Source organism: Podarcis raffonei, chromosome 3 (assembly GCF_027172205.1).
Source record: "Podarcis raffonei isolate rPodRaf1 chromosome 3, rPodRaf1.pri, whole genome shotgun sequence".
Lineage (NCBI taxonomy): Eukaryota > Metazoa > Chordata > Lepidosauria > Squamata > Lacertidae > Podarcis > Podarcis raffonei.
In genome coordinates this window covers 116,383,350-116,495,586 of record NC_070604.1, presented here as the reverse complement: position 1 = coordinate 116,495,586, position 112,237 = coordinate 116,383,350, and the positions used below count along the sequence as shown (strand labels likewise).

Genomic DNA, 112,237 nt, shown 5'->3' with positions numbered 1-112,237 from the left:
ATCTCTCGTGGAGGACGTGCACAAAGAAGAGCCTCAGATGATGATCACAGAGTTCAGGGTGGTTCATAAAAAGGTGGTCCTTGAGGCATTGCAGTCCTGAGCCATTTAAGGCTTCAGAGGGCAAAACTAGCACACTGTGCTGGTCCCATGGGTTACCCGAGAGGCGAGGTCCAAGTCCGGTCTGTGGTCAATGGTGCAACGTGGAGGCAGTCCGTAGAAGCTGAAGCTGGGTGCAGGGCAGGGAGTCGGGTGAAGTCGGGAACAGGCTTGGAAGTAGGGAACCAGGGCGGGTCAGGAACTCAGACAGGAAAGCAGGACAGGGTTCAGGCAGGAACTAGCAACCAACAAGGCTGCACCCGCAACTTGGGACTGGGGCTGGCCGGCTTTTATCTGCCCTGAGGCATTGGGCAGCCCCGATCCTCTGGTGATTCGCCTCTCCTGGCCTGGAGGCGAGCACTCCTCCTGCGGGAACTTAGTTCCCTCCGCCTCTCTGCCCTGAGCCTCTGCAACTCAGGAGAGGCTGGAGGGTTACTGGACCCAGAGGCAACCTCAGCTTCCTCTGACGGGGCTGAGAGTGGAGCACCTGCAAGCAATGGGTCCTCCATCACCTCAGGAGCCAGAGCAGACTCAGCTGATGCCTGCACCTGAGGATCCAGCACAGGTGAGGACCCTTCAGGCTCATGCCCCAGCCCCGGCTCAGCTGGTTCTGGAGGCAGGGAATCCTGTGCAGGCTGGGATCCCTCAGGTTCGGCATCTGAGTCCAAATCCCAGGCCATCACACACTTTGAATTGGGCCTGGAAACTTAATTGGAAGCCAATGCATTTGGGCCAGGATTGGTGTAATATGCCCAAGCCATCTTGCCCTGGTCAGCAACATGGCTGCTGAATACACCACCAGCTGAAGTTTCTGAACTATCTTCAAAGGCAGTCGGACATTTTAACACATTGCAGTATTCTAACCAGAGCATAAATGACGGATCAAGAACCCTCCTAGGAGCATTCCAACTGCTATCAAGACAAGTCAATTCCCTGCAATCCTGCTCTGCTTCCAGAGTTAAATGGGAAGAGTGGTGGTTGCTGCTCCCCTAGACAAACAGAATCTGCATAAAAGGAGCCATTCAGTGCTTTTTTGGTGAAAATTAGGTGCTGGTTCTCCATACCAGCGACTACGGTCACAAAAAGACCTATGTTATAGCAAAAAGATGGTAATATTTGGAGCATTAGTCATGCTCTGAGTAAATCTGTAGACTGAAGTCTTGATCTCAGCGTGTCTTACTGAGTGTGAGTTACTTGGAAAAACAATATAACTCAAGTGGTTAGGAAGGCCCAACAGAGACTCCATTTTCTCAGGGTCTTGCAAAAGAACAATTAAACAACAACTGATGACTTCTTCTTTGTTTTGGAAAAAATATATGCTCTGAAACAGTAAGGTAAAGGTAAAGGGACCCCTGACCATTAGGTCCAGTCATGACTGACTCTGGGGTTGCGGAGCTCATCTTGCTTTACTGGCCGAGGGAGCCAGCGTACAGCTTCTGGGTCATGTGGTCAGCATGACTAAGCTGCTTCTGGTGAACCAGAGCAGTGCAACGGAAACGCCATTTACCTTCCCGCTGGAGCGGTACCTATTTATCTACTTGCACTTTGACGTGCTTTTGAACTGCTAGGTTGGCAGGAGCAGGGACCGAGCAACGGGAGCTCAGCCTGTCGTGGGGATTCGAACCACCAACCTTCTGATTGGCAAGTCCTAGGCTCTGTGGTTTAACCCACAGCGTCACCCGCATCCTGTTACATAGCCTAACATCTCTCAATTTCTCCAAACCTATTCACCCTGTTGGATGTGATGTCAATAAGTGCTTAACAACTTGGGCAGGCCATGCTGGCCATGATCCTCCAGTTAGATTCCTCTTCTTCCTGCGGGGCGGGGTGAACAAAGTTTAGGACTCTGAACCTGAAAAGGGAGAATATGAGGAACCAGCCCCCAAAAATCCTTCCACCAGGTGTGCTTGTAGGGCCTGGACCCCTGTTGCTCCCATCATTTGACTCAGAAGCTCCCCAGCTCTGTTGCAATAGGAGACTAAAAGAGCAGGTTGGGCCCCTTTAAAGAAAGAAGCACTTCCCAGTACAGGTAGGGCTAATAATAACTGGAAAGCAGCTGCTTCCACTATAGAAGACAGTCTCAGTTTGGTTCTTTGCTGAAGCAACATCAGAGTTTTATGTTTCTATAGGAGCCTGTTGTGTGTGAATGAGGTCCTAGGATAACCTGAACACTGTGATTAACGCATTGGTAATCTCATGACTGGATTACCCTCACAATATATATTGTTTTATTTGTACGCGTGTTCCCCCATTCCCTGTATCATTTTTATTTCTCGAGTTTATATTTCTTTCCAGAGCAGGGCTTTGACACCCAATAACAGTCGTCGTCGTCCTCTTCTTCCTCCCGCCCCGGCCTCTCCTCCTCTGAGAGAGAGCGCGGGAGCCCGTTTTCGCGCAGGCGCACCGACTCCCTCCGAGGGAACGGGAGGGGTGGACGACGGCGACGTCAGGACGCTTTTTCCGCCTTGCGCGAGGCGCGCCGCGCCGCCATTTTAACCTGCCCAACTCCCCCATCCCCCCCCCTTCCGTGCCTTAACCGCGCGCGCGCTGTTCGCCCCGCCCAGAGGGAGAGGGAGGGAACTGGAAACTCCGCCTCCTCCTTCGCCGGCGACGCCGCCGCCACCCCCTCACACATCGTCTCCCGCCGCCCTGGCCCGGAAACGCCCGAGCCGGGGCCGAACGTGCGTGCGTGTGCGCGCGTGCGCGTAGGTTTCCCTCCTCTTCTCCCCCCCCATTTCACTCCCTCCCTCCCTCAGCCCTCCTCCTCCTCCTTCCCCCTCAGCAAAATGGCGGCGCGTGGAGGCCTTGGGAGCCAGTGAGTGACTCGCCGTCCCTCCTCCACCTCCTCTTCTTCTTCCTCCACCTCCTCCTCCTCCTCCTTTCCCCCCACCCCTTCCCTCACGCTCCTCTCCGTCGCCGCCAGGCTCATTTGCATCGGGCAGTCGCCGCCCCCCCCCCGCCCTCCTTCCACCTCGTAGTTGTTGTGTTTCTCCCCCCCTCCCCATTCTCACCCACTTTACACACACACATATCCTCCTCCTCCTTCACGGTTGTTCCTCCTCCTCTCCCCACCCCCTTCTTCCCCCCCTTCCCTCTCTCTCTCTCTCTTTCTGTCACAGCCGCCCCTCCCCCTCTCTTCTCAATCCACACCTCCCCCACCCCAACACCGCCAGCCCATCAATCAATCAGCGGCGACCGGGAGCGGATCGATCAATGGTCGGGAGGAGGAGGCGGCGGCGGCTGCTGCTGGTTAATGAACAATGTGTGAGAGCTGCGCCGAGCTGCTGGAGGTGTTAAACGAGAGTAAGTCGGAGAGGCCTCCGAGCTTCGGAGGAGGAAGGGGCGAAAAAGACGGTTTTCTATCTATTTATTTATTTATCCCACCCCTTTTCATCATCCGACGATTCCCCCCCCTCCCATTTTCTTTTCTTTTGCACGGACCTCCCCGTATGGAGGGGGGGGGGAAATACCGGGCACCGCGTCGCCCTCCCATTTCACCACCACCACCTTTATATATATATATGAAAAATCCACTTGGCCTCGTTTTGGAGGAGAGGCAGGCTTGGCCATGTTGTGCAGAGTGGGAACAGGAAGGCCGGTTCCTGGGCCCGCCGCAGGGCTGCTAATCCCGGGGACTCGGCCCGAGAAAGCGGCCGGTGGGGGGGGGACGGAGGAAGATGGGGAACGGTTTTATCTTCTCTACCCTTCCCACCCCACAATGCCACCCCTCCAGACGAGGGCGAAGGGGCACGGATGCGGAGCTTTTATTGGTAGCGAGGGGATTTCCTCAACCCCCGCCCCCACCGCGCCCCAGTTGGAGGGTGCAAGGGGGGCGGCAGCAACTTAAAAGCCCCTCTTGGAGCTCTTCCCGTGGCATTTCTGCCGGCATCCTCTCGCCCTGCAGCCGAGAGGCCTAGTTCTCCTGCTTGCCTGTGGTCGGGATGAGGCTGCAGGCGAGCCCGGCTTGTGCTGCGAGTTGGCTGCGTGGATGTGCTCTGAGCGCAGGAGGAGGGAGGAGTAAAGCTCTAGTTGCAATATACTCCGCTCTCCTCCCGCCGCCTCGCCCGCTGTACTGAGGTCCTAAGCGGGGACGAGCGACAAAGGGGTCTTGAACCAGGAGTAACCCCTTGGGGTGTTTTGTTTTTGGTCTGTCAAGGGTTGGGGTGACTATGAAGGAGGAGGTGGTAGTAGTGGTGTGCCTTTTTATTTTGGATCCATATAGTGAGTTTTGCACTGTTGCCTCTGGTTCTGTCATATTCTGCTTCACTACTATTAACATTTAACGTAATGCCTTTTTGTATCTGTTGTAAATTTTTACTACACTCTTCCTCCAGTAAACTACTGCAATAGTTTATTGTGTTCAAAGTTCTTTCTTTCTTCCTTTCAAAAACCTAACTCCTCCCATCTTCTGCATATCTGCACTATTTTTTTTTATGTTGCAGCTCTCAAACTCACCTGGACTCCTGTTTCCAGAATTTCTTGTTCCCTTGCTGGGATGTTAGTTGCAGACAAACATCCCTGTTTTGTATACTTAGTAAAGGATTTGAACAGTCATCTTTGAAGTAGAATGTGTCTGATATGCATTCTTTTGTCTAAATCCCTTGCAACTGAGACTTGGTTCCTTGTGAATATGTGTAAGGTTTGGATTAAAATGGATTCCTAGTTCAAGTTTATGCAAGCTGTTTGGAACTTTTTATTGCTGTGGATGACCTGAGTAAAGAACTGCTAATAAAGAAAGCATGGGTACCATAGATAGATGGTGGATGTTGATAGGCAAATCTCCCTAAAATGTTAGAATGTGTAAATAATGAAATTGATGTAAAAGAGGGGAAATCCTTGTACAGTTCCTGATCCTATAAAAGGTGTCCAGAGAACATTATCTTGTGTGTGTGCAGGCTGAAGGAAAATGGAGAAAATGTTTATATACACTTATTTCTCAATCATGTACAGTATTTGGAAGGTGTTGGTGACTGCTAATAAATGCAATATAGGGTTTTTGTGAGGATAAGCTCCTGGGAGAGCAAAAGATCAAAGAAAACTCTTGACCAGAACTTAATAATTTTCTAATTAAAGGCTGCTTTACCAGCTGGTTTGGTTATCAACATGTAATTATTTATGTGTAATTATTGCATCTTGTTATTGAAGAGTTAAATGTTTTGCCAGTGGTGCATTCTGTAGCCCTTATTATTTGAGAATTTGGTATGTCCATTTCTGATCCAAAACTAGTACCCTGTGCTTGCATAGTCCCAGTGAAGCCTGTGACTTACTTCTGACTTGCTCTGATTGTGTTAAGATTTCAGGCAGCGGTTGCTTTTACCCGCTTGTGTTTATGTATTTGTTTCTATTATATAGTTTGTTGGTATGGACTGGTATGGCTTTAACTTTGAGGTGGAGAGAAAGAACCCTGATGTGTTGAGATCAATCTGGAATGACTGTACATTATGGAGTTATCAGTCAGTGAGTCCTCCTCAGATTTATTGCACAGTTGTTAATGATCAGGCATAGGCAAACTTGGCCCTCCAGATGTTTTGGGACTACAACTCCCATGATACCTAGCTAACAGGACTGGTGGTCAGGGATGATGGGAATTGTAGTCCCAAAACATCTGGAGGGCCAAGTTTGCCTATGCCTGATTTCGATTGTTTGAGTTTAGAAACTTATTTTCATAAGATTTGAGTATCCATATTGAGCACACTAAAATAACATTAAGACAAGTAGAAAGAATTCTGATTGCAATACTTAAGGCAAAGCTGTAGTTTAATGTTCTGTAGACAGTCGTCACTGGTTAAGGAAAAGAAGTGGAGGGAAGAAAAGTAATTGCAGTACTTGAAATTCAGAAAAGAATGATGGCACTGCATTTGTATTTTCATGAATTTCCCCCCAGTGTAAGTCCCACTAACTTCCATGAGATTAGGCTGCAAGCCTAACCATGTCTACTCAAAATCAGACATGAAACCAAAGTGGCTTACACCAAGGTAAGTGGGGTTAAGACTGCAGGCTAATTATGCAATGAATCTAAAATCATGGCTTTTCAAGTACAGTATCTGCAGTGCTTTGCATGAAGTGAGCTTATCATAAATATTTGACTGTGTGTACATCATACATTTAAAGCACATCCCACCAAAGAATCCTGGGAACTGGTTTACTTATCACAAGCTACAATTAGTAGCATCCTTAACCACTGCAGTTCACAGGATTCCTGGAGTAGGAGTGGGTCATGTTTTAAATGTATAGTGTATATGCAGCCTTCCCCCCTTGTGCATGCATGCGTACTCACTTTCTTGCCCACTTTAGTGCATCTGGTGCATGCCTAGTTGTAACTGACAATTCTGAGAACCGAATTTACTAACTTATGCTATGAAAGGGACCCAGATTACAGTCATGATGTCCATTTGTTTCATTTGCAGTATCTCAAGAATCCCCCAAAATCACACAAGTAATGGAATAGAGAGAGAATGGCAGATGCTGACTCCCTAATATGCAGCCTACAAACACATACAACCTACAAACACATGCAACCTACAAAAGGTGGTGGAGCAAATTAAAAATAGTTGCATCACTTGTGAGAAGATATTACCCATTGAGTGTTGTGCATTGCAGATTGTGTGGTGGAGGCTCCCCTTTTTATGTTTTTATTCAAGAAACTCTTCATTATTTACTTATTTTAGTATTACAGCTATTACAACTGGAAATTCCAAGCCTACATTCACTTCAAAAGGGAAGAAAGCAGCCAGTGAAAACTGGTAATGAATGAGGTCATGTTTAAAACTTGTGAGTCAGGGATTGCCAACAGTTCTCTGCCCTGCCTGCTGAGCATTTGGAATTGCTTTTCATTCTGCTAAAACTACTGGAGCTGAGCCTTGAGAGAGATTCGGGAACTGAATTAAACTTCCGCTATGTCACTGAACATTGTTAAAGAGTATTTGTGTATACTAAGCAGAAAACACAAACATATATTTTGATACATGCCATTTTGAAAGAGAGAGTGAGAGATTTAAAATGAACTGTTTTAGATACCAAGTTGCAATAATTGGGACAAGGAGGAAATAATACAACGTTCAAGAGAACGTTAAAATAATAACATCATTGGACAAAGGTGAAGGAATCGCATAAAAAGGATTTGCATAGCAAGGGGACTAGTTTTCCTCTTATCCACAACACTCTATTCTAAAATTTGCTCCTTCCTGCTGGCTGGGAAATAGTCTCTAGCCGAAGTAAGAGAATGAGAGGCACTTGCCATAGCAGAGAATATAGAAAGGCCAGAAACAGGATGGGGTAGTTATCTCCTTCTTGCGATGAAAGTTTCCCCCGAGAAACATGCATTTTCTGCCATAGCTTTGCTTTCCTTTTCTTGTGCTTTGTGTGCAACTAGTTATAGAGACCACATAATGCAATAGAAAACAATTATACTTTTTGATGCATCTAATTTGCCTCAAAAATACTATTCCACTGCAAGAATGAGGCAAAAGGTGTCAGCTGCTGTGATATAAGTTATCTGAGTATAGTGTACCATCTATACTGTTGACAATATTGGGTTAAAAGTTTCTGAACAGGAATATGTTGTTGTTGTTGTTTAGTCGTTTAGTCGTGTCCGACTCTTTGTGACCCCATGGACCAGAGCACGCCAGGCGGGAATATATAATACTAGAATATTGTGTTCGGGGAAGTTGTGTGGGGATATTCTGGAACTGCAGTTCTTCTTCCTACAGTTATACTCCGTGGTGGACTGAGGCACTCTACAAAGAGGAAGTGTGAGGCTCCCTTTGTCTAAACCAGGGATTGGGTACCTGTGGCGCTCCAGTTGTTCTTGGTCTGCAGCTTCCATAATCCTTCTCCATTTGGCCATGCTGTCTGTTGGCCCTAGTTCTACATCTGCACTGTAAGCAGTGCTGCTGCATGTTAATACAGTGCTGTCAATATGTGTGGTGGTCAATCTGGGCCCCTAGAACTGTGACTTCATTTCATGCCAGTGGCCAGGAGGGTGGAAAGGTGAGAAAAGTTATGGCAGAAAAGGAAAATTTTGGCTCTGGCGATTCCCACTGCTGCCATGTGGCACCTGATAGATTGCCCCTTGGAGAATGCTGCTCTTGACAGAAAAAAGGTTCCTCAACCTTGCTTTTACAGAGTGCCAAGCAAAAAGGACATTAAAATCTAAATCTAAAGACTATTGGGTTCCATCCTTGTTTTCCTTCTTCTGGATAAATCTTGCTGGAATTTAAAGTTTAGAGTGTGTTTATAAAACTGAAGTGGGGTGTGTGTGTCACCGTGACCATTAGCAGCTACTTTGAGTAATGCTTAGAAATGATTTGTGGAACATAAAATAATGTAGTCTTTAGAACTTAATGCAGCATTGGCTTATCTTCAGAGATCACATGGACTATAGTCCTGCTGCTCCTTTGATGAAAGTTAAGCATGTGATAAGTGTTCGTTTTTTTATATTATCCTAATCCCCTTTCCTCCAGTGGGTTCAGTATGAGTAATCTGCTAATACAGAACTCTGATCTAGAATTAAATTCTTGGTTAACTTGTGTTCCTAGGATAGCTGTTCCATGTTCCTTGTGAACCATGTGGGAATGCTCTTTTGAGATGCAACCATATCCAAATAGCTCTGAAAATTTGAGATCAGGACTATACTATGTGCATGTTTCACAGAGGAGGTATATGAACTGACTGCAACTCTTAATATTGGATGTTTACGCTTTGTCTCTGAAATAGATTTGTGTGTTGAATTTCTGATGTAATAACATAGAGTGGAGATTTTAGAGCCACAGTTTCAAATTAGTAATGCCTACTGCATTTCACTTGAGCAGGCCCTGTTGTTGCCTTCGCTTCCTCCCCTTCCTCTCTTCTTCCTTCCCCCGGGGCAGACACTATCTGATGCCCCTATAGAGATAGTCTGCCTGGAACAGGCACCATTGGAGTCTTAGAAACTTATTGGAGTCCAAAGAATCCAATTCTTAAGAGTCTTTCTGTAGTAATATATAGGGCCTGTATATGTAGTACTTTTGGATAGAAGAACAGATTTCTGAGTTTAGAATAGGCTTGCTTTTAATTTATGAAAGGTGCCTATGTGTCAATTATGTATTAAGAATTTTTTTTTTTTTTTTTGCAATGTATCCACATTGGGTTCTACCCAGGTAGTGGCTTTGCAGTAGCAGAAGCGTTGCCACCACTCCAAGGTGCATCTCTCTGTGCTGTACCACATCCTATTCCAGCGGGCTCCCTAATCCTGAGGGGCATGGGAATCTGCATTCTGTAGGAAGGATTACGAAGAATCAGATACCCTGTCTTGCATAAGCAGAATCATTTCTTTTCAAAGCCACCACTGGCATGCAACTATGACTGAATACTATTAATAAATGATAATTAGGATTTGATGCTGAATAGCGTTCAAAATTCGCCAGGTGCATTTCACACCTGGCTATTGGCCACTTGTGACCAAGTAAAGATGCCTGGGTGCCAGGATTGGCACCTGACGTCTCCACTATCTGGAGGTGCATGCCTGGGGATCATTGGATCTGCTCTGCTTTTACACAGTAATATCCCTACCTGTAGAATTCTATCCGTTATCTTTTATCTGCACATTCAGAATGAATTTCAAGAGTCATCAAGTCATATTGAAAAATACAATTTTTAAGCCATGTGACCCAAAAATGGCAAATAGTCATTCATTTTGGCGACTCTAACTCTGGTTTAAAGAGCCATTTGGCACCTAGCTTATATATTGATGAGTTTCTAATAATGATTCTGAAGTACAAATGCATGAATATGCATGAATGCATGAATATGACTTAACCTAGTAAGTAATTATAGTAGTACCCAGTAGGACAAATTTGTGAAGAACCTATCATATGGTTTTCTGTGGTAAGGAAAGCTGCAATCCTATGCATAATTACTTGAGAGTAATTCCTATTAAGATTCCAAGCATATACGTCACCTGTGGTTGATCAAGCATGGAAGCCTTATGTTTAGGCTGGCTTGCAAATTACTGTAACTATTTACATGCAGCTGCCTTTGAAGACTCATTGGAAATGAAATTTCACATGGTGCAGAATTAAATTCATTGACTGAGGCCAGTTTTTCAGAACTGGGGTTTGAAATTAGCAGGGTGCGATGCTTATTTTGCACCTAAAGATTCTCCATTTTTAAGCACCTCAAAAAGTCTGGGTGCCATTTTTTTGTGCCTGGCTGATACTCAAGGATTACTGAAATGTATGTGCTTTGAAGCCTTGCAGTGTATGTTAAGGATAGACAATATGATAAGCGTTTAACAATAAAGAGAACAGTGGAACCTCGAGTTACATTGCCTCCGGCTTATGTCTCCCTTGGCTTGTGACTGGCGCAAACCCGGAAGTACAGGAAGGGGTTACTTCCAGTTTCGCGCATGCGCAGAAGCGCTAAATCACACTGCGCGCGCACAAACACAACGCTTTTTTGCGCTGTTTTTGGGTTGCGGTGCGGCCTCTGGAACAGATCCCTGCCGTAACCCGAGGTTCCACTGTAGAGTGTCACTTATGTGAGTTGCATGTTAGTTCATGCTTATCAAAATAATAAATAAAAAGTGTGGCCAAACCCACCAAATGATGACTAGACATTCTGTTTTGGCACTCACAACTCAGGTCCCAAGAGCCATTTGGCTCCTAGCTTTTCTATCCCAGTTTCTAACACTGTTCAGAACATATAAAACCAATGCTGTTTCAACTGCACTGGCTTTTGGTAAGTTTTCAGTCCCTATTGAAGATGCTGGTTATTACCTTTAACACCTTATATGACTTAGGACCAGGCGCCTCTCATATGAATTTGCCTAACCACTCAGACCATTGGGAAAGGCACTGTCTGGACTCAGCTGGTGCAGATGTTGTGAGACTGGCTTTTTTGTTACAGCACCCAGATTATGGAGCTCCCTAGCATGGAAAATCTGCTTTGGCTCCTATACTGGCCATGTTTTGGCAACACCTGAATACCTATTTATTTCAGCAGATTTATGGCCCAACTGACATTTGATCCATCTTCTGACCCTTGGATTTTTCCTCCTCCACTTCTTGGATTATTTTATCTGCTGCATTGTTTATTATTCTGTTTTTAAATTATTGCTGATTATCACTTTTGTTGTAAAATGCTTTGAGCTCAGCTCAGAAGCTGGAAAAGTAGGATATAAATATTAATATAATATTTCATGGGCTATTAACTTGCTTTCAAAGGCACAGTTGAGATTTACAGACTTCTTTAGAGGCTTAGAAATTCATGGGATCTGTCCCAAAGAGTAGATTCACTAGATTCTTGTTTGGGACTGAGAATTACTATCTCTCATTCTGTAATCATAATCACTACTACAGATTAAAGTCGCTACCTTTCATTTCTCTCAGTACATGTAAGCAAATAGTTCACTTTTTTTTTTAATCTTGAAGTACAAAGTGGTGAGTTAGGATTGTGGGAGTTTTTTTGACCCTGGAAATAACTTGTAATGTAGCTTTTACCAGGCTAGTACTGTCCAGATGTTGTTGAACTAAATTGTTCCTGGCCATTGGCCATGCTGTTGGAGCTGTTGAGTGTTGTAGCCCAAAGTATCTGAAAGGTGCGAGGGACAGGTGGAAGGTGCTGTGCACTCCTGTGTACTCCAGAAGTAAGTTCCACTGAGTCTAGCAGGACTACCCTTAGGTAAGTTTTGCAGCCTTATCGTGGTATAAACCTTTGTGGAATACAATGGTACCCCGGGTTACAAACGCTTCGGGTTACAAACTCTACTAACCCGGAAGTAGTACCTCGGGTTGAGAACTTTGCCCCAGGATGAGAACGGAAATCGCGCGGCAGCAACAAGAGGCCCCATTAGTGAAACCGCGCCCCAGGTTAAGAATGGTTTTGGGTTAAGAACGGACCTCTGGAACAAATTAAGTTTGTAACCCAAGGTACCACTGTAGTGCCCACTTAGATTCATGAAGCATTAGGTGTAGTTGGCAGATGACTGTGTATGCATTTTTCTATCTTCACACACGCGCGCGCGCACACACACACACACACGGGTATGGGAAGGGATGGTAAATTGTAGACTCAGCAAAGGGCAGCAGAGGCCTGTGACACTTTTATGAACAACTCTCACGTATGCAAGATAACAACAGAATGATGCATTCATAACAGCAGTCACTGTGATGGTACTGTTTTTCTCGTTTTTCTATGCTAATTTTCCACCAGTAGTGCAAAAGAAATCCAGAGAGTCATGATTAAATCTGAATTCAACAGAACCAGATTTGCTGATGAATCTTAGTTCAGTGGTTTCATACTGGAGCTTCCTTTTATAGTATGATTACTTGAGTTCCAATAATTACCTCGTTTAAACATAATATGTGTTTTAGGATGTGGTGCTGAAGCTCATAGGGGGCAGTGACTTACAGCAGGCCTTCTCAGTGGTGGTGCCCTGGTTCTGGAATGCCTTCCCTAAGGAAGTTTGGCTTCCTTCCTTCTTGGTTAGTTTTTGTCTCAGTCTGAAGACTCACTTTTATGCAAGCATTTGGAAATAATTTATCGGGCCCAGAGCTGTCATTAGCTGCTGTTTGGAATGTCAGTATGTGTTCCTGATTTTAGGGCTTCCTTTATTTTAACGCTCTTTTATTTTGTGGTGATGGTATTGGGTGTATGCAAATGGTATTTGTTGTTTAGCTACTGTACGCACCTCTGGGATTGTAGCTGATGAAGGGCAGCCAAGAAATCTAATAAAAAGAAAGAAATCTTGTATTAGCAAGGAGGTTATCTGGGATGTGGCTAAATGTCACTTGTCTTTCATAATGCCATTTGTGGTGCTATAGGCATTGTGACTATTATGTATTGTTAATATCTTTTGTTGACTCAAAACTCAAGGTTTATGGTTTTCTTGATTACATTCTGAGACCTTTGGCATTTATAATGGCAGAGAGCAGGAAAGAAACAGAAGTCTCAGCAAAGGAAGAATGGATACAAAAAACTTAATGGAATATGCAGAAATGGCAAAACCTACTGGAAGAATGGAATGGAAGTAAGAGCTGGACCATAAAGAAGGCTGATCGCCGAAGAATTGATGCTTTTGAATTATGGTGCTGGAGGAGACTCTTGAGAGTCCCATGGACTGCAAGAAGATCAAATGCATCCATTCTTAAGGAAATCAGCCCTGAGTGCTCACTGGAAGGACAGATCATGAAGCTGAGGCTCCAGTCCTTCGGCCACCTCATGAGAAGAGAAGACTCCCTGGAAAAGACCCTGATGTTGGGAAAGATGGAGGGCACAAGGAGAAGGGGATGACAGAGGATGAGATGGTTGGATGGTGTTCTTGAAGCTACCAGCATGAGTTTGATCAAACTGCGGGAGGCAGTGGAGGACAGAAGTGCCTGGCGTTCTCTGGTCCATGGGGTCACGAAGAGTCGGACACGACTAAACGACTAAACAACAACAACAACTGGAAGAATAAGAAATCAAGATAACGTACTTTTTTAAATAAAAGAATGGAAATAGTTTATTGAATATTTACAGATAAATTGTAAACAGATAAGAACATTGGCAGGATTATTGTAATAAGCTGCAGTTTCATAAGAGTAGATATTTAAAGTAGATGAATACATGAGCAAATTAAGTTAATTTGAATATGCAGAAGATATTAAAAATAAATTTAAGGAACTGCAGGAGGAGGGGGAAGGAAGTCAAGTTTTGAAATGTTTAAATGGTTGTAAAATCAGTGAAATGTATAAACCTGAAAAGTTTAAATAATATTTTTTTAAAAAAAAAAAGATAATGGCTGAGAGCAGTACTTGTGCTCATTTGCTTTCCAGGAGGCAACAGTTACTCTTCTTCATTGACCACACAAGTGACTAATTGCACCCCTATTGCTGATGCTATAATAACGCTTCAATCTTGAAATGATGCTGGAGATTCAATGTGACTTTTCAGTATTTTTACCTTGCAGAGTCTATTACCAGGTGCACAGGTTTTTATTCCTGTGTTAAATGTTCTCTTCTTTAGGAACTCTGCTTAAATTTCAAATCTAGGCACAATAGTTGTTGAGCTTCTGGGGGAGGGAGAGTTTTTGAGCATTTTTAGGCAAAAACAAAATGGCCAACATGGACTGCTGTATGTCTGGATTTTCCCAGACATTTTGCTGATTTCCACCTGGACACTTCTTCTGACAATGTTCCGGGTATATCCAGAAAATCCAGACATGTGGGAACCCTAACTTAGCTGTTGTCCTTTATGTTTGATCACAAGTTATTCTGTTTCTCTTCAATTGTTTACTAAAATTCCAAGTATCTTTAATTATTATTATTTGCATTTTAAAAAACAGGAACAGAGAGGATATTTAACCCCCTCCCCATCCCTTCCCTCCTCCTGTCCCACTTACAACTTCATAACAAATACAGCATGTATACATATACAGTACCATATGACTTCCCTTTCACCCTTTTCCTGGTTCCTTTGCTTTTCTACTATTCCACGTAATCCACATTCTTTTAATCATCCAATTAAATATCCATTTCAACTCTGCTTCATTTACTGAAGACTTGCTATGCTATGTATTTGTTTATACTGGTTCTTAAAATGTTCAATAAACACTGTCCATTCCTCCTTGTATTCCTTATCGTTTTCTCGTACCCTGTTCATCAGACCAGCCAGTTCAGCATATTCGAACATTGCACATTGCCATTCTTCCTTAGTGGGTACTACAGTCATACCTCTAGTTGTGTTAGGTTCATGTTGCAGATTTTCAGGTTGCGAACACGGCAAACCCGGAAGTATATACTTCCGGGTTTCACTGCGCAGAACCTTTCTGCGTGCTTCACACATGTGCAGAAATGCTCTATCATGCTCCGCGCTTGCACAGAAGCGCCACTCTAGTTGCAGACTTTTCGGGGTGCAAACGGCACCCCGGAAAGGATCATGTCTGCAACTAGAGGTACCACTGTATACTTGTTCTCCACCTTTGTTCCAATAAGGTTCTAGCTGTGGCGGTGGTGTATAGTAGTAAACTCTTTTGGTTTTTTGGGGACCTCTGTTACCATCCCCAAGAAGAAGAACTCATTTTTGGGAATGTTTTTTAAAGTATCTTTTTAATTTATTATATATAGTCTCCCAACATACCTTAATTATTTTACAGGACCACCACATATGAAAAAAAATCCCTCAATTTCATTACACTTCCAACATATACCTTTTTCTTTTTTAGACATTTTCGCCAATGTAGTGGGTGTTAAATACCATCTTTGGGCCACTTTCATCATGCCATAAAATTCATATTTATTTTCCACAACATTCCCCATAGTTCATTATCAGTATTGTGACCCACATCTTGTGTCCACTTTCACAGTTTGTTTCATACAGAGCTATTTTTTTTTAGAGACTAAGTGCACTACTAATGAAATAGCTTTGCCCCAGCCCTTACAACCTGATGCCTTTACAGTGAAGGGAAAGGAATACAGTATAGAATTGATGGACGCTTAATACTCCTAAAAATAGGCTTCTATTTAGATGCCTTAGTTCCTTGTTTTGAGAGCATTAACATTAGACAGTCATATTCAGTCCATCTTGCCCAGTATTTATAGCTGTAGTAAGAACTGAGCAGTCAGGCATTGGTCCATCTGGCTTGGTAGTGTCAATGCTGAGTGTCATTGGCTCTCCAGGAATTTAGATACCTTTCTCAGCCCTACCTGGAAGCATCAGCTGCTGAAGTATCCTTCCTTAAGAAAAACAACTTGAAAGGTAAACACAACTAGATATTTTAAAGTACTTTGATTTTTTTCCATTAGAAGAAAAAAATCAACAGCAAAATAAAGTAATCATTTAAAAAAAATTGTTGGCTTCTGTTCTATCATCATTCATCATTTCATTTATTACGGCCATAGGCCCATACAGGTAAAAACAACACATAAGTGACAGCTTGTGCCGTAGGGGGGGAAAAAAAGCAGTCGCTAAAACACCACTATAACAATAAAATACTATAAGATGGAAAGGCATACTACGCCTTAATTAGCTTGTAGTGCTCCTTGGCGTCGCTTTTGGGAAAGGACAGCGACCAGGAACCTAGCCACCTTCAGGGTCGTGTGGGTATCCTTGTCCTGCAAGATATGGGCAAGGTGGAATTTTGGTGGGGTACCCTCTAGTTTCTGAATGATTGATCCCAACAAATTTGCCCGTGGCACATTGAACAAGGGGCAAATGAACATAATGTGCTGGAGCTACTCCGGCGTCACCTTATCACATTCGCACACGGCGGGGGCTTGGCCCTTTGAGAATCTATGTCTCAGGACATTGGAGGGAAAAACGTTAAACCTCGCTTTGGTGAAGGCCAGTCTATGGGCAACAGTCGAAAGGGAGGAGAGGTATGATGGAACGCAGTAAGTTAAAGTGATACCAATGTTCTGGGGCGAGCAAACACCTCCCCCCAGCGTATAATTTCGCTGTAAGTCGATGTCATCCAGTCTTTGGCGGATCAATCTTTGAGCAGTGATTTGGTCTAGTTTTAGGGAATCTGAGGGAGAGATTCCATAACTCAGGAGTTTGGCATGAATTCTACTAGTCCAAAGGCTAGAGAATTCATCTCGCCATAAGCATTCTGTTCTATCTATAATGGTACCTCAGGTTACATACGCTTCAGGTTACAGACTCCGCTAACTCAGAAATAATACCTCGGGTTAAGAACTTTGCTTCAGGATGAGAACAGAAATCAGGCGGTGGCGGCATGGTGGCAGCAGGAGGCCCCATTAGCTAAAGTGGTGCTTCAGGTTAAGAACAGTTTCAGGTTAAGAACGGACCTCCGCAACGAATTAAGTTCTTAATCTGAGGTACCACCGTAATCAACTATGGCAAATACAAATGAACATACAAATGAACAATCAACTTGAAGTATCAAATTAAAGAACATGTGGATTTGACACCTTGCCCAATAAATCAGTTTTATTCAGCCAAAGAAAAAACAGAAGCAAATGGGGGGGGGGAGACATTATTTAAACTCTCTCCTCTCAGCAGCAACTCTTGCTTCAACAGGTTAAAATAAGTTATCTCCAGCTCAGCAATTTAGGCATTATGCAATTTTTTTAATGAACATTCCAATGACTCTGAAGATTTTAAAAAACAATTGGTACACAAAGAAGGGGTGGAGAACCTGCCGCCCGCAGGCCAATGTTGGTGCACCAGGGAGCCCAAGCTGGCCCACGAGACAGTTTTCCCCAAACCGTGCACACTCACGCATCAGCTGATGTCACTCTGACATCATCTGATGGGCAGGGTTAAATCCTGCATTGGCCGTGCAGATCTGTTCCCAGCAAAAACAGTAGCTGTGGTCAAACAGAGCAGGATTTAACCTTTGCCCATCAGTTTATGAGCTGGAGTTCAATCCTGCTCTGTTTGGCAGGATTTCAAGGCCCTGCTGGAATCAAGTCATGTGTGTGTGTGTGTGTGTATGTGCCCATCATTTCCATGCTAAAATTGGGGGGGGGGCACTACTTTTCAGTGGGTGATTCCAAAGCACACCACTTCCTGATTCAAATCTAGCTCACAAGGCTGATCTTGATAAGCATCTGGCCTGTGGAGCCAAAAGGTTCTCCATCCCAGATATAAAGCCTTGGCAAAAATGGGGCTATTAGTAGGAAGTAAGCAGCAATACTGTTGTTCAACTCTTAATGAACAGGTGGATGCATAAAGGGGAATACAGTGGTACCTCGGGTTAAGTACTTAATTGACCTGAGGTACTATTTCTAGGTTAGCGGAGTCTGTAACCTGAAGCGTCTGTAACCCGAGGTACCACTGTACAAAGTTGTGGCCTATATGGAAAATTCCGATTTTAAAAATAAATAAATACAGGAAGCTTCCTAACTTTTGTTTTGCTTTGGAAGATTTCAGATAACCTAGCGGGTGATCTGATTTGGCTCCCCCCATTTTGTATCTATTAAACAAAGCTAAAAACTTCGACACCACCAAGCTTGCTTAATGTTATATTTGCGGTTGGTATGCATTCATTGTTATTAGTGAAGTCACAAAGCAGAAAATTTTCTGCTGCAAAATAAAGCTTTGAAAATAATTTCACCTAATATCACTGGGTGATTATCTAATTCCAGCTTTGACACTAGAAATCAATGGTGGCTTTTAGGAAGTGGGAGCTGCTATATATTTAACAATTTGTTCTTAATTCTTCCAAGGAATTGCTTTCCTGAGTTACCTGGTCCAACCATAAGGCAGAATATAAGGTGCCTAAAACCTTCCCAGTTGCAGATGCCACTGTTCTTGGACAGCTTGCTCTGTTGTCAAAGCTCTATTACCTTCTGGTTGCTTTGAAAGTTTTCAGTTGCCTGACAATACAGTTATCCACTTGCTTATCTTGGCTTTGTTACAGGAAGCTAGGAGAAATTGTCCCCTCTGGTGAAAGCAACGTAAACTTTTCCTTATATGAGGGAAGAATGCCAACTACTTTGAAAGTACCAATGTTTCAGTCCTGGTTGCAAAGGTCATGCTTTTCCCAGCATTAATGGAAATTATATGGAAAATTTTCAGCTGGTTTGTAATTGCCATTCTTGGGCAGGCCTTTAAGGCATATGGTCCTGATTCAACTGGAAGCATTCATGGCTGCAAAATCTTCTGCATTTATTTCTTCCTGTTTTAGAGGGGATGGCATGTTGGCTTTTCCTAGCTTATTGTATTTGATAGAATCAATCTCAAAATTATGTTGGGATGTCTTTGTGGTTCCCATCATGTTGGAATTGGAGGCACTGCTCTTAAGTATTGTGATCTTAGCTCTTTAGGTGTGCTCAGATGATAATCTTGGGTGACTTTTGCTTGACCCTATGAGAATCAGTTATCTTTTGCTTATATTCAATATTTATAGGCTATTGCCGTCAGTTCGTTTGGAATGAATAGTTATTGCTACGGCTCTGGAAGTTTCTTTTTTTAAAACTATTTTTAAAAACTTAATGCTGCTTGTAGTTTTAATCCCAGATCTATATTCAAGGGAGGTGGTTTTTAAAGCTGCTTTTTAAAAGGTAAAATAACAATCCAGTGAGAACTATGAAAGAAAGAAAGAGAAAAAGTATACCTTCCTGGAGCTCACAGCTATTACTTCATAAAATAAAATACATTGTCAAGAAGCTACACAGTGCATTAGATGTTATAACAAAAGCCAACCTGATACAGAAACAGTACAAGACAAATATTATGAATACCAAATAAAGCCATATTTCATTGTGACTTGCCATCTCTCTGATTTGCCTGTCATATAAGTAACAAATGGCCGCCAAATGGAGACAAAAATCCCTTGGTTTAACTGAACCCTGAGATACCCTTAATTTATAAGTCAAATTCTCAGAAATGAGAATAACCATTACTTTATTGAACCAAATATTTAAAAAAGGACCTGAGGACTCCTTCCAGCCAAGTGATATGGCCACACAAGCAGCTACTTAAAAGTCAGTGATTTACATAAGTAAGTCCATATTTGACAAATCAAAAATTGACAATAGACACAATTTGAGGTTTAAGTCACTGGTACACCTATTACAGAAATTTCCTTCATTACCTCTTCCCAAGAGGCAGGACTACTCCATGTGCCAATAGTTTTCTTTTTTGTTACACCCTTCCAACACAGGGGAACCAACTCTAGTTTTATGTGCAAGGCAGAACCATCAATGTGCAAGTCAAGAACCATCAGTGGATTATTTTTCAGGAATTCTCTTGGATAGTTGCAAAGAAGGTGGGTAAGCCATAGTTTTTCCTACTGCGCATTATCCAATAGACTTCCAGGATCATCTCTCAAACAGATATCAAAGAAGAGAGGGGAGAAAACGGATGGTCTAACAGCAAAGAGTGTATAAAAGAGACAAGTCCTCTTTATGCTCTGGATCTAACCAAAGCAGGTGTTTTCTAGCTGATTTCCAGTACTTTGGGGTTTTACATACCACCCACCACATGTAAAAGTTGAATGCTTAAGAAATGCCGATTTAAAAACTTAAGTGTAATTATTACTTTTCCACCTGTGGCTAATCCCTGAAGCATTTAGAAAATATGTTGTTTACCTTAATATGCTTTTAGTAGACAGCTTAAAGTTTCAAGCGTTCTTCATGGCATTGATGATTCAATTGTTTTTCTTTAGTATCTGACATTGAAGGTGGTGATGGATTGCAGCTCAGAAAGGAACATGCACTCAAGGTGTTTGCTTATATCAATTCTTGGACACAAAGGTAAATTCAGCTTTTTAAGTGCTCCCAATTTATGATGCATCTTTGTAAGTTCATGCCCATGTATTTATAAGTACATTGTACATAAATAGTAAGCATTAGAAAGGGACTATGGCATGAGGATTACTTCGCTCCTTCTCAGCTAACTGTTTTTGGCATTTAAGACAGTCTAGAAGAGTTTTATAGGTTCTAGTTAACTTGTGAAGCAGGGGTATCTTATTATTTTAAAACATGTTTATTTAAAAAAATTAAAATGTTGGAGAGTGGTAATGTAGGATTTCTACTTAGGATTTCTACATATAATTTTAAAAGTTAATTATTGGGTCATTGATTTCAAAATAGCTTTTGCTGGAACTGTCACAGAGGGGAAATTTAACGTATTAGTCACAGCTAGAAGGGTATCTGTTTGAAATAGTGATACATTATTTGCAATGACTCATGCTGTGCGCTATGTCTGAACAGAAAAGCAGCATTATAGTGGAAAGGACTAGTGTCTGAAAGTACAAATCACAACCTCTCAACCCAAAGTATTTTTGGAAAAGGATTGTGATTGGTGGGAAACGCCTACATACTGATTAAACAGTGGCATTTGGGTTTGTGGAACACACCACCTATAAAAGAAGCATACGCTTATTTTGATTAATATCTAATAAATCTCCTAGAATGTGATATTTTCTGTGCCTGCCGAGCAAGGCTTACTTTGCCAATAAACACCTTAATGACACACCTTGCAAGGTTGGGCAGGTGAGGTTTTTTCCAGCGGAGAAATGGAGCATGCCAGAAAGGATTAATTCCTTTCCTGGAATGCAGCATCAAAACAAGAAGAAAAGGGTTGCCTGTGACCAACCAGAAGTAGGAACCCCTTCCTACCAATCTTGACTGTGTTTTCTTCAAAAGAGTAGAGTTAATTTTTGGCTCCTGAATGCTTTTCCTCAAGGTGCAGGACTTTCTTCATCTTTTTTTTTAACCTTTTCAGATTGTTCCCTTTTCTTTTATCTTTAGTTGCCACCCCTCTCAGTGTTTAATCTAGAGCAGGCATGGCCAAACTTGGCCCTTCAGCTGTTTTGGGACTACAACTCACATCATCCCTAGCTAACAGGACCAGTGGTCAGGGATGATGGGAATTGTAGTCCCAGAACAGCTGGAGGGCCATGTTTGGCCATGCCTGACTAGGGGAAGTGGGTATTGTGGGAGTAGCTGGAGCAGTATTTTAAACCCCCTTATCCAAGTCCATGTGGTGGTGTAGGGATTCTTCCTCCGTCCCTGGGTGGTTGCAATACCTATGGGAGAGGATGCAGAAAAGGCCTCCTCAGTAAGGAGCAGTGATGCCCAAGTATCTTGTTTCATCCTGACTACATGCTTAGCTGCTAAAGCTGAAGAACCGAGAGGGCAAGCATGGTGGTCAGACAAAGTTGGCCAGGGTAAATGTCTTTTATTTAAACAACAGGAATGACGTTGCCTTTGCATCTTGGAAGAAGTGGAATATCCTCTGGAATCAATTATTAAACTTCAAGGCAATTATTTCACTGTAATTTTTTTAAAAAAACATTGTTACTGCTCACTTTGCTAGTCAATACATATTAAATGCAAAAGATTTCTGTATAAGGTGTTTTAGTTCTATATAATTATCTACAGGTGTGCACAATGCCTGTTGCTAGTGGCAACCATAAATGTAATCCAGTTGTTGCTGGTCTCCTGTATTTCCAGCACAAAATGGTGCTTTCCCCTCCTATATTGCCTGTACAACATACGAGTTTTTTACCAGGTGAAATTGATGGCATCCCACACCTTCCGAGTCCTTTGGCATATGCTCAGTGCTTGGGAGATGGGTGGAGTTGGACTCACACTTCATGGCACACATTGGAGAAAGTCAGAAGCTGCATTGATGTTTCTTGCTGTTTCTGACATTTCCCAACACCGCGTGATGCTGATTTTTATTAATCCATTTTATTTATAATGGTAAAGAACTCTCAGATCATGCTATAGTTTTACAGATACCAAGGACACAAGTACCACAGTATTTATGTAACTGCAGTCAATTTATATCAGTCTTCCTTCATATAAGACCATTAAATACAAGATGGAAGAAACATGACACGTTCAGCCCCAGGTTATCTACATGAATTACTGCTTAGTCATTTGTTTCTTAAGCTCTTCCAACATTTCCCTTCTTGATTTGCCATTTTAAATCCCTTTTAAAACAGGCAATGTCTGTGCTGCTTCAAGGAGTATAAGCATTTGGAGATCTTCAACCAAGTTGTGTGTGCGCTTATAAATTTAGTGATTGCCCAGGTTCAAGCTCTTCGGGACCAGCTGTGTAAACATTGCACTATCAACATAGACTCAGCATGGCAAGATGAGAATAATCCGTCTGATGAGCCGCTGAATGTAGAAAGAGAATCTCGTGGAGGAGAAGAAAATGGGGAAAGACACAAGTCCATAGAGAAAAAGTTAGACTCTGGAAGAACTTGTATCCTGACAGAGGAAGAACCCACAAAGGGCACTGATGCCTTCAGCATATGGAGCACCGAGGAAAAGGAGAAGCTTTTGCTTTGTGTAGCGAAAATCTTTCAGATCCAGTTTCCCCTGTATACTGCTTACAAGCATAATACACATCCTACAATAGAGGTACATGTTATCCTAATTAACACATATAAAAGGTGGGCGGTTCTGTGTTCCGATGCTGAAACCATTACTTGATTCATTGTTTGACTTTCCAGTTTGTAAGTTCTTACTATTTTATCAGAGCATAACTCTTTTTTTTTCATAATCTTTGGTTTCTTTATACAGGAAGGTAGTTAGGTTTCTATGCTGCTACCTTGTTCAATTATATTTGTAGCCTGATTTTGTAAAACTCCCAACGACTTGTCCTCCTGCAGCCTGAACACAAATATTGTGAAAGTAAAAGTTGAGTAGAAACCAGCTTGCAAGGGAAGGCACCCTAAACACTCCTCCTTTCATCATCATCACTACTACTACACTTGGTTAGTCCACAATGTGCTATGCCAAGAGTGGTCTTGGATCCAAGTTCCAAAGAATCAAGACATCAATTTATCACCCTCATGTTGATCTGTAGATGTATGCTGACTTCTGTGATCCATGGCTCACTGGATTGAAATAACATACTCTGTAATAGGCAAATTCAAATTACTGCATTACTTTTCTTGAAGCCCAAGAAAACATGGCTTTGTCTAGAAGGCAGAAACAAAACAGTTTATATACCAGGTTCTGTATGCAAGCTTGTGGCTTTTTAAAACGGCAAAATTCAGTCGCCTTGAATCAAACATGCATTGTTGCAGCCTTAGGAAAATATTATTGAATTTCGCAGCTGTGTTATCTAAATTATGGATGATGTTTATCTTTTTCTTTCATGTTGGTTAAATTCATAACATTTATTATTTTTTAAATAGGATATTTCTGCACAAGAAAGCAATATATTGGGAGCATTCTGTGATATGAATGTAAGTTAGCTTTATTTCTGTATATAAGATGTGTGTAGTTTTAATAAATTACAGCTCATTAACTTTCAGAAGCCTGCTCCATCTCAGTAGTTTAGAGTGATCCAGAATACACTATAACTGGAAGAACCCATTAAAATAAATATAATTTTCAAGCTGCCTTAAACAGATTCAGCCCAATGGTTCATCTAGCTTAATATTGCTCATTCTGACAGGCAATGGCTGTCTCTGGTTTCAGAAAGAGGTATTTCCTAGCCCCATCTGGAGATTACAGGGGTTGAACATGGGACTTTCTGCATGAATATTATGTGCTCATTGAGCTACAGCCCCTCTCACTAGTCCATCCAGCCCAGTATTGGCTGCTCTGATTGCTAGCAGCTCATATGGAGCCTATAAGGAGGCCTTTTTCATTACCTGATCCTTTTAACTAGAGATGAAGGACTGAACCTGGTGCCTTCTGCATGGAAAATAAAGTACAGTCAAACTTCGATTGTCAAACGTGATCTGTTCCGGAAGACCATTCGACTTCTGAAACGTTCGTAGCACATTTGGCTTCCGAAAATTGTTCGAAAACCGGAGCAGTTACTTCTGAGTTTTTGGCGTTCAGGAGCTGAAACGTTGCAAAACGTTTGGAAACGAGGTTTGACTGTACTGAGCTTTAATGTTAATGTAGGATCTAGCGAAAGTCAGTTGTTCCTGTCATCCGTCCTTGGGCTGCACTTGGGACTACCCTAGCAGCTTAGTTATGGCCACCCAGGTAGAAACCTTCTAGTGGTTTTGAAAGAGATTTGGGGGAGTCCCCTGAGGAAGGAAGTCCCATAGTCATAGGGTACATTTTGTACTTGTTGCTTGCTCTTTGGACTTTGTATGTAAATGATTTATTATTATTACGTTTTGAAAGAGCTTCTTTGCAACAGACCATTTGAAAATGGTAAGTAAGTAAGTAAATACACAGTAGAACCAATGGAATCTATTAGATCGTTTTGTAAAAGCCAGCAGAAACAATATCCAACAATGCTACCCTGAAAAAGCATGGTTGAATTAAAAAAAAAGTATTAAGAACTAATTGCTGCACCATCCTAATTCCAGGGTGAAAGTAAATTTTAATACTTGGTTTTTCTCCTAAGATACTGGCCATTCCGACATAATTTAGAGTCCTTTCGAGCAGCGTGTGCTTTGGCTCTCCATACTTCTGAGTTGAGCACTGTGACATTAAACCCTTTCCCATCCTTCTGAGCAAGCAGACACAATATGGTACAGATATATCTCGCATCAGAATCATGGTCTTGCACATTTTCTGACAACCAAACCAAAAGTCCCCCATCAGCCATGTCTGGGTGACCTGCTAGATGCTGGGTGATCTTGCTTTTGCAGTCCCAAGCAGGTAGTTGAGATGCTTCTTGTGAGCCTAAAATGAACCTGTATAGAGTGGTGGATTGAGTACAATCCCAATATTCCATTGTACTTAGGCTCTACTCCCTTTCTGAGTGGGCTTTTGTGCATGGTTTGTTCTTGGGGCTGTGCTCAACTTGAATAGTCATATATTGCACTGCCGTCTTGCATGTGGGTGAGTAGAAAGGCAGAACAAAGCTAGAACGAAATAGTAAAAATATATTTGTTCATATAGATTGACCAAGGTTTGCAGATACGCAATGAATGTGAAATGTGGTCCTTCAAATGTCTTCATGCATATGGCACCCTTAGGTAAATTGAGTCAAACTTTGAAGATCAGACATTAACTCCTTTGAATTGTGCCTGGAATACAAAAGAAAGTCAGTGCAGAACTTGGAAGACTGACTTAATTCCCACAAAAAGCCTTTCAGAATAGTCTATAGGAGGAATTATTAAGATGCTGTCATTTTGGTTGAGAAAAAGTTATATGTGGACATTTGTAATATATATTTTAATGTGTTCTTACGTCCATAGGATGTAGAAGTACCGCTGCACTTGCTTCGCTACGTTTGCTTATTTTGTGGAAAAAATGGTCTTTCCCTCATGAAGGACTGTTTTGAATATGGAGCCCCTGAAACATTGCCATTTCTCATAGCACATGCATTTATCACTGTGGTGTCTAATGTAAGTATGTGTCCAAGATTTTCTCATTTATTTAACATGGATGCAGTAAGTGTTGCCTGTAAAGTCTTCTTAAAGGCAAGAGGCTTTCTGTGGTAACATGTACTAGTCCCAAAAGCCATGGTCTCAAAACCTCTAAATTTTAATTATACTAATTTTACTTCTAAGTTACACAAATGCTGCACTTTAAAAATTTGGAATATATTTGCTTGCATACCCCTTTATTGCAACCATTGACTAAAAATCCAGATGCTGAGAAGAATAGTTTAGCTATTCACAATATCTTTGTGACAAATTCCATCAATTTTTTAAAAAATCTTGCTTTCAGAATATGTGTCTTCCATAGCTACAATTTGTTCATTTTTCACAGGATTCCATTTTATCTCAAAACAACCTGGAGATTTTAAAAATGTACCTGAATGGCAATTTCCTTCCGAAATAGGCTAATAAAATTGCAGGCTGGTAACAGTAGTCCTTTAAAAACCTAATGGAAAATATTTGTTGTAAGTTAAGATCAAGTAATTTTGTTGCCCTTAAAAAAGGGAGCCAAATTTTTCAAATCCCTGTGCTCCAAAGTAATTTGCAATAAACAGCACCACAATAACAGATTTATTTTCCATCCAGCTCAGTAATTTAAAGTATGTTCTGATGCCACACAGACAGAGGACTTATAAATATAAATGAGGTTTGGGTACTTCTAGTGGAAAACTACTGGGTAAAAGTGAAACGGCTACGGTGTAAATGTTAGGATTTATTTATATGTTTTTGGCTTAACTTTATTCAAAACAACCACCAGTTAAACATATTTAAGCCAGATGTGAAATATAAAGAAAGCCCAGTTATTTTTCATCACTGTGTCAGTCTCACAGGCTACCACTTTTCTGTATTGTTCCTCTGGTGATTACTGTGGAGTCCATTCATTTGAACAGTGCTCATTAAAACTTGCAACTGGCATAGATATTGTTTCCAGGTGGTTACACTGGCATATATTTAACACGGGCAAATACAAGGTTGTTCCTTCTACAACCAAGTTGTTCTATTGTGTTGATGTTTTGAGAATGTCTGTGTTTGTAGTTGTGATAGCCACAGAGCAAGTGTATGAAAGGTATTCCTGAAAAATACCTTATTATACAGTTGAATTGGAAGCCCAGTTGTAAATATTTTACTGAATTATTGAACTGAATTAAGAGAAAGTAAGTTCATCACATATATTTCCTGGATGAGTAGCTCTCCAGATATATTCACCATCTTTCACTGATAGTAGGGACAGTCAAATAAATGGGAGTACTTGTTCCCAAAGGGAAATAATACTTTTTCATCCTTTTTTTAAAGCATTGGAGCTGCATAGCAACAGGCTTTAGTATAGAGGTGGTGAACTGCTGGTCTACAGACCCAACTCAGACTTCCCAAGTCTTCCCCAGTGGTCTCCCAGCCCCCAGTCCAATTCGGTTCTGAAAAAAGAAGAGAATCTAAAAGAGCCTGCTGGATCAGGCCAGTGGCCTATCTAGTCCTGGTATGCCCCGCAGAGCACCTTAAGGTCCATAAACAACAACACTTTGGAAATCCGGAGCCCCAAGGAGGTTAGATTGGCCTCAGCCAGGGCCAGGGCCTTTTCAGCTCTGGCCATGGCCTGGTGGAACGCCCTACCGCAGGAGATCAGGGCCCTGCGGGATTTGACATCTTTCCGCAGGGCCTGCAAGACGGAGCTGTTCCGCCTGGCCTTTGGGCTGGACTCAGTCTAACCTCCCCCCCGCCCCAATTTTATTTTTTGATGGAACCCCTTATATGTGATTTGTATATACATTTTCCCTTGGCTCTTTTTGCTGGCCCATGTAGGACCAGCATGGATAGTTGGCCCTGGTGAATATTTGACATTTTCTCCCCTTATAGCTTTGATCTATAGGCTACCACTAAAATGAGGCTGCATTTTAAGCTGCATTTAAAAGTGTATTCTAACTTATATTTTAATCAACTGGTGGTTTGTTTGTTTTTTGGTTTTTAAAAATGTTTTTACTGTATTTATATTTAGTGTTAGCCGCCCTGAACCCCTTCTTGGCCAGGGAGGGCTGGGTATAAATAAAAATTTATTATTATTTATTATCCTGTTCTCATAGTGGCCAACTAGACGCCTGTGGGAAACCCACAAGCAGGATCTGTACACAAGGACATTCTTCCCTTCCTGTGGTTTCCAGCAACTGGGATTCAGAAGCATTGCTGCTTCCAGTTGTGGAGGCTGAGCATAGCCATCATGGCTAGTAGCCATTGATTGCCCTCTTTCTCCATGAATTTGTCTGATCCTCTTCTAAAGCCTAGGTTGGTGGCCATCACGAGCGCAAAGCATCAGTGGCTACCATCTTCATAATGGCACTAGACTGGGTGGAAATGTTGCAGACTCTCTGCGCTGCCCAGTGGCACAACAGGAATGCACCTGAAGGGGGCAATGAGGAGGAAAATCCCCTCCCTCAATACATAATGCTTTAGAGGAGAGGGCATGATAGGGATCCATGCGGCCTGTGTGTTGTATGTAAGTGTTTGGGAGTGACTGAGCAAAATGAGAGTGGGCGTGATGACCACACCCTTTTGCCCATGCCAACACCTGACCCTCAGCCCTCAGAGTGTTAGCCAGCATCTAAAGTGGTTCTTGGCCAAAAAAGACACCCTTGCATTAGTGTAATAGAGCCATGCCTCAGATTCCAGAGTGAGGCCCCAATTGAATGCACTTCCTTTCCCTCTATGGGCTGGGGCTAATAGGAAAAGGCATTAGAAAACTTGGTGGGAAAGCACATTCTATCCCTATTATTTTTCCGCTCACAAAAAAACTTGCCTCCTACTCTTCTGGCTTAGGGGATCCAGGCAAACTGGCATTCCATTTCCGTCTTCTGCATGAACCCAAGTTTTGAATGTAAAAAAGTTATGTGAAGGGAAAATAAATACCCCTCTTTTTAGTAGGCAAGTTATGTGAGTCTGAAAAGCAGTTGTTGGTGTGACATGTTGATTTATAGTGTTCAATTTTTGTATTTGCTATATAGATCAGAATATGGCTGCACATCCCTGCTGTTATGCAACACATTATACCATTTAGGACTTATGTTATCAGGTATGTTTTGCAGACCCGTTACTGGGTTTTTCTTGTCAAAATAAATTCAAATCACTCAGATGGCATATCTAATGTGACAGAAGCTAATAAGCAAACAGTATTGCTTGCAATTAATATTAGTAAGTGATTTGGTGCTTGGTTTACATACACTCGGGTATTTAACATAGTGTTCTGTATATGTACTGAGATTGGGAGTACTTGAGCTTGTGTGCTTTCTCTCATTCTCCCCCACCCCTGAAACTGCTTCAGGAGATCTATGTTCGTTTTTAAGCATGGGATCCCTGGTGCATTTAACTTTTGCACACAATGATAAGGATGTAGGAGGTTCAAGTGAGGGAAAACATGCACCCGAAGCCTGTTTTTGATGTCACTGTACATAAGCAGATGCTGTTGTACTCCCAACTCCCATCAGTCCCAGCTAGCATGTCCCAACAGGCAGGAATTATGGGAGTTGTAGTCCAACATCTGAAGGAGACTACGGTGGCTATCTCTAGCATCATGGTTCAGGGAATAAATGGTATCCAAACTTGCCTTTATACCATAAGCTAGCCTGCTACTGGATGAACTGCTTTTAAAACCGCAGGGATGCCTTGATTTCCATATGCCTGGAAATACATTTGTGCCAAACACCTTTGTTGTCCCAAGTGTAATTAAGCAGTTATAACTTTGTTCTGAGGCCAGCCCTTTTGACCGCAGCCCTGAAAGCTTCCAGAAGAGCGTATGGCTTTTAAAAATATGTTAAAATTAAACTGATTTGCCGGTACTAATTTGAACTTTCTTGCATTCCCCCCCCCAACCCTACCTTTTTGTTTAGGTATTTATGTAAACTGTCGGACCAGGAATTAAGACAGAGTGCAGCTCGTAACATGGCAGATTTAATGTGGAGCACAGTGAAAGAGCCACTGGATACTGCCTTGTGTTTTGATAAAGAGAGTCTTGATCTTGCATTTAAGTACTTTATGTCACCAACCTTAACCATGAGATTGGCCGGCCTCAGCCAGATAACAGTAAGACTTTTTAAACTAACTAAAAGACATATACAGAATTGTTTTCATTTGTACTTGAACAGTTATAAACTAAGGTGTAATAGTCAAAGCTTAGTCTATAGATGCAGAGTTGGGGTAATATGTTCTCTATATGAATAACTTCCTGCAAGTAGAAAGCTAGCATAATGGGAAATGAGTCATTCTAGGACGTTTTTACATGGAGAAACACTTAGAATTGGTTTTGCTACCTGTAGTCTGAAATCATATAGATGGCTTTACTGCCTAAGGCTTCTTAGTACCTTGTTTGCAGCAAGTGTAGACCAAGCCTAACTTTGTAACATTCAAGGCCCTTGTAAGCAGTTCTTAAAAAATGATATCTGCTGTTGGGAGTGGGGGCGGAGGTAGAGTTGGGTGATACACAACTTAATACTCAAGTTAGCACAAGGATTAGTGCAAGTGCAAGGATTAGTGCTAGCACAACAGGATTTTCCCCCTCCTTCCCTTCTATGCACCATGAGCTGTTCTGGAAGGTTGTGGGGAAACCCAGAACAGATGTAGTGGAGCACGCATAGGGAAGAGGTGGTGTTGGGGAGAGTATTCCATTGCAGAAGGAGAAATTATTTTGCTGGTGTGTAACGTTCACAGTTCTAAGCTGCATCCAAACACACCTTGAGCACACCCAAATAAAGTGAATGAAAGTGTATACTTGAGCGATTCATTTCAGTGGGACTTAACACAGAAGGTGTCTCTTGGGGGATTGTGTGTCAGGTTTATAATTTGTGAAGCTAGGCTATAAAATGCTAAGAATCTTGATACGGTTGCATTTTGCGAGCACAGCAGAAATTCAGATGTGCGGCTTGACTTACTGCATTTCAAAACAGCCCTGTTTATCTTTAACTGTGTCGTAGAGGAGCAATGTCTTTTTCAGCTTCTTTGACAAAACTCATGGATGGCCAGAGTATGTCAGGCTGTCACAACTGGCACAGTGGTTTATGACATGTCTTCACAGGGAAGAAACTGCAGTAGCACGGTCAGCCCTTCATTGCATTGCATTATTAGTTTAAGCAGACCATAAGCAAAAGCATTTAAAGTCATACAGAGTATAGTGTGCACTAGGGCAGGCTTCCTCAACCTCAGCCTTCCAGGTGTTTTTGGCCTACAACTCCCATGATCCCTAGCTTGCAGGACCAGTGGTAAGGAATGCTGGGAATTGTAGTCTCAAAACATCTGGAGGGCCAAGGTTGAGGAAGCCTGCACTAGAGCAAAATGTCTCTAATATCAGATTCATTCATCACTGACATTGTGCTTACAGCAGTCTTGTTGCCAAAGTCCCTTGAAGTTAGTAGCCTGCACAATTTTTTACTTTCTTTTCTTTTTAACTGTTGTTGTTGTTGTCGTCTCTAATATCTAATTCATTCATCACTGATATTTTGTTTACAGCGGTCTTGTTGCCAAAGCTCCTTGAAGTTACTAGCCTGCACAATTTTTTACTTGCTTTTCTTTTTAACTTTTGTTGTTGTTAAATTTGCAAATAAAAAATGAAGGTAAAGTAAAGAAGGAATTTTTTTTAAAGGAAATAATATAGGAATAATACTAATTGTAACAGAAAAAACCATAATCAGTTCACATTACAGATAAAGTAACAATGCATAGAATTGTAAAGTTGGAAGGGGTGAAAGGGCCACGAGGGTCATCTAGTCCAACCCCCTGCAATGCAGGAATCTTTTTGCCCAGCATGAGACTTGAACCCATGACTCTTAAAGTAAGAGTGTTATGCTCTACCAGCTGAGATATCCTAGACAGATGCATTTTAAGTTTCACAAATAAGTTAATATAAGCTCTCCAAATGTCCAAATAGATATCCACACAAAATTGGCATCTGTATGAAATATGTGCAAATGCAGCCAGGGCTGTGTAGCCTCAGACCATTTGGTAATAGAAGGTATTTATCTTTTTAGGCTCAAAGTATAAGTATAACCATAAGGGCTCACAAAATCCACTTGCTTGTCCTGCCGTTAATCCCCATATTACAGGAATATAATTTTAAAATACATGAGCACCTGTAAATGATTTTACCAATACAAACTGATGTGGATAACAACTTCAGGCAAAAAAGAGTATATCACTGGAGAATCCCATGTCATATCCCTCAATGTATCTGTTTGTATTGTAACACTTCCAGCATCTATCTGTGTTGGACAGTGCCTTCCTATACAAACATTGTACAATATACTTGAAATATTAATTTTTGCTGAATAAATTTCAAGTCTAAATATTTCATTACAGATTCTTAAGCAAATTCCCACTGTTTAGGCTGTATAATAACATTCTAATTCCCTATTTGATAAGTCTGAGTTCCTTAACGTCTATCTTATAAAGATCCATTAAGCAGCCGTTACAGGTTTAGCTTTCTGTAAGGATCCAATCATTTTTTCCAACAATTTGGGAGATGCCAAAATGCTCAAAGCAGATGGTGCCATAAATAGACACTAGCAAATACTGTACAGCCAGTACAGAAGCAGATCAGGTGGCAAATTAGAGCACTCTTGTCTTTCACCTGGAGAGGCATGGAATTTGGATGCACTCCCTTATTTCCAGACTAGTACCTAGATGTCCAGAATTACTATTTTGGAACATAATAATTTGATATATTTTTCCAGACTATGTATGGAAACGGCGATCAGCATTTGTAACCCACATTGCCTTTAGCAAGGTCAGCTGTGGGCGCATGTTTTATACAGTAGCTCTTTCTAAATGCCACAGGAAATCTCCGTGTAATAATGTTTGTTCACAGAACGCCATCCTTGTTGTATGGTGAATTCTTCCATTTGAAAACTAGGTCAAGAGCAAAATATTCAAAGAATGTGGTTCTGAAATTAAATAGGGAATATTTGAAGGCTGGCATCAAACTTCAATAATGTCCATATTTCTGAAGCTTACGAGGCCACAGGTGGAACGTTATTACAGTAAGCTAAAACATTCACTGTCCGTAAGCAGTTGGCTCTGTATCTGATTCCTCTCAGTTGGTACATTGCAAATTCCAGGAGGTCATTTCAGACAAATTAATATCAGAACCATTTTTTAAAAAAGAAAAACACTTTGCAGTTTCCAGATCATTCTCCACTGTACTCACACTACAGGATACGAGGCAAATAATCGCATTTTGAATGTTTGTTTTCCATTACGATGGGCCAGTTAATGTGTCTTTAAAGCACAAACTAATGGTCCTTTGGTCACGTAATTAAATCTGTCGTCCAGGCATCACCCAAAAAATTGATGAGGGAGGAGGTGGATGTAAAATCTGGCTGTGCTCATTTTTTTCCTTTGCTCAGGGCCAATCAAGTTTTAAAAAGGGGTGAAAAGAGCAGCGAAGAGTGACATCGTGGATGGTGAAAGAGAGGATTAAAAAGTCTTGTTCCTTCCTAGGAAGCACTGCACCTTGTGTACTCTTGCTTGAGGGAGGAGGTGGGGAGGAAAGAAGGAACAGATGCCAAACAAGGCTGTTCAGTGAGTAACATGAATGAAATGGCCATGTGGTCTGCTGTAATTTCTTTGGAAGAACACATGGTTTATTCTGTATGTCCGAGGGCTTTTGATTGCTGTTTGTAACAGAACACAGCTGCAGTACTATGAACACTCATGTAAAATAGAGCTGAACTGGCTTTGTTGACATGTGCTTTCTAGGAAGACAGCCTGTCTTTGAGGCATCCTTATAACCTTCAGTGATGATTCTGTACTCTCCTTACCGGTGCTGAGCATTCGGTTGTGAGCTAGTAATAAGTGGAGGGAACGATGAATTCCATTAGGAGGAAATGGTCTTCATGAGAAGCACCTTGCTCAGTGGTAGAGAAGGGTCATAGCTCAGCGTTTGAGCATAAAAATAATAATTTATACCCTGCCCATCTGACTGGGTTTCCCCAGCATCAGTGGTAGAGGTTTGATCCCTGGCAATCTCTAGGAGGGCTGGGAAAGACCCTGACCTGAAAGCATGGGGAGCTGCTGCAAGTCAGTGTAGATAACACTGAATTAGAGAGACCAGTAGTCTGACTAATAATGTTTGCAAGCTTTCAAGTTTCTCAGAGTTCTTCATCAGGCCAGTAGAGATTGTAGCTGAATCAAGGGAAGATTTTTTGAAATGGGACCCTGCTCTTACTCCCACTCCAAACTCCCAATTCAAGTAGTTGAGGTTTTGCAGGATGACAGAGTCCATGCTTGTATCCCAGGAAAGGTACAATCCTTTCTTAATTTGGAAGTTGGTAGCCTCCTGAGCATCTCCCACTGCAACTTCAGTTATGACAAAGCATTTGTCTGTTTCTCATTGGCAGCTTTTGACAAATGTAACTAAAATTGGCCCTTCATTTTGCCAGGGTCATCTTAAGTGGGATCTCAAGTCACTATTTAAGGGTTTTACATCAGTTTAGGGATCTCTTGTGGAAAATAAGATCCAGATCTGATTAAGTCAGTTTTTATTGATGCTTCAGTTAAACGAATGAAATCCTTTTTGAGTTTATAAAGCTAAACTTTATTTCCTCTCCCTTTTTATTCCAACTGTAGAATCAACTTCACACCTTCAACGATGTGTGTAATAATGAATCATTGGTTTCAGACACAGAAACGTAAGTAGTTTTTTGAGTACCTTTCATTTAAATACATGCGTTCTGACCACTGGACATTCACTTCTGTACCTCCCCATGTCAATTTGTGACGTGTCAGAAGCCCAGATATCCACGTTGCATCCAAACTGCAGGCACTGGGTGGGACTGGGCGATGTGGCAGATGCTGTCCAACTTTTTCACTGTGAGCATAGCTGCAAATTCATAGGAAAAGAGTTTCTGGCTTTCTAGTGGCTGGGCACCACCCTCCACTTAAATTAGCATTCTTGAAAAATGTTGCCATTCTAGCTGCCAGCCTTGTGTTTTGGTTTGTTGCTTTTGTGAAATAAACAAATGCCCGCCAGAGGTTAGGATGAGAGCCGACAGCTAATCCCAGATAACATGCAATGTCTCACAGTAATGTGTGAGAAATCCACTTGAATGCTTACCCCCTTCTGGTTTTGTGAAATGTCGCAGTAGTAGAGGAAAGATAATGATAAATCAAAAATAGCAGCACTAGTCTAAGTTTAACTCTCATTGCTATTCTTGGCATAGAACGAGAAGTCTCTCTCATGACATCCAGAAAAATTTCCTTGGCGCCTGCACATTGTGGGCAAATGGTTGTAGCATGGAGAATAGCTGCTGGAGGTCCTAGTTTGCCCTATTCAGGGGAGATAAAGGAAACTGGTGATTCATTGAGAAGCAACCAACAATTGACCTAATAGTGATAAAAAGATAAATATTGTGGCTACCTGTCCCCTATAGAAAGAGAATCAGAGTTAGGGGCCTGTATTGGAGACGCATACAATAACTGGAGTATAGCAGAAAAATTGTTTTGCTTCTACACTTATCTTTTGGAAATAGATGGGAAAGTTGATGTAAAAGGGAAAAAAATGATAATGTCAGAACGATGGTAACATTAATAAATGCAAGAGGAGCACAGCATTAGCAGATTTCCACTATCTTTTGTAGTTCATGACTTGCAGAATTCAGTAGCATTTAATAATAATAATATTTATATCTAGCCTTTTTCCCACACCAGGGCTCAAGGCAGCTTACAAAAACACAGATAAAAAGCTAAAAACAGAGAAAAGATAATAGTTAAAAAGTAATTAAACACTAATAGAATCAAGACATATTTAAAAGATCTATTAAAAATACAGATAATAACAAAAACATCCCAGCATTAGTCCTTTCCAATCAGTTTCTAAAGGCCTTTGGTATAAAAAGGTATTCACCTGCCAGCAGAAGGACAACAAGGAGGGAGCCAGTCTAACATCTCTAAGAAGAGAGTTCCAAAGTCTTAAAGCAGCCACCAAGAAGTCCCTCTTCTATGTCCCCATCAAGCATTCCTTTAAGGGTGCTGGGCCTGAGATCAGGGACTCCCCAGAGATCTCAGTGCCAGGGCAGGTTCCTATGAGAAAATAGCGATCTTTCAGATAGCCTGCAACTGAACCAAAGGCCAGCAGAGCTGTTCTAGCCAAGGGAGTTGTATAATCCCGATATGATAACCAGCCCTGGTCAATAGTCTGGTTTCAGCTCTTTGGGCCATAAGAAGTTTCTGAAGTTTCTTCAGAGCAGCCACATGTAAGGTAAAGGTAAAGGTACCCCTGCCCGTAAGGGCCAGTCTTGACAGACTCTAGGGTTGTGCGCCCATCTCACTCTAGAGGCCGGGGGCCAGCGCTGTCCGGAGACACTTCCGGGTCACGTGGCCAGCATGACGAAGCTGCTCTGGCGAACCGGCACCAGAGCAGCACACGGAAACGCCGTTTACCTTCCCGCCAGTAAGCGGTCCCTATTTATCTACTTGCACCCGGGAGTGCTTTCGAACTGCTAGGTTGGCAGGCGCTGGGACTGAACAACGGGAGCGCACCCCGCCGCGGGGATTCGAACCGCCGACCTTTCGATCGGCAAGCCCTAGGCGCTGAGGCTTTTACCCACAGCGCCACCCGCGTCCCCCGCAGCCACATGTAGAGGGCATTAATTAAAGCACAAAAGTAATCGGCTAATAGACTGATGGAGGGCATGTTTGCTTAGAAATAAATTACTTCATTTCAGTGGATTAATTATTTAATTTGCACTGGCCTCCAGAAAGGCACTTCTAATGTAACAACGTGTTTCCCCCCTTTATTTATCTTCTGCTACAGGTTTAGTTTAAATGAATTTGTAGCTATACGCGTACCAGCCATTTCCACTTTGTTCAAAACAGTTCCTTGAATTTGGAAAGCAATCCTTGGTTGTAAATCTGTAAGGAAAGAACAATGGCCTTTTATTTAGGAGGCTGAGCATAATATGAGCGTATGAAGTTGCTTGCTTATGGTTTCCCCATTTTATTTAGGTCCATTGCTAAAGAGCTTGCAGACTGGCTGATCAACAACAATGTGGTAGAACATATTTTTGGACCAAATTTGCATATTGAGGTAGGTTTAAAGTGAAGTATGATTTTCTTTGTTAACCATGAAGCTATGTGTTTAATGTTTTACATTTTCCCCCTTGTTTCCCCCCCCAGATCATTAAGCAGTGCCAAGTGATTCTTAATTTTCTCGCTGCTGAAGGCCGGCTTAGTACACAGCACATAGATTGCATTTGGGCTGCAGCACAGGTATGTCTACACTTAAGCAAGAAACAGGCCAATAATATGTTGGCTAAAGTTCATGGAGCTTAAATTTTGTTCTTAAATAGCTATCTAAAAAGAGCAGAACCCATAATAACTATTCTTACTTTTTTATAGAGCTGTGCCGTACAAAGCAAACTGCTCAGGCGGCAGAGTTGGTGGGCCTAAACATTTTCAAATGCTCCTTTCCGATTCTCTACCTTCCTGGGCTTGGTGCCATTTTTTTAAAAAAAATAACTCATGGTTACCTAGCTGGCATGGGTGGCACTGTGGGTTAAACCACAGAGCCTAGGACTTGCCGATCAGAAGGTCAGCGGTTCAAATCCCTGCGACGGGGTGAGCTCCCGTTGCTCGGTCCCGGTTCCTGCCAACCTAGCAGTTCGAAAGCACGTCAAAGTGCAAGTAGATAAATAGGTACTGCTCCGGCGGGAAGGTAAATGGTGTTTCCGTGCGCTGCTCTGGTTCGCCAGAAGCAGCTTAGTCATGCTGGCCACATGACCCGGAAGCTGTACGCCGGCTCCCTCAGCCAATAAAGTGAGATGAGCGCCGCAACCCCAGAGTTGGTCACGACTGGACCTAATGGTCAGGGGTCCCTTTACCTTTACTTTACCTAGCTGGCAGTGTGGCCAGCATGATATCACACCAGTTTTATATTCCTTTAATTTAAGGATTTTGTCTTCTTTACGCAACAATTGTGCAGACCAGTGTAATGTCCAAATACTAACAGTTCCTTGTAAAAGTGATATCCTGTTTTCTCCCCCTATACTATGGAAATACAAAGGTCCAGGTGGATTTTCCTCACTCTTTTTATCCTAATGTTAAAACAAAAAAATCCTAATGCTAAATTATCTTGGTTTAGACTTTGTTCCCTTTGATTAAAGACACATGAAAAAGCGTTGAAGTTACGCTGAATTCTTAGATGCATATCCAGCTACCATTTTACACCCTTTTTGTTACTACGACGCTAGTTTTATCTTTACTACCTTTCATACGCAGAACATTTTATAAGAGGGAAATTGCCACAATAATGAAATGGGGGGGATTGTACAAAAATGTGTTAGTTTCTCTGAATTTATCTCTTTGTGTTTCCCTTTGAAGTTGAAGCATTGTAGTCGCTATATACACGATTTGTTTCCCTCCTTGATCAAGAATTTGGATCCTGTTCCACTTAGGCATCTTCTTAATTTAGTTTCAACACTCCATCCAAGTGCACATACTGAACAGGTAAAAACAAAGCATTTTGAAGGAGTCTCTTTTCTGCTTTGGTTCCCTAGGAAGTTCTCTTGCATGTGTCCTGTTGAAGTGAAAAAAATCTACACATGAATGCTGTTATAAGATGAAAGCCCTAGTATTTTGTTTCTTATCTGGACTATGGTTTATATTCTTTGATTCTGCATTGCAAGAGGTTGGTCAGGATGACCTTTGGTGTCACTTCTAGCTGTAAAATTCCATTATTCTTCTCCCCCACCATGCTTCTTGTTAGAGAAGACTACTTTTAGCCCTATTACAGTATAAGGGTTTGGATTTTCCAGTTATGGTACAAAACACAACATAGTTTTATATAGAACTCCATTTGGTTTGCGAAGTATTTTTTTTGGTCATGTATTGAATATAATGAGAAACAAGTTCTGTTTTCTGTTGGGAGTACAGTTTCTGCTTTGATTTACAGACCTTGTATTTGGCATCCATGCTCATTAAAGCACTGTGGAATAATGCACTAGCAGCTAAGGCTCAGCTATCAAAACAAAGCTCATTTGCGTCATTACTCAGTACAAACCTACCAATGGGTAATAAGAAAGGTGAGTGTTTATTTCTTCTTTGGTTTAATGTATTGTTACCAACTTGAAATCTTACTGCTGATCTTATTACAAAGAGATTGCTAATGGTTTTGATTTTGAAGACAATTTATTTAGGTATTTTTATATGTAATTTCCCCCTTTTTTTTTTGCTCATGCCTTATACATACTCACTTGAAAGGCATCCAAGAAGCTTATTAATTATGGTTTTTTTCTCCTTTACTTCTTTATAGGCAATGAAATTTTTCTCTACAGTTAGCCTCTTTCCTTATAGAAACAGGTGCAGTTATTAATTTACTGTGGGTGATGTCCAACTAAGTCATACTCAAAACAGACCTGCTGAAATCAATGGATTTAAATTTGTTGGTTTTGGTGAGCCTATTCTGAGTATGACTAATGACATATTTTTATCCCACTTTTCAGAAAATTGTTGTCTCTCCAAGTGGCTCATAGCAATAGACCTTGCCTTCAGGGATTACAAACTAAAAAGACAAGACACACAAGGGATGGGGCGTGGAGGGAGATAGTAGTAGATGAGGATGCTCAATTCTTCAAGGCCAGAAGGAATTGATAAGCTGTAAGCAGGCGTTTAGGGACCCCGGTGGTGCTGTGGGTTAAACCACAGAGCCTAGTACTTGCCGATCAGAAGGTCAGCGGTTCGAATCCCCGCGACGGGGTTAGCTCCCGGTGCTTGGTCCCTGCTCCTGCCAACCTAGCAGTTCGAAAGCACGTCAAAGTGCAAGTAGATAAATAGGTACCGCTCTGGCAGGAAGGTTTCCGTGCGCTGCTCTGGTTTGCCAGAAGCAGCTTAGTCATGCTAGCCACATGACCCGGAAGCTGTATGCCGGCTCCCTTTGCCAATAAAGTGAGATGAACGCCGTAACCCTAGAGTCAGCCACGACTGGACCTAATGGTCAGGGGTCCCTTTTACCTTTACCTTTAAGCAGGCGTTTATATCCACTTCGGGCCAGACTGATCTTCCTTTGCTGGTGCACTTGCTTGCATAGACAGGTGGTAGCTCTTATTCCTTTGGCCCATGGGTTGGGACATAGTGTCCTGTCACCTTCTTCAGTTCCAGATAAAGTGACAGTTGAAGCAGAGTGTTATTTCTGCTGATTAAAATATAATTGTAACAATTCTATCAAATTGAAAAGGCTACAGTGATCAAAATTATAATTACTATTCAGGATGGCTTTGTACTACCTTCCAGTATTGAATGCATCAGAACCAGTTGCTCTGGAGCACAAATGCAAAGAGTACTATCTCACCCACGTCCTGCTTGTTGGTTTCTTAAAGCCTCTGATTCACTATAGTTTCTTGCTTAGCCTGAACTATCAAGCTAAGGTTAGCAACCTTGAAACGATCCAGGTTGGTAAACCAACTTTGAACCATAGTTTTAATACCCTGGCTTGTTCCAAAGCAGGCAACCATAGTTTCTTGTTTTGAGTGATGTAGGAAGATGGCTTTCTCCAATTTCTGTGATATCAGTTGCGTAAAGTAGGAAAACCTGGTTCCTTCTAATAAAAGGGGCTGTATTGATTTTAGTGAAAGTTAATAAACATCATGATATTATTTCAAAAGGCTCTTAAATAACCCCAAATAACAATAGGAACATATTGTATAGAACAAGTAGGTATTTCAGTCACTACCTATATAATAATAATAATTTTATTATTTATACCCCACCCATCTGGCTGGGTTTCTATATTAGTATAGACCAGGGATGACTGTGTTCACTTCAGATATTGTTAGACTACAATTCCATTCACTCTTGAGATTTGGCCATTGTGGGAGTTGGAGTCCTACAACTTCTTGAGGCTCACGGGTTAGCCACACCGGTTATAGACTGTATATTGTATGATGTTAACTCATACAATAACTTGGAATGTTCTTCCCCTTTTTGTCTCCTCTTCAGAGGAAGAAGAGCTCCGAAGAGCTGCTCCTTCACCATGTAAGTTATTGCAGAAAGGCACTTTGAAATCAAATACGATTTGGGAGTCATGATTATTCTCTAGGTCAGGGACCTTTGTATCACCTCCTGTTTTCTCCAGATGTCAGCAGCCCCATGTTCAGTGCCATCAGCTCCTGAAATGGCTTGAGAATGTTTTATAGTGTTTGTTTGATTCTAATATTTTTAATTGTAAAGCACCTCAACAGAGAGGTAGTTAATAGATGTTTTATTTGGCAGAGGCTGAAAGAAAGTTAAACTTCGTGGCAGATGGCAATCTGAATTATACACATTCACTCACTTTGGGTTGATTCCAGTGGTATCACTCATGTGATGGTAAAACATCTGTCTACAGAACAGAGAGGGAGGCACTTTTGCAATGATTCCCTGTCCTGTCTGCAGCCAGCTGTGTGTGTCCCCACCCACATCTGCCCTGGAGGGTTGGGGGAACCATCCATTGCAGATTTAGGAGACCGGAGGGTGGGCTGTGGGAGAGTTCACTGAAAATTGCTTCCCCCATCAACTGAAAAAGATTACGTTAAGCTCCTTGGAGAAAAAGTGAGATAAAATTGCAATAAATCAATAAAAAAAAACTGATGATAATTGTGAGAATTAAGAGTTCATAGTCATTTCGCAGCCGTGAGATGACACTTAACTCGGTGTCAGACGTGGCTTCAGCCAAGTCAGGAGAATAAAGTTGGGTGCAGAAAGGCAAAGCAAGAACAGCAGCAGAACCCCCTTATTGTAATTTATTTTGGTGTTGACAGGAGAGTTTGAGGAAGCATCTCAGTCCTGCGTTAAATTATTTAAAGCAGTGGCCCCAATTAGCTAAGTACTGTAGACCCCGTGTTTTTCAAAAGTCAACTCCCTTCTCTCTATGGTAATTTTTGTTATGTGAATGGTGCCACAGATCCTCTCAGTGGGTTACGCGGACTCCTGATTGGGAAACGCTGATTTAAAGCATTTGCTTTTCCATTACATGGAGTAACTTGAAAAGCTCTTTCCACAATAGGGTCACCTGCTGCAAGTCCTCAAAGCAGTGACAACAGTGATACTCACCAGAGTGGAGGGAGTGATATTGAAATGGAGGAGCAGCTGATCAGCAGAAATAAACATGTCCAGCAGCGGCTTTCAGATACAGAGGTAAAAGAAATAACTGTTTTTCTCTGATGGTTATCAAAGAATCTGTCAGTATGAAAAGTGGTTGTGGTTGTTTTTAATAAGGTAACTGGTATTCCACCCTTCATTTAGAAAAGAAGTACCATGGTGGTTCTCCCTCTTTGCCATCATGTCCCCTCCGTCCAGATTATCCCCGAGATTATCATTTAGTCCAACCCCCTACAATGCAGGAAACTCACCTTCTGAGGGAGTCTGTTCCACTGTCAGACAGCTTTTATCATCTAGAGAGTTCTTCTTGATGTTGAGTCAAAAATCTCCTTTCTTGGAGTTTGAAGCCATTGGTTCAAGTCCTACCTTCCAGAGCATGAAAAAACAAACTTGCTCCATCTCCTATGTGACAGCCCTTGAAATATTTGAAGATGGCTATCAGACCTCCTCTGTCCCCTCCTCAGCATAATGGGTTGTTGTTCCCCACCCTGGGAATACCTGTTGACATTGGAGGTGCAGAATAGTAATTTTAGAAAATAAATGCTTGATGATTTTGTATCCTTAAAAAAAAAAAAAATTTTAAAAAGGAGTCGATGCAGGGGAGTTCTGATGAAACGGCAAACAGCGGCGAAGATGGCAGCAGTGGGCCAGGTAGCAGTAGCGGGCACAGCGATGGATCCAGCAACGAAGCCAACTCCAGCCACGCGAGTCAATCTGCAGGGAGCCCAGGCAGCGAGGTGCAGTCGGAAGACATTGCCGACATCGAAGCTCTGAAGGAAGATGAAGAGGAGGATGAGGACAGAGGTCACAGTTCCCAGAAAAATGGCCGGAATGCAGAGCTGCGGAGCCGGAAAATGGAATCCCAATCAGGCATTTGCTTGGGAGACTCCCAGGGAGCAGCAGAAAGGGGTGGTGTCAGCAACGGAACTGGAAATGACCATGTCTTTAATACTGACTCAGTGCCCGCGGTGGATAATAGAATTAGAATGCTCGATCCCTGTTCACACGGGGAGGACACAGAGCACGACATGGCCGGGGAAATCGGCACAGCTCATATATCCCAAGGCTCTCAAGATTCTTGTATAACGCATACCGGGGACTTCCTTGGGGAAGCCATCGGAAATGAGTTATTTAACTGCCGGCAGTTTATTGGGCCACAGCATCACCACCAGCACCACCACCACCATCATCACCACCATCATGAAGGGTAAGTTACTTGCATACACACACACACACACACACACACACACACACACACACACATATATATTCTGGAACTTAATCACATTTGCATGCCTATTGCTTGCCTTGCACCATCCTTACTGCATTTAGTTATCTTGGAAAGAGGTGCAAGGAGCTGAATTGGGGCCTGAAGTTTCCCTGACCAATTGCACAAAGTCCGATAAAGAATTCTCCCACCTTTCCCCCAAATTTTGACCAGGCTGCACTAGCTAAAGCATTCTGCCATTTGTGTACAGTCAAGCAGAATGCATGCAGTCCTAGTTACCAACCATTTAAAAGAATGTAACTGAAGCTGAGCAGATACATTTTAATATTAAGACCGGCTCCTTCCCTACATACCCTCTTGGCTGTTAAGACAATCAGAGCGCCTTCTTAGTAATTTCACTGCCTTCAGAAGCTCAGGGTGGTGGAGCCCGCAATAAGGCATTCTCTGTGGCAGCCCATAAGTTGTGTAACTCCCCACAGAGGTTTGCTTGGCAACTTCATTATATTGTTTTCTCTGAATGCTGTTCACCTGAGATGTTTATTTTCAGGAACCACCCTATTTTTTGTGGTAGCGCTTTTTGTAACTGCATACTTATTAAATTGTTTTTATTGTTTAAACTGTAAGGTGAAGGGGCGGTATATTCAGAATTATATTCAGTGATGATATTTTCTCTTTGCATACATGCAAGTGCTGCTTTTCTGTAGTCTACTGGGTCTTCGTGGACTGAAAACAGTAAACTGGCTTATTCTTGCCTGTATCTTACAGACACATGGTCGATGACATGTTAAGTGCTGATGATGTCAGTTGTAGCAGTTCCCAAGTCAGTGCAAAATCGGAAAAAAATATGGCAGACTTTGATGGTGAGGAATCTGGTTGCGAAGAAGAACTGGTACAGATTAACTCGCATGCCGAACTGACATCTCATCTTCAGCAGCACCTTCCAAATCTTGCTTCCATTTATCATGAGCATCTCAGCCAAGGTAAGATGTAGCAAAGGAAAGAGCAGTCACATTTCGTTTCAGTGGTCTAGCTACTTAAAAGGAAACTAAGCAGAACCCAAGTACCATGCCTGTGGTAGAGATAAGCTGATAGGAATTAGTGACCTTTCTAGTTATTTAAATCAGATCATGAGCAAATACAGCTTTCACCTTCCTGCCCTATCATGGGCCCTGTTGGATGGGGCTGATAGGAATTGTGGTCCAAAACAGAGAGAGGGCACTAGGTTGAGGAAGACTGATACTAGAGGTCTAGGTTCTCAATCTCTTTTTCTGACCCTGCTCCTTTAACAACAGCCTAATGTACAGAATCTTTGGCTGGTAAAGCCTCTCCCGCACGTTGGGGAAAGCTTTTGCTTGTTGCATTGGCGTGTGTCCAGGCTGCAGGAGCACTAAAATGTGGCAACTCTGTGATCCATTCCCCTGGATGCTTAAATAGCATTTGTATCAAAATTAATTTCAGGAGGGTAAAAGAGAGAGCAAGTGAAGAAAGGCAGCCTGCCTTGGCCATTATTGCTGTCACCAACATACCTAGGAGTAGAATAACGGAGAGAAGTGTAAAGAGAATGTGAGTTGCTAGATTGCTTTATAAAGGCAGATAATACAGCATTGGGCCTGCAGGAAGACTGGCTGATCCTTGGCGAGCCTTCTGCTTATGGAGTAATTTGGCTACGTTCACAAACTGTCTTATTGTCCCCAGTCAGTAATGTTCTGTGGATTCTTCTTGACTCATTTATGTTGTTTCAGCAACACCCTTAAAGAAGGGAATTTCATTTCTAGAACCTTTTAGAAAGGAAAAGGCAGGTGAGCCCTTCTTAACACCACAGCTCAAGGGATGTGCATTACAAGAGCAGGAGTGTAGCATGAGAACAATTAAGGTTTGGTTAAAGAAAATGGGCGTAACCGAATTACCTGCTTAGATAACTGCACCACTGCAGCTTTTGTGGCACAAAATCCTTGGGGGCAGCTGATAAAGGATGGGGGTAGGATCAGGCTCAAGGCTTCAGAATCAGTCAGAAATTGTTCTGTGTTTGAGTTTGAATTTCTTTGTCTGAGTTAAGAGGTCTACAGTAGTTTGCTTATTCTGGTTGAGACCCATAGAAAAAGATTAAGAACCTGCCCTTCAAGGTCAAGGCTGTATCAAGTAAAAAGATTCCTGTGCCGCTTCCTTCCAATTTGCTGTAGACATGATATCTGATCCTGAGCTAAATAGATGTGTTCTGTCATGTGTAAGTCCTGTATCTTGCAGAAGGTCTATATTTATGATGGATGCTGCATTCAACCTCAGGTACACTTGTGATGTCCCACGGATATAGATAAGCAATTGTAGGCTGGATTACAGGCATGGGGATTCCAGCTTGGGGACACTGGGTCTTGTGTGCACATAGGAAGATTCATTGGTCCATCTAGTTCAGGGTTTCAGACAGGATCCTCTCCAAGTAGAGGTTCCAGGAATTGAACATCAGATCTTCTGAATACAAAACATATTCTGTACACCTGACCTGCAGCAACATTTAATTCCGAGATGCCTCATTGACGAGCACACAGGGATGTACGCGCAGAACTGTTCCCTCTATTGAAGTGAACAGGGACACAGCAAACATAATTCTTTGTTTATCTTAGTAAATACAGACTCTGAATTGGGACAGCTGTCTTTAATTGCATTATCATAATAGCTCTTTTTTTTGCAACAGGTTTTTACTTGTGAAGCAGTTTCACATCCTAATTAAATAACTTTACAAGCAAACACAGACATTTGCAACTGTAATACTTTTCAATGAAAATTTGAGTTTGAATGCTAAGTTTCGTATGGCTTTCACACCATAGTGGATGGTAATACATGACGAAAGGCCTTTATTTTAAAGGGTTGAGGAATCTTCTGCTTCCTCACTGTATTCTAATAAATAGTATTGACTTTGCATGTGTTTGTATTGGGTCTCCCTGTATCCTCCCCTGGCTTAGTTTTCCCAAGTGTATTTGTTCCAACCATTTGTAGGTTTGTGTCTTTAGCCGTTATTAACAGCTGTTGATGGACAAAGTCCATTCAAATCAGGATACACATTCCATATTTTTAATAACACCTGTCTTTTGCTCAGGGCCAGCAGTTCATAAACACCAGTACAACAGCAACGCAGTGACAGATATTAACTTGGATAATGTTTGTAAGAAGGGAAATACCCTTTTGTGGGATCTGGTCCAGGATGAAGATGCAGTAAGTTAAATATCACACAAGAATATTTGACAGAGAAAATGTAATAATAATTGTCAATAACTTTTCTCTTACTTGCTCTAGATTCATCTATCTGAAGGTTTAATAAATGAAGCAGAGAAGCTTCTGTGTTCGTTAGTATGTTGGTTTACTGATAGACAGATTCGAATGAGGTTCATTGAAGGCTGCCTAGAAAATTTAGCAAATAACAGGTAAATGAGCTTGAGTGGCGCATCAGTGTCTTACTACTGATCCGTTTCCTTGTCCGTTAAATCTCTAAAAGCTGCTTTATCTGAAATCATATTTGAAAAATAGATTCTCAGTTCAGTCTATATTAATTTGCTGCTATGAGCATATGGATAGTGACCAAAGAGCCAGAACCACACCAAAAAGAAAGTGAATTTAAACTTTATTTAAAATAACTGACAAATGGTAAAAATTGTAAACTTTCATTTGAAACAACAAAAGCACAGCCTAAAATAAACTTATTAAAAAAGGATTACAGTATGGTAGATCAAACAGTTACCTGAAGTTACCAGATAAAGATATTTGCATTATTAACTGCTTATAACAAGAAACTGCAAGTGAAAAAAATACATATGAAAGCAGTTCTAACTCCCACCCTCTGTCGTGGACCACACGGGGTGGTGGTATTCACCTGATCATCCATCACATCTGTGCCTGCTTACTGTGGTGCGATGAGGTCAGTGCAGTGGAAATGCACTGACAGGAGCGTGGGATTGGTTCTGCCTCACCTCCCAGTTAGCAACAGCAATGTGGCAGGCTGGAGTTCAGATGAGCACTGTCATCTCACAACTTGCTCCAGTCCAGCTAACTTGAGCAAAAGACATGAGAATGCCATCAAAAGGTCCATGTCTTCCAGACTTCCTGCAGTTAGGCCTGCTTGTTCCCATTGGAATCCATGGAGATTAGGGGAAAAGCAAAAATAGAATTAAATAAAATCCTAAGAAAAATCAAACCTCTATAAGGCTGGTCCCAGACGGAGTATAAGTCTCCTCTTGACGAGCAGATAAGCTTGCTTAAGACAAACTACAAATCAAAATGTAGAAATCACAGATTTACTCTCCCATCTCCCCAAAACACTCAGCATCAAGGAAGATGTTGTTTTGAGAAGGGGAACAAGAATAGGGCTGTGTAAGCTAAAGGTTTGAAGGACACGGGTGGTGCTGTGGTCTAAACCACAGAGCCTAGGGCTTGCCGATCAGAAGGTCGGCGGTTCGAACCCCCGCAACAGGGTGAGCTCCCGTTGCTCGGTCCCTGCTCCTGCCAACCTAGCAGTTCAAAAGCACGTCAAAGTGCAAGTAGATAAATAGGTACCGCTCCAGCGGGAAGGTAAACGGTGTTTCCGTGCGCTGCTCTGGTTTGCCAGAAGCGGCTTAGTCATGCTGGCCACATGACCCGAAAGCTGTACGCCAGCTCCCTCGGCCAATAAAGTGAGATGAGCGCCGCAACCCCAGAGTTGTCCGCAACTGGACCTAACGGTCAGGGGTCCCTTTACCTTTGCCTTTAAGCTAAAGGTTGCAAAAAGGAAGAAAGGTTAGGATAGAAAGGGAAGTAAGTAACCCTTTTTGGTGTGTCCCCAATTGAAAGAGCCCTCCCAATTCAAATCTTCACCCACACCAGATCTCTGTACTTTCACTTATGAATAACGTCCGCCTCATTCATAGTTCTTTATTAATTTAGAACGGCAGTTCCAAAGTTACAGATTGCTTCTTCCTTTCCTCCCATACAAAGGCATCTTTTTCTCTAAATGTGACTACATGATACATTTTAATTTAAGGGCTATAAATCTCGGAGAACATTTATCCTGTGATGTTCCTCTATACCTAGTCACCATTTATCTATCTCCTCAGATCAGTGGTAGTTTCTCTCCGTCTTCTTCCAAAATTATTTGGTACCTTTCAACAATTTGGAAGCAGTTATGACACACATTGGATAACCATGTAAGTACAACATGTCCTTTCAGTACAGAAGAGGGTGGCTGATCATTGAGGGATTCCTGGTCTGATACTGGCTCCTCCCTAGCTTCCTTTAGTTTGTCAAATGCAGAGCATAGATTATTAACCCCACCCTTCCCTGAAATTTCAGGGCAGTTTATAGTTTTAACATTTCCTTGCCCAAGCCCATCCCTTCCTGTTTGGTGTTAAATGGAATCTTGGTCTCTTTTGATTCTCTTCCGCCCACGCCCCCCCAAAAGAGAGGCCACCCATTTCCGACTCTAATCTCCATAGTTTGACAGTGGCTCTCCTGATCCTCGTAGTATGGAGTCAGTGCTGCGTGGCTCCTTCACGTATTAGAAGGGTAATCGTAGAAGCTCAACTCGATAACTTTGCATGGAGAAGACTTGTACAATGGATATCTCCCACATGAATTGGGTCTTCTGATGTTATTTTTGCACCACATGAAAGAACTATGTTACAGCACTTCCCCATATCGCGAAGGTGACGTCAGAAGGCACCTTAAGGCCTTAGCATATGTCATATGCTGACATAAATGGTTTGCTAGGAGCACATTATGTTGCCTGCAGTAATAGGAGCAAGTTTCTACTTGGCTAAATTTGTTGCATTCTTAAAAGTTGTTTTACAAATTTTTTTATTTCATTTGACAAATATTTAAAGGGGCAGGTTCACAATATCTGCTGCTAAATTTCATTCACAATTCCTGTTTTAAATTAAATCATGATAGTATGTTCCAAAGCAATTATAATAGTAAAGATTAAAGCTGATTTCAAATGTAATTATTCTCTTACGTTTATTACTATTTCTTTGATATGGAGTGCTTGTGATCTATACAATTTATTCCAGAATGTTACTCAAGATGGCCAGATATGATGCTGGACTTGTCGTTCCCCAATCTGGGACATTCTTCCTTTATATTAAATCTGCTAATCTTTTTTAAATACTAAAAGTGTTCAGATCAGACTGGACTGAGAAGCAGGAAGCTCTGATGAGGACAGGCAAAATAAACTATGTTGTGCATAATCTTCCACTGATATCCTGGGCTATAGCAAATGGATGAGTTGCCTTTCAGTTATTTGTGACTAAGTCATGCATGTTGCAGATTTCTGAGCCACCTTTGAGCTGAGAAATCTTATGAGGAGCGTTGGAATGTCCTGTAGTTAGCTTTTTGAAAAGATAGTTTGCATCGTTTGTATGCAGTTTCCTCCCAAGACATATGGATATGAAATGACAAATGATTCTTAAATTGAAACAGGTGGGCCGAAAAAGAACTTAATATGATGAAGCTCTTCTTTGATAATTTGGTGTACTACATTCAAGCTGTCAGGGAAGGACGGCATAAGCATGCATTGTAAGTATGGTGTTAGAGTGGTGGGGTGTATCTTGTCTGTTCATGGTTTTGATGTTTTTAACATTTATCTGAACCTTGTTAAAATCCACCTTCACATGGTCAAAATTTGCTCCTGATCAAACAAAATTCCTTTTTGCACCTTATTTATTGATGTGTATTCATATTCATCAGTATTTCCTTTGACCCGCATTATCACTTGTGAATAACAAGGCCTATTTTGAGCTGATCTGAGATGGCATCTGGCTAAAGGAAATTACATCAAGTCCATGGGTGTGTGACTATATCTCATTCCCATAACCATCTTACTATATTAAGCAGCAAAAAAGAAAAAATGGTTTGCTTTTCATTAATCTATGCTTGCTGAGCTTTCTTTCACTTTGAACATTGGGCGCTCAGTGAAAATGGGTCTGTGTTGGAGGGTTGTTTTGGCACAGGAGTTAAGGGTGAGCATCTTTTGTGGTCAGGTGGTACAAAGATGTATGGATATGTAGAGCGGCTTTATAGGGTGCACTTGTGGGTGTGGAGATGGTTGTCATAAGACTGATGGTAGCTGGAAAAGGTTGAGGGAAAATCTGTTCCAAAGTAGGCCCATGTTGAGCTGAGCTGACATGACGTGGGAGTGGAATTTTAATGTTTGTTAAGTGTTAGTTTTAGAGGGAGTGTTTTGTCTCACTAGCTTTGGAGTCCTGCTATTCTAGGAGTGCCAAGTGGGAATTCTTTACTTTGAACAACAAAAAATCCCCCTGCTTTTGTAGTTCTAAAACTGCTTTGTCATATTAGTTTGAGGAGTTGAGGCTAAAGACTCTTTGGGCTTGTTGAACGAGTTGCACTCTTACTTGGAACCCATCTTCTTACCTAATAAACGTTATCTATCCCAAGCCATATGAGCTAAGCCAAAAAAGTAATAAATAGATGAATATTTTCATATGTATCCTTAAACAAAATTATATTTTAAAAAATTGTTTGCAGCGGTAGAGTCTGTTAAATTTGCTTGTACACAGTTTGTATCTTAAATTAACCAAGAGTACAGATACCATCTCACCCGCAGAGGTCCTCCTTAGAGCCTCCTAGTCACTCGTTCGGTGACCTTTGTGATTGAGGGGTGAGGGTGGCAAGCACTTCCTTCACCTGTGTAGGAACTTTTATAAAGTCTGAATGCCTGATCTGTGTTAGGGAGAGATGCCCCACCACTGCCAGTGCCGATTTTGGGCTAAAATCAGCACGGATGCCAGTGGTGGAGGAAGGGGAGCAGGCAGGGCACCACCTCACCTAAGGGTTGAACCAGCCCTGCTGAATTGATACCAATTTCTAGTAAGTAAAAACCCTCAGTGAAATAAAATAAAAAGCACCCGTTAGGTGGAGGAAGAGGATTGGAACGCCCAGAATATGTTGTACATGACGTGGCAGGGGTAGAAGAAAATGTTTGAAACTGGGTGGTATTTGATTTAAGCTTTACTCAGAGTGGACGTGAGTGGTGCTGTGGTCTAAACCACAGAGCCTAGGGCTTGCCATTCAGAAGGTCAGCGGTTCGAATCCCCACGACGGGGTGAGCTTCTGTTGCTCGATCCCAGCTTCTGCCCACCTATCAGTTCGAAAGCATGTCAAAGTGCAAGTACAGTGGTACTTCGGGTTGCATACACTTCAGGTCACATACGCTTCAGCTTACAGACTCCGCTAACCCAGAAATAGTGCTTCAGGTTAAGAGCTTTGCTTCAGGATAAGAACAGAAATTGTGCTCCAGCAGTGCGGCGGCAGCAGGAGGCCCCATTAGCTAAAGTGGTGCTTCAGGTTAAGAACAGTTTCAGGTTAAGTACAGACCTCTGGAACAGATTTAAGTACTTAACCCGAGGTACCACTGTGGATAAATAGGTACTGCTCCGGTGGGAAGGTAAACAGCGTTTCCGTGCACTGCTCTGGTTCACCAGAAGTGGCTTAGTCATGCTGGCCACATGACCTGGAAGCTGTACGCCGGCTCCCTCAACGAATAAAGCGAGATGAGTGCTGCAACCCCAGAGTCTGCGACTGGACCTAATGGTCAGGGGTCCCTTTACCTTTACAGTGTAGACCCTTCAAAATGAACTGACCTTACTTAGGCACAAATACCACACATACGGGTTTTTTTATTTAAAAAAATATTAAATATTTTCCTTGTTTACAAAAGCGCATACATGCATTGTCTCTTTCTTCAGGTTGTGTTTTCTACAGATCAGTTGTATTTGTTGTGAGACATTGGTGTTACAGTGGTACCTCGCAAGACGAATGCCTCGGAAGACGAAAAACTCGCAAGACGAAAGAGTTTTTCGTTTTTTGAGTTGCTTCGCAAGACGATTTTCCCTATGGGCTTGCTTCGCAAGATGAAAACGTCTTGCGAGTTTGTTTCCTTTTTTCTTAAAGCCGCTTGAAGAGGTGCAGTTGCGACGGACCGTGCTTCACAAGATGAAAAACCGCGCAAGACGAAAAGACTCGCGGAACGAATTAATTTCGTCTTGCGAGGCACCACTGTATATGCAGTATAGAATTGGGAAGAAAAGAGAGAGGGTGGGGTGGTAAAGCTCCTGGGTGTATCAGCGCCAATTTCCATGGTGTTAGGTACCATCTGTAAGTGAGTTTCAGAGTGAGTTCCTTTCTTTTTGCTGATTTAAAGGGAGGTTTAGACCACATTCTAGTCCATTGGGTGGGGTTGATTTTGTAGCCTATGTCGTCTTCCCATTGTTTTTTGATTGTGTCAAATGGGTTTGTGGGGCTTTGGAAAAGTGTTTGGTATATTGTGGATACCATCCCCTTGCCATGTTCCATTGTTAGAAGAAAGTTATTGAAGGTGGTCAAGGGCCTAGTGGCTGTTGATCTAACTACTGGATTATTTAAGAAGGCATGTAGCTGATGATGTGTTAGCCAGGGTATTCAGGTGTCCCCTTGTTTGTTTTGTATTTCTTGTGTCGATATGGGTTTGTTGTTTTTTGTAGAAGTCTGCTACAAAGGCCTTTGGCTTGCGAGGTTCATATCTGGAGGTTTGGTGCTGCATGGTGGAAGAGTGGGTACCACACATATGTCCAATTCTCTTTTGGGGTGGTTTGACCCCAGTTATGAAAAAGGGTTTAAACAATGGCAAAACAGTTGTTGATGACTGAAGATGTACTGAAATAACAAATAATTTCCATGATAGGTACAGCCACAGCGCAGAAGTTCAAGTTCGCCTTCAGTTTTTGACGTGTGTCTTTTCAACTCTAGGATCACCAGATCATTTCAGTAAGTTCTAAATATATGTACCCATACTTTTTCTTTTAAACAACGAGGTTGATTTGCTGACGCTGAATAATAGAAATACCATTGTTACATCAGCCAGACAAACAGGGGAGGTAGCAGAAAGGAAATGGCTTCTTTCTTTAAAGCTAAAATAAAAATGAATACTAAAAGTCTGGTAGCCATCTTCAGATATCTGAAACATAGAAGATGGAACAAGCTTGCTTTCTGCTGCCCCAGAGTGGGGGACCCAAACTAATGGGTAAAATTAGGAAGAACTTTCTGACAGCAGGAGATTTTTGACAGTGGAGTGGGCTAACCCAGAAGGTGACGGACGCTCCTTCATTGGAGGTTTTAAAAAGGTTGGCTGGCCCATCTGTCAGGGATTCTTTAGCTATTATTCCTATATAGCAAGGGGTTGGGCTAGATGACCCTTGGGTTCCCTTCCAGTTCTAGAGTTCTACCATTTAATAAGTTTGAGAAGACAAGCTGTGTAGCCCTTTAGCACTTTTAGGGCTCTTCCGGGTTGGTGTGATTTGAGAGGCTGACGATGCTGTTTCAATTCTGTCAATGATACAGGTCGAACCAGCAGACAGGCGTGCGTGGGATCAGGCTGCCTTGCTGTGTTTACTGTGGGAAGGACTTTTGGGGAAAGAAATTAGCTGTCTTTTACCAGGATGTTGTCATATGTTGCTTTGAATCTCTAGGGTTGAGTCTGGAGCAAGTAGACATACTATGGCACTGTTTAGTAGAAGATTCGGAATGCTATGACGATGCTCTGCACTGGTTCTTAAATCAAGTGCGAAGCAAAGACCAGCATGCCATGGGAATGGAAACCTACAAGCATCTTTTTTTAGAAAAGGTAGAAGGGAAATAGCTTCTTACATACAAAACCTATTAACATTCCTCTTTGAAAAAAAGGCTGATGTTGATGGAACCAAAACATGCTTTTATTTTATTTAGATGCCTCAGCTAAAGCCCGAAACCATTAGTATGACTGGATTAAACTTGTTTCAGCATTTATGTAACTTGGCTCGATTGGCTACTAGTGCATATGATGGCGGTTCAAACTCAGAGGTAAGCGAGAGTATTACATCGCTATTTCCCTTCTTTCAAAGTTTTACATAACTCTTCAGTTCTTCCACGAGATAGATTTAGTATACTTTGTGAATATTTGCTGAGCGGTACGATTTAGCAAATGCAGTTTGACCTTTCTGTGTTCCTGTGTTAAGACTTTCTGTTCTGTAAATGATAAGCAGCAGCTTATCTGACAAGGGAGTTGTAACTCAGAGATACTGAGATGGGAATTATGTCTCTTGAGGACTAAGGATGCTTTTTCTCCTTGGAAGAAAGCACTTTTTATATGTTTGGTATGGAACTGGCTGAAGTTGTATCTTGCCTATGAAAAGAGTTGAAATGTGGGTGGGAAGTTAGATGATTACTATTGACCTTTGCATGAAAACAGGGTGGAAATCAGTTTTCGGAAAGCTGCCCAGTTGATTTGGGATTTTTCTTTTACTCAATCCTGTTAATTGAAGCCAAGGATTCCGAAAAGGAGGAAGTGGAGCTGTTAAGGAAGTTGAACCATAACTTAAAACTAACCTCACTCTGCATGGGTTTTGACATAACTCCAAACTGCGATGAGGAAACTTTCAGTTTTTGACCTTCTCTGCACAGCCATATTAGAGGAGGAGTTGCCCAGAGTCATTCATAGATCACAAAACATAGTTTAGCATTACTTCCAAACATGTCTGACCAGTACACCAATAAGTTGGGGCAAGGGGACAGACAGAAAACACCTCTGTTAACCGGTACTGGCAACCCCCAATTTGTGTGGGGATTGCAGTCTCTGAAATTGCATGCAATTGAAACGGCCTGCTCCACCCTTTTAGTGACGTCTTTTATGATGTTTCCAGGTCACTTCTGGGTTCAGTGTTGTGTGCGATACATATTGGTCACTCCTAAAACAGGGGTATTGTGAAAAAGACATAGATGATACATGGTATTGTACAGCACAGCATTGACATGATAATGATTAGGTGGTCATTCGTATAAAGAAATAACCCAGTTTCTCACTTCTTTTTTGCAGTTGTGTGGTATGGACCAATTCTGGGGTATTGCTTTAAGAGCACAGTCTGGAGATGTGAGCCGTGCAGCTATACAGTATATTAACTCCTATTATATTAATGGTATGATATAATTCAGTTTAAGATACTGCGCATTGCTCAGTCTGATGTTGTGTATCAGTGATACCGTACTTCAACTCTTTTTTTCTTGGGGGACATATAAGTTTCATCATGCTAATGGAACATTTCCTTGTAAATCATATTTTAGGTAAAACGGGTCTGGAGAAAGAGCAAGAATTTATTAGCAAGTGCATGGAAAGCCTAATGATAGCATCCAGTAATCTGGAGCAAGATTCTCACTCCAGCCTCACCATTATTGAACGAGGACTTCTGATGCTTAAGACTCATTTAGAAGCTTTTCGGAGAAGGTAAACTATGCCCATAGTAATTTTATTTAATAAAAGTTGCTGTTTAATGATATTCTTGGGGTCACACAGGGTGCTTGCACTAGCCTCATAGAATTTAATGGTTGTTTGTCTTTTTCCCAATTGTCACATACAGTCATATGGGCTTCTGTTAGGAAGTGCACTATTATTTTGGTATCTTCATCAAAATAATTCTTTGGTGAAAACAAAAGAAAATTATTAAAGGGGCTCTAGAGCAGGCATAGGCAAACTCGGCCCTCCAGATTTTTTTTGGCCTACAACTCCCATGATCCCTAGCTAGCAGGACCAGTGGTCAGGGTTGATGGGAATTGTAGTCCCAAAACATTTGGAGGGCTGAGTTTGCCTATGCCTGCTCTAGAGAGTTCACAACCAGTGATATTTTTTTCCTATTAAAATCAATGTTTGGGCACTGCCGAACATATGGTAAATATGCTTTACTTTTGAACAGCTCATTCGATGCCATATAGCAAACTCTTCCTGAAATGCCCCTAGTTTCAATTGCAGATTGTCCCCCTTCAGCTCATGCAACTGGCTTCACAGTTCTTTGGATCCTGGCCAAAGTTTATAACAGCAAGATTCAAAAAATTCAAAAGTCTCCTTTCCTTGCCCCAGCTTCAGCCGCACCCCAAATGCCAGCCTGAATAGGAAAGTCTAAAATGCTACCATAAGCAATGTTTAGGTGGTTCAATTGGTTTAAGACACAAATTGCCAGTGAATTTCCTTTTTATATGATAAATATTATTTCTTTCTCAGGTTTGCATATCATCTGAGACAGTGGCAAATTGAGGGCACTGGCATCAGCAGCCATTTAAAAGCCTTGAGTGACAAACAGTCATTGCCTCTCAGAATTGTTTGCCAGCCAGCTGGGCTTCCTGACAAGGTACAGTCTAGCAAGTTGTTTTCCAAAAGAGCATTGTGTTATGTCCCTGCTTTCCCGCCATTCTCAGCTAAACAAATTTGTTATATTTCAGATGACAATTGAAATGTATCCGAGTGATCAGGTGGCCGACCTGAGAGCCGAAGTTACACATTGGTATGAGAATTTGCAGAAAGAGCAGCTAAACCAACAGGCTCAGCTGCAGGAGTTTGGCCAAAGCAGTCGGAAAGGAGATTTTCCAGGTATGATTTAAAGCATGTTGACATAACTTCAGCCTGGCTTCTTTGCCCCTCATTTAGAGTACTTCTGAAGTAAAGACAACTAAGGGAAATAGCTGTGTGGATGGCCTTGTTTCTCCTTCGATTTTAACAGAATTTAATGTTCATACAAGGTTAGCTTTTCTTCTGCAAATGCTAGTTTTTCTATAGTATAATAATAATAATAATAATAATAATAATAATAATAATAATATCTGTGTTGATAAAGGAAATGAGCCAAGTCCAGACCTGCATGAATGAACACCAACAGAAGGGTTAATTTCAGATAAAAACCAAATCTGACCCCATTGATTTTATTTTTTTCAATGTTCAAATAGTGAAGCAAGTTGTGCTGTTTCTTTAGGTGGCCTCATGGGACCTGTGAGAATGATCTCTTCTGGACATGAACTAACAACTGACTACGATGAAAAAACTCTTCATGAACTGGGTTTTAAAGATATGCAGGTAGTGACAAACATATCAAAGAGGTCATTTTACAACATTTTACATTGTCACGTGGTAATGGTTTTCATTTCCACAGTAACATCGATGTACATGCTGGTATGCAGAGTTTCATAAGCAAAAACAAGAGACAGGTCTCGGGAAACCTAAAATCTAAAGCAGACAGCAGGGGAATGTTGCAGTCTATTTAGTTTCCTACTCCAGCTAATGCACATGTAAAATAGAAATGTTCTTCATACAGCAGTGAGCATTGCTGCTACTTGGTTGCCTTGAGGGGGAAAGCCATGCTTTGAAGTAAGGTAATTATGAACATAGTACTTAAAGATGCAAGCAATTTTATCTCATGTTTTCAAGATGTGGGCACTGAGGAGGGGGTTGTATCTTCCCTTGGAGTCTTAAGTAAAGTTTAAATGTTATTGGCCATCTATATCCGAAGGAGGAGCAGATCCCCTTTTAGACTACCAAATGTCTTTCCCTAGGGAAGTATTATAAGATTGTCTTCATGCATATTGATTTTGTTAAGACTGCAGAGTTGGTGGGCCGCAACTCACTTCACCTTTCTCAGTGGCAGTGTTATGCTTTTAGTTGATCTCTTTAATAATAAAAAAATCACTTTCCACTGTTTCTTCTCTTGTGGCTGTATTACTCTTTACAGTACCACTTTTAAGATCATTGCCGTTAAGGACTCTCTCTGGCGTACGGACTTGTTCCTTGCCAGGTGACTGTTTTGTGCATTTCATCTTCGGCTACAGGAGCAGACTTTGGGGTGGCATTTGATAGTGTGCTTGAAACCACGTGGTGCACATTACAGATGGGGTGGGTGGGATGCCAGTTGTCTTCGAAAAGCTGCCTTGCGCACATGTTGTACAGTACATGCTTCTTCTTACAAATAAATCCCTGTTTGTTATTCCAAGATGGTGTTTGTGTCCTTGGGAGCTCCACGGAGAGAGCGAAAGGGAGAAGGCGTTCAGCTTCCCGCATCCTGCTTACCACCTCCTCAGAAGGACAACATTCCGATGCTCTTACTCCTGCAAGAACCTCATCTGACCACCCTGTTTGATTTGCTGGAGATGCTTGCCTCCTTTAAACCTCCTCCTGCTGAAGTGGCTATGGAAGATAGCGAGGTACCGTATTTTTCGCTCCATAAGACACACCTGATCATAAGACGCACCTAGTTTTTAGAGGGGGAATGCAAGGAAAAAAAGTATTCTTTAAAGGGAGCACTGAGCAGAGCCTGTATGCATCCCAGGCTCTGCTCAGCGCTCCCTTTCACGAGCCACGTGAGCATGTGTGCGGCGCTTGCAGGCTTTTCCCTAGGGAGGGAGAAGCCCCCAAGAGCTGCACACACGCTCTGCGCGGCTCTTTAAAGGGAGGCTCTTGGGGGCTTTTCCCCGAGGAGGGAGAAGGGACTGACGGGCTGCCCTTCTCCCTCCTCGGGGAAAAGCCCCCAAGAGCCGCACACATGCTCCGCACGGCTCTTCAGAGCCTCCTGCCTGCATTCGCTCCATAAGACGTACACACATTTCCCCTTACTTTTTAGGAGGGGAAAAGTGCTTCTTATGGAGCAAAAAATACGGTAATTTTAATCAAATTCTTATGGACTATGGGCTGTGCCTACTTACTCACCAACCCCCTGCCATTCTCCCCACATTAACCTCCCCACCCCATGCAACAATTAAGCTCCCTATTCACCTTCCCAACCCCATTTTTGCAGCCACATTTTCATTCAGTAACCTTGGCTTTGCACCTGTTTTAACCTTCACCCCCTTATCCATGCCTCCTCCTCCATCTTTGCAACCCCCTTTGCACCCCCATTTTCACCACTCTCTTTTCCTCCATCCTTCTCCTTACTTTTCTCAGCTCTCCCTCACACGCAGACCACCCCACATTTTAATGCTTCCTCTTCTCTTCTCAAGCCATGGTTATGAATGAATGAATGTAGCCCTACATCTTTGGTTGTAAATATCCCATGATTCAGTTAAGTTGAATTAATTATGACTTAATGTGAGATATTTTGCATGCTTGTTCACAGAGTGTAAAATGTGAAGAACTTCATCTTCATGCAGAAAATCTTTCCAGGCGAGTTTGGGAGTTGTTGATGCTTCTGCCTACATGTCCCAATATGCTTCAGGCATTTCAAAATATTTCTGATGAACAGGTGAGTGAAGAATCACTCCTTAAATATTTGCATCTGTCAACACATGAGGCTAGTAGCATCTTATGGTGTCTTCATTCATTCTGTTTTTGGTGGCATTTTTCACGTGTTCCAGTGCCCATGACGGTTGGTGTGCCATCTCTGGCAATGCCAGTTGAATGATATTGGCCCGAAAAGTATCAGAATCACGTCTAGGAGAGTGTTGGCTTTGTTGGCGTGGTCACAACAGCTCAAGTGAATTGGCATTTGAATTGGCATGTTCATTCATTTGAATTGGCATGTTCATTCATGGTGTGGCATCAGGTACCTGCATAGTTATGCACCAGAGATTCCTGTTGTGCTTACATAGTATCATGCATGATGAATTATTCTGACCCAGATATTAACACTATAAATGCCAGAAGTGCAAGAACATTCACAAATGCTTACAGGCCAAAGCAGCTTGGAGTTTTGAAGCTCAGTGAAATTGTACTAGAAAGGCTATAGGAAATGATGGCTGAGTGCTCCTATTAATCCACTGACAATACATCTTGGGATAGCAGGTGGAGGCAGTTTTACGTTTTGGTGGTTGTGCTGATTTATTATAGCAACACATGCACAGAACTGTGCATACCTCTCTTTGAGTTACTGTCAAAGCTCTGTATTATCTTACCTTTCAGCCACTATGTGAGAGGATATTTCAAAGTTGTTCTCTATTGCCGTGATCTAATGTATGTGTGAGTGGGGGAGAACCCTGGACATTTCTTTGAAGTTTTCCCTGCAAGACTGCGGAAGACACAAGCTATGTTTCAGTTTAATTTTTTTTTTTAAGTAAACTGAAAACAGGTTGCTTCTTCTGTAGAAACCACAAAGAAACTACCACTGCTTTGAGGTTTTGTTTTGTTTTTGTTTTTAATTACAATCAAGCAGTTAATACGTTTTATGGAATAAATTTCAGCATTTTCCTCTTTTGATTTCACTTTGGCTTCAGGGTCAAAAACCAGAACCCACCAGCGCTCCCCAAACCCAACCCAAGAACCTTTGTTTCATGTTGTCCACATGAATAGTTTTCAGTCTGAATAGTTAATAAACCTTATATCCAAATTATTGCCCATCGTTTCTAACCTGGTGTGCTGGTGTTGCTTATTTCTTCACTTACAAGTTATACTCTTCTGTCTTTTTTAAAAGGGTAATGATGGGTTCAACTGGAAAGATCTTTTGAGAATAAAAAGTGCCCATAAACTTTTGTATGCCCTTGAAATAATTGAAGCTCTTGGAAAACCCAACAGAAGAATAAGGCGAGAATCCACGGTAGTGTCATTCTTTTTCCTATGCATAGCATGAAGTGCCTTTTATAATCTGTGTATTTTTTTGTAATACTAATGTTCTTGTCATTAACTTTAGGGAAGTTACAGTGATCTGTATCCAGATTCTGATGACTCAAGTGAAGATCAAATAGAAAACAGTAAAAACACATGGAGCTGCAAGGTATGATACTACTATTGAAAGCTATTCTAGTGATTGCATGTATAATCTTGTTTCTGTTGATTTTAGTGTGACATTTCAGAACTTGCATAAGTGAAGGCACAATTTTAAGAGAAAGGTCTAGCTTGCTGCAAACAAGCATCTTGCTTGCTGAAACTGTGATGTGAAAGTATTATGTAAATGATCCTATCAGTAGAGTATTTTACAAGTTAACAGAGTATAAGGTAGTAGAGCAAGATAGCAGAGATCCTGGTCTGCTTCCGTTTTAGACACCAAATGTGGGATTGCAGTTTTGAAAGCATGTAAAACTAAAAGGAAACATGAACTCTTTTTCTTGAGTCAATAAAAAGTTGCTCAGTAATGTACACAAATATACTTGTATCCTGCGACCAAAGTTGTTTGGGGTTTCCATTTGCTCTTACTGCTACTTTTTTATTCTCCTTGTAGTTTGTTGCTTCTGGAGGGCTTCAGCAGCTCCTGGAAATCTTTAACTCTGGGATTCTAGAGCCTAAAGAGCAGGAATCATGGACTGTGGTAAGTGGCGTGCCTGATTCTTAATCATAAGATGGGTTACCATTGCATAGGCGTGCTTTTGGAAGCTTGTATGTCAGCCGTTTTCTGCCTATGGAGTATATTTTCAGAGTCCTTTTCCGAAGTTCTCGGGGCTTTATGATCTGTAGTGCGTATGGGGCTCTTTGAGCCGTGGGAATTTCTACAGTGTTCCTATAGCTCTGCTTTTAAAATGTCCTGCTGTTAGCTGAACAAATTGCAAAGGAAAGCCAAGCTAATCAGACTTTTCTTATTTTCAGTGGCTACTAGACTGCCTTGCGTGCTTGCTGAAGTTGATATGCCAGTTTGCGGTAGATCCTTCTGATCTGGATTTGGCTTATCACGATGTCTTTGCCTGGTCTGGAGTAGCAGAGAGCCACAGGAAGAGAACTTGGCCAGGGAAATCACGCAAGACTGCGGGAGACCACACAAAGGGCCTGCATATACCTCGCTTGACAGAGGTGAGAAACGAACAAGGAATTTCAACATAAACCTTTTTGTACTTGACTTATCCCGATGCATACTGGATCTTTCAGTCTTGGATCCTTCGGCTATGTGGCTTCCATTGCCAAGACTTAAGAAAGACATTGTGTGCATGCAGACACAGGCATACAGACAGAATCCACTTGTTTATAGACTGCGTACTTAGAGAATAAAAGAGAGATTTTTGTTAGTACTTCAATACAGTCTGAAATCTCTCCCCCCAAAACATTTTCCTTCCTTGTCACTATCCAGCAGTCCAAATACTATGGTTTCTCCCAAACTTTGCGTGCCAAAGATCCCAGCTTCAATCCCAAGCATCTCCTGTAAATAAACAAACAAACAAAAACAGGTGAGGCAGCATGTGATGGCAATCCAACAGTCAGATTAGAAAATACTTTCTCAAGACATAGGAAATTTGAATGTACTTGGATGGCTGGCTGAAGTTCAGGGTATCTTGCTTATCACTCCAATACATAGAGTCAGCATATTTATTTTTCTGATTTGATTTAAAGCATAAGAAATATGTTATATATTAAGATAGCAGTTGCATTAACTGTTTTCTTTTGGCTTCAATTTTTTTAAAGGTATTTCTTGTACTTGTCCAGGGAACCAGTTTGATACAGCGACTTATGTGTGTTGCCTATACGTATGACAACCTGGCGCCTAGGTACAATAACCTTTTTTTAATATCTTTGGTAAGATTTATAGTATACATATTTGCATTAAAGCATCATACTGATTTCCCAGTTTCAGAAAGGATTATGAAGTTACAAATAGACGAAGCTATTTAGGTTTTCTTTAAAGCGTCTTTTTAGTTCAGTATTTTACAAACTTGAGCCTCAAACCAGCCCTCAAGAGCTGAAGGAAAAGTGAGCAACTGCACGTGCTCCCTTGGTTGTTACTTGGTGCCCAAAGAAGACCCGATTATGGCCCAGAGGCCTCGAGAGATTGAAAGAAGGTTGTTAGGTTGTTAGCCACTATTCTGCATTGGTGTTGGGCATCATTCTGGTTGCTGAAGACAGTTGGTTTGGCTTTTCCATTTGCCCTGATCTCTGTTGATGTGAGTCCTGGCAGTTCCCACAGCCCTCATTGCTGGCACAGGATGCAGCAGGTCCGCTATTTTCCAGACATACTAAATATATTTCTCCAAGGAGAAGTAAGCTGACCTCAAGGGAGTTACAGCCCACACCAAGTTAGGAATCTGCCTGTCATGAGTATCTCAGGGGGCCTAAATCAGGTTTATTCCCAGCAGCCGTTCCTAACTTGGCACAAGGTGCCACACAGTATGACCTCTCTGCTTTGCCTCGGATTATGCTCCTCATTTCATGTTAGAAATACTACGGCATTTAAGTTAGTTCCTGCATTTGCATAGTTATGAAAAATTCCGCGTTTTAGTTTGTTCTCTGCTAGTCTCATTGCACAAAGCATCCTGGGGAAAAATTAGGAGCAGGGCTCAAAACCCTCCATACTAAATTGTATTTTAATATTTTGATAATCCACTGAGAACAAATGAGTAATATTTTGAGGAGTGAAAAGAAACCACTTTTCATTGCTTGATTTTTGCGGAAGGGTTTTTTTTTTAATAGAGTTTTTTACCAAGATCTTATTGACTTGATTTTCTTCCTATACAGGGTATTGAAAGCTCAAGCTGATCATAGGTCAAGACATGAAGGTTAGTGAATAAATGAAGACAGGAAGGTTACTAAACCCATAACAGCTTCGTTCTTGAAAATCTTTTTTCCTGATTCATAGCTAATTGTATATGTCATGTCATCATGAGTAATGGATTTCAGACAAGATTTCCCCATGCAGTAGAGATGACCAACAAACCTTTGCTATGGCGAACATTTATCAGACTTGAGCAGTGAAGCTGCTGTGTTGAAGTATTTATTTTTGCTGTTGCGAGGACTTTCCAGTTTATTTTATTTAAACATTTTTTCCTCTGCTCTTTAACCTGAAAAGAAGCCCAGAACAGCTTATAAAATCAGGAAGTAATACAGTACCTGCCCTCAGGCTTGTAATCTAAAAGCCATGTCACTTCTCAAGGCAAACTTAGTTCTGGTTTCTAACCTCCTATATGGGAAGGAGTGGAGGGGGGAAATTAATTTGAAAGCAAAGCTCACAGAATAGAGCATTATGCACCATTAGGAAACTTAAAAGATGGAGATTATCCAGGAATGGATTGCTCTTCGCACTTGCTTTAGTGTCAGGGTTGTTCATGTGACTTCATGCTTGCTCTTCTTCTGTGTCTGGAGTGTTCTGCTGTTCCAGACCTGCCTGCTTTGAAGCAGCAGCAAAATTGACAAGCAGCTGACCACAACATTTTTCTTTCCCTTGCTTTGGATAGTGAGCAAGGGATAGTAGGGTGTCAGAGCCATCTTTGTTCACCTGATAGTTTATCTGACCTGACAAGGGCTTCTGCTGTATGTTTTCTCTGTGCTGTGTGGAGGAGACAACAATAATTGGCTCCAAAGAGGCTTGGAAAGAACTCCTAGGCTAGTTCCATCAAGAAGGCGCGAATACCTCAATTTTGTGAAGGCCAGCCTTGCAGCTCAGATGTGAACATAAGTGTCATGCTGAGTTTCAATTTACTGTGATGAATAAGAGTGTGTGTATAGCCAAGGGAGCTGTTTTTTGTATTCCTGCGGTATACAGATTGGCAAAAGCTGTGGCAACACACTTCAGAGTTTTTGTTTTTACTTGAAACTGCAAGCTTTCTTGTAGCAGCTCGGTTCTTCCAGTAGATTTTTGTGTTTTGTTTACTGTCCAGACCTTGAGGTTGGTAGGTGGAGACTTTTGTGAAGTAATGATGTTAGTGCTTCCATAATTCAGTAACTTTACCATGTTGAGGGCTTTGCACAATCAGGTTCTTCCCACAAGGACTAAAATGTCAAGTGGGATCCAACACTTTGGGAGCTGGCCTTCTTGGAAGAAAGGGGAAAATACACACCAAGCTTTGGTCCATGTGTTTGCAGTTAGCAAGTGTCATATGTCTTATCAGGCCTTCTGTTAGCTTAATGCCTCCCTCTTCTTGGTTTTGTGCCTTACCCTTGACCATCTAAGCAAAATCTTCATTCTCAGCATAGTGCAATGAGAACACCCAAGGATGGGTTGTCTCCTCCTCCTCCTACCCTCGGCAGGCAGAGACACATGACAAATATTGTATACAGAAGCTCTGTTTCAGAGGACTCCACCTTTCTTATTTTCCCCTTTGGCAGGCTAGTGTTTTGGAAAATAAATAATAGGAATATATGGGCATGCACACCTCATTAAAAGCAGAATTGTATCTTGCTGACCCATGAAAGCTTATGCAATGCGTGTTAATCTGGATTTAGTAAATCGGAAATAAGATGCTGTGATTGTTCTTATATATTGTGCGCCTTTAAATAAATGAAACGGCATTGTATGTGTGTGGTGTATGACCATTGTATGTGGTTCTTTCTTTTTAGTTACTCACTATTCAATGTGGCTCTTAGTGAGCTGGGCTCACTGCTGCTCTTTGGTGAAATCCAGCCTAGCAGACAGCGATAATTTACAAGACTGGCTAAAGAAACTCACCCTTCTCATTCCTGAGGTAAGCCTAAGGGGTGGGGAAACATAATTCTAGTTACATTAACAAACCCTTGAGCCAAATTCAGTTGAAAGGTCTTAGCTTCATATATCTCATTAGCTTTCTTAATTAACAACATATTCTTAGGCATATCCGCTCAAAGGGTTGTAGCCAAGTAAGTCATACTCAGAGTTAACCCACTGACTGGACTAACTTAAGTCCATTGATTTCATTGGGCCTACTTTGCTTATGACTTTGTTGGGTAGAACTCAGAAGTGAAATCTGCTGAGTTTAATAAAACTTGTTCTGAGATTAGTATCTATAGAATTGTTACCTAAGCCTGTTGAATGCCCTCATTGTGCATCTAGGGTATAAAGTAGCCGTTCTCTTCAGCTTTCAAAACCAAGGTTGCAAATTGATTTTCAGTATAAATTGCTCCATTTGCACGATTCTTTAGCTCTCAGCACTTGGTTGGAAGCCTTTCGTTTCCCCCTCATCTATAAAACTAGCACAAGTGATGAGTTTCAGAATGCCAGCAACTAAAAGACATGTTGAAAGTAGTTTTCATAAGTATGCTAGGGGGAAAGAGGATTTTTTAAAAAAAGTTTTCATTTAAATTGGTTCCATCTTATGGCAATCTCTTTTCATTTCAGACTGCAGTTCGTCACGAGTCCTGCAATGGCCTGTATAAATTATCGTTGTCAGGTTTGGATGGGGGAGACTCAATAAACAGATCTTTCCTGCTACTGGCTGCTTCAACATTGCTCAAGTTTCTTCCTGATGCTCAGGCATTAAAGCCTATCAAGGTAAAACAACAAAAACAAACAAGAAGCGTAGCAGCTTCATTTGTATGGCATTTGTATTGTGTAGCAAATAAAAAACACATTTCTCCCAATTAAATTGAAGCACAGTTCTCAGATTTTTGAGTCCAGCCTCTCTAAGAAGGGTAGCAGCAGTTGCTTGAGCAAGAGCAAGCTTTTCTCTGCCTACTTCCCCCAAGTCCTGATGGTTTGTGCATTTTGATTAGATCAGCCGTTAAAAAGACTGTATGTATGGCTGGTTTTCCAGTTTGTAACATTTACTTGTGGACCTACACATAGCTCTGTAAGATCAGTTCTGTTCTACCTGCCTTCCCATATGCTGTTACTGTCTGTCCTGCCAGTGGATGTCACTGCCAGGTTTATAATGTCATGTGTTGATGCAGTCAGTTTCCCCTTGACATGCCTCTCTTTCCCTTCCACCCCTCTGCTTATATACCTCTATGGATATGCTGCTGTGAACTTTTTATGGTTACTTGTCCTGGAATAGGTGGGTCATAATTATAAAACTAAGGTTGTTTTGTTGGCATGGCTTACATAAGCACCGATTCGCTATTTGTATTAGCAAAGGTAAAACACTTTCTCAGTTGTTTACCTTTTGGCATTCCAGACCAATAGATCAAGTAATAGTCACCATCTAGTTTTGACCTTTCATCATATTCAATGTGGGTTTTTTGGATCAAAATAGATAAAACAAAACACAAACTTTTATTTCCTCAGATTGAAGATTATGAAGAAGAACCTATCTTACAGTCTGGCTGTAAGGAATATTTCTGGTTGCTGTGCAAACTAATAGATAATATACATGTAAAAGATGCTAGTCAGGTAGGTACAATTGGTTTTATATTAAAGAATCCCCTACCACCAATTGCTCCCTGCAACCTTGCTCCTTCGAAACTGAGGCAGGTTTGACTATACTCGGAGCATGGGTTAAGAAGCCTCAAGAACTGAAAAATGCTATCCTTGTAGCTGTTCTGTTGACCCATTCCTTTGCACGTTAAGACAAAAATGGCTTTCTTCAGGAGTCTGAATGGGAACTGTCTATATACACAACACACACAAGGCCAGTGAGTTTGGGCTTTTTAGTTCAGACAAACAAAACTTGTTACTTTTCTTCTCATACATGCAAGCTTAAGACAGATAAGGCTCTCCACTGTTGGTTTGCAACCAAGCAGGATTCAACTGCGTTTGTCAGAGCTGGTCAGTGCTTGAGCACAGCCAATTGGATATAAATCTTAAGATTGTAAGTATCGGAGGGGGAAAAAGGCTTACCTAAGACTTACTTAAGAAAATGCTTGGCAAACGTCAGCATGATTAGTTTCTCAAAAGAGCTTTAGGCTTGCTTTTCTTACACAACAGTTCCCTGTGCCAGACAGCAAACCTCTGTTGCATGAAAGGAATTTCAAAAGCTTGTGATACTGTTTTGGAGGCTTGCTGGTCAAAGGAAGAATTTCTGAATTTCCACTAGGCTTGCCCAGGAATCTGGGTGCACCTGATTTATTTATTTATTTCATAAAATTTATACACTACTTAATTGCAGGGAGAGAAAAACCCTCAAAGCAGTTTACCTAAAAAAGGAAAAAAATGAATACTACCCTATAGTTTTATTTTCAAAGGAAAAAATCATTTTCTTTGTAAAGAGTGAGACTAAAATTGCACATAGTACCTTTTTATTGCATAACCCAACCAGTGTATTCCACCAATTTATTTATATTTACAACTACATTTTTCTCTCTCTTTAGACCACATTGCTTGATTTAGATGCCTTAGCAAGACATTTAGCAGATTGCATTCGAAGGTAAGCTTTAAATTTGCTAGTTCACTTCGGGCGTATTGTCAGTAGGAAAGTGTTCGTTTTAGCTGACAGGGACTCAATTTGCATTTTACAGCAGAGAAATCCTTGACCATCAAGATGGCAACATAGAAGATGATGGTCTTACAGGTCTGCTCCGCCTGGCAACAAGCGTAGTCAAACACAAACCGCCTTTTAAATTCTCCCGAGAAGGGCAGGTAAGAACTCGACCTGCTCTCCCACCACAGTTTGCTCAGAACCTTGGGCGCAAACCAGAGAAGTTATACTTGTTAAAACGAAAATTTTCACCGTAAACCCCATTGATTTCATGAAACTTTTGAATGCCTGACTTTCTCCGTAGAGCACCACACAAAATTGCCATTAATATAACCTTAGCTGTTATACTTCTCTCATTTTGCAGGAGTTTCTGAGAGACATCTTCAATCTTCTGTTCTTGCTGCCAAGCCTAAAAGACCGTCAACAGCCAAAGTGCAAGTCTCATTCTTCAAGGGCTGCTGCTTACGACCTGTTGGTAGAAATGGTAAAAGGTTCCGTAGAGAACTACAGGCTGCTCCACAACTGGGTTATGGCACAGCACATGCAATGTAAGGATTTTTTGTTAGTTTCGCAGCATTTGAGAATGAGCAGGGTGTTTTCAGTGTCTTTCCTTGCCTTTGAATTTTTGGATGCTTACTGATAAAATGCTACGGTGCCCTTTTTGCTCACCCCTTGCGAGAAGCCAGTCCTTCCTTAACAAGCAGAAATCTGTTTCCTTTTGCTCTTTAAGGAGAGATATTCGCTGCTGACATTTTCTGGCCAAACTGAGAAAATGCTGGAGTTTCTTGGTTGTTCTCCTGTTCCATGTTCGGTATTAATTAGCAAAAGTAGAACAGTGCCAGCATCCATTTGGCTTTCATTTCAGTGCCTTCTTTTGGCTCAGTAAATGGATCTGAACATAAGAAGAGCCTGCGAGATCGGGCCAGTGGCTCATCTAGTCCAGCATCCTGTTCTTCCAGTGGCCAACCAGATGCCTGTGGAGAAACCCTCAAGCGAGACCAGCGCCCAAGAGCCCTCTCCCCTCTTCTAGTTTCCAACAAATGACTGCAGAAGCATTACTGCCTCTGACCATGGAGGCAGAGGATAGCCGTTGTGGCTAGTGCCCATGGATAGCCTTGTCCTCTGTGAATTTGTCTAGTCTTTCAAAGCCATCTAAATTGGCACCCATCGCTGTCTCCTACGGGAGTGAGTTCCATTGTTTAAATTGCTACTTGAAGAAGTCCTTATTTTATTTTTTAACAACCACCAAAACACAGTGAAGCCCCCCATGTGACTGATACATTGGGTGTACAATATTCAATAATATACATATTCAATAATATTCAATAATAACATATTCAAATTAACCGTATGTACACTTCTATATACCTTAACACTCCTCCTTCCACAAGGTTTATTTAACTTTTAACATTTTAATTGCCCCAAATTGTTCAAACCTACTCAAATAATTCAACATCTTCCCAAACCAATCCTCCTCTTTCTCACTGACCTTAAACCCTTTCATTCTATGTATCTTCACAGTTACGATATTCTAAAATTATAATATTATTCAGTTTTTTCCTCCATTGGTTCACAATGCAGAAATGCAGTTCCTTGGGCAGCTTTCAAAATACAGTGGTAATCCGTTCCGGAAGACCGTTTGACTCCCGAAACATTTGAAAACCAAAGCAGTTACTTATGGAAAACTCAATACGGAAGCCGCATGGCACATTCGACTTCTGAAAAGCGTTCAAAAACTGAAGCAGTTACTTCTGGGTTTTCGGTGTTTGAAAACCGAAACGTTCAACTTCCGAGACAATCGAAAATCAATGTACCACTGTATAACCCCAAACATAGTGTGGTTAGGAGAAGAGACAATCAGTGGCCATTCTGACTTGTCACAAATAATCAGGCAGACAGTTATTTGAAACCCAGTATTAAGAAATAAAATTGCCATTTCTTCCAGCTTCCCATGCACCTTATAAGTGGGATTATTGGCCGCATGATGATGTCAGAGCTGAGTGCAGGTTTGTGGGTCTAACCAACCTTGGAGCAACGTGTTACTTGGCATCAACTATTCAGCAGCTGTATATGATACCGGAAGCCAGGCAAGCCATCTTCACTGCAAAGGTATGACCTTCCTGGTTCAACAGGAAGCAAGTTTTCCATTTTAGATGGGGTGGTGTAGTGATTCGGCAAAGAGTTAATCTAACTACACTGAATAATGGTCTTAAGCAATATTGTTCAGTGGTGAAATACATGCAGAATGTCTTTCCAGTTAAAATAATCTCGGGTATTGGTGTTAGTGAAGGCTCCTGCCTGCCTGAGACCCTGAAGCTGCCAATCAGAATAGACTGCAATGGCATAGATTGGCTCATATGCTCAATGTAACATTTATCCCTTTCAAAGTCTACTCATCAGAATCTAGCACTGTAGGGTTGGTGCTGACCTCAGTGTAACCAAGTCAGAGGCCAAAATTGAAGGGGGAGTTGGTTTTCTGAAATTGGTCAACTCAGTGGCATAGCTAGCCGCTCAGGTGCCTAGTGTGGGGGTGTGTCCTGCAGCCAGGGCAGGGTGATCCGCCCGTAGGGGTGGGGCGAGTCTCTCTGACGCTTGGAGTCTCTTGTCTCCTCCCCCTCAGCTGTAGGGCGGCTGAGGGAGAGGCAGTAGGCAGGCGCAAGTTCAACACTGCTGTTTCAGGCAGCGCAGAACCTGCAGGTGCCTAAGCCACCACATCCCTCAAGTTTTGTGAGCCCATTTAAAAACCAACAACAAACAAACAAACACACAACTCATTTTGTCACCTCCCTCAGTGATGACACCCAGGGTGGGCCTCACCCCGCTCCTCCGCCACTGGGTCAACTGCAGAAGGAAAGTGTATTACCTTGTAGAAAAACATAGAGAGAATTCCCATCAATATGCATACATTGATGCAATAAGTCAGTAGATAAACTTCCCCTTCCCCCAGCCTAAAATAAGTAATTCATTTCCTAATTCAGTTTATTTCATAAGTTCAACTGAATAAATGAAGTCTAGCTTTTCCGGAATAGTTTGAATTCAGCTACATTGTGAAATGCTGTAATCCTACACTTTTCTCCAACTTTAAATTTAAGGAAAGGTTTGTTTTCATAACCTACAAACTTCACAAAATAACATTCCTTTTCCCACTCTTACATCTTTTTAAAAAAGTATTCCGAGGATATGAAGCACAAGACCACCCTCTTAGAACTTCAGAAAATGTTTACACATCTAATGGTAAGTTTGGGAAAGTGCTTATGAAAATAAATGCTTACTTTTGTATTTGATGACTGTAATAGCGGTCTGCTAGTCTATGACTGCCTGCTGCGGTGGTGGAGCATAATAGGTTCTTCTGTTTTAACTTCAGAGACATCCATTATGTTGGTGGCATCCATCTGATTTGCTCAAGGCGAAGACGTGTCTGAAGTTTTAGTTATTATTTTATTTATTTATTAAATCTGTATACTGCCCTTCATCCGAGGATCACAGAGTTCTTTTTTTAGATCTCTTCTAGCACTTCCTCCAGTTTCACCCTACCTTCACCCAGGCAGAGGCTGTTCTTCTCTTATAGCTCAGGGCTGTGTATGTAGGGCTATATATATTCTTTACTTAGTACTGCTGTTTCTGCTACCCTTGTGTGTGTCCTGTCCCCGGACAGATGACTACACTGCAGTTGGAGCTTTCTCAAGCACTAGGAGTTTAAATAATGCCTCACTATTTTTTGCAGCCAAAACAGAAAGCTTTATAACGCTTTGCCAGCAGAGAGTGCGAGCGGGTGTTATGAGTTGGAAAATGCCTCTGAGCAAGCTGGTTTCCCTTCCCTCCTTCTTTATCAAGATGTGCTGCCAAAAAATAAAAAATAAAATTAAGGAATCCCTTCCTACAAGGATAAATCTAAACGTCCTCACATACATCATTGGAGAGGCTCATCTTGCTCATCTGAATCTTCCACTATTCACCGTAAAGGGGGGGGGTAGACCTAGTCTTAATGCCAAATCCAAACATCCCACGTTTTCAAAAGAGCACTTTTCTGAGTTTTCTTAACAAGCATTCTGAGCCACCTGAAACTTGCCCCATCAGTTCTGACCATCTACAGTGATACCTCCAGTTACGAACTTAATTCATTCCAGAACTCCGTTCTTAACCCGAAACCGTTCTTAACATGAGGTGCGCTTTCGCTAATGGGGCCTTCTGCTCGCATCCCGGGGCAATGTTCGCAACCAGGAGCATCTACTTCTGGGTTAGCGGAGCTCATTACCTGAAGTGTTTGTAAGGAGGACGGTACGTAACCCAAGGTTCCACTGTAGTCCGCCTGCAGACAGGCAAAGTTGAGGACTGGCACACCCTCTCAGGTTCAGAAAGCCCCTATTCAGGAAGCCGCCTCCTCTCACACTTTTAAGCATGTAAGATTCTGGCTATGTATTTTATGTTATGGCACAGCCCCAATTTTGTCTTATGTGACACCCTCATGGCAGGCATTTTGTGACTGGTATTCACTGTGCTTTCTCCAAATTCCAAATGTGCCTTTTGCCTCAAAAAGCTTGGCAGCCCCCGGCTTTAGTATATGAAGAAAATGTACTAAATCATGACCCAAATTTACGGCAGTTAGGTCACCATAAGTAGCACTGCACTTCTGGAATGTTATGATAATGTCTCTTCAAATATTCTGATGTTGGAGTTCCAGTCCCATTGCCAAAAAATACCCATGCATGCGCTTGCCCCTAAACGATGGGATTCTTTGAGAAGTCAAGATACGGAGAAAATGATGAGTTCTGATCTTGACTCAATATGTTGTTGCCTCTCACAATTTATTCATAAGGTGTTTGAGTCTGCCCGGTGTTCTGATCATGGGATTTCAGCTGTTGCAGAAAACATTTCTTAGCTCCCAGAAGAAATGTCCTCCACATTATAGTCTGAAATAATATCAAGGCAATATCTTGATATTACAAATACAGCATTGTAAGCCTAATCCCAGCCTCTCCTCTAACACTGGCTGCTGGATTGGAAGGTGTTGACTCTTATGAATCTCTTTGGCAAGTTGAAGGGCCGTAGCTCAGTGGCAGGCAGTTTTGCAGGCAGAAGATACCAGATTCAATCCCTAGTATTTCTAGGTAGACCTGGGAATGTTCCCTATCTGGAACCCTGAAGGGCTGCTCCCATTCAGTATAAACAACACTAGGCTAATGGTCTCACTCTGTATAAGGCAGCTTCTTAGCTTTCAGAAGGTTGGTTTGAGCATGTTCCACGTTTTGGCCCTGTAATAGTTCAATAACCTTCTGTGCAATCTCAGAGCTGCAGAAATCATAATTATTCCTTCACTTCTATTGAAGCTCAGAGCTGCATGTGATTATCTTGAATCCGCTAGCACAGAAGCATCCAAAGATATCTGTATCTGCAAGAATTATTGTGTGTGTTCTTACTTTTTAAGATTAAAGATTAAAGATTTAATTGCTTCGTTTGCCTGCTTCTGACTGTCTGTTTTCAACATAGGAAAGTGAATGCAAAGCATACAATCCAAGGCCGTTCTGCAAAACCTACACCATGGATAAACAGCCACTTAATACCGGTGAACAAAAAGACATGACTGAATTCTTCACAGATCTAATAACAAAAATTGAAGAAATGTCTCCAGAATTGGTAAGCTGTCCATAATTACTGTTATTTTTTAAACCAGGCCTCAGATTTCATTTTATTTTATTGTCTCGACTGAAGTAAATTATTTTTTTGACTGAAATAAATTCATTCATTCACAGAAGAATACGGTGAAAAGCTTGTTTGGAGGTGTTATCACAAACAATGTTGTTTCCTTGGTGAGTGGCTACTTAACTTTGCCTGCCAATTTCCCTCCCCACTCCCCAATCCTAAGCTGTTGCTTTTCAAGTGGGAATAAATTCACTGATTCCTGTTAATTCTTTTTTAAAAAAAACATTGTCCCTTAGGACTGTGAGCATGTCAGCCAGACTGCTGAAGAGTTCTACACTGTGAGATGCCAGGTAGCAGACATGAAGAATATTTATGTAAGTGGTACTGAACCTGCAGTGATTGTTGGCCTCTGTTAAGCAAACATATGAAGCAACTGAAAGCAGAATCAATGATCTGACTAGCCCAGTATTGCCTGCTTTGATTGTCAGCAACTCAACCACTGAGTAATCTCCCCTCCTTATATATGGCTAAATTCTCCATTGCACTAAGTCATTCTGTCAGGGCAAGTTCTCTGGCACCTCGGACAGAACAATCCACTCTCCTGTGTGGTGTAGTGGTTAAGAGTGGTGGACTCGTAATCTAGGGAACCAGGTTTGATTCCCCGCTCCTCCACATGCAGCTGCTGGGTGACATTGGGCTAGTCACGCTTCTCTGAAGTCTCTCAACCCCACTCATCTCACAGAGTGTTTGTTGTGGGGGAGGAAGGGAAAGGAGAATGTTAGCCGCTTTGAGACTCCTTCGGGTAGTAAGCGGGATATCAAATCCAGACTCCTCCTCTTCCTCTTCCTCCTCCTCCTCCTCCTCCTCCTCCTCCTCCTCCTCCTCCTCCTCCTCTTCTTCTCCTCCTCCTCCTCCTCCTCCTCCTCCTCCTCCTCCTCCTCTCGTGTGATGTTGTGGGGGATCTCTACCACCTTGTCCCCTAAGCTAATTTTGGGGAATCACATGGAGGGAGGGTTGCATAAGTGGAAGGACTTCCACTGAGGGGACTCATTTGTTGAATCCTGCGCATAATTTTAACAATTCATGCTGATGAGGACTAGTGGGTGTTCTCCCTTCTGCTGATGCCAATAAAGCAGAAATGAAGCTGTGTGTGGTGATGCCCCACCCTCTGCTGTGGGCTCCCCTCAATTTTCAGAGGCTTGCAGGGGAAGGAGGGACAGCTGAAAATTCCCTCCCTCCACATTCTGATGACAAATGTTGGCCATCAGCAGAGGAAGCACCACTAGATATTACCTAGTGCCATAACTGTTAAAATAGTGTCCAACTGTCTCCAGAAAGGTAATATTCTGCTTCTAGCTCATGGGTAGGCAAACTAAGGCCCAGGGGCTGGATCCGGCCCAATCGCCTTCTAAATCTGGCCTGCGGATGGTCCGGGAATCAGCGTGTTTTTACATGAGTAAAATGTGTACTTCTATCTAAAATGTGTCTCTGGGTTATTTGTGGGGCATAGGAATTTGTTCATTTCCCCCCCTTCAAAATATAGTCCAGTCCCCCTTCTGAAAAAGTTTCCTGACCCCTGATCTAGCTGCTGTAGGTTTTGCAGTTGGTGGTGATGTGAGAAAGAATAATGTATTATTATCCTTCCTATACCAGCACCTTTGCTGACAGCTTGAATGTGGACTTGTTGGGGTTTTGTGTGTGTGTGTGTGTGTGTGTGTGTGTGTGTGTGTGTGTTACGATGCCTTACATGAGATACAAGCCCAATCTTAGATTGGGGGACACAGTTGCATGTATTAAAAACAAGTATTTTTGTTAGGGCAGGAGATCACAGTCCTGACTCTACATTGTGCTCTCTTCTGAAGATAACAGTACATCATTTCTCATGCTCAATATTTTTTCATTTCTTAGTTTCATTTCTTTAGTTTGCACAAATAAATAAATAAAGCTTTTCCCTTCCTGTTTTACGTACAGGAATCCCTTGATGAAGTTACCATTAAAGATACCCTGGAAGGGGACAACATGTATACATGTTCTCACTGCGGAAAGAAAGTACGGGCTGAAAAAAGGTATCGTTGAGGGAAAACACTTGGGGATATTTTTTTTATCTTGTTTATGTTTAATTTTGGTAGAAGTTACCAGTCTAAACAGACATAAACCCAGTTCACTCACAACACTAAGCCAATCCATGACTTAGTGCAAATGTGTGGATTTCTGGAGCAAATATCACAGCTGCTACACTCCTCCCCTGGTTCAGCTGCTGAGCCATGGTTTGCCTTATTCCCTCCAAACCAAGGCTCTTCTCCCCTAGACAAACTGGGAACAAATCTTGATTTCAGCTCATGGTTTGTCTGGAACGAGGCAACTGCGAGCCATGATCTTTATTCTGGGACCTTGCACGGTTTTGCTCAGGGTTCCATGGCAGCTGGGTCATGCATACCAGGAACAGATCTGCTTGTGCTATACATGAGCAATACTTTCGTTCAAAAATAACAGTGGTCCTTGAAGGAAGGCGCACGCCGCAAGGAATTATTTGCTTGTTTTGTCTTTAGGGCTTGTTTTAAGAAATTGCCTCGCATTTTAAGCTTCAATACAATGAGATACACTTTTAACATGGTCACTATGATGAAGGAGAAAGTCAACACACACTTCTCATTCCCTCTGCGTCTGGACATGACACCTTACACTGAAGATTTTCTCATGGGGAAAAATGACAGGAAAGAAGGTATTTGAATTTAGTTCACCTCCGCAGTTTTGCACCTGGCAAACTGTTTCAGTTCTGATAACTCCTCTTCATCTATTTGGATATTTCTGGCAACATGGTTTCCACTAGAGTTGGGCAGACACTGTGGTACTTTGGCCCTTCAAGTGATGAGCATTCAGAAAACTTTGTGGGGCTTTTTGAACGTTTTGACATGACTGGTTAATGGTGCAGTTGATTGCCTGTCCCTCCGTCTTCCCCAAGGAAGAAGCTTTGCTTTTAATTACTTTGCTTGCTGGAGCAACCATGATCCAGAGTTGCTCCAAGCCTTTCATGCATTCATTAAAGGCCTTTCCATTAGCTGTCCCCTTTTCCTTTGTGGAAGAGGAGGGGCTTAAAAGGGCGGTTAGGAATGGGACCCAGTTTAAGGTAGGCCTATTCAAAGGGGTGCTGTGCCCACCTTGATTTGGGGTCATTGTAATTCATTAATTATAAATTACATTTACAGTGGTACCTCGGGTTAAGTACTTAATTCGTTCCGGAGGTCCATTCTTAACCTGAAACTGTTCTTAACCTGAAGCATCACTTTAGCTAATGGGGCCTCCTGCTGCTGCCACGCCGCTGGAGCCCGATTTCTATTCTTAACCTGAAGCAAAGTTCTTAACCTGAAGCACTATTTCTGGGTTAGCGGAGTGTGCAACCTGAAGCGTTTGTAATCCGAGTTACCACTGTATTGGTGCATGTACACACACGTTGGGTTGGTGTCTTTCTGCAGGGCTGCCAAATATATTGTAGCTCGTTTGTAATAATAATAATAATTTATTTATACCCCGCCCTCCCCAGCCAATACTGGGCTCGGGGCAGCTAACAACCAATAATAATAAAAAGTTGATTAAAATAAAACTTAAAAAACAAGATTCAAATACAACATTAAAACATTAAGATGCAGCGTCTTCACAGGAGGAGAAAGGAAAAAAGAAAGAGGGACAGGGAATCAACTTGGCTCCAAGCCAAAGGCCAGGTGGAACAACTCTGTCTTACAGGCCCTGCGGAAAGAAATCAGATCCTGCAAGGCCCTGGTCTCATGAGACAGAGCGTTCCACCAGGCCGGAGCCAGTGTTGAAAAGTCCCTGGCTCTGGTTGAAGCTAATCTAACTTCCTTAGGGCCCGGGACCTCTAGGGTGTTGCTATTTATGGACCTTGAGGCTCTCCGTGGGGCATACCGGGAGAAGCGGTCCCGTAGGTACAAGGGTCCTAGGCTTGTACTTGGTCTCTTCCAGTAATTAAAAGAATGAGGTTCTAAAAGTTGTTATACATTCTTTAAGGTTTCAAGGATGACAGCAACAGTTCTAAAGAGACCAAGAGCTTTGAGTACGATTTAATAGGTGTAACTGTCCATACTGGAACAGCAGATGGGGGACACTACTACAGCTTTATCCGGGATATTGTTAATCCTCATGCGTACAAAAACAACAAGTGGTGAGTCATAAATGTTCAATCTTCAACTTGTGTCGCAGTAGATGATTTGTTAGCAAAACAAAACAAAACCCAGGGAGTGCGGGAGGAAAGCTCTATGTAAAAGGGGAAGAGGGAGCATTCTTGATCATCAAATGATGGGTTTGGTAGTATGTTTGAACTGAGCAGTAGTCTTTTTTTAATAGTTTTTAAATACATATTTTCAACCTTACATGTTTTCAGATTTAGTTATCTTCATTCTGTCCTGGCTTTTGTAGCATTTAGCTAAAATGTGTCATCTAACTCAGTAGACGAGTATGCTCATATTGTATTTATTTCTTGTAATTTCACATCAAGAACTCTGTGGAATTACAGCCATATTCCATCCAGCAGAATATAAATGTTTGGTTTGATATAAATGTGCTTGATACATGAGTGTAACGTGTTTGTGTTTTCTAGGTATCTTTTCAATGATGCTGAAGTAAAGCCATTTGATTCTGCTCAGCTGGCTTCTGAATGTTTCGGCGGAGAAATGACAGTGAGTTGTAATCTCTCTCTTTTACAAGGTCAGAAAGGCACCCACATAGTTGCAGTCCCCACTGGCACTTTTTAAGCAGAAAGAGAAACAGCAGAAAACTGGTACTGTGCCACCTTTCAAATACATTGTGAACTTCTGTAGAGCCTATAATCACTGTATGAAATGCATAAACTAGGTTAGATTGCTGCAGTAATCTAACCTAGGGGTTACCAGAGCATAGATGACAGATGTTAGGCTATCCCTGTCTAGATAGGGGCACAGATGAGCCACCATCTGAAGCTGATGAAAGGCCACCTGAGCCTCAAGGAGCAAAGGATACAGAAGTAGCCTCAAGCATCTGAATAAATAAATCTTCCTTACTTTCAAGTCAGAGTCACTTTTGTTGTGCTTTGGGATGGGAGTGATGCAAAGGGGCTGAGCATATTTGGAGATACCAGTTCACAACTGTAAGAGCCTCACATTGCCATGACTTTTGAGTAGGTGTGGTTATGCCAGTCACATCAGATATGTTGCGTATTTTAATTACAATGTAGGTGCTAGATTATTTCCACACTTCACTGTTGCACCAAGTCATAACAAAATCGAACTTGGAAAGTTAGAGCCCCTTTTTCGTTCTTAAGGACTTACCATATTTTTCGTCCCATAGGACGCACCGGCCCATAGGACGCACCTGGTTGTGTTTTTTTTGGGGGGGGGGATAAAGGAAAAAAAATTTCCTTTATTTCCCCCCCCCCCAAACCAGGTTGGGGAATCCAAACCAGGTCGGGGAACAGCGGTATGGCGGCGCTCCGCCTCCCCGCTGTCCCCCGAGCTTGTGGGGCTGCCCGAAGCGCGGGGCGCTCTGCTTCAGGGCGCCCCGCGCGCCGGGCAGCAGGCTGCTATCCGCAGCCTAGGGAGCCCTGCGGGAACTCCCGCAGGCTCCCCAGGCTTGCTGATAGCTTCCTGAAGCCTGGAGAGTGAGAGGGGTCGGTGCGCACTGTGACCCCTCTCGCTCTCCAAGCTTCAGCGAAAGCCTGTATTCGCCCCATAGGACGCACACAGATTTCCCCTTCATTTTTGGAAGGGAAAAAGTGCGTCCTATAGGGCGAAAAATAGGGTAACAGTGGTGATCAAAGGTGCTGTAACTGGAAAATCAATCTTGAAGCTATGAAGAGAATTATACTACTTCTGTGCCAATAAATGGGTGTAAAATTGGGGTTGGCCTTTGTACCATGTTGTGCATGCAAAACAGCCATGACAGAAAGGATGGATCTTTTTTAAAAATAAAAAAACCCTTTTCCTTCTTTCAGACAAAGACGTATGATTCTGTTACTGATAAATTTATGGATTTCTCCTTTGAAAAGGTACGTTGCTTTATCCTTCAGTTTTGAAAAGAAACTCATGATAATCTTTCTCCCTCTTTCTGTTTTGAATTAACGCTGTTGGGTTTTTTGCTTCCCCCAGACCCATAGCGCATACATGCTCTTTTATAAACGGATGGAGCCAGAAGAAGAGAACGGCAAAGACTACAAATTTGATGTTTCGTCCGAGTTGCTAGAGGTATATATGGCTACATTTAAAATGACAATTTTTAAGGATTCTTTTTCCGACTATCTTTATTAGCAGAAGTAAATTTTATCTTGCCACTTTCAGCCAGCCATTTGCTTTAAGCTCACCAAGTGACTGATAGACTGATCTTCTTCCCTTGATGGAGCTGCAAAATGGAATATAATCAAATTAGTGGCTACAAATATTTTGCTGGCTTCTACGCTGTAATATCGCTCAAAGACCATGAGTTTGTGCCTGTGTCAGTGAGTTCTCACTGTACTGTGGCACAGCAGGGTGTCAAAATACAGTCAAACCTCGGCTCCTGAATGCCTCTGTTACTGTACGTTTTGGCTCCCAAACACCGGGAACCCAGAAGTAAGTGTTCTGGTTTTCGAACGTTTTTTGGAAGCCAAACATCCGACGCGGCTTCCGCTTGTCGAACATTTTGGAAGCCGACCGGGCTTCCGGAACGGATTAACTTCGACAACCAAGGTTTGACTGTATCCAAAAAGTTAGAAAGGATGTATTATCATTAGTATTAAGATTTCTAGGTTAGTTGAGTACTTTGATTTAGATAAAGCATTGGGAAGAGCATGCAGCTCTGCTGGGGAAAAATGCAGTTTTCAGTCCATGGCATCTCCAATAAAGAGCCCTAGGGACAAGACTGGGAGAAACCTCTGCCTGATACATAGGGAAGCTGCTGCCAGCGATAATGAATAATGCTGAGCCTGACTCTGTATATGGCAGTTTCATATACCATATTTTTTGCTCTATAAGACTCACTTTTCCCCTCCTAAAAAGTAAGGGGAAATGTGTGTGCGTCTTATGGAGCGAATGCAGGCTGCGCAGCTATCACAGAAGCCAGAACAGCAAGAGGGATCGCTGCTTTCACTGCGCAGCGATCCCTCTTGTTATTCTGGCTTCTGAGATTCAGAATAATTTTTTTCTTGTTTTCCTCATCCAAAAACTAGGTGCGTCTTATGGTCTGGTGCATCTTATAGAGCGAAAAATACGGTATTTAAAAATGGCTTCGATCCTAAGATAAATACGCTTAAGATAATTTTTCATGGAAGCTAAAGGTTTTTCATCCCCTATACACCCCCCACAAAAAAAACAGAGTTTGGCCCTCTTGAACAATATGAGATTGGGGGTGTCTGTAGAGGAGGGATAGTCTTGGGATCCAAGCCTGTGAGTGGAACCCAACTGCACCGTTCCATTTGTGCAAACAGGATTTCCCCTTCCACTCCTCTCACCTGCCGCCCCGCGCCCTGCGCACCACCCGAAACCTGCTTTTGAGGGTTGGGGTGCCCTCTAGAGCAGATTAAGGAGGTGCTGCAGGACGGAGGAGTGGAATGTGCTACTCCGTTGCATCCGCTGGAGCAACACTGGATCCCATCCTACGAGTTTGGCATTGTTTCTTTAAGAGAAGACACCATGGTCTGGTAGGTTAGTAGTGAATCATGCCGCCCTGTGAGTTGCATGGAGGAAAATGAGTAGACCAGGCATAGGCAAACTCGGCCCTCCAGATGTTTTGAGACTACAATTCCCATTATCCCTGACCTGTTAGCTAGGGATGATGGGAGTTATAGTCCCAAAACATCTGGAGGATCGAGTTTGCCTATGCCTAGAGTAGACCATAGCCGGGGGGGGGGGGAGATTTTCAACATATACTCATTGTTTTTTCTTACGTTGCCTGCTCCAAATACTCCCAGGACAGGGTAGATAGTTGGTTTCTCTCTCTTTCTCCCTGTCTGTCTTTCCCTATCACTGATCTCACACCTGCTTTACATATCAGGTAACTTTGAACTATTGTGTTAAGTTTAAATTGCTGTGAGAGAGAAGGTTCCTTACTGAAGGCTTTGACTCTTGCTTTCCGAATTGTATGGCTCTGAAGGAGTAAACGGCTTTGCACTTGCTTTTTCTCTTCAGTGGATATGGCACGATAACATGCAGTTTCTTCAAGACAAGAATATTTTTGAGCATACATATTTTGGGTAAGCTATGCCTAACTTGAGAACATTTATAAAAAAAAAGCCTCTTACCCAGATTTAAAAATTCAATTTAAATAACTGATAACATATTTATCTTGCCTAGGTTCATGTGGCAATTGTGCAGTAGCATCCCCAGCACTTTACCAGATCCAAAAGCGGTTTCTCTGATGACAGCCAAGGTATGATTCCATATCACACTTTTAAAGCCCATCTTTTACTGTTGGTTCAGTGCACTCTGTGTGACTGTCAATTCTTGTCTTACAGTTAAGCACCTCTTTTGTCCTCGAAACATTTATCCATTCAAAAGAAAAGGTACGTTGCTAAATATAACACAGGCATAAAATTGCTTAAGAAAAATTGCTGCCCTTCAGTTTGTGGAAATAAAAACAAAGCAGAATTTGTAATAAAAATTGATTTTGCCTCAAATGATACATTGATTTAGGCTCCAAATGTATGGCTTTTTGTAAAACCCTTTGAAGCAGCGTGGACCAATTTGTTGTATATGTATTTTTCCTTCCCCAAGTAAAGATTTGGTCATCTTTACGCCAGATTTCATACCAGATTAATCCATATGCACAGACTATATTGTTTCATAAGCAAATTAAATGTGTTTTTAATGCACAAGGCATGCAAATGAATGTATACAGACGTACCTTGGAAGTCGAACAGAATCCATTCCGGAAGTCCGTTCGAATTACAAAACTTTTGGGAACCAAGGCATGGCTTCTGAATGGCTGGAGGAAGCTCCTGCAGGAAGCCACGGAAGTCACTTCGGATGTTCAGGTTCCAAATAATGTTCAAAAACCAGAACAATCACTTCCAGTTTTTGATCAGGAGCCAAAACGTTTGGCAACTAAGCCGTTCAAATTCTAAGGTACGACTGTATTTTAGACTATATAGCCCAAGATGACTCTAGCATGTGACACAAACCATTTTATTAAAGGAAACACTTTCAATAAGGAAGATGTGGAAGGGTACCAACCATTCCTTGTGAGATACCTGTTTAATTTAGAGACTACATTTATTTTTATGTAGCCACGCAATACCAATTTTAGGCTTCATTTAGTGTTCTCTTCTCTTTAGCCTACAATGCTTCAGTGGATCGAACTGTTAACCAAACAATTTAACAACAGCCAAGCTGCTTGTGAGGTAAGATTGAAATAAACATTTTTTTATTGTAGTTTGTGCTGTAAGAGATGAATATGATAGATTCTCCCCAAATATATTTATTTAGAGGAGACCTAAGACAATAATTAGGCATTTACTAGCATTTCTTGAAGGTTTTTTTTTTTCTTTTCATTTTATGATGTAGGCTAAAAGGAAGGGTAAACATTTTGGATCAGGCAAAACGTAAGATTGTAAGAAGGGAATGTCAATATTCTGAACAGCCTTTGGTGAGACACCAATGTATGAGAAGGACATACATTTGCAGATATGTTGGTGTGGTACAACGCAGCCTTGGAGTGGGGTTGGTGGAGTTTGTGGTCCAAAGTATCTACATTATATCCAGGCTTCTCAGTCTGGTCTGCATATCACAAACCAGAGTGCCTCATAAGTAGAGAGCAACAAGAGATAGAGCTTGTCGCATAGTAACGCCTGCAGAACCTCTCCAGTGTTCAGACTTTGGATCTAGCTCATCACTGTAGATCACATTCTGCTAGAAGGCAGGAAGGCTAAGTTCTTTATGTAAAGAAAACTCCGTAACTTAATCCGTTCAAATAAAAAAAGGAGCTTCTAAGTTCTGGCCATGGGGTGATACTCCCCTGCCCCCCAATAAAACTCTGTGATTGTTATGTTTCCCCCACTTCTTCCCTGGGTAGTAAATAATTGCTAGATCACTTTAGGGCTTTTACACAAATGCTTCTTTATTAAGGTATAACAGTTTTATTAAGGTATAACACATTAGAAAAGACTGTTTCACTTAAAATAGAGTGTGAGCTGAATTGTGAACAATGTGTTTTTTTCTTCCCAGTGGTTTCTGGATCGTATGGCTGACGATGACTGGTGGCCCATGCAGATTCTAATAAAATGTCCCAATCAGATTGTGAGACAGGTGAGCAAAATGGGCCATGCAATCTGCCATGTAAAATAGTTGTTACTGTTTGAGATTAAACTGTCTCTTGTGTGTAGTCATTTTTGTTCTTTTCCCTTTCCTTGTTACGCCCAGAAAATCCTGGGCTGCTGTGTTCTCTGTCCACTAGTAAGCTATAATTAATTTTAGCCATTTAAGCCCTCGAAATGTTTAATGCCTTCAATCTGCCTGCACAATTAATCCTTCTGTACAGTTGAAGTGTTCTTCATAGTTTTCCAAGACATTAGCTCTGAAGCAGTTTGGCAACCTTGGGCGTGCTTTTATATTGAGGAAGAACTGGGTGCACATGTTCACCTGAGAATTGAAGTCCATGTACAAAATGGATTTCAGAAGAGTTACTTTTAGATGTGCCATTTTGCCACAGGTGGAAGCCTGCTCACACAGACAGCATTGTATACAACCCATGCAAGCCATTTTTTCCTGTTGGTTGGCTTGACATCCACTCTGAAACTCGAAAGCTTGCTCAGTATTTTATGACACTTCCAATTTGTGCTGCATATAGTTTCCTACTGTGGTTTGTGGCTTTTTCTTAACATATCAATGTTGCTGCCTGCAACTTGACGTGTGTGTGATGTACATGTTTGCAAACATGTATATTTACACTTAAAACATCTCCGCCAGTTGTATTCCTCTTTTAACTGGTGGGAATTGAAGGTCGTCAAAGTAGACCTTCAAGGTTGGGGGATCCAGAATCTGGCCTCCTGCCTGAAACCAGTTCCCTGTCCCAGCTCTATAATGTCATGGGTGAAGTGGTATTTAGGTGCATGAAACACAAGATCAGTATAGTCATGGCTGATTCTTTTAACAACAAAGTCCCAGAATTCTGTTTTTTGAAGTCCTATTAAAATTATCTGTGAAGTCCCAAACAAAGTCACCCTCCAACTCATTATTTTGCAGATGTTCCAGCGCTTGTGTATTCACGTGATTCAGCGGCTGAGGCCTGTCCATGCTCATCTTTACTTGCAGCCAGGAATAGAAGACTGGTAAAACATTTGTACCTGATAATGTTTTCTTCTTAAAAGTTATTTCAGCTATTCAAAACACTTGTTTTATTATTAAAAGCAATCATTAGAAAGCATTAAAAAATACATAACCAGACCTTTCTGTTTCAGGCTGTTTCCTTTGTTTTTATACTGCTGTGTGGTCACAAGACTGAGTAAAATGGAACAAGTTCTAAACAGCTTCCCTCTGTAGACTTTTTTTTGTCATCTTCTTCAGTGTAGACTGTTTTTTGTCATCTTCAGCATTATCCTATGCATGTTTTTATTCTGAAGTACGTCCCACTCAGTTCTGTAGGACTTTTTTTTAACCAGTTAACCGTGCATAGGATTTCAGTCTTAGCTGTGGTACATAGAATGCCTGAGGATAATGCAGTATGCACATAAACATGGAATCTTTGAACATCCCTTTAGATTGGCCTGAGGTCGCTTTTGCCTGCAGAGTCCTTAACAATACACTGAATGATTCAAATTGAAATGTATTTTCAGTTCGGATGACATGGACGGCCCTGTGGAAGATATTGGTAGTCGCTCATGCGTAACCCGCTTTGTGAAGACTCTGTTGTCAATTATGGAGCATGGTGTGAAACCTCACAGTAAACATCTCACAGAGTACTTCGCCTTTCTTTATGAATTTGCCAAAATGGGAGAAGAGGAGGTGAGTGCAGCTTTGGTTGGTCTGATTCTCTGTGGACTCTGCAGTTTCTATTTAGGAGTGTGTGTGTGTGTGTGTGTGTGAGAGAGAGAGAGAGAGAGAGAGAGAGAGACCATGCTGCTGTGCCATCTGCTGTCTCAGATTTTTGTTACTGTACACATTTTTAAAATGTTTGTGCCTTCATTATATATATAGTCAGAGAGGGAGAAAAGCCAACCTTGGGATGGGAGGTGGGCCATAAATAACTAGAATCAGTAAATATACTGTATTGCTTACACATTCCAATAATTTTCACCTGTTTCCAGAGCCAGTTCTTGCTTTCACTGCAAGCCATATCAACAATGGTCCATTTCTACATGGGAACCAAAGGACCTGAAAATGTAAGTCTTAAGATTTTCACCTTTCTGACCAAGTGATAACGTTTGTTTCCACACACCTCATGTTGACCACATATTAAGTGAACGCTGAAATGATGGAAATAGCTTTATTAATGTGAGCCCTTTTTTAAGAGTCATTTTTGTAAACTGTGTTTTGTGGTACCTGAGAGTGCCTTGAAAGTTCTTACATGAGAAGGTCACTGATGAGGATGAACTTTGGCTCCTGATTTCTCCCTTCAGTGCAGGGGTCCCTATAGGTGTATATGGTGCTCCATAATGTGGGAAGATGGTTAAAGCCCAGGAGGTCTGGCCCAAACCCCATGCGGGCTTGGAGTTGAATTCTTGTCAATGCGCTTCACTTAAAAGGCTTGTTGGAAAAATAACGTGAAAGGACAATAAAGGCAACACCTGTCTGATGCACGGTGGGAGGGAGTTCCAAAGGCCCTATTCCTACATTGTATAGGATGGATCCCCTGATAAGCTTGTATCTGTCGGAAGCCCTCTCATTAAGCTACCCTTGTGGTTAAGTCCTGATGCAGAGTAACTTGGTTGATTATTATAATAAATGGCCTTTATACTTAGTGCTTTCTTAACGTTCCAAGGCTTTCACATAGATTACCTTAGAGCAGTGATGGCCAAACTTGGCCCTCCAGCTGTTTTGGGACTACAACTCCCATCATACCTAACAGGACCAGTGGATGATGGGAACTGTAGTTCCAAAACATCTGGAGGGCCAGGTTTGGCCATCACTGCCTTAGAGGCATTATCCCTGTGGGTTTATATCACTACCCCATATTACAAAAGAGGCCTGGACCAAAAGAATCCCAGGGAGTGATAAAGTGAAAAGGTTCACCTCTCAGTCAGACCTGCAAGGTGATTTATTTCAAGTTGCCATGAGAATTACATGTATGTTGTTGTTGTCCGTCCTGTCCCCCCGCCTGTCCTTTAGCCACAAGTTGAAGTATTATCAGAAGAAGAAGGAGAAGAGGAAGAGGAGGAGGAAGATATTCTTTCTTTAGCAGAAGAAAAATACAGGCCTGCTGCACTTGAAAAGATGATAGCTCTGATAGCTCTTCTGGTTGAGCAGTCCCGTTCAGAGAGGTAAGGAGCAGCCACACACAGGCACAGCTTCTCCCTTGGGTTTACTAGGGTGGTTCAACCCATGGCCCTCAAGGCCTTTTTGGCAGCCTTCAGTTTAGTGGGCTGCCCTGGTTTAGACGCTTGTTTAAGTGCAGTTAGATGCAGAACTGAGTGCACTCACCTCACTTACTTTTTGAGTGGTGCCTCTTGTACAATGAGCTGGGCTGACCACTGGAGGTGGCTGGTGGTGGGGCTCCCAAAATCTGTAGCAAGAGTAATGGAGAGATTGCACTTATCAGCAGCATGAAGCAGACAAAGTGAGGACCTACCTCTCTACAATCTGTTCTGGCTCACCTAGTGGAGAAGCACTGACTTTCTGTATGTGCAACCTTGCATGGATCACTCTGAGAGAATGAACATTACAGGAAAGCAACTCTTACTTTTTCAAGCCCAGTAGATTGATGAAATGAATCAGTTTGGTTTTTAAAATTGTGTTTTTAGGCACTTGACTTTATCCCAGAATGACATGGCGGCTTTAACAGGAGGCAAGGTAAATATGTTTGGATGCTGGAAAAGTACAACTGTTTTCAAATGTGCCTTATTAAAAAATGTCTGCTGTACTAACACCTTCGGATTTGTTTCAGGGTTTTCCTTTCTTGTTTCAACATATCCGCGATGGGATAAACATCAGGCAGACCTGCAATCTTATATTCAGCCTTTGCCGGTACAATAACAGACTTGCAGAACATGTAAGTATCAGCTGCTGTCGACACTGTTTGTTCCAGGAGCTTTACTGGGAAAGTTGCACTGGAGTTGCATATATAATCGAAGTTTTCCTTTCTCTCTTACAGATTGTTTCCATGCTTTTCACATCTATAGCCAAGTTGACTCCTGAGGTGCGTACGGTTATGGTATTGTTACCAATTTACTGGGGACGTGGGTGGCGCTGTGGTCTAAACCACAGAGCCTAGGGCTTGCTGATCAGAAGGTCAGTGGTTCGATTCCCCGCAACGGGGTGAGCTCCCATTGTTCAGTCCCAGGTCCTGCCCACCTAGCAGTTCAAAAGCACGTCAGGTGCAAGTAGATAAATAGGTACCACTCTGGTGGGAAGGTAAATGGTGTTTCCGTGCGCTGCTCTGGTTCTCCAGAAGCAACTTAGTCATGCTGGCCAAATAACCCAGAAACTGTGCGGACAAACACCGGCTCCCTCGGCCTATAGCGCGAGATGAGCATGCAACCCTAGAGTCGTCCACGACTGGACCTAATGGTCAGGGGTACCTTTATCTTTACCAATTTACTGGCCTGACATTTGCGTCTATACCTCTACAGATTAGTGTGGGCCTGTATAAATCTTTAGCAGCCAGTTCCTCTCAATTTCTCCATTTGTGCCCTCCTAAAAGACCTTGCATTCTCAAGTTAAAACGGTTGATGGGAAATACCACTGCCAAACTCCCGTGCCAGTCAGATGAAACTGGGCTAATATATTCTGAAGGCCAAGATTTTCCACGCAAAAAGAATAGACTCTGGGGTGGAATTGCATGGCTTAGAGGCTGGTGTCTCTGATTATGCCCTGTCCCTTTCTACTATGTAATGAATAGCTGCTGTTCTTTCTTGTGGGGAAAAGTGCTGAATCTGAGAACAAAGTATACTTAGTCTTCCCTGACAGTAGGTAGCTTCCATTGAAATGGACCCTATATGGAGGATAATGCCGTTCTGTTCGTAGTGCACAGAAAAAACATGCACCTTCCCTTCCTGCCCTCATCTTTTTCTCTCCCCTTGTTTCTGCAGTACACAAGCCCTCCCTCTGCATGCACACATGCGCATAAGTATGTCTACAAGCAGGACTTGAGTACAACAGCACTCTCCCTATTGAGATTCCCAGTAACTGGTATTCATAGGAACAGTCTGGTGCTGAACCTCTGCTGCCTTGTGGGGAAAAGGCTCAGGAGTAAACCCTACAAACATCCAGAGTGGAGTCCCTAAGACAGTTGGATGGTGCCATGTATGCTGCTCCTGCAGCCAAGCTGGTACCAGACATACTGCTCTGCTTTCCTTTGAACCATATCAGCTGGGGAGGGGGGGGGTCTTGTTGTCTCGGCAGCCCAGGACCTCCATACACACTGCCCAGGCTTGCATCCCAGGGAGGTCACTTCAGTGCCGCTAACAGTGTGGTTGGTTTAACTTCACTGCTGGAGGCACAATCCATTGCCTCTTGAGACAGGTGGATGCCAACAACTGCCTTCAACAGTCAGTGTAGAACACAGCCACCATGGCTAGTAGCCATTGATTGCCTTATCCTCTGTGAACACATACATCGTCGCCATCAACATCACGTTAGTTATAAATAATGAACCTAATTTGATGGACTCTGCACAGTGTGGCAGATAAAATTCTTCTTTCCACCAAAGAAAGGCAAGTTGAATAGATGTGTAACATCAGGGCTTGGCTAAGGACCTCTGCAGTACATCCATAAGCAATTTTCAGGGTGCTTTGCAGTAGCTGAGGAATGTCGTGGCCGTAAATCTTTCAGCTGCATAAATGCACATAAACTGCTCACGGGATGAAATAAACCGTGGATTAAAAGTTGGTTTTCAAGGCATGGCTGTGATTTCCTGATGTGATTTATAGGCAGTATTTCATCGTGCCTTTTGTTTATTTTCAACGCTGCAGGCAGCCAATCCCTTTTTCAAGTTGCTGACCATGCTTATGGAATTTGCCGGTGGCCCTCCTGGAATGCCACCGTTCGCTTCTTACATCCTCCAGAGGATATGGGAGGTAAAGTATGCAGAGCTTATCAAGCAGAGATTCAGAGACTCCCAGCCCTTGTTCATCTATTTCCCACCAAGTTGTCGAGATGGAATAACCTTCGAGAAGAACTGCTCTTAAGCCTTTCCCCACCTGACTGGGAACTCTGGAAATAGTAGCTCTTGCCTTTGGCAAGCAGTGCAGTAGATCTGGGTGCACATTCCTCCATCAGATATTAGATGGTGTTAAGAAAACAGCCAATCCTGTTAATTCTCCTGTTTTATCTTTTTTTCACTGTGGCACTGAACTATGTGCAGCTGGCATGAAACTCAGATGGTGCAGATCTCCAGTAGGACTGTACCACTTTAGTCTTCACATTTGGAGTTCCTGAATGTCTTCTCTCTGAGTCCATAAGTTTTGACATGGTGCATGATTTTCGAGTAATTGCTCCCCATGCAGAAAATCCCCATGGAAGGACTCCACCGCCTGAACCAGTGAACAGTTTGAATTGTGCCTACTGTCCTGTACAGGAAGCCTCCCTTCCATGTGTTAAGGGAGTAGCCGATTAGTGACACAGGGTTAGGGGTATGTCTCCCCAAGTTAGATTTCGGAGCATGGGGGAATACTTAAAGTACCGTATTTTTCGCCCTATAGGACACACTTTTCCCCCTCCAAAAATGAAGGGGAAATGTGTGTGCGTCCTATGGGGCGAATGCAGGCTTTTGCTGAAGCCTGGAGAGCGAGAGGGGTCAGTGCGCACTGACCCCTCTCACTCTCCAGGCTTCAGGAAGCTATCCGCAAGCTCAGGCTTCGGGCTTCACGCAGCTCTCTGCAAGTCGCGCAGCTCTCCCACGGCTTCTGGAGAGCTGCCTGTTCTGGGGTCGGGGGAAGCTCGGGCTTTCCCCGCCCCAGCCCCGCGCCTGGGGGGGAAATATTTTTTTTTCATTATTCCCCCCCCCCCAAAAAAAAACTAGGTGCGCCCTATGGGCCGAAAAATACGGTAGCTAACTACTGTCAGGACTACCTCGCCTTCTGACTCTGTTTCATGAACAGGTATCACATCAGATACCTGCATCTGAGGCAAAATGTGCAAGACACTGCACCCCTCTTGCAGAAAAGCACACATGCAGCCTTGTTCAATACCTGCAGTCTTGGCCATGTTCACAATATGTTGAATGCCAGTCAGGAGTCTCTGTGGGTTTGTCTGACTCTTCCATTTCCCCCCTTTATCCTGCCCAGGTGATTGAGTACAACCCTTCTCAGTGCCTGGATTGGCTAGCGGTGCAGACGCCCCGAAATAAGCTTGCCCACAGTTGGGTGCTGCAGAATATGGAGAACTGGGTAGAACGCTTTCTTTTGGCTCACAACTACCCTAGAGTGAGAACCTGTAAGTTGTTACGTGGGAGGAAATTACCCTTTTCTGGTTTTAACTTTTGCATAATTGTTTCATCGTCGTTTAATTGCGGTTGTAAGGGAGAATGTGGGCTCTGCTGTTTTGTTTATTTCACTTAACAGTATTTGAATATTTGGAAGGTCTACCTGTGTTTCCCTTTCTCCTATCTGTATTATGTGTGGTTTTATGAAACTCAAGCTCTACCTGGTGAGGTTTGGTCTGTCTGTTCACCTGTGGGTTTTTTCCCTTTGCAGCTGCTGCCTACCTTCTGGTTTCTCTCATTCCAAGCAATTCATTCCGACAGATGTTCCGATCCACCCGCTCACTCCACATCCCCACTCGGGACCTTCCCCTTAGCCCAGACACCACGGTCGTCCTTCACCAGGTCTATAACGTGCTCCTTGGGCTGCTCTCGCGAGCTAAGCTCTACGTAGACGCTGCTGTTCACGGGACTACGAAACTGGTGCCCTACTTCAGTTTCATGACCTACTGCTTGATTTCCAAAACAGAAAAACTGATGTTTTCTACCTACTTCATGGACTTGTGGAACCTTTTCCAGCCGAAGCTCTCTGAGCCCGCCATCGCCACCAACCATAACAAGCAGGCCTTGCTCTCTTTCTGGTACAACGTCTGTGTTGACTGCCCCGAGAATGTGCGCCTTATTGTACAGAACCCCGTAGTCACCAAGAACATTGCCTTCAATTACATCCTAGCAGACCACGACGACCAGGATGTGGTGCTCTTTAACCGCGGGATGCTGCCTGCCTACTACGGCATTCTGCGGCTGTGCTGTGAGCAGTCCCCTGCATTCACCAGGCAGCTGGCTTCTCATCAGAATATTCAGTGGGCCTTTAAGAATCTCACCCCACACGCTAGCCAGTACCCTGGGGTAAGTCCCTTCGCCCAACAGACAGGATGGGGAAATGGGTGTTGTGCTGGGATTTTCTGTAACACAAGAGCCAGGATTCTGATTGGCCAGCAGCTTTTTACGGGAGTGCCATTTTGAGGAAAATACAGAAGGTATCGGGGCCCAGAGCCCATCCAGTGAATGCAGTTGCTTCTCCCTTCTGTGTTGGATGTCTCTGTGTGGGCTTGGCTCCTTCTGTTGAGGCTTCTAACTCTCTTGCTTCAAACGGAACAATCCCTCCTTGCTTTTCCTGCCTCTGTAAGGCCAACTGGTGGCATTGAGAGGGCTCGATTTGCGCCTGGGTTCTGCAGTTGTTGATACCTAATTTAGAGATGGTGAAGAAAACAAGAGCCCAGGCACCTGTAATATGTCCCACCCCTTCCAGTTTTAGACTGCTTTTATCTTTTAATTTTATTGTTCATTTACTTGTTTTTGTATTGGGGGGGGGGTTATTCCATAAAGAGGGACGTGGGTGGCGCTGTGGGTTAAACCACAGAGCCTAGGACTTGCCGACAGGAAGGTCGGTGGTTCGAATCCCTGCGACAGGGTGAGCTCCCGTTGCTCTGTCTCAGCTCCTGCCAACCTAGCAGTTCGAAAGCACGTCAAAGTGCAAGTAGATAAATAGGTACCGCTCCAGCGGGAAGGTAAACGGTGTTTCCGTGCACTGCTCTGGTTCACCAGAAGGGGCTTAGTCATGCTAGCCACATGACCCAGAAGCTGTACACCGGCTCCCTCGGCCAATAAAGCGAGATGAGTGCCACATCCCCAGAGTCGGTCATGACTGGACCTAATGGTCAGGGGTCCCTTTTCCTTTACCTTTTATTCCATAAATTTGAAGGGTGGCAATTTAATAGGATTGGCAGGGGGCAAAAATTAGAACCACATGAACCCAAGAGTGCTTTTTATTTTAAATGTGGCATTACAAAGCAAATGCTTGGGTGTGCACATTTCCTGATTCTTGAAATTTGCTTTATTCTAGGAGCATCCCTGCCCCCCAGTGAATTAATGATCAGGACTTGAAAATTGTTTGTTAAGGTGACTGTTTTAGCCTGATGCTTGTTCTGGTTTCTTTAGGCTGTGGAGGAGCTGTTTAACCTCATGCAACTGTTTGTAGCTCAGAGGCCAGATATGAGAGAGGAAGAGCTGGAAGACATTAAGCAGTTTAAGAAAACTACCATAAGCTGTTACCTTCGCTGCTTAGATGGACGGTCATGCTGGACTACTTTAATAAGGTATCTCACTTTTGGAAATACAGTGGACACTCGGGTTATGAACGTGATCCATGTGGGAAGCACGTTCGCAACCCGCAGCGCCGCATCTGCGCACGCACGGGTTGTGTTTCAGCGCTTCCGCGCATGTGCAAAGCATGATTTAGCGCTTATGCGCAAGCGCCAAAACCTGGAAGTAACCCGCTCCAGTACTTCCAGGTTCGATGCAGTGCACAACCCAAAATCGCGCAACCTGAAGCATCTGTAACCCGAGGTATGACTGTATTATTATAAAAGAAATTCATGGGCCATATAAAACGTTGAAATCTGGTAACTGCACACACAGAGGGAGAGAATGTACAAAGGAGCCAAGCAGTCATCATTGTGCTTTCTGCTATTTTGTGAATATTAATTTCGTTTAGTGCCTACAGTGCTGGGATCCTCCCTGCTGATGTGTGCATCCCCCTTTATTTTTGTTTTCCTAGGCAGCAAACAAATGCGGGTATTTCCCCTTTTCTCTCCTGCACCCACATTGAACACTGGAGAGATCACGCTGAAATTTGCTTATGTACCTTTGTGTATGGTTGCATCGTTTTCTGTTTGGCACTCATTCTCCCCCACAGTGTACATTTTTCAGGGGTTAAGGAAAGATACATCATCATTTTTAATGCAAAGCCTGTCCCCGGGATTGAGAGTGAATAATATATTTGATGCACCATGTTCACTGGGAGGGTGCAGTTGTTCCCAGGTCTTGCTTCTTGGGCTGCCCATAAGAATCCAGTTGGCCACTGCAAGAACAGGCTGCTGGACTAGGTGATCCATTGGCCTGATCCAGCAGGATATTCTTATGGTCAGGACACAGTGCCACATTTTGCCCTCCCAGTATGCCTGCTCATCCCTTGCACCTGTTTTCAAAATGTCACAATCACTAATAAAAAAATAATTTAAAACAAACAATATGGTAGCATGCTTAAGCTCATGTTTCTCCCTTACTGTTTTCTCCCCCTAGTGCCTTCCGAATATTACTAGAAACAGATGAGGACCGGCTTCTTGTTGTGTTCAACAGAGGCTTAATCCTGATGACGGAGGTAAGAATATCATTCCTATTGTTTGTGGGTTTTTTTAAAAAAAAACTTGTGCTGAGGAAACATAACAGAGTAAATTATATGAGCACACTATATTCATATAAATGCTTTTTGAAATGGTAAAGGTAAAGGTACCCCTGCCCGTTCGGGCCAGTCGTGTCCGACTCTAGGGTTGTGCGCCCATCTCACTTAAGAGGCCGGGGGCCAGCGCTGTCCGGAGACACTTCCGGTTCATGTGGCCAGCGGGACAAAGCTGCATCTGGCGAGCCAGCGCAACGTACGGAAACACCGTTTACCTTCCCGCCAGTAAGCGGTCCCTATTTATCTACTTGCACTTTGAGGTGCTTTCGACAACCATATGTCAGGAGTGCTCAGATGGTGTTTCCTGCTTGGCAGGGGGTTGGACTCGATGGCCCTTGTGGTCTCTTCCAACTCTATGATTCTATGAACTGCTAGGTTGGCAGGCGCTGGGACCGAGCAACGGGAGCGCACCCCGCCGCGGGGATTCAAACCGCCGACCTTTCGATCAGCAAGTCCTAGGCACTGAGGCTTTTACCCACAGCGCCACCGCGTCCCTTTTGAAATGTTAGTAACATGCTAACACTACTTTTTAATATATATATATCTATTTGCAGTCCTTCAACACATTGCACATGATGTACCACGAAGCCACAGCTTGCCATGTAACTGGAGACCTGGTTGAGCTTCTGTCCATATTCCTTTCTGTTCTCAAGTCCACCCGGCCATATCTGCAAAGAAAAGGTTTGGGCGTTATTTATTACTTGTATTTACATTTCTCTTTTAAAAATGAAAGGGGGTGGGAAAGCCGACGTATAATTGCTAGTATAATATGACGATTTATAGTGGTCAACTGACCAAACCGTGTTCTTGTATTTGCAGATGTGAAACAAGCACTGATCCAGTGGCAGGAGCGAATAGAATTTGCCCACAAACTTTTAACGTTGCTAAATTCATACAGCCCCCCGGAACTTAGAAACACTTGTATAGGTAAGGTATATTTGGATTGGCGCCGCCCAAAGGCTTGATGAACAGTTAACATTTAGGAAAGCTTTCTATTAATCTGTCTTTTTTCGAAAGCTCGGTGCCCACATGCACGCATAGAACATACAAGGAGGGGGTCATTTCAGAGTAGAGGGGCTTGATGGTCGATACCCTCTTGTAGAAAAACATCAAAGGCTGCCAACAAGGCCCCCATCCATCTCCAGGTGCGGGTTTCACACGTGCTGCCCTCACGCCCCCGTTTTAAAGCCCAGTTCATACTTCCCTTCTCCCCTAGTCTCTTCAGTGACACATGCATTCAGCCTGAAATGATTGGTGGATGTGGGGAGGAGAGGGATCTGGCTCAGATAAAGCACCTAGGTTTTTCCAAACACCCATGCCTGTAATTTCTACCATCCAAAGAGCATCACACAGATTAGCTGTGGTAGCTACTGGAACTGTGCATCGGATTCGGTGAAACCAGGCATATCTGGAGAGGTACACGGGCATTGGGTGAGTTAGGGACAGACAGCCACGGATCGCTGTGATTTGGGTTGGATGGCCTGATCCATCCATGGCTGTCTGGAGGCAGGGGCATTGGGCAGGAGAACCATATGAACAGGACAAGCTCTACTTGACTGGCAGCTGCATCTCGTCAGGAGGAGTTAGGCCCAATGCAGTGGTTCTCCTTTCAGCTTGATGCCCTGCCCTGCAGGAGCAATGCCTTCTCTCAACAGCTGTTGAGCAGAGACACTGATCCTGTGGGATATGGCTGCCGCTTCACAAGCCGCTTTCTTTCAGGAAAGCTGCTTGCGAAGCAGCACAGGGTTGGATCCTCCAACTTACCAACTTGTAAGCGAAAGCACCCTATCCTGCTTGGGGTCCCAACTGTAATCTTAAACCCTCTTTGAACCTTTTGCTAAAATAGAAGATTTATCCTGGGTATTTCACTTTGTCAAGTGAGCAGTTGACCCCCAGACCTATATCTTGAGAAAAATGCAAAACCAATGTTTGCTTTGCAGATGTCCTCAAGGAGCTGGTGCTCTTAAGCCCTCACGATTTCCTGCACACTCTGGTTCCATTTCTGCAGCACAACCATTGCACATACCACCACAGCAACATCCCAAGTACGTGTTTCTGGTTGAAAAGGCCTGTTGTTAACTGTTTGTGTGTCTAGCCCAGGATTTTGTTGAGGATTCAATTGTTCTGAGATTTCAGATTTCCCCCAAGACAAAAGGCAGCCCAGGAAGGTGAGGGGTTCTCCCTTTTGACCTCAAGGGATATGGCTTCTTTAAGTAATTTCAGGCATACTTTCATTGGGCTGACTTTATCAACAGGGGGAGAAGACATAAGGAATAGTCTGATTAAAAAAGAAAGCAGATCAGCTTTGTACATAATACCTATTAGATGGGCAGTTACTAGGCCAAGGCTTTCTCAGTGGTAGCCCCATGCCTTTGGAACTCCATTCCTGTGGAGATATGTACAGCCTCATCATTGCAGGTGTTGAAAAAAAACACCTCTGAAGACACCTTTATTAATATCTGTGTTGGGCTGAATTGTGCTGTAGTTAAAAAAAAAACAACGACCATTTAGCTGGTGATTGGGGTATATGTCTGTTTTGTAACTGGATTGTGTCTTAGAGTCTCGAAAGCAACCTTTTGAGGGCAATTTGCCCTGAAAAGGCAGGTTAAAACCTTTTGAATGAAAATACAGTGGTGCCTCGGGTTACAGACGCTTCAGGTTACAGACTCCGCTAACCCAGAAATAGTACCTCGGGTTAAGAACTTTGCTTCAGGATGAGAACAGAAATCGTGCTCCGACGGCATGGCGGCAACGGGAGGCCCCATTAGCTAAAGTGGTACTTCAGGTTAAGAACAGTTTCAGGTTAAGAACGGAACTCCACTTGTCATCACGCAGGCTCCCATTCCAAGGATAACAATTGGGTAAATTATAAACCTGCCAATAAATGGTATTGGTAACATGACTACATGTTGATGGGAATGATTGCAGTTGCCGGTGCAGTTGGGTTGCACTTGAGGAGGTGGTGATGGGAAGTTTTAAGGAAAGTTTCTACAGAACAAGTAAGGTTTTGGGAAAGAGTCCACAGTGTCGAAAAGCAGCAAGGATTGGGCAGGCAGGCAGGGTGGCTGTTCTAGCAAGCAGGTGAGATGGGCTTTGGAAATAGCCGGTACTGGGGCAGGTGGTGCAAAGATCTCAAGGTGGGGGCACTAAGATGTTTGGTAGCAAGCGAGGGACCCCATGTTCTGTGCTTGCCTCTCACGTTGCATTTGCCTGGATGGGAAAGAACACGCGAGGGAGGTGCTTAATCTTGTCGCTTTCTCCCAGCCTGCCTTCAAGAGCAGGTTTCCCAGTCAAGTGGTTGCAAAGCAGCTGGTGGGGAGGGATTGCAAATGAAAAGCAACCAAAGTGACAAACTTCCGCACCCCTTTCCCATCAGTCTAAGACTTGGAAGCTTCCTGTTTGCCTCTGACCTTCTGGTTCCAGCCTCAGGTTGGGATGCTATAACAAGGAAAGTGCTAAAAATACTAAATACTGAGTCTGGATCTTGTGTGTACACGCACACACTTTTATTTTTCTTGTTTTTAAGAATATTACTAGTTACTTTTAAGTGTCAAGCTGCGTAGATTAAATGCCTGTTTTTTTGTTCTCTCATTTCTGTTTCAGTGTCTCTTGGTCCTTACTTCCCATGCCGTGAAAATTTGAAGTTGATAGGAGGCAAAAGTAACATCCGCCCACCTCGCCCTGAGCTTAATATGTGCCTCTTGCCTACTATGGTTGAAGCCAGCAAGGTACATCTGTTGGGGAAGGGCTTTTCGTCGGGATTCCTGGTGGGGTTGAGCGAGGCTCCAAGACTGCTGTGCCTTGGAAGTTGTGGACTTCGCTCACCGCTGGTGCTGAAGACTGCTGTTAAATGCTGTGCATGTAACAAAATGCTGGCGACTAGTTTGCTGTGGTGGTGTGTTAATAAGACGGAAACTGCTTTTGGAAGCAGGATGGAGAATACTTAATCTTTCCTCACGCGTCACTTCCGTGCTCCCAATCTTTATTTCACATACACACACAGGGTTCCAAATACAGTGGTGCCTCGCAAGACGAAATTAATTTGTTCCGCAAGTTTTTTCTTCTTGCGAGTTTTTCGTCTTGCGAAGCACGGTTTCCCATAGGAATGCATTGAAAATCAATGCGTTCCTATGGAAACCGCCTTCAGACCAGGTCCGGGGACAGTCTGTCCCCCGACCTCTTCTGAAGGCTGGGGGGGGAGAAGGGCTTTTCTTCCCACCGCCAGCCTTCAGAAGCCTGTTCTGAAGGCTGGCGGTGGGAAGAAAAGCCCTTCTCCCCACCTCCCAGCCCGCAAGCTCCGGGGACAGGAGGGCTTTCCTCCCGACTGCCAGCATTTTAAAAGCCCCCAGGACAGCGAAGCCTTCGCTGCCGCCCGCCAGCATTTTCAGATCGCCCCGGGACAGCGGAGAAGTCTCCGCTGTCCCGGGAAGGCAGGCGGGGGGAGCAAAGACTTTTGCCCCCCGCCGGCCTTCAGAAGAGGTCCAGGACCTCTTCTGAAGGCCGGCGGAGATTTCCCTATGGGCTTTCTTCTTGCGAAGCAAGCCCATAGGGAAATTCGTCTTGCGGAACGACTCAAAAACGGAAAACTATTTCGTCTTGCGAGTTTTTCGTTTTGCGAGGCGTTCGTCTTGCGAGGCACCACTGTACATTTAAACTTTGTGCAGTAGTTGAGGGTGGCTCAGGAGGAGTGGGGAAGTCGTGGGCAGGGGAAGGGTTAAGTGCAGATACGTGCACAGAGACATTCGCCAGTTAGTTGCTTTTCCACTTCCACTCCGCGTCGGGGCCTCTTTTGAAACCACGCGGCAATAAACCCGTTTCCCTTACATTTTCAGGGCAAAGATGAAGTTTATGACCGCATGCTGCTAGATTACTTTTTCTCGTATCATCAGTTCATCCATCTGCTGTGCCGAGTTGCCATCAATTGTGAGAAGTTCACAGAGACCTTAGTAAAGATGAGTAAGTACAGAAGTGACGCTCCTCCCTAAAGAATCTCAGCACCCGAGAGGGCCTTCGGTGGCAGCTGTTGCTTAAACAAGAGCCTAAATGCAACAGTGTATTTACAGCCTTTCCTTTTCAAGTGTACCTGAGCATTTCATTGAGCAAATCTTTCATTGTAAGGCTCTGGGTGGGGGATTGGGAGTCCATAGCCTTCCAGCAGTTGCAGGGCTACAAGTCTCATTGTGCCTGACCATTGGAAATGCTGACCAGGCTCATGGGAGAGAGAGACCCTGTTACGCTGCCAACCCATTAAGACCTAGCTTTAAATAGCAGTGAAAGCAGTACAGAAAATTAATTAAATAACAAACAAAAGGAGAGATTTTTCCTTCCTGAAGTTCAGGCTAGGAAGGAAAAATCTCTGTTTGTTTGTTTGTTTAATTAATTAATTTTATTTATATTCCACCCTTTCTCCAAACTGGGACTCAATGCAGCTTACAAAAATTCAAATAACATGGATAAAATAAAGAAGCTAAAAATATATAAACAACGATGGTTAAGTAGTAGTTAAGGTATTATAGAATTAAAGCTATATACTGTAAAAGCAAATCTATGAACATACAGATAGTAAAAACAGCACAGCCCTTTTAAAATGTGGGGGGGGGGTTGGGTTATTGGGTTGTTTTTACTTTCATTATGTATTTTGTGGTTGATGTATTTTGATTTTATTCTGTGAACCGCCCTGAGACCTCTGGGTATAGGGCGGTATATAAATTCAATGAATGAATTCTCTTTCCTTAAAAACAGCCAGTTTCCCCAATCCTGTCAGAATGAAACAGTCTTCACCTCCCAGTGGAAGGACAGTAAAGAGGGAGACCGTATAACTTTTTTGTATATTGCTGATCATTTATCATGATCTGATTTAAAATGTTTTAAACCTTTGGAGAATGTTCCAACCCGCTGAAATTGCTGCTGCTTCTCTTTCCAAATTGTAGGTGTCCTTGTTGCATACGAAGGCTTGCCTCTTCATCTAGCTTTGTTTCCCAAACTTTGGACTGAGCTTTGCCAAACTCAGGTAAAATGTTGTGTGCTTCACAAGCAGCTCTCAGTCCTTGACAATCTTCACTTAAAATGATCTGTGGTAGCAGATGTTGTGAAAGACCTCCGCCTGCCTGAGACCCTTGGGAGCTGCTGCCAGTTGGAGGGACACCATTGGGCTAGGTGGCTAGAGAGTCTGACCTTTGCATAAGACCAGCTTCCCGTTTACCACATGGGAACGAATGTATGGTAAAGGTAAAGGGACCCCTGACCATTAGGTCCAGTTGTGGCTGACTCTGGAGTTGCGGCGCTCATCTCGCTTTATTGACCGAGGGAGCCGGCGTACAGCTTCTGGGTCATGTGGCCAGCATGACTAAGCTGCTTCTGGTGAACCAGAGCAGAGCACGGAAACGCCGTTTACCTTCCCGCCAGAGTGGTACCTATTTATCTACTTGCACTTTGATGTGCTTTCGAACTGCTAGTTTGGCAGGAGCAGGGACTGAGCAACAGGAGCTCACCCCGTCGCGGGGATTCGAACCGCCAGCCTTCTGATCAGCAAGCCCTAGGCTCTGTGGTTTAACCCACAGCACCACCCACGTCCCACTGTGAACCAATGTAGCTCTAGCTATAAGCAATGCAGCAGGTGCTGCTATTTCCTATGCAAGCACCTTGTGCTTGGTACAGCAGCCTGCAAGTGCTGAGGAACCGTGGCAACTTTGTGCAGTACTTCTCTGCTAAGCTGCCTTCGCAAGCCTTGCTGGAGTGAATAAGTGTTGTCTGGTGCATGTTTGCAAAAGACTGCAGCCTTCCTTTTCTTTCTCCCTTCAGTCTGCCATGTCAAAGAACTGCATCAAGCTCCTGTGCGAGGACCCTGTGTTTGCAGAATACATTAAATGCATCCTCATGGACGAAAGGACCTTTCTCAATAACAACGTTGTGTACACTTTCTTAACGCATTTTCTTCTCAAGGTATGTCAGGCATCTGTGTGTGAGTTGCTCAGGGCACCCTCACAAAGCTTTGACTCAGATTAATTAGACCAGAGGTTTTCAAGCTTTTTTGTGTTCACGGCTCCCTTGACCAACTACTTTCTTTTTGCGGCACCCCTGTGGGGCTCAGGAGCCCAGTTACGTCACCCCTTGCCTGCGGAGCTGGCAGCCTCACACCCCTTTTCAAACACCCTGCCTTGTGGAGCGTTCCCTCAGCCTCCTCTCCCCTCTCCTTTGGAGTCCTCTGGGCAGTCGCTGCCGCTGCCCTTCCCCTGCCCTAAGAGAGGTGCCTCCTCACACTGCCCCACAGGGGCCTGGGAAGTACCCTCTGGCCAGCCCCAGAGGCACCATTTGCCTGGGGGGATTGTAGCCAGGGCTGCTCCTGCTGCAACAAACAGTCATGCAAGTCTTTGGGAGGCTCAGATGAGAGGGCTGAGATGAGAGGGCATCAGAGGAGGAAGGGCCCCGAATCACACAGGGTTCCCAGACGTTTCACCGTCTATTGATCCCTGTGCCACCACTTGATTTCTCGCTGCCACCACCCAGGCCCCACCTGGTACAATACTGAGTCCAGTCAGGGTTAAATTGGAACATAAACTTCTGTTTATTTATTGCAGTTTAACAAGCGTGTGGTTTCATAAACTGTATCAGTCAATTACATTCATGGGGTGCCTATCCAGACCTATAACTTCCGCTACCTGCTCTCACTCACTAAACCACCTCTCAGATATTTACTTGTCTTCCTAGCCTGTTCCTGACTCAGCTTATTCTGCTGTACTAACTCAACCTACCCACAAGCTCTATCCCGATTTACTCCCACTCCAACCAACCACCCAACTCCCAATGAACTCCTCCCTTTGCCCCTCCCAGAGCTGGTTTTATAGTCCCTCTGATTCCACCCCCTGGGTCCTGATTGGGTAACCTGTTTAACTATTTCACCTCCAGCACTCTCCTATGTTAACGTCACAGTCGTGCAAGTCTTTGGGAGGCTGAGATGAGAGGGCATCAGAGGAGGAAGGGAAGGAAAGAGGGACAGGCCAGTGTTGTCCGTGGCACCCCTATCATTCAAGGCACCCCAGGGTGCCACAGCATGCTGGTTGAAAACCACTGAATTAGAACTACACATAGGCTTGGTGTGATTGAAGAAAAGGAACACTCAGCTGTAAATTGCTGGGTGGACTCCTAGACGGTCGGTAGGATGTTTGTTGAGGTGGAGCCTACATTTACTTTACAAATCACCTTGCTCGAAGGATAGAGCTTCTGCTGAGTTTGTTCAGTAGGGAGTGGGATGAAAGGTGTTTCGTAGTGCCTGGACGCGGTTGGAGGATGGATGGCGGCTAACAGATTGAGGTTGAATCCTGACAAGACAGAAGTACTGTTTTTGGGGGACAGGGAGTGGGTTGGTGTGGGGGATTCCCTGGTCTTGAATGGGGTAACTGTGCCCCTGAAGGACCAGGTGCGCAGCCTGGGAGTCATTTTGGACTCACAGCTGTCCATGGAGGCGCAGGTTAACTCTGTGTCCAGGGCAGCTGTCTACCAGCTCCACCTGGTACGCAGGCTAAGACCCTACCTGCCCGCGAAGTGTCTCGCCAGAGTGGTGCATGCTCTAGTTATCTCACGCTTGGACTACTGCAACGCGCTCTACGTGGGGCTACCTTTGAAGGTGACCCGGAAACTGCAATTAATCCAGAATGCGGCAGCTAGACTGGTGACTGGGAGTGGCCGCCGGGACCACATAACACCGGTTCTGAGAGATCTGCATTGGCTCCCAGTACGTTTCCGAGCACAATTCAAAGTGTTGGTGCTGACCTTTAAAGCCCTAAACGGCCTCGGTCCTGTATACCTGAAGGAGCGTCTCCACCCCCATCGTTCAGCCCGGACACTGAGATCCAGCGCCGAGGGCCTTCTGGCGGTTCCCTCATTGCGAGAAGTGAGGCTACAGGGAACCAGACAGAGGGCCTTCTCGGTAGTGGCGCCCGCCCTGTGGAACGCCCTCCCATCAGATGTCAAAGAGATAAATAATTACCTGACATTCAGAAGACATCTTAAGGCAGCCCTGTTCAGGGAAGTTTTTAATATGTAACGCTGTACTGTTTTTAACACTGATTGGGAGCCGCCCAGAGTGGCTGGGGAAACTCAGCCAGATGGGCGGGGTATAAATAATAAATTATTATTATTATTATTATTATTATTATTCTGTATTATCTAAGGAAGAAAATCCACACACTTCCTAGCGAACGTGAGGACAGAATACACACATGGCTGCTACTTCTGCAGTTCACTGACCAATTGAAATAAGTCACAGAATCATAGAATTGTAGAGTTGGAAGGGAGCCTGGGGGTTATCGAGTCCAACCCCCGGCAATGAAGGAATATCAAAGCACATATACCACTTCCATAGCTATGTTGACAGCAGCACTGTGATCACTTGAATCAATTGTGTCTCATGAGCTAAGTTTAAAAATCATGCTTGATTTTTTTTACAGGTGCAAGGGCAGGTTTTTTCTGAAGCAAATTGTGCTGGAGTAATCAATAATTTGGTTACAAATCTGATCAACCAGTATCAGAGCTTAGAATCAGATTTTGCCAATCAGCGAGTTGAAATTTTTAAAGCAAGCTCCACTTTAAATGGGGTAAGTTACCTCTCTTCCCCCTTCCCTTTCGGCTTAAAATAAATACCAGAGGTTTATTTTCATTCTGCTGTGCCTTCAGTGTATGTAGCCAAAAGTCATAACTGAGTTGTTGTTGATGTTGTTGTTGTTTACAAAAAGCCTTTATACGGTCTCTTGGTCTGCTATATTCTTTTTGAGATGGGCAGGGGAAATTGCTCTCAGTATTCCAAGTTGGAAAAAGAATGGCACATGGAGTTGTACCAGGATTGATGCTGGTCTCATGTCCTGAATTGTAATCAGCAATTAAACCACCACTTTCTCGGTTCAGACCTAGTGGGATATTGCGGTATAGTGAGCAGAAATGGAGGTGCCAAAATCAGGCACACAAGGGAACACAAGAAGGTATACAAGATAGTTTGAGAAACCATGATTTGTTGGGCTAATACTGTTACCTCTGAACCAGAGCGGTGACTTCACTGGTATGTCTTGGCAAAATTTAGATAAGGAAGCCAGGCCATGTAGCTAGAAGTAATGAATGTGTGCAAGTACCCCTCAGTGAGCCCTGTGTAGACATTCAGATTGTTCTGAGGAGGCTGGGTGAAGATAATCGTGCAGGCTTTAATTGATTAAGCCATTGATTCAGTTAGCAAACATTTTCATCTGGGTAAAAAAAAAAGTGAAGCAGTGAGCATATTTGGTGTTTATTCAAATCATTCATGTGTGCATATGCGATAGCACACATCATGCTTAGAGGTGAGGGTGCATCTTTCAAGATGCTGTGTTTTGTATATTTATCTTCCAAATTTTAAAAAAATGAAATGTGCCTGTTTAGCCAGGGCACCTTATTAATTGCTTAAACATTTGTTTTTAATTTGATTGAACATTGGAGCCCTAATAAAACTGTGTGGTCAGTATGGCCTGTCCTCTCCCATGGCATCCTATTAAGTTCATCATCGGAGCACAAGTTGCTTGTTTAAAATTGTCATAGTATAATATGATTCAGGTGTCCGTTCTGCCGGGATGCAGACATCTTACAATCCTTTCAGCTGCATTTCAATGTTCCCACGTCAGATCTTTCAGAGTTAAGAACTGGATCTTCATTAAGTAAGTGGATTCTTCTGGATTTTCTTTTCCAGGACCTTCGAGCCCTCACATTGCTGCTTTCCGTGCACACCCCAAAACAGCTGAACGCTGCCCTAATTCCAACACTGCAAGAACTGTTAAACAAATGCAGGACTTGCCAACAACAGAAGAACTCGCTGCAGGAGCAAGAAGCCAAAGAAAGAAAAACTAAAGGTTTGTTCTGGAGTGGTCCTTGACTCCCCACCCCTCTAGATGCTGATTTGGCTTCTCTTAACTGCATTTTCAGATTTCACTAACGCTCTTTATATTGATTACTTGCTGCCCCTTTGCCCAGTCTTCTTACTGGTATCCCATGAAATGCCAAGCACGCCCCCCCCCCTTTTAAAGCAGCTAACTGGGTTAAGCAGGTGTAAAACTGGAGTGCTTTGATGTTGCTACACAGGTAAGCAGAAGCTGTGTCGGAGCATGCGTCATGTTGGAGGCATCTCCCACTCTGACTTGGATACCCATATATTGGCCATAAACACATCCGGTATATGAGTAATGACATCCTCCTGGGTAAAGATGTTACAGATGCACTGAGATGCCTTCACAATAGGCATCTATACCCAGGAGGCCAGATGATTCCTTAGAAAGCACAGTCCCATTTCCTAACCCAAGGGCAGCCTGCTTTTTCCCCCTTGCCAAGGGATATCAATTGCTGGACAGCTCCAGAGCCAAATGTGGGTAGCTAGCTGAGCTATCTTTTAGTTGCAAGCATTTGCCCATTGTTCTAGTAGCTGGTGAAGACAAATTTTGACTCTTGTTGAGTCTAAGAGCGAACCATAGCTCAGGAAAAGGTGCCTTTGCCCTGAGTGTCAGAAGTTTGCTATGGAGCAAATCAGATGTGTATATGACAGCATACTGTATTTTGACCTTATAGATGATGAAGGAGCTACTCCAGTAAAAAGAAGACGGGTTAGCAGCGACGAGGAGCACACAGTAGACAGTTGCATCAGTGATCTGAAAACTGAACCTAGGGAGGCCTTGACTCCAACTAGCACCTCAGATAACGAGACAAGAGACTCCTCGATCATTGACCCGGGCACGGAGCAGGACCTGCCCTCCCCGGAAAACAGCTCCGTTAAAGAGTACCGGATGGAAGTTCCGTCTTCGTTCTCGGAAGACATGATGCTAGCTGCCCGGTCATCGCAGCATGGGGAGGAGCAGCCAGGCAGTGGAAGGTTTGAAGAATGTAAAGAGCTGAAAGAGCCCCCGAGCTCGAAGGATTCCAACATAGTTGAGGATGACGCAGAGTTCCCCTCCACATCCATTTCTGCTGTTCTGTCTGACCTCACAGATTTGAAGAATTGTGAAGGTCAAGCCGCGCAGGACCCCGAGTCTGGCTTGTCGCTCAGTTGCAGCCATTCCAGAGGACTCTTGAGTCACATGCAGCAGCAGCAAGACATTTTAGACATCCTTTGCAGGACCATTGAGTCTACGATTCATGTGGTTTCGAGGATATCTGGCAAAGGAAACCAAGCTGCTTCTTGACAATAGAGGAGCATGTCTGCTTTTAAAGTCTTTTTCCCCCCTTCAAAAATGCTGTTTGTATAAGTTTTGCTTATTTCTGTTTTGTGCTTCAGTTTGTCCAGTGCTTTCTGCTTGAATTGCAAGATTAAATTTATATGCTTAATTCTTGGTCAGGCAGAACTCCAGATTAAAAAGGAAAAAAATTAGCATCTACCGTACACTTTCTTAAAGGGCAATCAGATAATGAATATGTTTTATGTAATTCAAAGTTCACTGTAGTGGCTTTCATTTAATATGGCTGTCTGGGAGAACAGGGTCTCCTCGCCCTGTACGATGTAATTTAAACTGATGGCATTTTTACTGTGTATAATATGGTGTCCTCTGTGCCAGTTTTGTACCTTACAATAGAGGCAAATTGCCTCCAATCGCTGTGGTTTTTATTATCAAAATTAAGTTTACTTGTATACTAAACAACCACAAGAAATTTGATTCTGTAAAGAATCCTCTAGCTGTGGCCTGACAGTATATATATAAATATATATATATATGGTGCTTTATTTAACAGAATACCTGTGGAGGAAATAAAGCACACTTGATGTAAAATTAATTGTTTTATTTTTATTGACATGACCGATTGCTATTCTGTGCACTTCATTAAACTGATTGTGACGACTTTTCATTCGTTTTTATATATGTTGCCTCAGTGCTCCAGTTTTATTTTTTTTTTACCAAAGCTGCAAGCTAAGAGCCTCACCTGGATGACTCGGAACTAGTTCTGGGATATGATAAATTGGACCCAGTTCTTATTTGTTGTTCTCCCTCTGGGAGTATAAGTTCATATGCTGCATGTGCCCCCTCCTCCAGATTGTCTGACCTACCTATCTTCAGAGACTTGGCTGGGTTTCAGGCCTAATGAGCACAGCAGCTTGTGCCCCGTAGGTCCTACTCCATGAAACCATTTGCAGAGACTAAAAGCCCCTGCTCCCCAACTTTCTTATGTTGCCTCCTCCCCAGGCTTTCTTGCAAGCAGTCACTCTGTGTCCACTTGCAACCTGTCTTTGCTTTTCCTGTTTCACACTTCTCCTGGTTCTTGGAGTAAGAGGGAGGGGGCACCCATGACTTCACTCTCCCAACTCCCTTCTCCCACTCACTGGATTCTGCTTCTGCTCTCTCTCTGCCAGACTCTCCCAGCTCACTGAGCCCTGTTACCCCTTCAGCTTCAAACACCTCTTCCCACTCTTTTCAATCTGACCACCCATCACCATCCCTCCACCATTCCCTGGGCTCTGAGCCCTCTTTGGTGGTTCCCCAGCTGGTTCCTCCCACTGTCCCTGCATGTCTTACCAGTCTGATGGCCAGTGGATGTATTGGAACGTTGTCTTGCCTCAGCAATAGCCTAGACAAGAGCCAACAAACTGAAGCTCAGCCCTGCTTAAAGAGGGGGACCCCTGACCATTAGGTCCAGTTGTGGCTGACTCTGGGGTTGTGGAGCTCATCTGGCTTTATTGGCCAAGGGAGCCAGCGTACAGCTTCTGGGTCATGTGGCCAGCATGACTAAGCCGCTTCTGGCGAACCAGAGCAGCGCACGGAAACGCCGTTTACCTTCCTGCCGGAGCGGTACCTATTTATCTACTTGCACTTTGACGGGCTTTCGAACTGCTAGGTTGGCAGGAACTGGGACCGAGCAATGGGAGCTCAGCCCGTCGTGGGGATTCGAACCGCCGACCTTCTGATCGGCAAGTCCTAGGCTCTGTGGTTTAACCCACAGCGCCACCCACGTCCCTTCAGCCCTGCTTAGACATGGGTATTGTTAGTGGGCAGTTCCCTAGACCGGATGGATGGGAGGCTGCCTGCTCTGGATGGGGTTACACTCCTCCTGAAGGAGCAGATGCGCATCTTGGGGATACTTCTAGAAATCTTGCTGTTGCTTGAGGCTTAGGTTGCCTTTGTGGTGTGGAGCGCCTTCTATCAGCTTCCTTCTGCTGTGCTCCAAATGTCTGTTATCTGCTCTGGTAACCCCTAGGTTAGATTACTGCAATGCTTAGACATGGAACTGCCTCTAAAGATAGTTCAAAAACTTCAGCCGGTGCAGAATTCAGTGGACAGGTTGGTTGCTAGGTCAGGACCATTTGAGCATATTGCACTGATCCTGGCCCAACTCCACTGGCTGCCAGTTAGTTTCTGGGCTCAATTCAAAGTGCTGGTCTTGACCTATAAAGCTTTAAGCAGCTCAGGACTGCAACACCTCAAGGACCACCTCTTCACGGCCTGGACCCTGTGATCATCATTGAAGGCTCTTCTTCGTGTGCCTCCTTCACGAGAGATCCAGAGGGCAGTGACACAAGAATGCCCCTTTTCTGCAGTGGCTCCCCGTTAGTGAAATGCCCTCCACAGGGAGGCTCATCTGCATCTTCATCATATATTTTTAGGCACCAGGGAAAAGCATTCATTTTCCAGGCCTTTGGCTAATTAAGCAATCTCTCCACTTTTAATCAGGGAGGGGGTGGGGGAATTGTTTTTGTTACTATATGTATTGTGTGTTTATATTCTAAATTGTTCTGTGATCCTTTGATAAATGGTGGTATAGGGATGTAATTATAATGACACACCCATTCAGGAATCACCTTATAGGTACATTTAGGAGTTAACTGTATTTGACTAAGCCTTTTGTAGAACCTGTTTCATGCATTCTGTGTCCGGGGCAGCTGTTTATCAGATCCATCTGGTATGCAGGCTAAGACCCTACCTGCCTGCAGAGTTTCTCGCCAGAGTGGTGCAGGCTCTAGTTATCTCCCGCTTGGACTACTGCAATGCGCTCTACGTGGGGCTACCTTTGAAGGTGACCCGGAAACTGCAATTAATCCAGAATGCGGCAGCTACACTGGTGACTGGGAGTGGTTGCCAAGTCCTGAAAGATCTTCATTGGCTCCCAGTACGTTTCCGAGCACAATACAAAGTGTTGGTGCTGACCTTTAAAGCCCTAAAGGCCTCGGTCCAGTACACCTGAAGGAGCGTCTCCACTCCCATCGTTCTGCCCGGACACTGAGGTTCAGCACCGAATGCCTTCTGGCGGTTCCCTCACTGTGAGAAGCCAAGTTACAGGGAACCAGGCAGAGGGCCTTCTCAGTAGTGGCACCCACCCTGTGGAACGCCCTCCCACCAGATGTCAAAGAGAAATACTACTACCAGACTTTTAGAAGACATCTGAAGGCAGCCCTGTTTATAATAATAATAATAATTTATTATTTATACCCCGCCCATCTGGCTGGGCCTCCCCAGCCACTCTGGGCGGCTTCCATAAAAACCAAAAATACAGTAAAATATCACACGTTAAAAACTTCCCTGAACAGGGCTGCCTTAAGATGTCTTCTGAATGTCAGGTAGTTGTTTATCTCTTTGACATCAGCTGGAAGGGCGTTCCACAGGGCGGGCGCCACTACCGAGAAGGCCCTCTGCCTGGTTCCCTGTAGCTTTGCTTCTCGCAATGAGGGAACCGCCAGAAGGCCCTCGGCGCTGGACCTCAGCGTCCGGGCAGAATGATGGGGGTGGAGACGCTCCTTCAGGTATACTGGACCGAGGCCGTTTAGGGCTTTAAAGGTCAGCACCAACACTTTGAATTGTGCTCGGAAACGTACTGGGAGCCAATGTAGGTCTTTCAAGACCGGTGTTATATGGTCTCGGCGGCCGCCCCCAGTCACCAGTCTAGCTGCTGCATTCTGGATTAGTTGTAGTTTCCGAGTCACCTTCAAAGGTAGCCCCACGTAGAGCGCATTGCAGTAATCCAAGCGGGAGATAACCAGAGCATGCACCACTCTGGCGAGACAGTCCGCAGGCAGATAGGGTCTCAGCCTACGTACCAGATGGAGCTGGTAAACAGCTGCCCTGGACACAGATTTGACCTGTGCCTCCATGGACAGCTGTGAGTCCAAAATGACTCCCAGGCTGCGCACCTGGTCCTTCAGGGGCACAGTTACCCCATTCAGGACCAGGGAATCCTCCACACCTGCCCGCCTCCTGTCCCCCAAAAACAGTACTTCTGTCTTGTCAGGATTCAACCTCAATCTGTTAGCCGCCATCCATCCTCCAACCGCCTCCAGACACTCACACAGGACCTTCACCGCCCTCACTGGTTCTGATTTAAAAGAGAGGTAGAGCTGGGTATCATCCGCATACTGATGAACACCCAGCCCAAACCTCCTGATGATCTCTCCCAGCGGCTGCATGTAAATGTTGAAAAGCATGGGGGAGAGGACAGAACCCTGAGGCACCCCACAAGTGAGAGCCCAGGGGTCTGAACACTCATCCCCCACCACCACTTTCTGAACACGGCCCAGGAGGAAGGAGCGGAACCACTGTATGACAGTGCCCCCAGCTCCCAGCCCCTCAAGACGGTGCAGAAGGATGTTATGGTCGATGGTATCAAACGCCGCTGAGAGATCCAGCAGAACTAGGAAACAGCTCTCACCTTTGTCTCTAGCCCGCCGGAGATCATCAACCAGTGCGACCAAGGCAGTTTCAGTCCCATGATGAGGCCTGAATCCCGACTGGAAGGGATCCAGGGAAGCTTTTAATGTTTAATAGACTATTATATTTTAATATTTTGTTGGAAGCCGCCCAGAGTAGCTGGGGAAACCCAGTCAGATGGGTGGGGTAGAAATTAATAATAATAATAATAATAATAATAATAATAATAATAATAATAATAATTTTATTATTATTTATTATTATTATATTCAGAAGCACACCACCAATGCAATGCAAAGTTTGGGAGATAATGCCAATATAAACACAGATTTTTTTTGATTTTTTTTAATTCACCAATAATTTGTTTCAATGCTGTAAGAATTTTATGAGTTAATGGCTAACATGGTGGAAAGGCCTGCTACTAACTGAATAGGACTTTTCTGTTACATGAGAACATACAAATACAAAAAGCATGTCAAACTGACTTATAGTGGATGTTGGCCTGCAGTAAGTGGCATTTTTTCACTTCAATATTTTATCATGATGTACACACATACAGAATCATGAGATCTGCCTTACTAAGTTTCAGAACTCTTAGCAAAATGTATGCATGCCGTTTGGGCTTTTCACTTGCTGAGCAACGTTAAAGTAACCATTGCAAAATGTCCTTTATGCAGGCTATACAGGCCGATCAATTTCAGCTTTGTTCTCAAACTTTCCCTGTGGCATCGCAGATGGATTGTGATGATGTTGTGTACTGGTCATAAGTGGGGGAAACCGCTTACCCATTTCCCCAGTTGGCATGCAGGAGGCATCCAAATTACCTCCTGCATCAGCTAGGCCAGGTAGGGACATTCGGCCAGTACCACCTGGCTTCTCTGTTACTATGGGAAAGGCTCTGCAGAAGCCATTCAACTCCTGCAATGCCTATTAGTCTACTTCCTGCATCTTGCAAGCTCCTGCTATGGCCCTTGTGAGCAATCAGGCAGCAGCAGTGGCACCTCCCATCTTTTTGGTAGTCTAGTAAAGCAACCATGATTTTGGCTCCTGCCTTAATTCGGTCAGCAATGGTCCTAGGGACCCATTCACTCCATCTTTGACAGAGTTCAATCAGCTCACATCCATTTATGATACCAACAACCTTGGTATTTTAACACGTTAATGCTGCTGTAGCAAAACACTGAATTCAAATTTGCCTTATACCCAAATCGGAG

General features: G+C 43.1%; 1 protein-coding gene across 2 annotated transcripts; it reads left to right on the top strand.

Annotated features, from left to right (window-relative positions):
* Positions 1 to 3,173: 3,173 nt before the first annotated feature.
* On the top strand, positions 3,174 to 107,236 carry USP34 (ubiquitin specific peptidase 34). Of its 2 annotated transcripts, XM_053383715.1 has the most exons (81): positions 3,174 to 3,399; positions 20,189 to 20,276; positions 22,478 to 22,901; positions 23,684 to 23,734; positions 25,658 to 25,807; positions 28,834 to 28,901; positions 29,716 to 29,908; positions 33,314 to 33,394; positions 34,442 to 34,503; positions 36,818 to 36,899; positions 36,989 to 37,081; positions 38,192 to 38,317; positions 38,763 to 38,892; positions 40,805 to 40,840; positions 41,850 to 41,980; positions 42,532 to 43,151; positions 43,938 to 44,152; positions 46,264 to 46,379; positions 46,461 to 46,588; positions 48,251 to 48,340; positions 49,611 to 49,706; positions 52,870 to 52,952; positions 53,654 to 53,808; positions 53,910 to 54,023; positions 55,036 to 55,135; positions 55,281 to 55,440; positions 56,212 to 56,338; positions 56,430 to 56,577; positions 56,957 to 57,057; positions 57,969 to 58,178; positions 59,087 to 59,212; positions 60,377 to 60,499; positions 60,593 to 60,676; positions 61,121 to 61,207; positions 61,483 to 61,683; positions 62,290 to 62,372; positions 63,337 to 63,377; positions 65,155 to 65,279; positions 65,909 to 66,061; positions 66,794 to 66,898; positions 67,816 to 67,871; positions 67,963 to 68,083; positions 68,287 to 68,470; positions 69,868 to 70,031; positions 71,091 to 71,156; positions 73,410 to 73,556; positions 73,673 to 73,729; positions 73,859 to 73,936; positions 75,534 to 75,628; positions 76,112 to 76,284; positions 77,586 to 77,739; positions 78,175 to 78,253; positions 79,543 to 79,596; positions 79,697 to 79,792; positions 81,710 to 81,774; positions 81,875 to 81,950; positions 82,036 to 82,083; positions 82,855 to 82,920; positions 83,744 to 83,824; positions 84,761 to 84,846; positions 85,351 to 85,519; positions 85,822 to 85,896; positions 86,843 to 86,994; positions 87,475 to 87,523; positions 87,618 to 87,722; positions 87,825 to 87,869; positions 89,644 to 89,748; positions 90,958 to 91,105; positions 91,366 to 92,000; positions 93,093 to 93,250; positions 94,236 to 94,314; positions 94,947 to 95,073; positions 95,212 to 95,319; positions 96,333 to 96,437; positions 97,996 to 98,120; positions 99,225 to 99,348; positions 100,323 to 100,402; positions 101,194 to 101,334; positions 103,839 to 103,985; positions 105,101 to 105,260; positions 105,970 to 107,236. In XM_053383715.1, exons 1-81 carry the CDS (start codon positions 3,357 to 3,359, stop codon positions 106,578 to 106,580), a joined length of 10,743 nt encoding a protein of 3,580 aa, XP_053239690.1. In that variant the 5' UTR covers positions 3,174 to 3,356; the 3' UTR covers positions 106,581 to 107,236. The 2 variants fall into 2 exon arrangements, with proteins under 2 accessions (XP_053239690.1, XP_053239691.1); XM_053383716.1 differs by lacking the exon at positions 33,314 to 33,394.
* The last annotated feature ends 5,001 nt before the right edge of the window (positions 107,237 to 112,237 follow it).

Coding starts and splice junctions, on each gene's coding strand:
- USP34 (XM_053383715.1), top strand. CDS start 3,357: ATGTGTGAGAGCTGCGCCGAGCTGCTGGAGGTGTTAAACGAGA. Junction 91,106..91,365: donor CTACCCTAGAGTGAGAACCT/GTAAGTTGTTAC, acceptor TTCCCTTTGCAG/CTGCTGCCTACCTTCTGGTT. Junction 101,335..103,838: donor TAACGCATTTTCTTCTCAAG/GTATGTCAGGCA, acceptor TTTTTTTTACAG/GTGCAAGGGCAGGTTTTTTC.